At 46.3% G+C, this 143,067-nt stretch overlaps 11 protein-coding genes and 1 pseudogene across 11 annotated transcripts; 9 read left to right on the top strand and 3 right to left on the bottom strand.

Annotated features, from left to right (window-relative positions):
• Window positions 1-3,821: 3,821 nt before the first annotated feature.
• On the bottom strand, window positions 3,822-4,769 carry LOC142827333 (olfactory receptor 52M1-like). The gene has a single exon (XM_075922298.2). It carries the CDS (start codon window positions 4,767-4,769, stop codon window positions 3,822-3,824), a length of 948 nt encoding a protein of 315 aa, XP_075778413.2.
• Window positions 4,770-21,069: 16,300 nt separating this feature from the next.
• Window positions 21,070-22,071, top strand: LOC102449388 (olfactory receptor 52N4-like). Its single transcript, XM_006130078.2, has one exon. The coding sequence runs from the start codon at window positions 21,100-21,102 to the stop codon at window positions 22,069-22,071; it is 972 nt and encodes a 323-aa protein (XP_006130140.1). The 5' UTR covers window positions 21,070-21,099.
• Window positions 22,072-36,951: 14,880 nt separating this feature from the next.
• On the top strand, window positions 36,952-37,899 carry LOC102449145 (olfactory receptor 52M1-like). Its single transcript, XM_075931259.2, has one exon. The coding sequence runs from the start codon at window positions 36,952-36,954 to the stop codon at window positions 37,897-37,899; it is 948 nt and encodes a 315-aa protein (XP_075787374.2).
• A 7,584-nt stretch (window positions 37,900-45,483) lies between these two features.
• Window positions 45,484-46,503, top strand: LOC102448913 (olfactory receptor 52D1-like). Its single transcript, XM_006130076.3, has one exon. It carries the CDS (start codon window positions 45,484-45,486, stop codon window positions 46,501-46,503), a length of 1,020 nt encoding a protein of 339 aa, XP_006130138.3.
• A 15,013-nt stretch (window positions 46,504-61,516) lies between these two features.
• Window positions 61,517-73,928, top strand: LOC102448665 (olfactory receptor 52D1-like). The gene is made up of 3 exons (XM_075931113.2): window positions 61,517-62,447; window positions 71,311-71,459; window positions 73,902-73,928. The coding sequence occupies exons 1-3, from the start codon at window positions 61,517-61,519 to the stop codon at window positions 73,926-73,928; spliced, it is 1,107 nt and encodes a 368-aa protein (XP_075787228.2).
• A 90-nt stretch (window positions 73,929-74,018) lies between these two features.
• On the top strand, window positions 74,019-74,966 carry LOC102448427 (olfactory receptor 52M1-like). The gene has a single exon (XM_075931004.2). The coding sequence runs from the start codon at window positions 74,019-74,021 to the stop codon at window positions 74,964-74,966; it is 948 nt and encodes a 315-aa protein (XP_075787119.2).
• Window positions 74,967-81,546: 6,580 nt separating this feature from the next.
• LOC142829694 (olfactory receptor 52M1-like) lies at window positions 81,547-87,997 on the top strand. The gene is made up of 2 exons (XM_075930946.2): window positions 81,547-81,562; window positions 87,030-87,997. The coding sequence occupies exons 1-2, from the start codon at window positions 81,547-81,549 to the stop codon at window positions 87,995-87,997; spliced, it is 984 nt and encodes a 327-aa protein (XP_075787061.2).
• Window positions 87,998-94,482: 6,485 nt separating this feature from the next.
• LOC142829685 (olfactory receptor 52M1-like) lies at window positions 94,483-95,430 on the top strand. The gene has a single exon (XM_075930860.2). It carries the CDS (start codon window positions 94,483-94,485, stop codon window positions 95,428-95,430), a length of 948 nt encoding a protein of 315 aa, XP_075786975.2.
• An 11,997-nt stretch (window positions 95,431-107,427) lies between these two features.
• On the top strand, window positions 107,428-117,163 carry LOC102447689 (olfactory receptor 52M1-like). Its single transcript, XM_006130072.3, has 2 exons — window positions 107,428-108,340; window positions 117,108-117,163. Exons 1-2 carry the CDS (start codon window positions 107,428-107,430, stop codon window positions 117,161-117,163), a joined length of 969 nt encoding a protein of 322 aa, XP_006130134.3.
• A 1,056-nt stretch (window positions 117,164-118,219) lies between these two features.
• On the bottom strand, window positions 118,220-119,197 carry LOC102447441 (olfactory receptor 52K2-like). Its single transcript, XM_025188208.3, has one exon. It carries the CDS (start codon window positions 119,165-119,167, stop codon window positions 118,220-118,222), a length of 948 nt encoding a protein of 315 aa, XP_025043993.3. The 5' UTR covers window positions 119,168-119,197.
• Window positions 119,198-126,764: 7,567 nt separating this feature from the next.
• LOC149526044 (uncharacterized) lies at window positions 126,765-129,867 on the bottom strand (annotated as a pseudogene).
• Window positions 129,868-137,468: 7,601 nt separating this feature from the next.
• On the top strand, window positions 137,469-138,407 carry LOC102447196 (olfactory receptor 52E4-like). Its single transcript, XM_006130070.4, has one exon. The coding sequence runs from the start codon at window positions 137,469-137,471 to the stop codon at window positions 138,405-138,407; it is 939 nt and encodes a 312-aa protein (XP_006130132.4).
• Window positions 138,408-143,067: the final 4,660 nt, after the last annotated feature.

Raw genomic sequence — 143,067 nt, 5'->3', positions numbered from 1 at the left:
ATCTTGAATGGTTCATCCCCACTATGCTGGTAAAATGAAATGGAAATGAATATGTGGATGTTGAAGGTGAAGAAGAATTACAAATTTATCTCCATTTTTGAATTAAAAATCACGGTATTTGAAGGGCTCTGACAAACTTTTAGGACATTGTGGGGCAGTTAGAGGTGTGCCACGGAGAACAACTGAATTCAAAATGGGCCCTCTCAATAACTTTCCCCAGCCCTATTTTTGGGGGGGGGTCCATAACTTTTCTCTGCCCCTCCTTCCCCCCCATTTTTTTTTTTTTGCTTAACAAAAAATCCTTGGTGTTCCTAAAAAAAAATTGTTTGGTGTTCCTTGGTCTTAAAAAGATTAAGAAACACTGTTGTACGAGCTCTGCAGCCGAAGAAAATTGGGAAACCATGTTTTACGATCGTACAACCAGAGATAATTGGTTGTTATTGGTATGGAACAAGGGCCGTTGCTTCACTTTTAATCCAAGGTGCGGTGGAACTTTAAGAAACAAGTGTAGAGAATGTTGTGAGTTATTCCAAAAGGGATAGGCAATCACACACACACAAAAATAATAATATCACCTCAAAATAAACTCATGGGACACCCACGTATTAAAAACTGCATGCAGTTCTGGGAGACCCAATAAAAACGGAATATTGGACTAGGAAATTTTTTAGAAAGTTCAATAGAAATTGTCAGAGGCATGGAAAGGATTTGGCATGAGTAGGAATTAATTATATTGGGATGTTTCAGCTTGAAAAAAAGAAGAGACTAAAGGAGAAGATGAGCGATATCTGTAATATATTCTATTGTATGGGGAAATAAAATGACATGCTATATATTCCCTCATGTAGCACGACGGGTCACCGAATAAAATTAAGAAGGTAATAGATTTAAAACAAACAAAAGGGCTATGTCTAGACTGGCATTATTTTCCACAAATGCTTTTAACGGAAAACTTTTCCGTTAAAAGCACTTTTTGCGTAAAAGCATCCGTGCCAATCTAGACGCGCTTTTGCGCAAAAAAGCCCCGATCTCCATTTTCGCGATCGGGGCTTTTTTGCGCAAAACAAATCTGAGCTGTCTACACTGACCCTTTTGCGCAAATGATTTGCGCAAGAGGGCTTTTGCCTGAACGGGAGCAGCATAGTATTTCCTCAAGAAGCACTGATTTCTTACAGTAGGAAGTCAGTGTTCCTGCGGAAATTCAAGCGGCCAGTGTAGACAGCTGGCAAGTTTTTCCACAAAAGCAGCTGATTTTGCGGAAAAACTTGCCAGTCTAGACACAGCCAAGAAGTATTTCTTCGGAGTCAACCTCTGGAACTCTTTGACAGAGAACATAGTGAGGGACAAAATCAGTGGCTATTAGCCGGGATGGCTATTATTCCCTAGCCTCTGTTTAAAAGAAGCTGATGTTGTGGGGTCACCGATGTAGTAAGTCAGGATTTACTGGCGTGGTGTCTGGATAGGTCTCTGGGTCCGTCACTGATGATAACCAATTGGCTGCGTGCGTTTGTGCTCAATCATGTGTGCTGTGTTGACTTGTGCAAGTAGTCAACACAGAAGATCACAAAAGAATTCCCAAAGACCACAAATCAAATAAGGGTTGAAGACCCCCGGCAGGTTTATTGTTAAGCAAAGTACAGTCATAGCTGTCCGTGGACGACTGAACCACTACTTATATGTACCCCATAACATTGGACTCGGCTCAATCAGTGGGAGACCCCATTACCCCCCTCCCAGACAAAGACTGTCCCCGCAAGACACCACTTTATATACAGGTACAAACAAGTTACACATCACTCCTGACATGGCAGGTGACCACCCTCTCTTGCTACTTATATACCACCCATCACCCTGCACCTCGTGGTTTGATTAGGTCATCTCTATCCATCATGCTGTCATTTTAGACCCTGTCCTCAACCTAGGTCTGTATCTGTGAGGAGTGTGGATACCAAGGTCTCTTTTAACGAGCTGGCGGTACCATGCGCTTTCAACTTATGACCAGTACAATTGCGGTTCTACAGTCGATACCTAGTCCCAATTACTGTTCTACACCTGGGCCTGTTGCCAGTGAGTGTGTTGCACTCTAAACCCTGTTTCTGACAAGTTCTGTGAGTAGGGGCCTGCCTCTTGCTCCCAGCTTCACTTTGCTTTATATTAGCCAAGTGTTGTCTATGGTTGGCTAGGCCTCAGGCCTCAAACCAGGCCTGTGCTACATGGGCTTTTGTTTCAGGCCCTCGTCTTACTATAGCTGAGAGTGGGTGACAGGGCATGAATCACTTCGTCATTGCCCTCTTCTGCACATTCCCTTTGGGGCACGTGACATTGGCCATTGTTGAAAGAGGGGATATTGGGCCTAGACAGATCATTGGTCTTACCCAGGATATCCGTTCAGATGCTCTTATATAAAACTCAGTTGCATCTGCCCCTGTTGTGTCCCTCCATGCCCCACACTGCAGCCATGTCTGAGATGGAGCGCAGTTGTAACAATAGAGTAACGGCAGAATGGCCTTCTGCAGAAGAGGCAGAGCAGGGATAGCCCTTTGTGGAAGAGTTGTGACAAAGGGTGTGGCCTTAGAGGTCCAGTTACAAGCAATAAGAAGTATGGCAACTCAATGAGTTTCATGTAGACTGATTTCTCAGGTTTTCATGCTGATGCAGCACGAAAGGGACTGATTCCAGACTGTCCACTCAGTGATTCTTGGAAGAGGGCTGTGGCAGACCGGGCCGTGTCTGGGCACAGCTGAGGGCGTCCGCTCAGGGTGAATTGCTCAAATCCGAGGCTCCTTACAGCCCCCAGACTGGTGACCTCTCCAAACAGGCCACAAACCAGTCCCACAGAGCGCTTCAGCTGCCTGCCTGAAGCCTCACGAGCAAAACCCCTCCGACACCCCGGCAATATCCGTGCCCCAGATGGCCCCGGGCCTCATACACCAGTGGGGGGTCCTAGCACCCAATCCCACCTACCCCGAACAAGTCCTGTCCAGTTCCAAGAAACCAGCCCCAGATCTCTGGTCAATTTACCCTTTGGACCTTACCCACAAATCACACTGGACCAATCCTTTAGCATCTAACAACTAAAGGTTTATTAACACAAGAAAGAAAAGCATGAGAGTAAGGTTGTTAAAGGATAGTACGTTACATGCACCGAATCTCCCAGTCCTCGATGCAGGCTCTAGCAGAGATGTCACAGCTGCTCGTTTAAAAGTTCTTGTTGCACATCCTAGGATCAGGATGGGTTCACAGGTCTTCTGGGCTCTTCCATCCCTGCATTGCTGCTTCTGGGATGAAGTGCTGAGCTGAGAACCAAGATGGAGACCACCACATGGCCTATTTATCCCTCCTTCCTGGTCTCTTCTTGGCTATAGCAGGTCACCTGGTCCACCTTATTCCTGTGTTGCCTGTTGGTAGCCCTTAGGTATGAGTCACCACTCATTCTTTAGGTGTGTCCTTGGCCCATTGAGTGCCATTGTCCCACAGGGCCTTGCTGATTAGCATGTCCATAGGCCAGGCTCTGCCCAATGCTCAACCACATGCAGGGAATTATTCAGTATCCATACAAGTACATGCTTATAATTGCACACACAGACATTATACAAACACATGAACAGCGTACATAGGATTAGCAGACAGGGAGCTTCCATTCAACACCCCACATGGCCCCCCTTTATACCATTTTCTGGGGCCAACACCTGCACCTATGGGTGCAGCAGCAATCTGGCTGCTCCCCTCAAAATCCAGTAACGTGACAAGGGCCCAGAACCAGGTCACCTGTGAGCTGTGCATGGAGTTCTGTCTGAGAGTGAGGGCACCGAGAGGAAAAATTACGTCCTTTTATAAGTAAGAAGCCTGAGCAACCTCTCCCGAATTTGCTTGGTCCTCATCCCATAGATGATGGGGTGCAGCACGGGGGGAACCAGAATGTGTATGTTTGCAATGAGGACAAGGACATGCTGGGGTACATTGTGATACAACCGGTGCACGACGGAGGATAAGACATCTGGGATATAAAAGGCTAAGAGGGCACAGAGGTGGGAGCTGCAGGTCCCAAAGGTCTTGAGCCAGGTTTCCTTTGTATGGAGGCTGAAGAGGGCTTGAAGGATCTTGCTATAGGACACTGCAATGAAGCACAGGTCCAGACTGGTCACAAAGCATAGCACAAAGAGGCTGTAGTAACTACTGATGCGGATGTCAGCACAGGCCAGCATCACCACGGCGATATGCCTGCAATACGAGTGGGCAATGATGTTGGTTCTGCAATATGGCCAGCGCCTTGCCAGGAGGGGGTAGGGCAGTATGAGCATGACACCACGCAGCAGCACGGCCAGGCCGATCTTGGCCACCATGCGGTTAGTCAGAGTGAAGGAATGTCTCAGGGGATGGCAGATGGCCACGTAGCGATCCAACGCCATGGCCACGAAGATCCCAGACTCCACCACTGTGATGCAATGAAGGAAGAACATCTGGGTGAGACAAGCACTAAAACCAATCTCCCTGGAATTGAACAAGAAGATACTCAGAGTTTTAGGCAGGATGGATGTCGACAGGACCAGGTCGGTTGCAGACAGCATGCAGAGGAAATAGTACATGGGTTTATGCAGGCTTGGCTCCCTCTTCACAATGAACAGGAGGGTGACGTTTCCCAAGAGGGCTATGATGTACATGATGCAGAAGGGGATGGAGAGCCAGAGATGGGCCGTCTCCAGGCCAGGAATACCCAGCAGGATGAAGGTGGAGGGGTTGGTGAAGTTGGTTGTGTTGGAATCTGACATGGAGTCGAGGAGATGTCCAACCCTGGGGCAGAATTTTTGGCACCGTACGTTGTTATGATTTCCTGTATGTGCTCAGGGTCTGCGATGATGGTTCCCCTAAAAGTGCCTGAATGGAGACAATGTAAATGAGAGACAATATACACATTACTAAATACAATAATAATAGGGTGAAGCAGATGGGTCACTTTTCATGCACAGGACAATGAGACAGTCATAGGGAGAAAACCAAGAAGGACACAGCCAGACCCAATGCACGAAGGCTGAAGCTAGACAATTCCGTATTGGAAATGAGGGACAAATCTTTAGCAGTGAGGGTGAGTAGCCGGGGGGACACAATGAAAAGGAAGTTATAGATTCTCCAACTCCCCATGCCAGCTGATCCAGATTGGATGCTTTTCTGGGAAATCTGCTTGAGGGCTTGACTGGACATGAAAGGCTGCAGTAGTGTTGGTGGAGCACATTAGTGTAGATATTACTTACATCAATGTTGTGGCTTCTCCAGTTAGCATGGGTACCATTTCCCCAAGAAGTGGTAGCTGAGCTGGTGGAAGAATTTTTCTGTTACCCTCATGCTGCCTATACCGGGGTTACCTCCCCATAGCTACACCTCTCCAGGGTGTAGGCATGTTTGCTTTGGTGAAAAAACCCAGTTTTGTAATTCCCTAACAGTCACTGCATGCAAGTCATGGGAGGGGTCATACTGTTCAACTTGATGCTGGTTAGGCCTCGGCCAGTCCACTGTGTCCTGTTTGGGTCACCCATGGATTGGAAGTAGGTAGAGAAATGACATGGAAAAGATGTGGAAAAACATGTAGAGAAACACCTGAAGGATGTAGGAAAAGCCACATGAGCAAAGGTGGAAGGATCTGAGTATGTTCAGTATGAAAAAGAGGAGACATGAAGGGGGACATGAAATCAATTTTCAGACACTTGATAGGCTGCCACAAAATAGACGGAAAAAATGTTTTGTGTTACCACAGCACAAGGGACAAGAATGAATGTAGTGAATTTAGATGGGATCTCAGGAGAAAGTTCCTAAGAACAGAAGGACAATGGGGCAGAATTCTTGGAAGGTCATGGGAGCTACTTCACTAAAGATGAGCAAAGAAGGCTGGACAGCCACCTGTCCTGGATGCTTTAATCACAACAAATTTTGGCTGGAGTGAGACTAGTTGGTTCTTGCTGTCCCTTCTCAGCCTGGGGATCCACATTTCTAGGATGTAAAATTCTAATATAGACCAGTCCTTAGTCAAACACAAGTTATGGAACTCAATACAGGGAAACCTTCCCATTGAACTAAGTCATTCTCCATACTTACTTGTCAGCTGCCCTGTGAACAAAGACATCCCATTCCAAATTATATTTCGCTATGTCATTGATTGTCTTGGGTTTCCGAGACATGCTAGGTCTACCCTGCTTTTTTATTGGATGTTCTGGCTTCCAACTGAGAGCCATAAAGGGTAGTCAGTTACAATCCATTCATAGCACACGACCCCTACCCATTGATGTTTTCTCTTACAAATTATTCATGATGGAGACTCATTTGAGCCATTTTTCTGACCGTATCATTCATTTTTCTTTCCCCATCACTTTGTCCTAATATTCTCCACAAACACATCTAACTTCTGAGCATCTGTTTTCTTAAGGTGCCAGGTTTTGCTGCCGTAGGTTGCTATGGCTACAACAATGGTTGGGTGGACACATGGGCTATGTCTACATTACAAGGCTTTTGTGCAAAAATTGTCGGAGCGTCCACACCTCAAGAAAGTTTTGTGAATGGCTATCAGAGCTTTCTTGTGCAAGAGTGTCCAAACAGTGTGGATGCTCTCTTGTGCAAAAGCACATTGCTTTGGCAATGTGCTTTTGAGGTGTGGACTCGCTTTTGCGCAAGAAGTTTTTGCGGAAGATCTCTTCCACCAAAAGCTACTTGCGCAAAAACCCTGCAGTGTAGACAAAGCCTTAGTTAGGTAAAATCGAATGACCTATATTATACAGGAATTCAGACTGGATGATCTGGCTCAAAGCCCTATTAATCTATTGATAAAGAAAATACATCCAACATATATACATCAGTCAGTCCTTCACAACACATGAAAAAGGGAAACTCGGTTCCATTGAATGTCAGAACACTGAACATTGAAAAAAAGAAAAGAAAATCACTCTCTATCTCTTATCCTGTGCAGCTCTTTGCCACAGATATTTAGAAGCAAAGAGCTTAGCTGAATGGGATACACACACAGATTCGCCTTTATACGTGGTTCTGGCGGCATCACCATTACTTAATGCGCTCTGACACCTCCTATACATCTCAGAGTTGTCGCCATGTGAGTCTGCATCTGCAAAACCAACAGGGAGCCCTTTGGAATCTTAAAGATAAAGTTTTTTTAATCCACAAAAGCTGAAGCCCAAATAAATCTGTTAGTCTTTAAGATGTTCCTCTTTTTTTTTCAACCATCTCTAGTGTCGACTATTTTTCAGTTGCGTACAGGTCTGCCAAACTTTAAGCAGTTCGACTGTAATTTTACATGACTGAAGGCTTTTTTCCACTGACCTGGGTGTTTTTGAAGTCTCAGACATAAGAGTATGGGCACAAGATGTCTTAGCCACGTTGAAAAACTGTTCCATTGAGGATCCCTAGCATCTCCATGCTTTGCAGCACGCGAAAGTCAGGTAACAACACTGCTGTTAACAGCCAGAGCCCTCAAGTGCAAGAAGAGGAGGAAACTGACTCTGAGCACTAACACACAGCTGGCACCTGATGTCTTTACCCTGTTCGCCTTACTCCAAAGGGAGCTGTGGCTGAAGGAAAGCCTGAGCCACAGCCTCAGAATGGGACCTTATATTGTGCACCTACTAACACCAGAGAGCCACTGAATTACAGTCTGGCGGCCGTCAGCCGGAGGTGCAGGGCATAGGGAAGAGGGACATATCATGATACTGGAGCAAACTCATGGGAAGTAGAAAGGGCTGGGAATGTTTAATGGCTGAGTAAAGCAGAAACCAAAACCAGACCTATTCTCCACCCATCACATCTACGTTGCACTGAGTTTGTTGAGCAGGTAAGCTCCTCAGCCAGAGATGGTACCTGTGAATGCTGAGTCAGAAGAGTCTTCCCTGCGGATCCCCTTCAGGTAGCCGTGTCCCACACCTCTCACTCCAGCAGCCGCGGAAATATCCCACGCTGAGAGCCGAAACAGGCGTGTGTACAATTTATAATCCAGCTCTGTTGAATCCCCGTGGGGTGAGTGCCGTATCTAGAGGAGAAGCCTCCTTGGAATATAAACAAGCTATGGAGAAGCCTGTCTGGTCTAATGGGTTATTGACCCAGCTTTCGGAGTAAACAACAATTAAAGGACCTTCCCAAAGGCAGAGGGGAATTTTTAGGCTTTGTGCTGAGTCACAGAGGAGTTGGCTTCTCTGTGTGCTCCTGTACAGCACAGTTACCCAGCAACGCTCAGTCCTTAACTGCGATAAGGTTCTTTTTTTTAATAAAAGAAAAAATATCTACGTTTTATTTAAATGATGATTGTTTATGGCAAAGGGTTTGGGTGGAGGTGGCTGAGAACAGGGGCTGGGAGGGTTGGGGACTGTAGACATGGGGTGGAGGGTGCAGGAGTGTGGGCAGGGAGTAAGGACTCAGGGCAGGAAGTGGGCAGGGGGTAGGAAGGTGAGGGAGGCTCCGCACAGGAAGTCGGGGTGCAGAAGTCAGGCTGGGAAATGTAGGGGATGGAGGTCTCAGGGCAGGGAGGTGTGGGGGGATTCAAGGCAGGGGATGGATGGTGCAGAACCCAGGGCAGGGGATGAGAGATTCAGGAGTCACTGCAGTGCTGAGGGGTGCACAAGTCAAGAGCAGGAGGTTATTTCAGGGGTCTCAAGGCAGGGCCTGAATGTGGGGGGGGAGCTGTGGCAGGAAGTTGGGGGTGCAGGAATGAGGGCAGGAGCTGGGACAGTTAGGGAGATTAGGATGGGGGGCAGACGAGGCAGATGAGGTCAGCAGCTGGGGGCTGAAGATTGGATGTGAAGGGTGCAGGATTGGGTATATGATGGGGCTTAGGGCAGGGTGGAGAGCTATGGGGGATCTTACCAGTGACCTTCTGTGGTGGCAAAGGTGTTGTTGGTTTGGGGGAGGGGTAGGACTGTGGTGCTCTGCCCTGGTGTCTCTTCCAGGGGTGCTGTGGGGAGGCCATGGCACAGGTTCTGTCTCTTGCATCGTCTCGGGAGGGACCCCAGCCTCCTTCCCTATGATGCCTGCCCCCATCATCTCCTCGGACAACTGACGTGGGTATGAGGAGGCTAAGCCATTCTTCCTAGCCCCAGCCAGTGTTCAAGGTTCAGGGGGCCAACACGGGACGTAGCTGTTGGCCCTGGCCTACATTGTGGGGACAGTCCAGGCTGTATCTCCTGCCCTCCCCGTCCTCTAGGGCCAGGCTGTGCTGCTTCCTGAGACCCTGGCCTGAGGGGCTAGAGCAGGACTGCTTTGGCTGGCCCTAGCCTGTGCTGGGGGTGGGTGGGGAGGTGAGTGTTACAAGGTCATGGCTGGGCCAGAGCTGGTGCTTGGACGTGTTCCCCAGCCCATCCTGAACTGGGGTTGGGGTGTACTGTCTTGCCCTGTTGCGAAGCAGGGTGCAAAGCCCCATCTGCAGGTAGCCCCTGTGCTCCTGGGCTGGGACCTGCAGGCCTGTTGCCCCCTCCGCCCCCTCAGAAATGTTGCTGGAGCCAGAGACCATGCTATGGAGGGATGGGGAGCTTCCTCCATTATAACTTCTGTCACGTTGAGGGAACTTCATTTTTCCAAACAAAGCCCCAAGCAGAGGTCACATGGGGGTGAATTTCTTCTAAGGCATATTGGATTTCTTAAGGGGGTTATAACCTTGAGTGCTTCATCCCCATTGTGCCTATAAATCTAGATGTAAATGAGTTTGTGGATGTTATCCAGAGGCAAACACCTTTCAAAATACTGGTTCATAGTCAATATGCACGACGTTTGGTACAAAAATTAGGCATGCAGACAAATAGGGCTCTCGTGTCGTTTCCACTGATGCTTTACATGACATATGTTGTATAAAACACATGAGAATCATATTACTGTTGTGCATACAGGGGTGCCAGGGTGTTGCTTTGAGGTAGAAAATGGGATGCCTCCCATTGGTTTATTGCAGGAGTGTTAGTCACTGATTAATGATGAGGTAACATGCTGAAGACTTTATTTAGGTTTTGACCATGACTTAAGGATGTTAAGGAATTAGTATTTTGATAACTGATAAAGGGATAAAGTCGATAAAGTGAGGCTGGGCTCTACATTTTAAATGTAGTAAGAGCTGCTGGGCCAGCCTGGGCCCCCACGGACGAGGACTACTTTAAGGCAGAAGACCCTGCCCATGGGGATGTGGGGCAGCTCCCCTCTTGGATCCCTGTGGACACGGGCTACTGCCGGAACAGAATCTCCTATCCCTCCCCACTGTCCCCCTGCTGCCTATGATAGAGGCATCAGTGGGGGATGGGGGGAAGTGGCACCATGGAGATGGTGCTGGGGGAACCTACTTTTAAGCCAGCTCACCCCAACACCAGCTCCTGTTTTCCCTTCCCGCACCCCTGCCCCCATTTCCAGCAGATGCAGAGGAGTGATTATTTCCCTTTATTCAACTCTGGTGAGGCCACATCTGGAGTATTGCATCCAGTTCTGGGCCCCCCACTATAGAAAGGATGTGGATGCATTGGAGAGGGTCCAGTGGAGGGCGACCAAAATGATTAGGGGGCTGGAGAACATGACCTATGAGGAGAGGCTGAGGAGAGGCAGCTATCTGGTGCATCCACTATGCAATGGCTTGTTCTAGGCCCAGTCTAGTTCCAATGGACACGTGCTCTGCTCTGTCTCACACACACACCCATCAGGGGAAAATGTTGGAGGTTGCATAGTTGTTATAGGGCGCGTGCCACAGTCCCTTTGTGCTAGTCCTGAAGCCCAATGAGACATTCCAATTCCTTACAGATTGCTGAAAGGAAAATAAGATTGCAAAGTTCAATGCTTAACCGGTTCCCTGTATCAATGAGCTCTTCAACCATCTTGGTTGGAACAGCCCAGCACACCTCAACCCATGTCCTCACAAAATATTGCCTTGGATTACAGTTCCTGGCAGAAGACAGCACTCTCCACTGTGACTGTTTTATATCACTTCACCCAGATGCCATTCAGCTTCTTTGGGTCCCGGAACCTTTTAGCTCCTGATGGACTGTCCTCCAAGTCTCCAGAAGCAGTATTCCATGGCCTACTTAGACAAAATAGTTATCTACAATCACCTCTGGGACGATCATTTAAATCACGTGGCTGCTCTTGTTCAGATCCAGTGATAACAGAAATGATGAGGGGCTGGAGTATATGACTTGGGAGGAGCATCTGAGGGATTTGGGCTTGTTTAGTCTGCAGAAGAGAAGAGTGAGGGGGGATTTGAGAGCAGCCTTCAACTTCCTGAAGGGAGGTTCCAAAGAGGCTGGAGGGAAGCTGTTCCCAGTGTGGGCAGATGGCAGAACAAGGAGCAATGGTCTCAAGTTGCAGTGGGGCAGGTCTAGGTTGGATATTAGGAAAAACTATTTCCCTAGGCGGGTAGGGAAGCACTGGGATGGGTTCATTTGGGAAGTAGTGGAGTCTCCAACCCTAGAGGATTTTAAGTCCCAGCTTGACAAAGCCCTGGCTGGGATGGTTTAGTTGGGGTTGGTCCTGCTTTGGGCAGGGGGCTGGACTCGATGACTCCTGAGGTCTCTCCCAGTTCTATGATTCTATGATAAGGGGATGGTTTGAGATAACATAATCTTGGTAACTAATTGACCATTCATTATCAGAGGTAAATAGGTCAATGGAGGGATGATAGGAGTTACTATAGAGAACTTTCTGGGTGTCTGGCTGGTGAGTCTTGCCCACATGCTCAGGGTTTAGCTGATCGCCATATTTGGGGTCAGGAAGGAATTTTCCTGCAGGGTAGATTGGCAGAGGCCCTGGAGGTTTTTCGCCTTCCTCTATAGCATGGGGCACGGATCACAAATGGAGGATTCTCTGCATCTTGGGGTCTTCAAAGTATTTGAAGGCTTCAATATCAGAGATATAGGTGAGAGGATTATTCTAGGAGGGGTGGGTGAGATTCTGTGGCCTGCACTGTGCAGGTGGTCAGACTAGATGATCATAATGGTCCCTTCTGACCTTAAAGTCTATGAGTCTATGAGCTATATCTGGGGTTCTGATCCCATTGGGGCTGTGCATTTGGGTTCTCAGGCAAGGCCCTTTAACTGGGCCATCCTAGAGCTAAGCTGATCTCATTGTCTATCTCATATTGCAAAAGGCTGTGAATATATTTCTGAGGCAATGTTGGAGGTGGCCAGAGGGCCTGGCTAGGACGACAGAGCTGAGGGGTACCCAGGAGTGCAGGGAACCGGGCTCAGGGGTATTTCAGTACATCAAATGACAATCCCACAGGAGTCCCAGCGACTAGACCCATCACTGTCCCAGGCAAGAGATTAGGGAAACACTCTAGCTGTTTCCATGTAAAATGTGGGCTGTCATGTGAGATGAACTCAGGTAGGCCCTGGGAATGGTGAGGGAATCATACAATGAGTGGAGAAGAAGTCCCATGGTACTAATGCAGGTAGGACAGCACAACCCAATTCTGCCTTGATTCTGGAAAAAGCAACACAGCATTGACATTTGATGCTTCCCTGAAGCAAGAAGCAGAGAAACTATGACAACAGTTGGGAACTGCCACTTCGTACCTCACAAAAGGATACTGGCAAATTCTGCTGGTGCTGAAACCTAGAGGGTGGCAGTAACGTTTAGAGGCAAATACACTTCATATGAGAGACAAACATGATTCTGGGATGCATGAACAGGAGTGTTGTGAGCAAGACACGAGAAATCATTCTTCTACTCTACTCTGCACTGATTAGTCCTCAACTGGAGTATTGTGTCCTGTTCTGGCACCACTTTTCAAGAAAGATGTGGAAAAATTGAAGAAGGTCCAGAGAAGAGTAACAAACATTACTGAAGTTCTAGAAAACATGAGCTATGAGGGAAGACTGAAAGAACTGGGTTGTTTAGTTTAGAAAAGAGAAGACTGAGAGGTGACATGAGAGCAGTTTTGAAGTATCTAAAAGGGTGTTAGAAGGAGGAAGGCAAAAATTGTTCTCCTTGGCCTTTGAGGATAGGACAAAACCCAATGGGCTTAAACTGCAGCAGGGAAGGTTTAGGTTGGATATTAGCAGGGCTCAACAAATTATAGAAAGCCCTACTCGCCAGACAAAAAAGGGACTCGCCACCCCCACCGCATGACCCCCACCGCGCAGGTGCATGCCACCCCGGGACGACCAGGATGGCATGTTTGCTTCTGTGATGGGGTGGGGCCGCCCCACAGCAGCAAGGACAACCCGCCCAGCACTTCAATGGCACCGACCCCCGTGCTTCACTGGGGCAGAGCCAGAGTGTGTGTGCGTCCCTGACATCAGGGGGAGAGGCGCTGGCGCAAGAGAGCGCCGCATTCAAACAGGGAGCAGAGGAGAGCGGAACAGAGGAGGGAGGCAGAGGGGAGAGGAGAAGGAGGAGAATAATAGAGGGAGAGAGGAGGACAGAGGAGTGAGCTAGAAGGCAGCGGTGGACGGAGGAGTGAAGGGTGAGAGAGGAAGAGAGAAGAGGGGGACGGGAGTTGGAGGAGGTCAGAGAAGGCAGGAGGGAGACGGGGAGTGGAGCAGAGAGCAGAGCGTGGGGGCAAAGGATGTGAAAAGAGAAGTGGAAGTAGGAAGCAGCCCAGAGCGGAGACACTAAGGAGCCTCGTCCCGGGTTGCGTCCTACCCGGGAGCAAGCGACGCAGAATGCTGTCAGAACGCCGCACTGCCCATGCAGCATGGGGGTGGTGTTGTTGAAGGGTGGGCTGCCCTCGCCGCCGTGGGGCAGCTTCACCCCATCACAGCTCACCAGCTGCCAAAATCTACTCACCACGGGCGAGTGGGCGAGTGGATTTGTCAAGTCCTGGATATTAGGACAAACTTCCTACCTGTCAGGGTTGTTAAACACTGGAATAAATCACCTAGGGAGGTTGTGGAATTTCCATCTCTGGAGATATTGAAGAGCAAGTTGGATAGACATCTATCAGGGATGATCTTGATGGTGCTTGGTCCTGCCATGAGGGCAGGGGACTGGACTCGATGACCTCTGGAGGTCCCTTCCAGTTCTAGGGTTCCAGGATTCTGTATTACAAGGACATGGCCCGTGTGCAGCAGTAAAAGGATTCAATCAACTAAAACCAATGTTTGTTCTTGTATTGTGTGGCAGCATTCCCATACATACTGCAGATAGCAGGACCATGCATGGGGCAGGAAGGGAGGAGGGAAACCCCACTGTGACTGACGAGGCTGACCAGACTTTGAAACTCAGTTTGCTCTGACAAGATGAGCCCCTGGTATCAGCAGATCATTTCTTCCCTCCCAGGGGAGACTCCGAGGTTGCATTCCTCCAGGGTCTAATTTCTGCTTATCCCGCTCTGAGTGCAGGGAATTGTCTGGGAGTGCTGCCAACCCGAGAGTCCACAAGGACTGGGCAAGGGAATCATAAAACGTGGCTGTCCAGCAAGGTGAGTGTCACACCTATGAGATTCAGATGCTGATCCTGTGAGTTCTGCCTTCCTGAGGAGATTTCCTCTCTCTCCTGCGCGGGATTTCAGTGAGTTGCCTCTTTCTGAATTTGCGTTAGTGCAAAGAGCTCAGGAAGTGGTCCGGGGTTCAAGTCAAGAACCACTGGGACAGGACTTCACCAGGACAGGGACATGAATTGCTTAGGGTTGGGTTTTGTTATTTTTTTTCAGGAACTGCCGATAAAAACGGAACCACAAATGTTTGTGTATCTCTGTGGCTTCCATTTTGGGTGGGTCTGTGAGGGGGATATTTTCCCCCTGCAGTTCACTTGAGTTTTCCACGTCAGGAATAGCGCCGAACTGGTAGGTGACACAGCCAGAGCCTCTGCAGTGGGTCTCTGTGTTACCACAGGATTGGGTCCGATGCTGGCTAAAGTGTGCTCTCTCATTCTGCCATCCTGGGGTCACTCCAAGTTCATCTGGCCTCCCTGACAACACAGTTATAGAACCATAGGGCTGGGAGAGACCCCAGGAGTCATCAAGTCCAACCTCCTGCCCATAGCTCCTGCTTTGGGCAGGGACTGGACTTGATGACCTCCTAAGGTCTCTTCCAGCCCTGGGAGTCTATGAGTCTATGAAAGCAGGACCAACCCCAACTAAATCGTCCCAGCCAGGGCTTTGTCAAGGAGGACATAAAAACCTCTAGGGATGGAGATTCCACCCCCTCCCTAGGGAATCCATCCCAGTGCTTCCCCACCTTCCTAGGGAAATAGCTTGTCCTAATATCGAACCTAGACCTCTCCCACTGTAACCTGAGTGGTGTGTAGAGGGCTGATAAAGAAAAGTTATTTATTAGTTCCCTAAATAGAAGAACTAGAGGACACCAAACGAAATTAATGGGTAGCATGTTTAAAACTATTAAACGAAAGTTCTTCACACAGCGTGTAGTCAACCTGTGGAACTCCTTGCCAGAGGAGGCTGTGAAGGCTAGGACTATAATAGCGTTTAAAGAGAAGCTAGATAATTTCATGGAGGTTAGGTCCATAAAAGGCTATTAGCCAGGGGATAAAATGGTGTCCTTGGCCTCTGTTTGTCAGAGGCTGGAGAGGGATGGCAGGAGACAAATTGCTTGATCATTGTCTTCAGTCCACCCTCTCTGGGGCACCTGGTGTTGGCCACTGTCGGTAGACAGGATACTGGGCTAGATGGACCTTTGGTCTGACCCAGTACAGCCGTTATTATGTTCTTATGAGTCCATTGCTCCTTGTTCTGCCATGTCACCACTGAGACCAGCTTCTCTCCATCCTCTTTGGAACCTCCTTTCAGGGAGTTGAAGGCTGCTCTCAAATCCCCCCTCGCTCTTCTCTTCTGCAGACTAAATAAACCCTAATCCCTCAGCCTCTCATAAATCAGGGCCCATATGTTTTGAAACCCCCAAATTTCACACCTGGTCTCAGAACCGTACATACATTGGGGATTTTCTTCACTCCCATCCAGCCCCCAAACAGAACAGGACTGTCGATAGTAGTAGGCCCCAGGCTGGGATTTCCGCAGCTCAGAGCCAAAAATTAAACCCAATGGCTACGTCTAGACTGGCATGATTTTCCATAAATGTGGAAAAGAGCATCTAGATTGGCACGGACGGTTTTCCACAAAAGCACTTTTTGCGGAAAAGCATCCATGCCAATCTAGATGTGGTTTTGTGCTAGAAAGCCCTGATCGCCATTTTCACCATCGGGGCTTTTTTGCGCAAAACAGTTTTCAGCTGTCTACACTGGCCCTTTTGCACAAAAGCATTTCTGGAAAAAGGCTTTTGCCCGAACGGGAGCAGCATAGTATTTGCACAAGAAGCACTGATTCAGTGCTTTTGCACAAAATCAAGCAGCCAGTGTTGACAGCTGGCAAGTTTTTGCGCAAAAGCAGTTGTTTTTGCTGAAAAACTTGCCAGTCTAGACACAGCCTAAGGGTGAATCTGGTCTCATGGAGATCAATGACAAAGATCTGAACACGATAAGGGGTTCACTCTAAATCCACATACAGGGATTTAAATAAAGGGCTGGATTTACTGGTCACAAGCCTCCAGTGACTTCATCTGGCATCGTCCTCTGGCCTCGAAGGGCAAATGAGATCATTTGGATCAAAAAACTGACAGGAGAGTTGCTGACATCTCACACTCACAGGCGTAGGGGCTCTGAATAATCAAAACAGTTTCTTTTAGAGCAGGAGAGGGGCTGCTCTCTCTGGCTGTGTCTAGACTACATGGCTCCATCAATGGAGCCGTGTAGATTAGGGTTGTAGGCAAAGGCAAATGAAGCCGCGATTTAAATGATCGCAGCTTCATTTAAATTTACATGGCTGCCGCACTGATCAGCTGTTTGTCCGCTCAGCGCGCTAGTCTGGACGCTCTGTGGTTGACATCAAAGCCCTTTGTCGGCAGCCCCGTTATTCCTCGTGGAATGAGGTTTACCGGGGCTGCCGACAAAGGGCTTTGATGTCGGCAGGGGAGCGTCCAGACTAGCGCGCTGAGCGGACAAACAGCTGATCAGCTGTTTGTCGGCTCAGCGCGGCAGCCATGTAAATTTAAATGAAGCCGCGATCATTTAAATCACGGCTTCATTTGCCTTTGCCAAAAAAACAAATCTACATGGTTCCGTCGACGGAGCCATGTAGTCTAGACATACCCTCTGAGTCCTGGCATCCTTTGCTCTGGAGAGGATGACACACACCAAAGGGCAGTGAAAATAAAAGCCCATTTCTGGCACTGCCGGAGTCAGGGGGTGTTGGAAATCTCTCCAGGGGAGGCTCAGGAATGTCCATCGTGTGAGGAAGGGCGGAGGTGAGACTGCAGGGCACACACTATCCAGATCTCAGTGGTGCACGGTCCTGAGAGAGGGCGAATGAGGGAACGGACTGCCTGCCTCATGCACCAACTACAGAGGTGTATTGAGGGGTGTATCTTAGACTACCATGTAACGTGGACCACATGGTAGTGGGCTGTCTCAGACATCCTCCTCTATGTGCGTCCCCTCCCGGGGGCATCCCCTCTGCAGCCTCACAACATTGTCAGCAAGTGCCAACACAGAAACCAACATTCAGAAGGCCCGTTTGTTTTTCTCAGTGGCTGCACTACCAGGGCTGGCCTTACCATGAGGCGGACTGAGATGACCGCCTCAGGTGCCAAATTGTGGGGGGGATGCCACTAGGACCCAGAGTGTGGAAAATTGTGTCTGCTGCTGTTAGTTCTCCTTTATTGGGGTAGGTAGCAGAGCAGGACCATGAGAGGAGCAGAACAGAAAGGAGGCAGAATTGAGATCGTTCAAAGTTTTGGCCTGAGTGAGGAGGCATGGGGGCGTCATTTGAACTCCCCGCCTCAGGTGCTAAAATGCTGTCGGCCGGCCCTGTGTGCTACGTTCAAGCTTTGCGTCATTTTGAGCAAGAATTACTCCCACTGGCTCCTCTTAGTTTCCACATCTCGTCCTGCCACCCATGGCGTCTGTCCCTCTCTCTTTCCCTGCCCCGGCTGAGCCGCTGCTGTGGTTCCCTGAGCACATCTGAAGAAGTGGGTTGTTCCCACGAAAGCACAGGACACCATCTCTGTGTTTTGTGGTGCTGCTAAACTATTCGTTGTTGTTTACGTTTTTCCAGTTACCGATTAACTCGGCTCCCCCTCGGAAGCTTTTCCCACATAGATTGTTCAGGCTGATCTCCCCCAGTTCTCCACTGCTGGTGAACACTGCGCTTAGCCAAGTCTGAGGAGGTATTTCTGTGAGCTGTCGCTGTGCATCCTGGCACTGGTTTTGTTTCTAGGTGGGGGGTATCACTGTGTGGCAGGGCTGGACATTCTGGGTAGACGTACATGGCCAAGTGGCCAGTATTGGGTGTTCTGGGTCCAGAAGCAGGGTGCACATTTACATAGCTCACGTTGTGTAGCTTATTTTGAGCTAGAGGTGCAGGGTAGATGCACTCACAGTGACCCAAGCTTATTCAGTTCGGTTTCAAATGTTGTTTTTTACCTTCAGACATTTCACTGGAGAAAAGTATCATTGATTGTTCTGTGGCACTGCTCTTCAAAGTGCTGTTATTATGACACAGTTATAGTAAAAGCTCCATTTTATGCAATAAGACTCGGGCTACATCTAGACTGGCATGATTTTCCAGTTAAAAGCATTTTCCGTTAAAAGCATTTTTGGAATAAAGCGTCCGTGGCCAATCTAGATGCACTTTTCCACAAAAAGCCCCGATCGCCATGTTTGCGATCGGGGCTTTTTTGCACAAAACAAATCTCAGCTGTCTACACTGGCCCTCTTGTGCAAAAGTTTTGCGCAAAAGGGACTTTTGCCCGAATGGGAGCAGCACAGTATTTCCACAAGAAGCACTGATTTCCTACAGTAGGAAGTCAGTGCTTTTGCGGAAATTCAAGCGGCCAGTGTAGACAGCTGGCAAGTTTTTCCTCAAAAGAGGCTGATTTTCCGGAAAAACTGGCCAGTCTAGACACAACCTCGGAGTTTGGACAAGAGCAGGACAGTCCTCCACCTAGGACCTAGTGGTTATTTTGTCTGAAGCCTGTTTAGCATTGGTTCACACAGTGCCTGGTCAGACAGACCCTCGGAAAATTTTCCTGATGTGTAATTACTCTCACCGTTTTAAAAATACGTGCCTTATTTCCAGTCAGAAATACTTTCACTTAAACTTCCAAGCTCTGGATTGTGTTACACTTCATGTTAGGCTGAAACACTGATTATTAAGTATCAGAGGGGTAGCCGTGTTAGTCTGGATCTGCAAAGGCGACGAGGAGTCCTGTGGCACCTTATAGACTAACTGAAGTGTAGGAGCATAAGCTTTCGTGGGCAAAGACCCATTTCGTCAGATGCATCTGACGAAGTGGGTCTTTGCCCACGAAAGCTTATGCTCCTACACTTCAGTTAGTCTATAAGGTGCCACAGGACTCCTCGTCGCCTTTACTGATTATTAAATATCAGTTACACATAGATGTAGTTAATGGCTATGATGCTTAGGCATCTTTGTTAAAGTAAATCGACTGAGCTGTCTGGGTCTATCATTATAAGGCAGGTTTTCTAATCTTTTAGGCTGTGTCTACACTGGCATGAATTTCCAGAAATGCTTAAAACGGAATACTATTCCGTTTTCAGTTTTTCTGGAAAAGGAGCGTCTACATTGGCAGGCTGCTTTTCCGGAAAAGCCCTTTTTCCGGAAAAGCGTCTGTGGCCAATGTAGACGCGCTTTTCTGGAAAAGAGCCCCGATCGCCATTTTCATGATCAGGGCTTTTTTCCGGAAAAGACTACTGGGCTGTCTACACTGGCCCTTTTCCGAAACAGTGTTCCGGAATAAGGACTTATGCCCGAGCGGGAGCAGAATAGTTTTTCCGGAATAGTAGCTGATTTTGTACAGTAGAGCATCGTTGCTTTTCCGGAAATTCAAGGGCCAGTGTAGACAGCTCACAGCTTATTCCAGAAAAGCGGCTGATTTTACGGAATAAGTGGCCCAATGTAGACACAGCCTTAATGTCAGAGGATGGTGTGAAGACCAGGACTTTAACAGGGTTAAAAAATGAACTAGATAGATTCCTGGAGGTTAGGTCCATTAATGCTTGCCAGCGAGGATGGTGTCGCTAGTCTGGGTTTATCGGAGGCTGGAAATGGATGGCAGAAGAGGGATCATGTGAGGATTTCCTGTTCTGTTTGCTCCCTCTGAGGTACCTGGCATTGGCCACTGTTGGCAGACAGGACACTGGGTTGGATGGACCTTTGGTCTGACCCAGTCTGTCTGTTCTTATGTTCTTAATAATTCTTATTTCTGACTTCCATGTGGCAACATCCATCTTTAATCGTAGACCCCATAATGAATGAAGTACTCCAGCAGCACTCACACCAGTGCAAAATACAGACGCCATATAACGTTTACCTCTCTTTGAGTTTTTTCTCATTATCATCTAAAGATCACATTGGTCTTTCGGCCGCAGGATCACACTGGGTGCTCATGTGCAGCTAATTATCCCTTCGTGCCCCCAAATCTTCCTCAGGGTCATTGTGGTCTCCACAACAGCCCCTGTCTGTGTAAACATCAACTGCATTCTTTTTTCCTAGCGGAGGATAGCTACAGGGTCACATTAGAACACACGTGGCTTGTTTTGACCCGTACACCAACCAATCCAGAGGGCTCTGAATCAATGACAGGATCTTTTAATTCTAGTCCTCATTTTTTGAGGAATAAGGGTTCTTGCACAAAAACATGGCACAAAACAGCCCCGTCTACACTGCGTTTTTTTTTTAGCAAAAACCTCTTCCACAAAAAGGATCGTAGGAGAATATGCAAATGAAAGCACAAGAAATGCTAATGAGCACCTCATTTGCATTTCCTCGTCTGCAAAAATGATGCAGTTAGGACGGAGCTTAGGTGTGTGGGTTAGACAAGCTTTTCCCACCAACAGGAAGCCATATTTCCATTACTGACATCAAAGTCTATCTGCTACCAGGATGCCTGTTCTCCAGCTTAGTTAGCTCCCTCTGAGGACTTTTGTGGACACAATCATGAGCTAAATAATCTGGTGCCATGTGCAAATGTTGCTGCTTCACTCCTCACCCCTGACCCCCTCAAACTGGCTAATTGCTATATGCACCTGCCGTACTAACTTGCTCACTCTGTCTCTCATCCTTCACAGACCTTCAGCATTTCTGAGCATGATCAACACATTGACCGTCGGATGGCAGCTTTCAACCTTACCCCCTCTAACCCGTCCACATTCATCCTATTGGGCGTCCCTGGCCTGCAAGATGCCCACGTCTGGATTTCCATCCCCTTCTCCATGTTCTACATTAGCAGCCTGTTGGGAAATCTCATGCTTCTGTTTGTCATAGGCAAAGAGCAGACCCTGCACCAGCCAATGTACCTGCTGCTCTGCCTGCTGGCGCTCACCGACATCGCCACCTCCACTTCCCTCATACCGAAGGCCCTCTGTATATTTTGGTTCAACTCGCAAGACATTACTGTGGGTGGCTGCCTCACCCAGATGTTCCTCATTAATGTGGGTGCGTCAATGCATTCAGCCATTCTTGTGACAATGGCCTTCGACCGCTATGTTGCCATATGCAACCCCTTGAGATATACCACCATCCTCACCAATGCCCGGATAGCTAAGCTGGGGTTAGTGTGTTTGCTAAGAGCTATCCTCTTAATTTTGCCCCTGCCCCTGCTCCTGAGCCAACAGCCATTCTGTGCCAACCGCATTATCCCCCATACGTACTGTGACCACATCGTTGTCGCAAAGATGTCATGTGGGGACACCACAGTGAGCAGTATGTACGCTTTGGTGACAGTGATTGTAATCATGGGGTCAGACCTGACGCTTATCGCCCTGTCCTACAGATTCATCGTCAGAGCCGTCCTCAGAATCTCCTCCAAGAAAGCCCACCAGAAAGCCTTCAACACCTGCACGGCCCACCTTTGTGTGATACTCATTTCTTATCCTATTTTCCTCTTCTCCAGTCTCACACACCGGTTCGGTCAGGCTATTGCACCCCACGTTCACATTATCTTGGCCAACCTCTATTACCTACTGCCCCCCGTGCTCAACCCCATCGTTTATGGGATCAAAACCAAAGAGCTCCGTGAGAAAGTGGAAAAATATATCTCCAGCCTGTCCTCACCTGGGGTCACTAATGTTAAATCTGCATGAAAGCCCATCTCTGCATTAATCAACCATGCTCTGTCTGAGTCAGGAGTGAGTAGTTTCCCAGACTCCGAAATTCCACCACACTAAGGGTGTGCCTAGACTACATGTTTCCGTCAATGGAGGCATGTAGATTAGACAGATAGGCAAAGGGAAATGAAGCCGCGATTTAAATGATCGCGGCTTCATTTAAATTTACATGGCTGCCACGCTGAGCCGACAAACAGCTGATCAGCTGTTTGTCGGCTCAGCACACTAGTCTGGACGCTCCACACTGACCTGAAATCCTCTTATCAACATCTCCCTTATGCCTCGTAGGATGAGGCTTACGGGGGATGTCGATAAAAGGCTTTCATTTCGACAGGGGAGGTCCAGACTAGCGCGCTGAGCTGACAAACAGCTGATCAGCTGTTTGTCGGCTCAGCACACTAGTCTGGACGCTCCACACTGACCTGAAATCCTCTTATCAACATCTCCCTTATGCCTCGTAGGATGAGGCTTACGGGGGATGTCGATAAAAGGCTTTCATTTCGACAGGGGAGGTCCAGACTAGCGCGCTGAGCTGACAAACAGCTGATCAGCTGTTTGTTGGCTCAGCGCGGCAGCCATGTAAATTTAAATGAAGCCGCGATTATTTAAATCGCGGCTTCATTTCCCTTTGCCTATCTGTCTAATCTATATGCCTCCATCGACGGAGGCTTGTAGTCTAGACACACCCTAAGTTCCATCTACCTTCTTACCTCTTCATCACCAAATATTGCTCACTCCATTCCTCCATTCTCTCTCTCTCTGAACAGCACCTAGTTTTTTCCTCATCACCCATCAGCCCCTGGCTCCACAAATCCTCTCCCTCGGTCTTTCCTTGATATCGCTTTTTTTGGAAAAAGCTACACAAAATGTGCTCTGCATTTTGCGTAACTTTTTCCAATTTTTTTTTTGGAAGAGGATTTTCTGAAATTTAGCCCATCTCTATTGGACCAAATTTTAGAAAATGCCCCTCTTTTGGAAGATCCCTTCTTTCTCACGGAGGGTATGTCTACACTACATGGGTCTGTCGACAGAGCCATGTAGACGAGCTTTGTAGACATAGCAAAATGAAGCGGCAATTTAAATAATCGCTGCTTTATTTACATCAAAATGGTGACCTTGCTATGCCAATCAACTGTTTGGTGGCACAGCACGGTAGTCTGGACACTCGGCGGTTGACATCAAAATCCTTTATCGACCGCCCCGGTAAACCTCATCCCACAAGGCATAACAGGGCGGTCGACAAAGGCTTTTGATGTCGACCGCCAAGCATCCAGACTACCACACTGTGCCACCAAACAGCTGATCAGAACAGCGCAACAGCCATTTTGATGTAAATGAAGTGGCGGTTATTTAAATCGCTGCTTCATTTTGCTATGTCTACAAAGCTCATCTACATGGCTCCGTCGATGGAACCATGTAGTATAGACATACCCAGAATGAGGAAGACAGGGCTTCCGGAACAACATGTTTGCACTTCTGCAAAAAAAAAAAAAAAAAAAGCAGAAGAGCAAACGTGTTCCCTGGACTCAGCAGGGTTTTTCTGGGATACCTCTGATATCCCAGAAAAACCCCAGTATAGACATAGCCTGAAGGAAGGTGGCTTTCCATTAAGCACTTATGAACAGGTTTCTTTATCCATTTGATGAACTGAAGCTACACTTTCTGATAGCCAAAGGGGGGTGGGGGAAACACAATGTTGACTTCCTTTACCCTATGTACAGTGATGTGGTGTGCAAAGGGTACCTGTTTAGTCTTCATTCAATCATTCACAAAGGCTGATGGCTCAACCCAGTGTTTTAATTGAATAGTGTGGCTATATGAAGGGCTCTCAGCCATGATGAATTAATAAAATAAAATATGTCCTACTTAAGGATTAATTGGAAACTGACTTTTGGATGAAAGATCCAAATTTACCTGGCATCTTCTGCTAATCCCACTGGGAAGAGTGGATAGACAAGCAAATAAGTGAGAATGAAAGAAGATAAATGAATGAAAACACAATGTCTTGATATAAGAACTGTGGTTCTCAACTGGTGGTCCATGTCATTAAATTAATTAAAAGCCTGCTGTCATGGCTCCTGGCTTCTACCCTCCTGCCCACCACTGCTATGCCCATGTCCCCTCTGCCCAATGCAATGCCTCTTCTCACTCCCCAAGCAATGCCCAGGCCCCCTCCCCAAGTGAAACCCATGCCCCCTCCCCCTGCCATCCCTGACCCCACTGCAGCCCCCCCCCCATGCCCACCTCCGATGAAGTCCCTGCACCTGAGGTGGCACATCTAGCTGTCCCCCTCCCTCTCCAGGTTATGAGGCCCTGTCCTCCTGCACACCTTTTTTAATGTAATATTAATTCAGACTTCATTTTGTTGGAAACAACACAGGTGTTTTTATTGACAGGTCAGGGAAGGGGTGAAGGGAGGGGTTGTGGTAGGGAAGGGATAGGGCTGAAAGCCAGAGGACCCTATTGGGGAGGCCCTGAGGAGAGTTTCTGGGGTTCTTGAGAGAAACTCTTCCTCAGGGCCTCGTGGATGCACACCCCGGCCTGATGGGCCTGTCAGATGGCAGCTGTCCATGGTTGCTGGAAGGCTTGGCCCTCGCAGCCAGAGTCTGCCTCCAACTCCAGGAGGAAGGCCTCCCCCTTCCTCTCCACAATGTTGTGGAGGGCACAGCATGCTGCGACCACCATGGGGATGTTGTGCTCCCCCACATCCAGGAGGGTCAGCAGGCACCTGAACCGTGCCTTCAGATGCTCAAAGGCACACTCCACTTGGATTCAAGCCCAGCTGAGGTGGGCATTAAATTGGTCCCTGCTGGGGTCCGGGTGGCTGGTGTACAGCTTCATTAGCCACGGCATGAAGGAGTAGGCTGCATCCCCCATGATGCACAATGGCATCTGCATGTCCCCAACCGCTAGTTCACAGCGGGGGAAGAATGTGCCCACCTCCAGATTCCTGTTCAGGCTAGAGTTCCTGAAGACATGGGCATCATGTGCCCTGCGTGACCACCCGACAGAAATGTCCGTGAACTGTCCACGGTGGTTGACCAGGGCCTGCAGCACCATTGAGAAGAAACCCTTGCAATTTATGTATTGGGCTGCTTGATGCTCCGTTGCGCTGATTGGTATGTGGGACCCATCCGTCGCTCCACCACAGTTCGGATACCCCAGGGCAGCATATCTGGCCACGACCAGGTCCAGGTCTCCCAGGCAGATGATCCTCCACGGCAGGATCGAGTTGATGACCCTCACCACCTGCAGAAGGACACAAACAAACACACAACACAGAGAATAAGAGAGGGAGTGCCTGGACCCCTGGGAGGTGGCTGCCCCCTCTTCCCTTCCCTCCCTAAAACACCCCAGGAGCCACCCACTATGAAGCTGCCTCCCCAGCAGCAGGGCTGAGTGAGGGCAGGAAGGCACAACTCCCAAGAGAAAGGGTTTCCCCCACCCTCATTCCACCCCCCATAGTCTCCAACCCCCCATTCCCTAGGATTTCCCTTTTCCAGGACTCCCCTTGCCTGCAGGGACTGTAGCCCCTGAGTGCCTTACCTCCATGAGGAGGGCCCTGACAGTGGACTTCCCCACACTGAACTGGTTGCCCATCAACCGGTAGCTGTTGAAGGTGGTGAGCTTCCAGATGGCGATTGCAACCCTCTTCTCCAGGGGGATGGCAGGCTGCAGGTGGGTGTCACGTCTCTGGAGGGTGGAGGCGAGCCAGGTACACAGCTCCAAAAAGGTGGCCTTCTGCATGTGGAAGTTTTGGAGCCACTGCTGGTTGTCCCACTGCTCCATGACCAGCTGGTCTCACCAGTCCGAACTGGCATCGAGCCTCCAGAAACGCCTCTCCACTGAGGGGTGTGGTTGCCAGACTGTAGCGCCTGCGCCTAGGGAGAGGGTTGCCAGAATGCGAGATGTAAGCAGGCAGCAGAAGCAGAGAAATGACTGTCCGGGGGGGGGGTTCCCTTTAAGTGTGTGTCTCTGCAGGGCTCTAGCACCAGCACTCGGAAGCAACTAGTGACCTAAAGCCCTGGTTGAAGTGGTTCTGGGTGGCCTTTTATGTGAAACAGCGTCCAATCAGTGTGAACACTCTCAGTGTGGAGTTTGATTGTGTTTCCAGTGTGTACTTAGGCTGTTAGAAACTCTCTGGGGTATGTCTACACTACCCCACTAGTTCGAACTAGCGGGGTAGTGTAGACATACCCTCTGTTAGTTCGTTTGTTTCTTAGGCTAGGTCTACCCTGCAAGGGTAACTCGGAAAAAGAAACGCAATTTGCAATATGCAAATTTTGTGTATCTTTTTCTGCTTTACTATTGAAAGAGGGTTTTCTAAAATTTGGCACATCTACATGGCACCAAATTTTGGAAAAAAGTTATTTTTCGACACATCCCTTATTCCTTGTAAAATGAGGTTTACAGGGTTGGCGAAAGAGCGCATCCGCTTTTTCCAATTTTTTTTTTAAACGATGCCTTCCTTGGATGCAGCATTGCTTTTCTAGGATACCAGAGGTATCCAGGAAAAGCAGTGCAGTCTAGACTTAGCCTTTGTTTGTTTGGCATATAAGGGTATGTCTAAACTACATGGCTATGTCGATGGAGCCATGTAGATTTGTTTTTTTGGCAAAGGCAAATGAAACCGCGATTTAAATGATCGCGGCTTCATTTAAATTTACATGGCTGCCGCGCTGAGCCGACAAACAGCTGATCAGCTGTTTGTTGGCTCAGCGCGCTAGTCTGGATGCTTCCCTGCTGACATCAAAGCCCTTTGTCGGCAGCCCCGGTAAACCTCATCCCACGAGGAATAACGGGGCTGCCAACAAAGGGCTTTGATGTCAGCAGGGGAGCGTCCAGACTAGCGCGCTGAGCGGACAAACAGCTGATCAGCTCTTTGTCGGCTCAGCGCAGCAGCCATGTAAATGTAAATGAAGCCGCGATAATTTAAATCGCGGCTTCATTTGCCTTTGCCTATCTGTCTAATCTACATGGCTCTGTCGTCGGAGCCATGTAGTCTAGACACAGCCTAAGTTAGCAATTAGCTGTCAAGAGCACTGTATCTAACACATATATATATAAAAAGAAATTAAAGAAATTACATCAGGGATGGTCTAGATGGTACTGGGTCCTGACGTGAGGGCAGGGAACTGGACTTGATGACCTCTTGAGGTCCCTTCCAAATTTTGGGGATCTAGGATTCTAAGATTCTCTGAGTAGACCCATTCAGCTATAATACTATCATGCTCTGACATCCTGTCACAAGTCACTTAAGGGACACTGGTTAGTTGTAACATTTTCATGTATATTCTTTCTTAGTCACTAACTCTGCAGAGAGATGGACCCGTCATTACTCTTGGGTTCCATCTCTGCCATTGGATGGGCGTGCATTTAGTTGGACTCAGCAGAATCAGAGATACAAGAGACATATATATAAGAACATCAGAATGGCCATCATGGGTAAGACCAATGGTCCATCTAGTCCCAGCATCTTCTCTTCTGACAGTGGCCAATGCCAGCTGCCCCAGAGGGAAAAAACAGAAAGAGAACAAGGGTTTCCCACACATTGTAGTTTGAATCAATTCATCACCATGTATTTTTCCTACCATAGGGTGACAGTGACTTTTTAGGGGCAAATGGACTTCATGTTACAATGACATGGTCCATATGCAGCTGTAGGATGTTACAATAAACCATAAGAGGAGGCTAGAGAAACATGGAGTTCCTTGTTCTAAGGCCTTGTGTTACATGTAGAATTCCCCATCCCATGCCTGCTGGATTCAGATGTTTTCCTTAGTTTCTGTCCCTGCTTGCTCTGTGAGCAGGGTATCCCACGCCGTAGTGCCCAGCTCCCTCTCATGCAGGTGTGTGAGGTGTTCACGCATTTCCCTCCCCAACGGACATACATGTTGAAGTTATTGACGTCAAAGTTTACCCACCAACATTCTGCCTGTTCCCTAGGCATGATTAGCTCCCTCTGAGAACTCTGGACATGAGCATGCACTAAATAATCTGGTGCCATTTGCAAAATTTGGCACTGCACTACTCACTCACTTTTCTAGATGGTTAATAAATATCCAATAATTCATGTACTGTTTGATATAAAGCATGTAACCTTCTGGCTCTGCTTTTTTTCTTTCACAGGCGCCTTGCTCACTTCTGAGCATGATCGATGTCTTGACCACCTCATGGCAGCTTTCAACTTCACCTCCTCTGACTCTAACATTCATCCTATCGGGCGTCCCTGGCCTGGAGGCTGTTCATGTCTGGATTTCCATCCCCTTCTCTATGTTCTACATTTCTGGCCTCTTCAGAAATCTCATGGTTCTGTTTGTGGTCGGCAAAGAGCAGACCCTGCGCAAGCCGATGTACCTGCTGCTCTGCATGCTGGCGCTCACAGACATCGTTACACCTTCCTGCGTTGTGTCCAAGGCCCTGAGTATATATTGGTTCAATTTGAAAGACATTACTATGGCTGGCTGCCTCACCCAGCTGTATATCCTTCATGGGTGTGTTGCGATGCACTCGGCTATCCTCATGATAATGGCCTTCGATCACTACATTGCCATCTGTAACCCTCTGAGATACCCCACCATCCTCACCCTCACACGGGTAGCTAAGCTTGGGCTAGTGGGGTTGCTAAGACCTGTTCTCTTCATTCTACCTCTGCCCCTGCTCCTGAGCAGACTGCCATTCTGTGACAACCACGTTATCCCCAACACGTACTGTGACCACATAGCAGTAGCATAGGTGTCATGTGGGGCCATCACAGTGAACACTATGTACGCTTTGGCGATAGTGTTTCTTGGCATTGGGTTAGACCTGACACTCATTGTCCTGTCCTACAGTCTCATCATCACGGCTGTCCTCAGAATCTCCTCCAAGAAAGCTCCCAAAAAAACCCCTCAACACCTGCACCGCCCACATCTGTGTGATGCTGATTTCTTACCCTGTTTTCCTCTTCTCCAGTCTCACACACCGATTCGGTCAGGCTATTGCTTCCCACGTTCACATCATCTTGGCCAACCTCTTTTACCTACTGCTCCCTGTGCTCAATCCCATCATTTATGCGGCCAAAACCAAAGAGCTCCATGAGAAAGTGGGGAAATAACACCTGCAGCAAGTCGTCTCATCTGGGCGTCACCAACGTTAAACCTGCATCACAGGGAGGGGAAAGCCCATCTCTGCATTAATCTATGGTGCCCTGTCCTAGTCAGGTGTGTGGAGTTTCTCAGACTCTGAACTTCCACCAGACCAAGTTTCACCTATCTTCTTACCTCTTCATCACCAAATACTGCTCACTCCATTCCTCTGTTCTCTCACCTGTTCTCTTTCAACATCACCCTCAGCCCCTGACTCCACACAACCTCTCCCTCAGCCTTTCCCTGACATCAAGTTTAACAGCCAATACTGCAGCTCTGTGAAGGAAAGTGGCTTTCGACTAGGCCCTATGTGAACAGGTTTCTTAGTCAAGTTGAGGAATGGAAGATACGTAGGCCACAATGGCCTTTTTTTTTTGTAGAGGGTATAAAATCATAGTTAAAACTGTGTACATTTGGGCATTCCTCTGAATCCACATTGAGAGACATTTTTCTTGACACCTTCTCCCCAAGGGTATATCTAGACTACATGCCTCTGCCGATGGAGGCATGTAAATTAGACATACCGACATAGTCAATGAAGCAGGGATTTAAATATCCCCCGCTTCATTAGAATAAAAATGGCCGCCACGTTGTGCCAGCTCAGCTGTTTGTCAACCCAAACTGGCAGTCAAGATGGGGATCAATCAACAAGGAAAGCCTTTGCTGACTGATCCCTTATGCTTCGTGAAACAATTCTAGTATTTAAATGTACACAAACACACAGAGCAGCCAATTCCTCTTTGACTCAGCACAGAGCTCAAGAGTTCTCCTCCCCCTTTGGGAAGGTCTCTTAATTATTGTTTACTTTTAAAGGTGGAAAAAGAATCCTGAAGCAAAGATGTGGAAAGAGAGACACTGGGTACTGTGCGCCTGGTCTCCAGCCTGGTTACATCCAGATGCCATGTTTCCCCTACAGGCTGAGCAACCCCCCCTGCGATTGTATGGAGCTATATTAGCAACAGCACATGCACCATGTCCGTTCCTGGCGTGGGAGGCTGCTGCAGATGCTGGGGTGAGACAGGTGTGGGATACAACTAGCTGAAGGGGAGTCCCAGGGAAGACACGTCCCTCTCAGAATTAACAGGTACCCATCTCACGCTGAGGAGCTCACCTGCTCGACAAACCCAGTGCAACATGGGCATGATGGGACAGAGACAAGGTCTGTTTTTCATTCTGCTCTGCACAGCCGTTAAACAGCCCTGGGCCCTGTCACGCTGAAAATGAGTCATCCATATAGAAGGTGTCAGTGTCTTAATTAGAGGTGGTGCCACCAGCAATATCTACAATGGCCATGCCCCTTGTGAATCCCACTCAGCTAAACTCTTTGCCCCCATGACATCTGAGACAAGGAGCTGTGCAGGAGAAACGTGGATGCTGGGAACAATGTTCCCTTCTTCCTGTGTTCTATGAGACAGCTGATGGAAATGCCCGCTCTATTTTCTTTATTCATAGATTTGTAGGGTTTAGGGCCCGAAGGGACCAGTGCATCTTCCAGTCTGAATTCCTGTATGACACAGGGTATTCAATTTCACCTTGTTATCCAGGCATTGAGTTCCATAACTTGTGTGTGCCTAAGGGCCAGTCTGCAAAACAGAGGCGTAGCGAAGGGGGGGGGGGCAGAAGGGGACTGTTGCCCCTGGATGCCAAGTTAGGGGGACGACAGGCTGGGGTGGGACCGGACCACATGGTGCTCTGGCCCAGGTGACACTTTGAATGGAGACCCGGAAGCTGCTAGCTAAGTGCTGGCTGCTGGCTTCGTTGCCTGGCTCTCTACATACTGTGAGCTGAAGTAGCCAAGCTGGGTGGGAGGAGCAGCGGTTTTAAAAGTACGTTCCTCCTTTGCCTGGCTCTCGGGGTGGGGGGGATTTGATTGGGGGAGTGCTCCCCGCATTGGGGGTGCCTAGCTCTGGGGGAGGAGAGGTGAATGCATGGCGGGGTAGGGGTGGCTCTGGGGGAGGGGTAAGTGCATTGGGATGGGGGGCATTGGTGTGGCCTTGCTCTGGGCACAGGTGAGTGCAATGGGATTGGGGGTACTTGGGGGACTGACTCTGGGGCAGGGATGGTTGTATTGTACTTAAAAGTACTGCATGGAATCTGTTATCGGTAATACACACATATAGCAGTCAACACTTCCATCATATAATACAGCACACACACACACATGCACACGCACCATGTCTTGTTTTTACCAATAGCTGTTCCACCTAACTGCTGGCCAGATTAGTTAGTTGGGGGAAAGCTGAAGCCGGATCAAAGCTCGCATGTTGACTGTAAGATGCCTGTAAGATGCATGTAGAATGTAGACTCATGCAGAGAGTCATCACATGCCTATGCAGTTATTCCTCTATGGCACCTTCTTGTGGGTGTTGTTTTAATGCTCCCCCATTCACCTTCAAAGAGGGAGCTTCCAAAAGCAGGGGCCTGCTGCTTACTCCCAAAGAATCCATAGATCCAGTCTTCTTTCAATGAGTTCTTATTGTTCTTGAATCTGGCTTCCACCTTTCTCCAACCATGGCAGGTGTCCTGCTAGTGGGGCGCTAATTTAGTGCCCTTTCACTCCCCGTCATCCCTCTGCTGGCCCGCTCCACCTCTGCCCACTGCTACCGGCTGGAGACACCTCCTTCCCGCCTCCTGGCCCCCAGCCTCACTCTCCTCCACCTCTGCCAAAGGGTTAGTGTGTGCAGGGGCCTGGCCCCAAACTGGAGGGAGTGGGGTAAGATGTGGTACAAGCTACCCCCCTCTCCCAGGGCCCGGCTCAGCCATGCACCAGGTTTGGGGGGGGAGAGCAAATTTTGCCTTCACCCCCAGGCACATAACACCCTCGCTACGCCTCTGCTGCAAAAGGATTTTTCATTAGAGAAACGTGGCTCAACAGGGTTAGAAGGGACGGCATGGGCCAGCTAGTCCAACCCATGACAAATGGCAGGCATCATTGTAGCTAACCCCTCCAGGGCAGATGCTGTCCAGCCTCCCATGGGAAACCATCAATGAACAACCTCCATGACCTCAAGGTGTCCATTCCATTCTCATTCTGTTCTTACCATGGAGGAACATTTGATAGTTGTGTCAATATTGACCATTGAAAGTGCCTCTGTACAAACTGTTACAATGACTTAATTGACGATTTTGTAAAGACAAAGTGTAGAAAGGGAGCCAGCTGGATTTTTTTTCCAAAATAAATACGTTTCTTCAGAGGAAGTCAACTTCTATTTTTTTCCACACATACGTCAGCTATACATTTTATTTGGACACATTTTTCATGTTGGTGTAGGGAAAATTCAAAGTTTCATGTAGACCTGAAGGTCTAAAACGGTGCTCTGAGAACTCCATTCAGGCTGACTGAGAAAGGTTATGATGTTTGGGTTTTTGGGGGTTATTTTTATAAAGTGCTCTTCTCCAAAGCACTTTACAATAGTGAGCTAATGGTACAAACAATATTCAGAAAGATCGTGAACGGGTTTACCGAGACCCTCAGCAATTTTCAATTGGTCGGTGAAAAAAAAGTTAGACCACTCAAACAACCAAAGTCCCTCACTTTTATTTTCATTTACTTATCATTACTTATAATATAGGAGGAGGATGAAGAGAAAAAAATGAAAAATGTCAGGGGCAGGAGGAGTGAATTTTCTTTTTCATGGCTGGGCCCCGAGGGCCCCCCAAAAGGAAGCTGAGCATAGGGCCCAATTAATTCTAAATCTGCCACTGCTGCTGTCCTGTTCCCTTTCCATTTCCTCTTTTCAAACCAAATATACCCAGTTTCTTCAGCCTCTGCTTGTGCGCCTTGTGATCCATCCTTGGATCATCTTTGTCCCATGACTCTGGACCTTTTCCAGGTTTGCTGCATTCTTCCTATACATGGGCAACCCAAATTAGATACAATGGACCAGCTGAGGCCCAACCAGTGCCAAGTATAGCAGTATTGTCACCACCTATGACTTGCAGGCAATGCCTTGGGTAAGGCAACTCCAAACTGCATTTTCTTTTTTCACAATGGCAAATAAATCCACACCCCAGAGAGGTGAAGCTATGGGAAGGCAACCCTTGCATAGGCAGCATGAGTCCCTCAACAGAAGACTTCTTCCATAGCCCTGGCTACCACCTCTCAGGGAAATGGATTACCCACACTGATGGGAGAAGCTCTAGTGTCAATGTCAGTAGCGTGTACAATAATGTGCTACACCAGCACCACTCTAGCCTTTTATTTCTAGTGAAGCCTTCAAACAGATCTTCCAGAAAAGCATCCAGTCTGGATCTGCGAGCACAGGGAATTAGAAAATCCACCACTTTCCTTTGCTGTGACCCAAACGTTAATCCCCCTCACAGCTCAAGATTTGGTCCTTATTTCCAACACAAATTTGTTTGGCTTCAGCTTCCAGCTGTCGTGGTTCCTCTGCCTTTGTCTGCTAGATTACAGAGCCGGTTATCACCCCTGGGTTTTCCCCATGAAATTCCCCCCTTAACCATCATTTTCATCAGTTCTGTCTCTCACTCTGGCATTTTCTCCAGCCTCCTGCCATTTTTCTAGCTCTTTTCTGCAGGTCCCCCAATTTTTCAACAACCTGTTTGAATGATCAGCCTCAGGGCTGGACATGGTTGGTATCACCAATGCCATGCACTGAGCTAAAATCCTTCCCCTGCTCCAGCTCTCCACTCCCCGATTTTGCATCCAAGGAGCCCGTCAGCCCTGTTTTCCACATCATCACCCTGGGAGCTCAAAATCCTAATGACCCCTAGTGATCCCTAATTCCTTTTTAAGGTCCTTGGCTGTGTCTAGACTATCCAGTTTTTCCAGAAAATCAGCTGCTTTTCCGGAAAAACTTGCCAGCTGTCTACACTGGCCAGTTGAATTTCCGCAAAAGCACTGACGTCCTACTGTAAGAAATCAGAGCTTGTTGCAGAAATACTATGCTTCTCCCGTTCGGGCAAAAGTCCTTTTGCACAAAACTCAGCTCAGATTTGTTTTGCGCAAAAAAGCCCCGATTGCAAACATGGCGATCGGGGCTTTTTTGCGCAAAAAGTGCTTTTGCGGAAAAGCGCGTCTAGATTGGCCACGGACGTTTTTCTGCAAAAAGTGCTTTTGCGGAAAAGCATCCATGCCAATCTAGAAGCTCTTTTCCAAAAATTCTTTTAACAGAAAACTTTTCCATTAAAAGCATTTGTGGAAAATCATGGCAGTCTAGACGTGACCCTTGTGTTCCCTAATGAAGTGTCTTACTGGGAGAGTCGGTTCTATATTCCCTGGTTCCCAGACAATAGTTCTGGATCTGACTGTACCAAAAGATTTTGTTCGTTTGGACCCAACTAATTATATGCTCCAGGACAATCAATGTTCCTGCCTTGGCGTCCTCGTTTTAACCCCTCTGCCTATATTTCGGCCAACCGCAATTTTTTTCTGTAATGATTTTCTGTTTGCTTCTGGATCATTGATGAAAATATTGACTACCATTTAGCCTAGAATGGAATGCTGCAAACAGTCCCAGTCCCTAACAAAGACCTGTTGACAACTGCTCTCTGAGATGTGGCCTTTAGCCTCTTTTAGCCCATTTTTCATGTGCTCTATTGATATTGTCAGTGTTCATTTTAAGAATTATATTTCCCAACACTGAATCAAATGCCTCAGAGGAATCGAAGCATTTTTTTTCATATCTGTGGATGACCCTTCAACAATCAAAAGTTCTACTATACTTACTATTTCACATCCGTTCTCCTTCACCAGCTAATGTGATAGGAGTGTCTCTAACTGCTTATTCCAAATGAAGAACAAACTTAGGGTATGTCTACACGTGCACCCTTTTTCAAGAGAGGAATGCAAATGCAGACATTCGAAATTGTAAATGAAGTCGGAATTTAAATATTCTGTGCTTCATTTGCATATTTGTGGATGGGTGCTATTTCAAAATACGTCTTCCGAAATAAACTTTAAACCTTGTTCTATGAGGAATAAGGTTTATTTTGGAAGAAGGGTTTTCTCCCAAAATAATTGCATCTAAACAGCGTTTTTTATTTCGAAATAAAGTATTTTGAAATAGCGCCCGTTTGCAAATATGCAAATGAAGCGCGGGATATTTAAATCCCGGTTTCATTTACAATTTCAAATGTCTACATTTGCATTCTTCTCTCAAAAGAGGGTGCAAGCGTAGATATATCTTTATTGTTGAAAGCATCTACCTTTTCTGCAACATTCACAAGTTTCCTTTCGCCCTCTTATAACTGGTGTAAATCTTTTCTATGATTTCTTTTGTGTTTAATATACTTCATAACCACCTTTTTCTGAGTGCCACCGGACTCCTTGGTGTTTTTATTGAATCAGACTAACAGGACTCCCTTTTTGGAACCTTTTTGGGATATAATAGAAATGTAGCCGTGTTAGTCTGGTGTAGCTGATGCAAAATACAGGACTATGTAGCACTTTAAAGACTAACAAGATGGTTTATTAGATGATGACCACGAAAGCTCATCATCTAATAAACCATCTTGTTAGTCTTTAAAGTGCTACATAGTCCTGTGTTTTGTTTTTGGGATATGTAACTCTGCCAAGCATAGATTTTTCCCTTATCACTGTGGAATGGTAGCTCTTAGATATCTAATAAATTCTAAAGAATTCACAATTTTTCCCCCATTTTTCTGTCTAAATGTTTCCTTCCAATACCAATTGCTCGTTATTTGCCTCAGCTTTAGGGAATTAGCACTTTTGCAGTGATATAGATATCACTGGTTGGGAACTGTTCTCACCTTCTCCATTTGAATGTAATAAGTTTGATTCTTCATTTCCTTCTCCTCGCTCATATGTACCTTTGTTTGTCTCTTCTTTAAGGGTGCATCTACACAACACCCTAAACTCGAAATAAGATACACAAATTGCATAATGCAAATTGCATATCTTATTTTGATTGAAATTCAAAATAGGCTCTTTCAAAATTTGGCACATCTACACAGCACCAAATTGTGAAATAACATGCTCTTTTGAGATGTCCCTTAGCCTTCGTGGAACAAGGGATGCCAGGATGCTGAAATATTGCACCCGTTCTCTAGAAAAATATTTAGAAAAATATTTAGAAATAATGGACAGCTTGTGAAGACGGGGGGGAAGAGAGGGCAGCTATTTTGGGATATCTCCAGTATCCCGAAATAGCCGTTTAGTGTAGATGTACGCTAAGCTAAGTAGTTCCAGAATTTTCAGCCTGTCTGCAAAGACTTCCCCAATCTCATAACCTGCCAGGGAAACCCTCTTTCTATCTGCTATATGCTTTCCAGAGATTGGGTGGACAGAGTTGAGCGTACAGTCTGAGCAGATAATTCTGAGCAACCCGTTGACTGGGGAAAATCCGTACAGCGGGGATTTTCTGGCCTGGATTTAATTGAAATAAGAAACATAAGAGATAGCCATTATCCACACTCCTGTTTCCTCCTGATGCCTATTAAGGTTTCCCACACAGAAGTGTTTTGGAACTCCTGAGGCTCGGAGAACTTTCATATATGGGACATGCATTCCTATGGTCAGTGGTTCAGAATTCATTTCTGTGAATAACAAAAGTGCCACTCTGCTTCACGCGCAAGACAAACCTGTAGTAGTACATTCAGGGTCACATATTTCCATTGTTTCTCCTTTCAGGCATTTGTACTGAAACCTTCACCATAGGCCCTGGACAAATACAAGAACTCACAGGAGCACACGGTACAAGTTGGGGCAACATTCTTCCACAGAGCTGGACACCATCTCTCCTACTTGATGTCAGAAGCCAACTCAACTGACTTCAACAACCCCTCCACCTTCATCCTGCTGGGCATTCCTGGCCTGAAGGCAGCCCATGTCTGGATCTCCATCCCCTTCTGCACCATGTATATCATAGCTATCTTGGGGAACTTCACCATTCTTTTCATCGTTACTAGGGAGCCGAGCCTTCATAGGCCTATGCACTATTTCCTCTGCATGCTGGCCATCAACGACCTGGTCCTGTCTACGATTATCGTGCCCAAAACCCTGAGCATCTTCTGGTTTGATTCCACAGAGACCAGTTTCAATGCCTGCCTCACCCAGATGTACTTTGTTCACTGCTTCACAGTGGTGGAGTCTGGGATCTTGGTGGCCATGGCTGTGGATCGCTACGTGGCCATCTGCCATCCCCTGAGACATTCCACCATCCTGACTGACCGCATGGTGGCTAAGATTGGCCTGGCCCTGCTGCTGCGCGGTAGCACAGTTGTATTGCCCTATCCACTCTTAGCCAGGCAGTGGCTATATTGTAGAACCAACATCATCTCCCATTCATACTGCAAGCACATCGCCGTGGTAACTTTGGCCTGTGGCGACATCCGTGTCAGTAATTACTACGGCCTGTTTATGATGCTCTTTGTGGCCTTTGTGGATATGTGCTTTATCACAGCGTCTTATACCCAGATCTTTAGGGCGATTTTCAGCCTCCGCACAATGGACGCCCGGTGCAAAACATTTGGGACCTGCAGCACCCAACTCTGTGCCATCTTAGTCTTTTTCATCCCAGATGTCGTGTCCTCAGTCATTCATCGGTTTGACTACATTGTGCCCCCCCATGTCCTCATTCTCATTGCTAACGTGCACCTTGTGGTGCCCTCCATGCTTCACCCCATCATCTATGGGATAAGGACCAAGGAAATCCGGGACAGGTTGCTCTGGGTCTTTACTCATAAAAAGATCTAAAGGTTTCTCTTGGTGCATTCACTCTCTTGTAATAATATGTTTTTTCTGTAGTCATGTTGGAAAGCCTGTAGCCATATTGGTAGGCCTAAAGCCTTCCACCGTAGCCAGACTGAAGAGCAGCAGCCATGAGCTGTAAAGGCTGGAGTCCCATTCTCACATTCTATCTAAATAGCATTAAAATAGTGTTGCACTAGGCTGTTAAGAAGGAGATCCTGTCCTAACCGCCCCCACTGTCACCAGATAAAGAAACAGATCTCAGGATGGGTCGAGAAAACTTAGTTAACAACATTTCATCTGGCAAGAAACTGTTTATCAATAGTTGAGGTCGTGGGATTCTAGGTTCATGGTCCTCACTTTCCTATTTTTTGTCTGTGTGGTCTCTCTCTGGTTTGGAACTATTTCCATCTGCTGTATAATTAATTTTGCTAGGTGTAAATCAATTAAGGTAGTGAGGTAGGATTGGTTAGGTAATTCTGTTAGAATATGTTATGATTGGTTTGTAAAATTATACTAAAGTAATTGGTCAAAGTATAGCTAATCAGGACTGAAGTTTCACTATATAAACTGGGGTCCAAGAAGGAGAACAGGAGGGAAAAAAGGGAAAGAAGAAGGAAAAGAGGCAGGGAAGAAAGGAACAGCAAGAGGAGAAGGAAGGAAGAGCCGGAAGAAGAACTCACCTCCAAAGCCTAAGACTAGAGCTGCCAGGATTCCTCTGCACGACCATGAAGTGCAGCAGCTAGACTCCCGAGAATCTGACATTGCCTGGTCAACAGGGGAAGTCTGCCGACTGATTTTCCGGAAAAACTGGCCAGTCTAGACACAGCCCAAGAGAATCAATGTTCCTGCTGTGGTGTCCTCATTTGATTCCCTCTGCCAATATTTTGGCCATCTGCAATTTTTTTCTGCAATGATTTTTCTATCTGCTTCTAGATCTAGCATAATGGAAGCCGCTTCTTTTTTTTGAAATGGGGCTTTTTCGGAAATCATATGGCAATTTAGATGGGGATCTTTCGAAAATAAAACACTTTTTTGCAAGATTCTGTACTCCTCATAAAATGAAGTTTACAGGATCTTTTAAAAAAGGGTTTTGTTTTAGAAAGATCCCCGACTAAATTGCTGCGTTATTTTTTTTCTGAAAAAGCCCCGTTTTGAAAAAAAAGCGCCGGCTACCATGAGGCAAATGAAGGGCTGTTCTGACAGAAACACTCAGACCTAAGCGGTACTAGGCACAGGCCATAAGCACATTCCAGAGGGGTGGTAACAGAACACCTCGGAAAGAAACATCTTGGTACCAATACTCACTGCACAGGTAACAGGAATACATCGACCCAGGTGATAGACAGTGATCAAACACCCACGTACAAGGTCCAGGGTCAATCTAAGTAACATCCGAGGGTGGCAACCTGCTACGTCAGGAGAGATGTGTACCCTGTGTGTACCTATGTATAATACTGCACCCGAAGGGAATTGTCCTTGTCCAGCGTAGGGGGCAGTATCCCATTCCTGGCACTGACTTACCTGGTTTGCGAGTCTTTCTGCACCCCTTTGGAGTCTAATCAATCAGCCATCTGTGCAACACTCACTCAATGTTTGAAGGGCCGGCATGCAGCTGAACAGACATCATAATTGGACAGACCACGGTACCTGTCAGGACACCGCGCTGCTGTCTTCTAGCAACCAGACCATCTATGGACAGTTCATTGATTTGCCAACTTCTTAAAACTAGACCCTCCAGACCTTACCTCTCAGATCTCTTCTATGTCGGTCCCTCCCTGCTCCGCCTCTTCTGCCCCAAATCCTCCTGTTGCTCTCTTCCCCTCCCCTTGTCACTCGCTAGATCACCTCCATATGCCCCATCCAACAGCCTCCATCTGTAAGGCAGTCATTTCAGATGGTATGGGATAGACTTTGATTGTGTTTCCAATGTCTACTTAGGCTGCTGAAAGTTCTTGATTTTTTGTCTGTTTATTTTGGGAGGGTTTTTTGACATATAAGTTAGCATTTAGCTATCGGGAGCACTGTATCTAACACATAGATAAAAGAAACTTCAATACACATTAGACCCACATCCTGTCACAAGTCACTTAAGGGACACTGGTTAGTTGTAACATTTTCATGTATATTCGTACTTAATCACTAACTCTGTGGAAAGCTGGACCCGTCATTACTGCTGGGTTGCATGTCTGCTATTGGATGGGTGTGTATATAGACGGACTCAGGAGAATCAGAGATACAACTGGTATGTATATAAGAATATCAGAATGGGTAAGACCAATGGTCCATCTAGCTCTGGAATCCTCTCTTCTGAAAGTGGCCAATGCCAGGTGCCCCAAAAGGGAAAGAACAGGAAGGACAAAGGTTTCCCACACGTAGCTTGAATCAATTCATCATGTTGTTTGCCCGCCACAGGGTGCCGGTGACTTTTTAGAGGCAATGGACTTTATGTTACAACGGCATCACCCATATGCACTGGTGGGGTGTTGCAATGAACCAAAAATGGTTTTGTTCCCATACAGAATGGGAAGCGACTATCTAGAAAGGAGTACAGCAGAAAGGGATTATAGTGGATTTACGAACTAAATATGAGTGAACAGTGTGACGCTGTTGCAAAAAAAGCAAACATGCTTCTAGTATGCATTAACAGGTGTGTTGTGAGCAAGACACGAGAAGTCATTCTTCCACTCGACTTTGCGCTGATTAGGCCTCAGTTGGAGTGTTGTGTCCAGTTCTGGGCACCACGTTTCAAGAAGGATGTGGAGAAATTGGAGACGGATCAGAGAAGAGCAACAAGAATGATTAAGAGTCTAGAGAACATGACCTATGAAGGAAGGCTGAAAGAATTGGGCTTGTTTAGTTTGAAAAAGAGAAGACTGAGAGGGGACATGATAGCAGTTTTTAGGTATCTGAGAGGGTGTCACAAGGAGGAGGGAGAAAATTTGTTCTTCCTGGCCTCTGAGGATAGAACAAGAAGCAATGGGCTTAAACTGCAGCAAGGGAGGTTTAGGTTGGACATTAGGAAAAAAGTTCCTACCTGTCAGGGTGGTTAAACACTGGAATAAATTGCCTAGGGAGGTTGTGTAATCTCCATCCCTGGAGATGTTTAAGAGCAAGTTAGATAAATGTCTATCAGGGATGATCTAGACAGAACTGGGTCCTGCCATGAGGGCAGGGGACTGGACTCGATGACCTCTCGAGGTCCCTTCCAGTCCTAGTATTCTATGATTCTATGATTCCCATAGCTTGTGGCAGCAATCCCACACATAGTGCAGATGGCGGCATCATACACAGAGTGGTGTGTGGGGGAGGGGAAGCCACTGTTATTGGCTAAGCTGACTGGATTTGGAAACTCTGTTGGCTCTGACCATATGAGCCCCTGGTATCAGCTCATCATTTCCTCCCTCCTAGAGGAAGCTCTCAGGCTGCACCTGTCCAGGATCTATTTTCTGCTCTTCCCGCTGGTCACAGAGCTGAGGGAATTGTCTGGGAGCCCGGCCAACCTAAGAGTCCAAAGGGATTGTGCAGGGAAATCATAAAGGTGGCTGTCCAGCAGGGGAGTGTCAGACATGTTAGACTCACACGCTGATTCTCGGAGCTCTGCCTCTCCGTCACAGGATGGAGGTTTCTTCTCTCGTGTGAGCAGGTTTGTGGTGAGTTACTTGTTCCTGCTTTAATGGCAGTGCTGCGGACTGAGAAAGAGTTCCAGGGTTCAAGTCAAGAACCGCCCGGGCAGGAATTCACCAGGATAGAGCCTTTAACTGTTTAGTTTTGTCAGAAACAGCTGGCAAAAATAGAATGGCAAATGTACTGGAAAGAGCTTAGATAAAACTTTGTTTTTAAGATCAGTTATTTTATCTCCTCTTGTGTCCCGCTGTATTACCCCGGAGCTTCCTTTCGGAGCCGTGTGGTTTTTCCTTCAGTTTTCCAAGTCAGGCAGGGTGCTGCACTGTTAGATCGCCCAGCCAGAGCCTCAGCAGTGGGTCTCTATTCTACCAAGGGGGGTTCACCCTATGCCTAAGTCCCATACTGGCCAGATTCTGTTCTCCCATTCTGCCTTCCAGAGGTCACTCCAAAGTAGTCTGGCCTCCCTGTCAACAAAATCAGGGCCCGTTTGTTTTGAAATCCCCAGATTCCAAAGCTGGTCTCAGAACACCACATAAACTGGGGAGTTTCTTCGCTCCCTTTCACTCTGTGAACAGAATAGCACTCGCTGTAGCCAGACCCGAAGGCGGGAGATTTGCAGCTCAAAGCCAAGACTTAAACCTTCAGAGTGACTCTTGGTCCCGTAGATATCGGTGGCAAAACTCTGAACACAGACAGGAGTTCATCCTGAGTCAACATGTAGGAACTTCAATAAAGGGCCTGATTTACACCGGACAGGAGCCGCAGGACCCATCCACAGGAGTCCTCCGAGGGGTGAACTTATATGGACCAAATTAGAACGGACAGAAGAGCTGCTGAAATGTCAAACTCACAGATTTCAGAGCTCAGAATAATCAGGACAACGGTTGATTTTAGGGCAGGAGAGGGGCTCTCCTTTCCGGTTCCCTGCATCTCAGGATCTGGAGAGGATGATAAACACCAAAGATGGCAGTATGGAAGGTTGAGGTTAGACATCAGGAAAAATTTCCTACCTGACAAGGTAGTTAAACACTGGAATAAATTTCCTAGGGAGGTTGTGGACTCTCCATCACTGGCGATATCTAAGAACAGGATGGACAGACATCTGTGACAGGGTGAGGGCACAGAAGACCCTTTGGGGGTGCCTCCTGGGGTCCTGAAATGGCCATGACCGCTCGTCTTCCTGCTCTCTGGGGCTTCTTACCATCTGGTCCTGCTGGGCCAGTTCCCTGGTCTGCCCCAGCCAAGGCCCTGAGCTGAGATCCCTGCCCTCACGCCCAAGATGCACTACACACATTAAACATCTTCCCATCCAAGGAGAGTGCAGTTTAGGGCCCAAATCCCTGGGACACCCCTCCCCAAAAGGGATCAAACCCCAAAGAATTAGGTAAGCCCCCTCTAGCAATGGAAGGGGGAATGTGCAGAGTGGTTGCTTTGCCAGGTGTTTACTCTGGGTTTGATACAAAATAAAAGTGATTGTAAGTAGAAGCAATAGAATTTAAATGGAAATAAGTGAGAACAGGAAGAGCTAAGTAGGCTACAAATCAAAAGAAAGAAAAATACTTGGCTAATTCTACACTGACGTCTCACTACAAATGTTTTCAAACTCACCCTAACACCTTTTTTCGAGCTGCCCCCCTATGAGGTCTTCAACTCCTTCCTTCAGGTGATGCGTAACCAAAAGACCCACTCCCTACCAAGCACTGCTCAAACTTAAGGACAAAAGAGATTGTTTACCCTCCATGACTCTCATTCACACGTTTGAAATGCACAAAGTATCCCCCACTCCGTATGTCTCATTTTAAACATGAAAATGATGCATACATCAAAGTAAGATAAACAGAACAAGTGGATCGTGACATGAAGATTGATAGGTTATTTGAAATAATTCGCTCAACGCACCTTAGAGTTAAGTATATTCAAGTCACAAAAAGTCATTCTTCCTCTCTACTCTGCACTGATTAGACCTCAATTGGAATATTGCATCCAGTTCTGGGCACAATATTTCAAGAAAGATGTGGAAAAGCTGGGGAAGGTCCAGAGAAGAGAAATAGGAATGATTAATGGTCTAGAGAACATGACCTATGAGGGAAGACTGCAAGAATTGGGCTTGTTTAGTTTGGAAAGGAGAACATTGAGAGGGGACATGATAGCGGTTTTCAGGTATATAATAGGGTGTCACAAGGAGGAGGAAGAAAACTTGTTCTTCCTGGCCTCTGAAGATAGAACAAGAAGCAATGGGCTTAAACTGCAGCAAGGGAGGTTTAGGTTGGACATTAGGAAAAAGGTCCTAACTGTCAGGGTGGTCAAACACTGGAATAAATTGCCCAGGGAGGTTGTGGAATCTCCATCCCTGGAGATGTTTAAGAGCAGGTTAGATAAACGTCTATCAGAGAGGGTCTACATGGTGCTTGACCCTGCCATTAGGGAAAGGGACGGGACTCGATAACCTCTCAAGGTCCCTTCCAGTTCTAGTGTGCTATGATTCTAGGATTCTATTAAAAGGCATTACAAATAAAAGCCAGTTTCTGTCATGCAGGGGATCGGGAGGTGTTGGAAATCTCACCGGTTGTAGGTACAGGAATGCACAGTATGTGTGGAGGAGGTGGGGGGTGATTACAAGATGTGCAGTACGCAGATCGCAGTGGCACAGAGTCCTGAAACTGGGTGAATTAGGGAACAGACAGCCTGCCTCATGCCCAGACTGCAGGAATAACAGCCTCAGAGAGGTCTGCTTTCGCTTCTCAGGAGCTGCAATACATTAAAACCTTGTGCCGTTTTGAGGAAGAATTAATCGCACTGGCTCCTTTAGTGTCCGTGTCTTGCCAGGCCTGTCCCTCTCTCCATGCCCAGATTGAGCTGCTGCTGGGTTTCCTTCTCCTCAGAAAGGTAGGTCAGGCTGGTCTCCCCCTTTTCCTGCTGCAGCCACACTGAATTTCACCGAGTCGGAGGAGATATTTCTGTGAGTTGTCGCTGTGGGGTCTGGCACCTGGATATATTTTGGAATAACAGGTGCACTCTTCCAGTGTCCCTGAAACCCTCATTCCACGATGGTTGAGGGACTTGTCAGAATAGTGCTGTATTTCAAAATAACCTCGACATCAGCTACACAATTTGTGTATAGCAAATTACGTACCTTCTACCGAGGTAAAGTGGATGTAGCCACACCCTGAGAGAAGAAAGCTTTGTTCTGTTTCCCCTCAGTATTGAATTAGCCATACTTCAATTCAATTGAATGTCCTCTTCATTGACATTCTCTATTTACTAGCTACCAGTCGGTATTTTACTTACTTGTCTCACATCACCCCTTGTTCATCCCCTTTGTAGGGCAGCCATAAGAACATAAGAGCATAAGAACGGCCATAGTGGGTCAGACCATGCCAGGCTTTTCAGTCTCTCACCCCCTGAGAGCTTCCTCGGGCCCTTAGTCAGGTGGTGAGAAGGGGCCCAGTGTTACACAGAGGAGGCCGGAGAAGGGGGAAACATTGGGTTCCTTGTTCTAAGACCTTGTGTTACGGGTAGAATTCTCCATCCTAGTCCTGCTGGATCCAGATGTTTACCTTAGTTTCTGTCCCTGCTTGCTCTGTGAGCAGGGTGTCCCAGAGCTGTGTGTCGTGGTGCCCAGCTCCCTCTCATGCAGGTGTGTGAGGTGTTCAAACATTTCCCTCTCCAATGGACATATATGTTACAGTTACTGACATCCAAGTTTACCAGCCAACATCCTGCCCATTCCCCAGGCTTGGTTAGCTCTCTCTGGGGACTTCTCTCGTCTCCAGTGTGCACTAAATATTCTGGTTCCATCTGCAAAATTTGGCACTGTACTACTCACTCCCTTTTCTAGATGCTTAATAAATATCCAATGTTTCGGGTACGGCTTGATATCAAGTGCGTAATCCTCTGGCTCTGCTTCTTTTCTTCACAGGTGCCTTGCGCAGCCCTGAGCATGACTGATGCACCGACCACCTCATGGCAGCTTTCAACGTCACCCCCTCTGACCCTTTAACATTCATCCTAGCGGGTGTCCCTGGCCTGGAGGCTGTTCATGTCTGGATTTCCATCCCCTTCTCTATATTCTACATTACTGGCGTTTTTGGAAATCTTACGGTTCTGTTTGTGGTCGGCAAAGAGCAGACGCTGCACAAGCCGATGTACCTGCTGCTCTGCATGCTGGCGCTCACAGACATCGTCACACCTTCCTGTGTTTTGCCCAAGGCCCTTTGTATATTTTGGTTCAATTTGAAAGACATTACTATGGCTGGCTGCTTCACCCAGCTGTTTATCCTTCATGGGTGTGTTGCGATGCACTCGGCCGTCCTGGTGCTAATGGCCTTTGATCGCTACGTGGCCATATGTAACCCTCTGAGATACCCCACCATCCTCACCCTCACACGGGTAGCTAAGCTGGGGCTAGTGGGGTTGCTAAGAGCTCTTTTCCTCGTTCTGCCTCTGCCCCTGCTCCTGAGCAGACTGCCATTCTGTGCCAACCGCGTTATCCCCAGCACGTACTGTGACCACATAGCAGTAGCAAAGGTGTCATGTGGGGACATCACAGTGAACAGTATGTACGCTTTGGTGATAGTGTTTCTTGGCGTTGGGTTAGACCTGACACTCATAGCTGTGTCCTATGGTCTCATCATCCGGGCCGTCCTCAGAATCTCCTCCAAGAAAGCTCCCCAAAAAACCCTCAACACTTGCACAGCCCACCTCTGCGTGATGCTGACGTCTTATCCTGTTTTCCTCTTCTCCAGTCTCACACACCGGTTCGGTCAGGCTATTGCTCCCTACGTTCACATCATCTTGGCCAACCTCTTTTACCTACTGACCCCCGTGCTCAACCCCATCATTTATGGGGCCAAAACCAAAGAGCTCCGTGAGAAAGTCGGGAAATACGCCTGCAGCAAGTCCTCTCATCGGGGGTCACCAACATTAACCCTGCATGATGGGATGGGGAAAGCCCATCTCTGCATCCATCTACGGTGTCCTTAGTCAGGTGTGTGGAGTTTCTCAGACTTCGAACATCCACCACACCGAGTTCCACCTCACTTCTCACCTCTTCATCCCCAGATACTGCTCACTCCTTTCCTCCATTCTTTCTCCTGTTTTCTTTCAACATCACCCCTCAGCTGCCGACTCCACACAACGTCTCTCTCAGCCTTTCCCTGACATCCAGTTCAACAGCTGATACTGTAGTTCTCTGAAGGAAAGTGTACTGTGTGCATTCGTGCATTCCTCTGAATCCACTTTGAGAGACATTTTTCTTGACACCTTCTCCCCAACAGCTGAGTGACTAGGCATTTTGAACCTGCTGTTAAATACTCAGTCTTTTTCCAGATTTTGGATCTCTGGGGTGTTCTACACCTATTGTTTATATCAACGTGCACTTAAATCTAATAAACTCCTGTACTAAATAAGAAAATTCTTACTTCCCTTTAATACTTCATTAGATCAAAGGGCTGGGTTCCAATGATTTATTCCTGACATTGCCTGTAGGGAAATGGTTGAGTTGTAGCTTAACTGGGTTGCAATAACGGGAGTGCTGTGAGAAAGACACTCACAGCTGATTAGACCCCGTTTGGAGTATCCCATCCAGTTCTGGGCACCACATTTCAGGACAATTGTGGATGAATTGGAGAAGGTCCACAAAAATGATCAAATGTCTAGAAAACATGAGCAATGAGGAAGAGGAGGAAGACTGAAAGAACTGGGTACATTTGGTTTGGAAAAGAGAAGACTGAGAGGGGCCATGAGAGCAGTTTTCAAGTATCTAAAGGGATGAGAAAAGGAGGAGGGAAAAAATTGGTTCTCCTTGGCCTCTGATGATAGGTCAGGAAGAAATGGGCTTAACTTGCAGCAAGGGAGGTTTAGGTTGGCCATCAGGAAAATCTTCCTATGCGGCAGGGTGGTTAAACATTGGAATAAATTGTCTAGGGAGGTAGTGGGATCGCCATCGTTGGAGATATTTAAGAGCCGGGTTGGATAGACATTTATTAGTGATGATCTGGATTTTACTTGGTCCTGCACTGGGGGCAGGGGACTGGACTTATTGACTCCTCAAAGTCCCTCCCAGATTTAGCATTCCAGTATTCTAGGATTCACGCCTGGGGGCTCTGAAAATTCCAGGTAGCAGATTGCTGTGTTAAACATCCCCTGGAGTTCCAATCCCTGAATACTTTGCATAGTTGATTCAGGTTTCATGGTATAAGCTGGGATCCCCAAAGAAGTTCTTTCAGATCCAGATTAGGATGCAGCCCCAAGATCAGAGCTGCCAGGCTCGATACCCTGCCAACCACACAATGCAGAAGCCAGCAGGAACACATCATCTGCCTTTCAGGGAGTGGTCAGCATTGTATGCATAGCATCTTCTATTTGGTAACTGTTGATAAAGAGAGGATGAGGCTATTACTGTATGTCTTTCTGCCCAGAAAGGTCTTGAAAACCTGGGAAAACCTGGTCCTGCTTTAGACAAGGGGCTAGACGTGATGATTTTTATCCAACCTCTCTAGAAGCAGGCATGAAGCACATGAGGCTGCCAGCATTAATGGCAGAGGATGCCCTGGGTGAGACGATACAGGGCAGACATTTGTGTGGGAACCAAGAGTAGCATGCAGGAAGGTGACCTGCTTCCTGGTGAGATGGCAGAACTTTTCTTAGGAGGAGGAGACAAATTCCTTGTGCTGTTGGCTAATGTGTACATTAACTGAGGGGCAACATTCTGCTGGGACCCCAGAGGAAAGGGGGAAGGTCCCAGGAACCACTGAAGGAGAGAGGAACTGTCTTGTTCATCCCCCTTATAGTGCTGGGAGGATGACTGGCCCCAGGGGTGAGGTGACAGTCCCCACAGAGGGGAGGAGAACATTCCCTTGACTGGTAGGACACAGAACACAGCTCTGAATGAGCTATTGGGAGAAGACCCAGCTCTTAGCCCAGAGAACATAGATCACAGCTTTCTAGGAAAGGGGGGAGGAAGGTCTCAGTACTTGGAGTGGGAATTTCAGGGAAAGACCAAAATGGTGGGGTGAATTTTTCTCATGACCATATCTCTGGGGTTGGGAAGCAGACACACATTGGGCCAGCCACCACCCAAAGTCCCCTGATATCCTTACCTCACCAGACTCTGACATTAAGAGATGAACTTTGATGGAGATCCCTTCTGAAGGAGACAGTGATAGGAAAAGAAAACCAGCAACTAACCACATGTTCAGGTTCAGGGAGGCATTGAAAACACGACGGCTGCATCTAGACTGGCAAGTTTTAGCCGCTTTTGCGGAAAAACTTTCCAGCTGTCTACAGTTGCCGCTTGAATTTGCACAAAAGCACTGACTTTCTACTGTCTGAAATCAGTGCTTCTTGCACAAATACTATGCTGCTCCCGTTCGGGCAAAAGTCCTTTTCCGGAAATGCTTTTGTGCAAAAGGGCTAGTGTAGACATCTGGAAACTCTTCTGCACAAAAAAGCCCCGATGGTGAAAATGGCGATCGGGGCTTTCTTGTGCAAAACTGCATCTAGATTGACGTGGACGCTTTTCCGCAAAAAGTGCTTTTGCGGAAAAGCATCCGTGCCAATCTAGATGCTCTTTTCCGCAAATGCTTTTCACGGAAAAACTTTCTAAACTGCTCCACACCACAGGCTGCAACAGCAACTACCTCAGCCCTCCGAATAATATTGTTAACCTCTCCTCCTACAAACTCAATCCAGCGGAAGAGTCTGTCTTATCTTGGGCTCTCTCTTTCTGCCCTTCGTCCCCCACAAACTGGATTCAATTTTGCAGTGACCTTGAGGTTTTTTTTCGCCACCTCTGCCTTCGAGAATATTTCCAAACCACCAATGAACATCAATCTGACCTACCAGATCCCCCCTATCAACACCAAAGGAAAAATAATTCTATATGGACTCCCCCTGACAGTCGGAATTCCAATCAGGATTTCTATACAAAGCTTCCGAAACAACGCACACTGACATTATTCACAAACGACAAGAAGCGGCACACAATCTAAGCCGCGCTGAACACAATGCCATCCAGAGGCTCCCCATGAGCAACAGGGCGACCGCAGGATCAGTCCGGGGGCGGGTCCGCTTCCGCGTCATACCCCGTCATACCAAGATTGTGTGCAGGTAACAGCTTCTGCACATCATGACAGGAAGCACGTCAAGGCTGTCACCTCTAAGGGTAGAGGTTGCTTGGATTAGAAAATTTAGAGCAGAAACTTCTATGGCAATTGGTGCAACAAGGTGACCTGCAGAGACGGCAGAGTTTTGAAGAGGAGGAGAAGACAAAATCCATGTGCCCTTGGCTAACATGCACATAGAAAGCGAGGGGGTGGGAAGCCGTATTGCCAGTGGTAGTTGTGAGGACAATCCAATTGGTGAGCTGAAGGGCAATGGCTCCTAGACCACAGCTCAGGCTATGAAAGTGTCAACCTGCAGCAAGAAGCAACATTCTGCTGGGAACGCAGCAGTATGGGAAAAGGTCTCAGGAATTGCTGAAGGAGTTAGTGAGAGTGTCTTCATCCCCTTATAGTGCTGGGAAGATGCCTGGCTTCTGGGGTGGAGTGACAGTCCCCACAGAGGGGAGGAGGGTGTTCCCTGGGCTGGTAGAACACAAAATACAGCTCTGAATGAGCTACTGGGAGAAGACCCACCTCTTAGCCCAGAGAGCACAGATCACTGCTCTCTAGGAAAGGGAGGAGGCAGGTCCCAGTACTGGGAGTGGGGATCGCAGGGAAAGGCCACAATGGTGGGGTGAATTTTTTTCATGACCATAATGCTGCAGTCGGGAGGGAGACACACAGCAGGCCACATCTAAAGTCCCCTGATATCCTTACCTCACTAGATGCTGGCATCCCAAGATGAGCGTCGATGGAAATTCCTCCTGAAGGAGACAGTGAGAGGAAGGTAAAACCAGGAACTAACCACATGTTCAGGTTCAGGAAGGTGTTGAAAGGCACAACTGGTATTGACCAAACCAAGCAGAAGGTGTGTGGTATCATACAAACACCTGGAAGGGCCTACACATGGGGAAAGGGTTAGGGTTATTGTTCAATCTCATGATGTTATGTTATGTTTGTCCTGAACAGTAAATCTTATTACAAAGAATTGAATATTGATGGTAGAGATGTAGCCGTGTTAGTCTGGTGTAGCTGAAACAAAATACAGGACAATGTAGCACTTTAAAGACTAACAAGATGGTTTATTAGATGATGAGCTTTCGTGGGCCAGACCCACTTCCTCAGATCAAATAATGGAAGAAAATAGTCACAACCATATATACCAAAGGATACAATTTAAAAAAAATGAACACACATGAAAAGGACAAATCACATTACAGAACAGAAGCGGGATGTGGGGGGGGGGGGGGGGAAGGAAGTTAATGATATTAGAGGTGGGGTTTCCCCTTCCCCACCTCTAATATCATTAACTCACTGGCATTCACCTTCCTTCCCCCCCCCCCCCCCACATCCCCCAGTGTGGAGTGTGGAGATGCTATCTCAGGCTATCCAAGGGCTGCGCTTAAAGGGACCTGACCCCCAGCCCGGACAGACAGTTCTCAGGGGTGCCCCACTTGCAAACCAGTCCTGGCTTGGAGTGCCCGGAGTGCCCACACTGGGCACATCACACCACTCGGCCATCAGCCCGGCTGCACTTGCCGCAGGCTGCCATCTGGGGAGAGGAAGCAATTGGGGGGCTGCAGGAGAGCTTCCACCCCCAGAAGCCCGCAGAGCCAGCCCAGTCCTCCCCATTGGGGGCTCGTACCCCATTCCTCCCTCACCTCCTTCCACTTACCCTTCCCTAGCCCCCCTTCCTGATGTACAAAATAAAGAAAACGTGTGTTCAAAAATAGAATCTCTCTTTATTGAACAAAACTGGGGGAGACTGGGAAAAGGAGGTGGGAGAGGGGAAGAGAGAGGCTGGGAGAGGGGAGGGCAACTACAATGATCACGGGTTGGGAACAGGTCCCATATGAAGAGAGGCTAAAGAGATTGGGACTTTTCAGCTTAGAAAAGAGGAGACGGAGGGGGGACAGGATTGAGGTCTCTAAAAGCAGGAGTTGGGTGGAGAGGGTGCATACAGAAAAGTTCTTCATTAGTTCCCATAAAGAAGGACTAGAGGACACCAAAGGAAAGGAATGGGTAGCAGGCTTCAAACTAGTAATAGAAAGTTGTTCTTCACAAAGCAAAGAGTCAACTTGTGGAACTCCTTGCTGCAGGAGGCTGTGAAGGCTAGAACTAGAACAGAGTTTAAAGGGAAGTGAGATCAAGTCATGGAGGTTGGGTCCATGAAGTGCTATTAGCCAGGGGGTAGGAGTGGTGTCCCTGCCGAAGGTTTGTGGAAGGCTGGAGAGGGATGGCACGAGACAAATGGCTTGGCCACTGTCTTCGGTCCATCCCCTCCAGGGTCCCTAGGGTTGGCCGCTGTCGGCAGACAGGCTACTGGGCTAGATGGACCTTTGGTCTGACCCAGTACGGCCATTGTAAGCTCAGGGCTCAGGGTCGAGGGTCTCAGTGGACCTCCTTGATTTTCATGCACACCTGCTCCTGGGTGGCCAGGCTGGCAGCTCTCCTGCCCTAGACGGCCACTTTCCTGTGCCTAGTGCGGAGATCGTGGACGAGGTCCACGATGTCCGCACTAGCCCAGGCGAGCGCCCGCCTCTTGCGGTCCCGGGCAAGCTCCCGGGAGTCGCCAGCCTGGTCCCGGGAAGAGGCGGAGGGCTGGGGGGCATCGGGTGGGTGGCTCGAGCCGTGCCAGGTGCAGGGTCTGCTGGCTGGGTGCTGGCAGGATTGCACCTGGCACTGGCACCGTAGCCAGCCCGTGCCCCTTTAAGGGGTCCGGGGCCGGGAGGTGGGAAGACGAGTTTCCCTGGTGTTGGCCAGAGTGGCCACCAGGGAAACCTGGGGAGGGCTAGCCTCCCACTAGTTTGAATTAAGGGGCTACACACCCCTTAATTTGAGCTAGCTAGTTCGAACTAGGCTTAATCCTCGTAAAATGAGGTTTTCCTAGTTTGAACTAAGCGCTCCGCTACTTCGAATTAAGTTCGAACTAGCGGAGCGCTAGTGTAGCACCTATCAAAGTTAGTTCGAACTAACTCTGTAGTGTAGACATACCCACAGTGACTCACACTCCTGCTATAAACTAAGGGGGGAGGGAAAGCTATGATGTGCCAAATATGTGTGTCTCTCTGTGGTATGCACGTATCATTTTTGTCCCTAAAGGCATGTACCATCACCAGCTATAATGGCCAGTCCACTTGTGAATCCCATTCAGCTAAGCTCTTGGCTCCCATGATGTCTGAGACAAGGAGCTGTGCCGGAGAAATGTGGATTATTTAACCAAAGTCCCCTTGTTCATGCATTCTGAGATATAGTCCATAGAGAGACCTAGTCTATGTACTGTATTGGAAGTGGCCATTAGATCCTCCGGTCTGAACTCCTGTGTAGCACCCAACATTTCCTGTCACCCTGCAGTCCCTCTCTAATTTGTGATCGTCTATGGCCTGGTGTACAAGGGGATTTTGCCATGTGCCATCTACCACCCCTGGCTGGCCCCTGGGTGCTGGGGGACTGGGCAGGGGATGGCTCGCTGCCACTGGCTGCCTGGCTCATGGTGGGGCCACTGGGTCAGGGGCACAGACTGCTGGCAGGGCTGGCTGTCTCAAGTGCCATCTGGCCAGAGTCTACCCCTTTAAGGGCCTGGGGCTGGGGGAGAGGAGAGGAGTTTTCCTGGTTGTGCCCAGAGAGGCCACCAAGGGGAACCTGGGAAGGGCTAGCCTCCCACTAGTTCGAATTAAGTGTCTACACAGCCCTTAATTCGAACTAGTAAGTTCGAACTAGGCTTAGTCCTCGTGGAATGAGGATTACCTAGTTCGAACTAAGCACTCCGTTAGTTCGAATTAAGTTCGAACTAACGGAGCGCTAGTGTAGCGCCTATGAAAGTTAATTCGAACTAACGTCCGTTAGTTCGAATTAACATTGTAGTGTAGACATACCCATAGAGAGGTAGATCAACAGGCTTAAAAGGGATTTCAGGGCTCAGCTCATCTCACCTCCCCTCTGTTCCATTGCCCCTCTGTTCTCACAGTTAGGCATTTTTTTCCTAAGATCTCATCTGAGTCTGCTAGTATGTTCCTATTCTTGTTGCTCCTCCTGCTGTGGGAAGTCAGGACAATTTTTCTCCACTTTTTTATGGCGACACGGCAAGTATCTGAAAAATTCTGTCATATTCCCCTTTAACCTTGTAGTAAGCTGAAGATCAGTAATATGGAGTCAGCAGGCCTAAGGCCTGCAACATGGAAACAGCAACAGGCCTGCAATCTAGTGAGCAAGACTTTGATTCAGTAACACAGGAGCCAAGAAAGAGGCTGTACTGATAACTGTGTGATTGTGTAAGTTAGGTCGAGCACGGAAGGACACAGGGAGGCACTTGGTACAGACTGTGAGCCAAAGGGGAGTAATGGAACATCTTCATAAGAATTGTCTTGGTACAAAAACCCCTAAATACTAATGCACAGACCGACCTAGGTTCAGGACCCGGTCGGAATTGAGAGCATGAAGGCTAGTAAGTAAGCCCCCTTCCATAAGGTGAGGGGTGGTAACTAGGCAACAGAGGGTGGTAACCTGGTACGTAAAGAAATGATGTAAGTTGTTTGTGCCCGTCTATAAAAGGACACCGCAGAGGGTGCTCTCCGGCCGACCTTGGTGGGGGGGGGGGCGCCTGAACGGCAGGTGTCATTGCCTAAACTTACAGAGTGCACAGTAGCTTAACTTTGACTACCTGCTGTTAATATCTGCTATATGGCAATAGGCCTGCCCGGTGTTGGTACCTTGTCAACATGGGCCATAGTGCCCAGTGGTGTAACATTGTACTGATCTCGGTTACCAACTGGTAGAGCTTCGCATTTGACAATAAACCTGCTCAATTGATTTCAAACCTTGCCTGCATCTGTCATTTCCGGGGCGTCTCAGAGATCTCTTGTTTTGACCCAAGTGCACGGGGTGTAACGCTCTAGATAAAAGGAGTACCGATTGTTATGCACGCAGCTGAAAGGTTATTATCACCGATGCAGTAGAGGTCCTGTCAGGAGTGCGCCAGGACAACCCTGAACAGATGACACTGACACTGACAGTCCAGACCACCGAAGGTACCGAGGTACGAAAACACCGAGGTACGACAAATCTTACCATTCCAAACTCAACATACCCATTTCTGCCAGCTTTTGCTCGTGTCCCTTGTGTTCCCCTTCTTGGACATCAACTCTATGAGCAGTAGAAGTCAAACAAGCACACAGAATGCTAGGAATCATTAAAAAGGGGATAGTGAATAAGACAGAGGACATCTTATTTCCTCCATATAAAACTATGGTACGCCCACATCTTGAATACTGTGTACAGATGTGGTCGCCTCATCTCAAAAAAGATATATTGGCATTGGCAAAGGTCCAGAAAAGGAAAACCAAAATCACAAAATCAGAGAATTATACAACTGGAAGGAACCTTAAGAAATAATCAAGTGAAGTCCCTTGCCCTCCTGGCAGGACCAAGCACCGTCTAGACCATCCCTAACAGGTATCTGTCCAACCTGCTCTTAAATATCTCCAGTTATAGAGATTCCACAATCTCCCTAGTTAATTTATTCCAGTGTTTCACCACCCTGACAGGCAGGAAGTTTTTCTGAATGTCCAACCTAAACCTCCCTTGCTGCAGTTTAAGCCCTTTGCTTCTTCTCCTGTCACCAGAGGTCGAAGAGAAGAATTTGTCTTCCACTCCTTGTAACAACCTTTTAGATACTTGAAGAGTGCTCTAATGTCCCCTCAGTTTTCTCTTTTCTGAACTAAACAAGCCCATTTTTTTCAGTCTTCACTCACAGCTCACATTTTCTAGAATTTTTCTCCACTCAGTCATCGTTTAAATCAGTTCACTCTCTCACTCGGGTATTTTCTCCAGCCTCCCATCCTTATTCTGGCTTTTTTCTTGTCGGCCCCCTAGTTTTTCAACATCCGGTTTGAAATGTGAGCCCCAGGACCGGACACAGTCAGAGTCCCCTGTGCCATGCGCTGAGGTAAAATCCTTCCCCTGCTCCAGCTCCTCACTCCACCATTCATGCATCCATGGATCCCATCAGACTTTTTGTCCACGGCATCATGCTGGGAGCTCAGAATCAGCTGATTATCCACAGTGCCCCCTAAGTCCTTTTCAAGGTCCCTTGCATTCCCTAATGAAGTGTCCTACAGTGTGAGCTGGTTCTATATTCCCTGGTTCTGAGAGAATAGCTTTGGATTTGACTGTATTAAAATATTTTGTTTGTTTGGGTCCCGCTCATGAAATCTCCAAGGCTGCGTCTAGATTGGCATGATTTTCCGGAAATGCTTTTAATGCAAAAGTTTTCCGTTAAAAGCACTTTCGGAACAGAGCGTCTAGATTGGCATGGATGCTTTATTTTTGCAGAAAAGCGTCCATGCCAATCTAGAGGCACTTTTACGCAAAAAAAGCCCAGATTGCCTTTTTGGCGATCGTGCTTTTTTGTGGAAAACAAATCTGAGCTGTCTACACTGGCCCTTTTGCGCAACAGTTTTTCGCAAAAAGAACTTTTGCCCGAACGGGAGCGTCAAAGATTTTCTGCAAGAAGCACTGATTTCTTACAGTAGGAAGTCACTGCTTTTGCGGAAATTCAGGCGGCCAGTGTAGACAGCTGGCAAGTTTTTCCGTAAAGCGGCTGATTTTCCGGAAAAAATGGCCAGTCCAGACACAGCCCAAGAGAATCAATGTTCCTGCTTTGGTGTCCTCATTTGATCCCCTCTGACAATATTTTGCCCATCTGCAATTTTTTTCTGCAATGATTTTTCTATCTGCTTCTAGATCTAGCATAATGAGGGCCACTGCTTTTTTTCGAAATGGGGCTTTTTCGGAAAACATACGGCAGTTTAGATGGGGATCTTTCGAAAATAAAACCCTTTTTTGCAAGATCCTGTAATCCTCAAAAAATGAAATTTACAGGATCCTTTAAAAAAAAGGTTTTGTTTTAGAAAGATCCCCGACAAAATTGCTGGGGGGGAGGAGTTTCTTTGAAAAAGCCCCGTTTTGACGTACCTGGTTTGGGGGTCTTTCTGTGCCTCTTTGGAGTCTAATCAATAAGCCATCTGTGCAGCACTGACTCAATATTTGAGGGGCCGGCATGCAGCTGAACGGACATGATAATTGGACAGACCAAGGTACCTGTCAGGACACCGCACTGCTGTCTTCTTGCAACCAGACCATCTATGAACAGTTCATTGAGTTGGCAACTTCTTAAAACTAGACCCTCCAGACCTACATTAGAACATAAGAATGGCTGTACTGGGTCAGACCAAAGGTCCATCTAGCCCAGTAGCCTGTCTACCGACAGCGGCCAACACCAGCTACCCCAGAGGGGATGGACTGCAGACAATGACCAAGCCATTTGTCTCGTTCCATCCATCTCCAGCCTTCCACAAACAGAGGCCAGGGACACTATTTCTATCCCGTGGATAATAGCCTTTTATGGACCTAACCTCCATGAAATTATCTAGCTTCTCTTTAAAATCTATTATAGTCCTAGCCTTCACAGCCTCCTCTGGCAAGGAGTTCCACAGGTTGACAACATGCTGTGTGAAGAAGAACTTTCTTTTATTAGTTTTAAACCAGATACCCATTAATTTCATTTGGTGTCCTGTAGTTCTTCTATTTAGGGAACTAATAAATAACTTTTCTTTATCCACCCACTCCACCCCACTCATGATTTAATAGACCTCTGTCATATCCCCCCTCAGTCTCTTCTTTTCTAACCTGAAAAGTCCCAGTCTCTTTAACCTCTCCTCATATGGGACTCATTCCAAACCCCTAATCATTTTAGTTACCCTTTTCTGAACCCTTTCCAAGGCCAAAATATCTTTTTTTAGGTGAGGAGACCACATCTGTACGCAGTATTCTCACCTCTCACGTCTCTTCTATGTCGGTCCCTCCCTGCTCTGCCTCTTCTGCCCCAAATCCTCCTGTTGATCTCTTCCCCTCCCCTTGTCACTCGCTAGATCACCTCCATATGCCCCATGCAACAGCCTCCATCTGTAAGGGAGTCATTTCAGATGGTATGGGATAGACTTTGATTGTGTTTCTAATGTCTACTTAGGCTGCTGAAAGTTCTTGGTTTTTTGTCTGTTTATTTTGGGAGGGTTTTTTGACATATAAGTTAGCAATTAGCTATCGGGAGCGCTGTATCTAATACATAGATAAAAGAAACTTAAACATTATACCCACTCAACTCTAACACTATCATGCTCTGACATCCTGTCACAAGTCACCGAAGGGACACTGGTTAGTTGTAACATTTTCATGTATATTCTTTCTTAATCACTAACTCTGTGGAAAGCTGGACCCGTCATTACTGCTGGGTTGCATGTCTGCTATTGGATGGGTGTGTATATAGATGGACTCAGGAGAATCACAGATACAACTGGTATGTATATTAGAATATCAGAATGGGTAAGACCAGTGGTCCATCTAGCTCCGGAATCCTCTTTTCTGACATTGGCAAATGGCAGGTGCCCCAGAGGGAAAGAACAGGAAGGACAAAGGTTTCCCACACATCGTAGCTTGAATCAATTCATCATGCTGTTTGCCCACCACAGGGTGCCGGTGACTTTTTAGAGGCAAATGGACTTTATGTTACAACGGCATCACCCATATGCACTGGTGGGGTGTTACAATGAACCAAAAATGGTTTTGTTCCCATACAGAATGGGAAGCGACTATCTAGGAAGGAGTATAGCAGAAAGGGATCTAGGGGTTATAGTGGATCACGAGCTAAATATGAGTCAACAATGTGTTGACAAAAAAAGCAAACATGATTCTCTGATGCATTAACAGGTGTGTTGTGAGCAAGACACGAGAAGTCATTCTTCCGCTCGACTCTGCGCTGGTTAGGCCTCAATTGGAGTATTGTGTCCAGTTCTGGGCACCACGTTTCAAGAAGGATGTGGAGAAATTGGAGACGGATCAGAGAAGAGCAACAAGAATGATTAAGAGTCTAGAGAACATGACCTATGAAGGAAGGCTGAAAGAATTGGGCTTGTTTAGTCTGGAAAAGAGAAGATTGAGAGGGGACATGAGAGCGGTATTTAGGTATCTGAGAGGGTGTCACAAGGAGGAGGGAGAAAATTTGTTCTTCCTGGCCTCTGAGGATAGAACAAGAAGCAATGGGCTAAAACTGCAGGAAGGGAGGTTTAGGTTGGACATTAGGAAAAAAGTTCCTACCTGTCAGGGTGGTTAAACACTGGAATAAATTGCCTGGGGACATTGTGTAATCTCCATCCCTGGAGATGTTTAAGAGCAGGTTAGATAAATGTCCATCAGGGATGATCTAGACAGCACTGGGTCCTGCCATGAGGCCAGGGGACTGGACTCGATGACCTCTCGAGGTCCCTTCCAGTCCTAGGATTCTATGATTCTGATTCCCATAGCTTCTGGCATCAATCCCACACATAGTGCAGATGGCGGCATCATACACAGAGTGGTGTGGGGGGGAGGGGAAGCCACTGTTATTGGCTAAGCTGACTGGATTTGGAAACACCGTTGGCTCTGACCATATGAGCCCCTGGTATCAGCTCATCATTTCCTCCCTCCTAGAGGAAGCTCTCAGGCTGCAGTTGTCTAGGATCTATTTTCTGCTCTTCCCGCTGGTCACAGAGCTGAGGGAATTGTATGGGAGCCCAGCCAACCTAAGAGTCCACAGGGATTGTGCAGGGAAATCATAAAGGTGGCTGTCCAGCAGGGGAGTGTCAGACATGTTAGACTCACACGCTGATTCTCGGAGCTCTGCCTCTCTGTCACAGGATGGAGGTTTCTTCTCTCGTGTGAGCAGGTTTGTGGTGAGTTACTTGTTCCTGTATGAATGGCAGTGCTGCGGGCTGAGAAAGAGTTCCAGGGTTAGATAAAACTTTGTTTTTAAGATCAGTTATTTTATCTCTTCTTGTGTCTCTCTGTATTAACCCGGAGCTTCCTTTCGGAGCTGTGTGGTTTTTCCTTCAGTTTTCCAAGTCAGGCAGGATGCTGCACTGTTAGATGGCCCAGCCAGAGCCTCAGCAGTGGGTCTCTGTTCTACCAAGGGGGGTTCACCTGAGTCCCATACTGGCCAGAATCTGCTCCCCCGTTCTGCCTTCCTGAGGTCACTCCAAAGTAGTCTGGCCTCCCTGACAACCAAATCAGGGCCCATTTGTTTTGAAATCCCCACATTCCAAAGCTGGTCTCAGAACACCACATAAACTGGGGAGTTTCTTCGCTCCCTTTCACTCTGTGAACAGAATAGCACTCGCTGTAGCCAGACCCGAAGGCGGGAGATTTGCAGCTCAAAGCCAAGACTTAAAACTTCAGAGTGAATCTGGGTCCCGTAAATATCGGTGGCAAAACTCTGAACACAGTCAGGAGTTCATCCTGAGTCAACATGTAGGGACTTTAATAAAGGGCCTGATTTACACCGGACAGGAGCCGCAGGGCCCATCCACAGGAGTCCTCCCAGGGGTGAACTTATTTGGACCAAATTAGAACGGACAGAAGAGCTGCTGAAATGTCAAACTCACAGATTTCAGAGCTCAGGATAATCAGGAGAACAGTTGATTTTAGGGCAGGAGAGGGGCTCTCCTCTCTGGTTCCCTGCATCTCAGGATCTGGAGAGGATGATAAACACCAAATATTGCAGTAAGGAAGGTTGAGGTTAGACATTAGGAAAAATTTCCTACCTGTCAGGGTGGTTAAACACTGGAATACATTTCCTAGGGAGGTTGCGGAATCTCTATTACTGGAGATATCTAAGAGCAGGATGGATAGACATCTGTGACGGGGTGAGGGCACAGAAGACCCTTTGGGGGGTGCCTCCTGGGGTCCTGAAATGGCCATGGCATCTCGTCTTCCTGCTCTCTGGGGCTTCTTACCGTCTGGTCCTGCTGGGCCAGTTCCCTGGTGTGCCCCAGCCAAGGCCCTGAGCTGAGATCCCTGCCCTCACCCCCAAGAAGCACTACACACATTAAACCTCTTCCCATCCAGGGAGAGTACAGTTTAGGGCCCAGCTTCCTGGGATACCCCTCCCGAAAAGGGATCAAACCCCAAAGAATTAGGTAAGACCCCTCTACCAATGAAGGGGGAATGTGCACAGTGGTTGCTTTCCCAGGTATTTTCTCTGGATTTGATACAAAATAAAAGTGACTGTAAGTAGAAGCAGTAGAATTTAAATGGAAATAAGTGAGAACGGGCAGAGCTAATTAGGCTACAAATCACTGAATTTCACTGAGCTGGAGGAGATATTTATCTGAGCTCTCACTGTGGGGTCCGGCAGCTGGATATATTTTGGAATAACAGGTGCACTCTTCCAGCATCCCTGAAACCCTCATTCCACGAGGGTTGAGGGACTTGTCAGAATAGTGCTTTATTTCAAAATAACCTCGACATCAGCTACGGAATATGAGAAGGGGCCCATGAGAAGGGGCCCAGTGTTACACAGAGGAGGCCGGAGAAGGGGGAAACATTGGGTTCCTTGCTCTAAGACCTTGAGTTACGGGTAGAATTCTCCATCCTAGTCCTGCTGGATCCAGATGTTTACCTTAGTTTCTGTCCCTGCTTGCTCTGTGAGCAGGGTGTCCCAGAGCTGTGTGCCGTGGTGCCCAGCTCCCTCTCATGCAGGTGTGTGAGGTGCTCAAACATTTCCCTCTCCAATGGACATATATGTTGAAGTTACTGACATCAAAGTTTACCAGCCAACATCCTGCCCATTCCCCAGGCTTGGTTAGCTTCCTCTGGGAACTTCTCTGGACTCCAGTGTGCACTAAATAATCTGGTTCCATCTGCAAAATTTGGCACTGTACTACTCACTCACTTTTCTAGATGGTTAATAAATATCCAATGTTTCGGGTATGGCTTGATATCAAGTGCATAATCCTCTGGCTCTGTTTCTTTTCTTCACAGGTGCCTTGCGCAGCCCTGAGCATGACTGATGCACCGACCACCTCATGGCAGCTTTCAACGTCACCCCCTCTGACCCTTTAACATTCATCCTAGCGGGTGTCCCTGGCCTGGAGGCTGTTCATGTCTGGATTTCCATCCCCTTCTCTATATTCTACATTTCTGGCGTTTTTGGAAATCTTACGGTTCTGTTTGTGGTCGGCAAAGAGCAGACGCTGCACAAGCCGATGTACCTGCTGCTCTGCATGCTGGCGCTCACAGACATCGTCACACCTTCCTGTGTTTTGCCCAAGGCCCTGTGTATATTTTGGTTCAATTTGAAAGACATTACTATGGCTGGCTGCTTCACCCAGCTGTTTATCCTTCATGGGTGTGTTGCGATGCACTCGGCCGTCCTGGTGCTAATGGCCTTTGATCGCTACGTGGCCATATGTAACCCTCTGAGATACCCCACCATCCTCACCCTCACACGGGTAGCTAAGCTGGGGCTAGTGGGGTTGCTAAGAGCTCTTTTCCTCGTTCTGCCTCTGCCCCTGCTCCTGAGCAGACTGCCATTCTGTGCCAACCGCGTTATCCCCAGCACGTACTGTGACCACATAGCAGTAGCAAAGGTGTCATGTGGGGACATCACAGTGAACAGTATGTACGCTTTGGTGATAGTGTTTCTTGTTATTGGGTTAGACCTGACACTCATAGCTCTGTCCTACGGTCTCATCATCCGGGCCGTCCTCAGAATCTCCTCCAAGAAAGCTCCCCAAAAAACCCTCAACACTTGCACAGCCCACCTCTGCGTGATGCTGACGTCTTATCCTGTTTTCCTCTTCTCCAGTCTCACACACCGGTTCGGTCAGGCTATTGCTCCCTACGTTCACATCATCTTGGCCAACCTCTTTTACCTACTGACCCCCGTGCTCAACCCCATCATTTATGGGGCCAAAACCAAAGAGCTTCGTGAGAAAGTGGGGAAATATACCTGCAGTAAGTCCTCTCATCTGGGGGTCACCAACATTAACCCTGCATGATGGGGTGGGGAAAGCCCATCTCTGCATCCATCTACGGTGTCCTTAGTCAGGTGTGTGGAGTTTCTCAGACTCTGAACTTCCACCACACGAAGTTCCACCTAACTTGTCACCTCTTCATCACCAGATACTGCTCACTCCTTTCCTCCATTCTTTCTCCTGTTTTCTTTCAACATCACCCCTCAGCCGCCGACTCCACACAACATCTCTCTCAGCCTTTCCCCGACATCCAGTTCAACGGCTGATACTGTAGTTCTCTGAAGGAAAGTGTACTGTGTGCATTCGGGCATTCCTCTGAATCCACTTTGAGAGACATTTTTTCTTGACACCTTCTCCCCAACAGCTGAGTGACTAGGCATTTTGAACCTGCTCTTAAATACTCGGTCCTATTTCAGATTTTGGATATCTGGAGTGTTCTACACCTATTGCTTATATCAACGTGCACTTAAATCTAATAAACTCCAGTACTAAATAAGAAAATTCTTACTTTCCTTTAACACTTCATTAGATCAAAGGGCTGGATTCCCATTGATTTATTCCTGACATTGCCTGTAGGGAAATGGTTGAGTTGTAGCTTAACTGGGTTGCAGTAACGGGAGTGCTGTGAGTAAGACACGATAAGACATTCTTCTGCTCTTCTCTTTGCTGATTAGACCCCATTTGGAGTATCCTATCCAGTTCTGGGCACCACGTTTCAGGAAATTTGTGGATGAATTGGAGAAAGTCCAGAGAGGAACAACAAAAATGATCAAATGTCTAGAAAACATGAGCAATGAGGAAGAGGAGGAAGACTGAAAGAACTGGGTACATTTGGTTTGGAAAAGAGAAGACTGAGAGGGGCCATGAGAGCAGTTTTCAAGTATCTAAAAGGGTGATAAAAGGAGGAGGGAAAAAATTGGTTCTCCTTGGCCTCTGATGATAGGACAGGAAGAAATGGACTTAACTTGCAGCAAGGGATGTTTAGGTTGGCTATCGGGATAATCTTCCTATTCGGCAGGGTGGTTAAACAATGGAATAAATTGTGTAGGGAAGTAGTGCGATCGCCATCATTGGAGATATTTAAGAGCAGGTTGGATAGACATTTATTAGTGATGATCTGGATGGTACTTTGTCCTGCCTTGAGGGCAGGGGACTGGACTTATTGACCCCTCAAGGTCCCTCCCAGATTTAGAATTCCAGTATTCTAGGATTCACGCCTGGGGACTCTGAGAATTCCAGGTAACAGATTGCTGTGTTAAACATCCCCTGGAGTTCCAATCCCGGAATACTTTGCATAGTTGATTCAGGTTTCATGGTATAAGCTGGGATCCCCAAGGAAGTTCTTTCAGATCCAGATTAGGATGCAGCCCCAAGATCAGAGCTTTCAGGCTCAATACCCTGCCAACCACACAGTGCAGAACCCAGCAGGAACACATCATCTGCCTTTTGGGGAGTGGTCAGCATTGTATGCATAGCATCTTCTAGTTGGTAACTGTTGATAAAGAGAGGATGAGGCTATTACTCTATGTCTTTCTGTCCTGAAAGGTCTTGAAAACCTGAGATCGGTTCTGCTTTGGATAAGTGGCTGGACTTGATGATTTTTTTTCCAACCTCTGCAGAAGCAGGCATGAAGCACATGAGGCTGCCAGCATTAATGGCAGAGGATGCCCTGGTTGAGACGATACAGGGCAGACATTTCTGTGGGAACCAAGAGTAGCATGCAGGAAGGTGACCTGCTGTCTGAAGAGGAGGAGACAAATTCCTCGTGCTGTTGGCTAATGTGTACATTAACCGAGGGGCAACATTCTGCTGGGACCCCAGAGGAAAGGGGGAAGGTCCCAGGAACCACTGAAGGAGAGAGTAAGAGTCTCGTTCATCCCCCGTATAGTACTGGGAGGATGACTGGCTCCAGGGGTGGGGTGACAGTCCTCACAGAGGGGAGGAGAACATTCCCTTGACTGATAAGACACAGAACACAGCTCTGAATGAGCTACTGGGAGAAGACCCACCTCTTAGCCCAGAGTGCATGGATCAGAGCTCTCTAGGAAAGGGGGAACGAAGGTCTCAGTACTTGGAGTGGGAATTTCAGGGAAAGACCAAAATGGTGGGGTGAATTTTTCTCATGACCATAACTCTGGGGTTGGGAATCAGACACACATTGGGCCAGCCACCACCCAAAGTCCCCTGATATCCTAATTTCACCAGACTCTGACATTCAGAGATGAACTTCGATGGAGATCCCTTTTGAAGGAGACAGTGATAGGAAAAGAAAACCAGCAACTAACCACATGTTCAGGTTCAGGGAGGCATTGAAAACACAACGGCTTTGTCTAGACTGGCAAGAAAAACTTGCCAGCTGTCTACAGTGGCCACTTGAATTTGCACAAAAGCACTGACTCTACTGTCTGAAATCAGTGCTTCTTGCACAAATACTAAGCTGCTCCTGTTTGGGCAAAAGCCCTTTTCCGGAAATGCTTTTGTGCAAAAGGGCCAGCGTAGACAGCTGAAAACTGTTTTGCGCAAAAAAGCCCCAATGGCGAAAATGTTCGATTGGGGCTTTCTTGTGCAAAACTCTGTCTAGATTGGTGTGGACGCTTTTCCACAAAAAGTGCTTTTGCGGAAAAGCATCCATGCCAGTCTAGATGCTCTTTTCCGCAAATGCTTTTCACGGAAAAACTTTCTAAACTGCTCCACACCACAGGCTACAACAGCAACTACCCCAACCCACCGAATAATATTGTTAACCTCTCCACCTACAAACTCAATCCAGCAGAAGAGTCTGTCTTATCCTGGGCTCTCTCTTTCTGCCCTTCGTCCCCCAAAAACTGGATACAATTTTGCGGTGACCTTGAGGCTTTTTTTTCCCTCTCCGCCTCCAAGAATATTTCCAAACCACCAATGAACATCAATCTGACCTACCAGATCCCCCCTATCAACACCAAAGGAAAAATAATTCCATATGGACTCCCTCTGATGGTCGGAATTCCAATCTGGATTTCTATATACAAAGTTTCCGAAACAACACACATACTGACATTATTCACAAACGACAACAAGCGACACACAAGCTCAGCCGCGCTGAACACCATGCCATCCAGAATCTCCAAAACAACCTGGACATTATAATCTAACCAGCTGACAAAGGGGGTGCTGTGGTCATTATGAATAAGGCCGACTATAACCAGGAGGCAACCAGACAACTCTCCAACACCACGTTTTACAAAACTGTCCCCTCTCATCCCACCTTGGAATACCAAAGGAAACTACACTGTCTCCTTAAAAGCCTCCCTACAGCTACTCGGGAACAAATCCACACATAATCACCCTCTGACCCCCGACCAGGATTGTTCTATCTGCTTCCCAAAATCCATAAACCTGGACACTCCGGACTTCCCATCATCTCTTTTATTGGCATACTCACTACTGGTTTATCCAGCTATGTAGACTCTCTTCTCAAACCCTACGCAACCAACACCCCCAGCTATCTCTGAGATACTACTGACTTCCTAAAGAAACTACAAAACATTGATAACCTCCCCAATAACACCATCTTTGCCACCATGTATGAAGAAGCTCTATACACCAACATCCCACATGAAGACGGATTACAAGCAATTAGAAACACTATCCCAGAGGACACTACTGCCAATCTGATAGCAGACCAATGTAACTTTGTTCTCACCCACAATTATTTCCAGTTTGAGAACAACTTATATCTCCAGATCAGCAGCACAGCCATGGGTACACGCATGGCCCAACAGTATGCTAATATCTTTATGGCTGACCTAGAACAATGTTTCCTCAACTCCCGTTCCCTTTTACCCCTTCTCTACTTACACTACATCGATGACATCTTTATGATTTGGACGCATGGCCAAGAAACACTGGAGATATTCCACAGAGATTTTAACAACCTACACCCCACCATCAATCTCAGCCTGGATCACTCTACACGAGAGATCCATTTCCTGGACACAACAGTAGAAATCTGCAATGGAAAATTAGACACTACTCTCTACAGAAAACCCATTGACTCATACAGTTACCTACTTGCTTCCAGCTCCCATCAAGAACACACCATATGATCCATCATCTATAGCCAAGCCCTTCGATGCAACTGCATCTGCTCTAATCCCACTGACAGAGACCAGAAACTTCAGGATCTCTACCAAGCATTTATAAACCTCAGCTACCCACCCAGAGAAATAAAAAAGCAAATTGAAAGAGCCAGACGAATACCTAGAAAGCAGCTACTTCAAGACAGACCCAAGAAAACCAACAGTAGAACACCACTTGTCATCACCGTCAGCCCCCAACTTGTCCTACACATTATCAATAAACTACAGCCTATACTGGAACAGGATACTAAACTCCAAGAGGCTCTGGGAAACAGACCCATAGTCTCCTATAGACAACCACCTAACCTCAAGATGATTCTTACCAGCAACCACAGGATATACCACACTAATACCAACCCTGGTACCTTCCCTTGCAACAAACCCCATTGCAGCTTTGTCCGCATATTCACTCTGCTGATACCATTATTGGACCCAACCAAGTGAGTTATAAGATCAAGAACACATATTCCTGCACATCCAGAAATATAATTTATGCTATCATGTACCGAAAGTGTCCGTCTGCTATGTACATTGGACAAACGTCTCAGACACTTCGCCAAAGGATCAATGCCCACAAAACATATCAGACAGGATCACAAAGAAAAATCAGTTTCTTGCCATTTCAACCAGAAAGGACATTGTCTCAATGACTTGATTACCTGCATCCTGCTTCAAAGACCTTTTAAGACTGCACTTGAAAGAGAATCCTCTGAACTGTCATTCATGCTTAAATTCGACACTTTACGCTCAAATTTGAATAAAGGCGCTAATTATCTTACCCATTACAAAGATAGCTTCCCCAAGTATCACCTCTAATATCATTAGCTCACAGACATTTACCTCCCTCCCTTACTTTCCTCCATCCCCCTTCTGTTCTGAAATTTGATTTGTCCTTTTCAGATGTGTTCATTTTTTTAATTGTAACCTGTGGTATATATGGTTGTGACAATTTTCTTCCACTATTTGATCTGAGGAAGTGGGTCTGGCCCACGAAAGCTCACCACCTATTAAACCATCTTGTAAGTCTTTATAGTGCTGTAGAGTCCTGTTTTTTGTTTCAGCTGCACCAGACTAACACGGCTACATTTCTACCACTAAAGAAGGAGCTCACCATCATGTGTTTCGTGCTGGGGGCTTTGCTTGGAAAAATGAAATTCCCTCAACGAGACAAAAGCTATAATGGGGGAAGAGACATCATTGTTTGGTGTAACTCCCCCACAACTCAACACCATAACACAATTTAGGAGCAAGAGCTGATTTGGGGCTGTGGTGCTGGACGGAAGGGATTTCTAGGGGTTTGTAAGCGAGATTGGTGGACTGTTTGTTCCAAAGGGTGAGACCCGGCTGGCTTGAGTTCCTATCTAGGGTGTAGAACTTAGATTTGGGTTTTGTTTATTTCTGATCATTTCCAACTTTGATCTGTTCACTGTTACTTAGAATCTCTTAGAAATCTAACCTTATAGGCTTAATAAAGCTATTTTATATTTTTACCCAAAATAATGTATTTGTGGTGTAAAAAAGGAGTCTGCTGTGTAGACATGCCCTTATAGAGAATCAGACCCCATGGAGAACAATCCATCGTCCCTAATTTTCGTACTGTTTAACTCTAATATTTAAACATACACAAACACACAGAGCAGCCCATTCCTCTTTGACTCAACACAGAGCTCAAGAAATCTCCTCCCTTACTTATTGTTTACTTCTAAAGCTGGAAAAAGAATCCCAAAGCAAAGACATGGAAAGAGAGACACTGGGTACTGTGCATCTGGTCTCCAGCCTGGTTACATCCATATGTCGTGTTTCCCCTGGGGGCTGAGCAAATCCCCCAGCGATTGCATGGAGCTATATTAGCAACGGTGCACATGCCATGTCAGTTCCCGGCGTGGGAGGCTGCTGCAGATGCTGGGGTGAGACAGGTGTGGGATACAACTATCTGAAGGGGAGTCCCAGGGAAGACACGTCCCTCTCAGAATTCACAGGTACCCATCTCGTGCTGAGGAGCTCACCTGCTTGACAAACCCAGTGCGACATGGGCATAACGGGACAGAAACAAGGTCTGTTTTCCTTCCTGCTCTGCACAGCCATTAAACAGCCCGGGGCCCTTTTGCGCTGAAAACTAGTTGTCCTTAGAGAAGGTGTCTGTGTCTTAATTAAAGGTGGTGCCACCAGCAATATCTACAATAGCAACGCCCCTTGTGAATCCCACTCAGCTAAGCTCTTTGCCCTGATGACGTCTGAGACAAGGAGCTGCACCGGAGCGCCTGTGTTCTGTGAGAAAGCCAATGGAAATGCCCTCTGTATTTACTTTATTCATAGCTTCACAGGGTTTAGGGCCCGAAGGGCATTTTCCAGTCTGAATTCCGGTATGACACAGGATATTCAATTTCACCTCACTATCAGGGTATTGAGTACCATAGCTTGTGTTTGACTAGGGGCTGGTCTGGAATTGGATTTTTCATTAGAGAAACGTGGAACAACAGAGTTAGAAGGGACAGCACGGGACAGCTAGTCTAACCCATGACGAACGGCAGGCGTCATTGTAGCTAAACCCTCCACGGCAGATGCTGTCCAGCCTCCCATGGGAAAGCATCAATGAATAACCTCTATGACCTCCGAAGGTGTCCATTCCATTTTTGTTCTGTTCTTACCATTGGAAAATCTTCCCTGAGATCTCATCTAAATTTTCCCCTAGATCTCCTCTCTGCTCTGTACTTGGATCCCACTCACTCCTGTCCCTCCAACTGTGGTAAGGAATAACATTTTTCTGCATGCCGACCTGTCGTGTGTGTGACTACTGCTGGCCAGGGGCAGATTTACAATTAAACATACCGTGCCCTGAAATGTCCCCACCCTCCAATGACACAGGGCCCCCAGTGCCTGACAGTCCAGCACTGAGTCTAGCAATCCCCCTGTCTCCCAGCAGGGGGCAGCTGCTTTGTGTGGAGGGAGGTATGGGGGGAGCAAGAGAAGAGGGGAGAACCTTGGACAATTTCAGCAATATTGACCACTGAAAGTGCCTCTTTACAAAATATAAGAATGACTTAATTGACGATTTTGTAAAGAAAAAGTGTAGAAAGGGAGTCAGCTGGATTTTTTTTAAATGAACATGTTTCTTTAGAGGAAGTCAACTTTTATTTTTTCCACACATGTCAGCTTTACATTTTATTTGTACACATTTTTCATGTTGGCTTAATGCATGTTAAAGCTTCCATCTAGACGAAGGTCTCAAAGGGTGTGTCTAGACTACATGCCTCCGTCGATGGAGGCATGTAGATTAGCCAGATCGGCAGAGGGAAATGAAGCTGCGATTAAAATAATCGCGGCTTCATTTAAATTAAATGGCTGCCCCGCTCTGCCGATCAGCTGTTTGTCGGCAGATCGGGGCAGTTTGGACGCGACGCGCCGACAAAGAAGCCTTTTTGATCGGCACAGGTAAACCTGGTTTCACGAGGCATACCTGTGCCGATCAAGAAAGGCTTCTTTGTCGGCGCGGCGCATCCAGACTGCCCCGATCTGCCGACAAACAGCTGATCGGCAGAGCGGGGCAGCCATTTAAATTTAAATGAAGCCGTGATTATTTTAATCGCGGCTTCATTTCCCTCTGCCGATCTTTCTAATCTACATGCCTCCGTCGACGGAGGCATGTAGTTTAGATGTACCCAAACTGTGCTCTGAGAAATCCATTCAGCCAGTCTGAGAAAGGTTATGTTTTTTTTTTTTTATAAAGTGCTCATATACAAAGCACTTTACAATAGTGAGCTAATAGTACAAAAAATATTCGGAAAGATCAGGAAGGGGTCCACCGAGACCCTCAGCAATTTTCAATTGGTCTGTGAAAAAAAAAGATAAATTACACAAATAACTAAGGTCCCTCACTTTATTTTCATTTACTTCATTACTTGTGATAGGAGGAGAATGAAGAGAAAAAAATGAAAAATGGGAGGAGAGGAGGAGGAAATGTTCTTTTTCATGGCTGGATCCCTGGGACCCCCGCAAAATGAAACTGAGTACAGGACCCTATTAACTCTAAATCCGCCACTGCTGCTGTCTTGTTCCCTTTCTGTTTCCTCTTTTCAAACCAAATATACACGATTTCTTCAGCCTCTGCTTGTGCGCCTTGTGATCCATCCTTGGATCATCTTTGTCTCATACCTCTGGAATTTTTTCCAGGTTTGCTGCATCCTTCCTATACATGGGCAACCCATATTAGATACAAAGGACGAGCTGAGGCCCAATCAGTGCCAAGTATAGCAGTATTGTCATCTCCTGTGGCTTGCAGGCAATGCCTTGGGTAAGGCAACCCCAAACTGCATTTTCTTTTTTCCCAATAGCTAATAAATCCACACCCCAGAGAGGTGTAGCTATGGGAAGGCAACCCCTGTATAGGCAGCATGAGGGCAACAGAAGAATTCTTCCATCATCCCGGCTACCATCTCTCATGGAAATGAATTACCCACACTGATGGGAGAAGCCCTGGCATCGATGTAAGTAGTGCTTACACTGATGTGCCACACCAGCACTGGTGAAGCGCTGGAATGGGTTACCTAGGGAGGGGGTGAAATCTCCATCCCTAAAGGTTTTTAAGTCTTGGCTTGACAAAGTCATGGCTGGGTTGATTGAGTTGGGATTGGTCCTTCCTTGGGCAGTGGGCTGGACTTGATGACCTCCTGAGGTCTCTTCCAGCTCTGTGATTCAATAATACGTAAAATCCTTCCCCTCTTCTAGCTCCCCACTCTCCCATTTATGCATCCAAAGAGCCCATCAGCCCTTTTGTCCACAGCATCACACTGGAAGCTCAACATCAGCTGATTATCCACAGCAACCCCTATGTCTGTTTTAAGGTCCCTGCATACCCCAATGAAATGTCCTACATGGTGAGTTATTTGTGTATTCCTCGGTTCCAAGAGAATAGCTTTAGATCTGACTGTTCCAAAAGATTTTGTTTATTTGGGCCCAGCTTATTATATGCTCCAGGACAATCAATGTCCTTGCCTTGGTGCCCTCATTTTAACCCCTCTGCCAATATTTCGGCCAACCACAATTTTTTTCTGTAATGATTTTCTGTTTGCTTCTAGATAATTGATGAAAATATTGCCTATCTTAGGGTATGTCTATACTACCCCGCTAGTTCGAACTAGCGGAGGTAATGTAGTCATCCGCAGTTGCAAATGAAGCTCGGGATTTGAATTTCCCGGGCTTCATTTGCATGAAGCCAGCCGGCGCCATTTTTAAATGCCAGCTAGTTCGAACCCCGTGCCGCGCGGCTACACGCGGCACGGAGTAGCTAGTTTGGATTAGGCTTCTAATCCAAACTAGCTGTACTCCTCGAGGAAGCCTAATCCAAACTAGCTACTCTGTGCCGCGTGTAGTCGCGTGGCACGGGGTTCAAACAAGCCGGCATTTAAAAATGGCGCTGGCCGGCTTCATGCAAATGAAGCCCAGGAAATTCAAATCCCGGGCTTCATTTGCAACTGCGGATGACTACATTACCCCCACTAGTTCGAACTAGTGGGGTAGTGTAGACATACCCAGATAGCCTAGAATGGAATGCCACAATGAGCCCCAGTCCATGACAATGACCTGTCGACAACTGCTTTCTGAAACGTGGCATTTAGACCCCTTTTAGCCCATTTTTCATGTGCTCTATTGATATTGTCAGTGTTCATTTTAATAATTATATTTCCCAACACTGAATCAAATGCCTGAGAGGAATTTAAGTAGTTTTTGTATCTGTGCACATTCCTTCAACAATGAAAAGTTCTACTATAGTTACTTTTTTACATCCTCCTTGAAATATTTTCCAGTCCGTTTGCCCTCACCAGCTAATGTGATAGGAGTGTCTCTAATTGCTTCTTCCAAAAGCAGAACAAACGTATTCTTGAAAACATCTACCTTTTCTGCAACATTCACAAGTTTCCTTTTTCCGTCTTATAACTGGTCTAACTCTTTTCCAGGATTTCTTTTGTGCTTAAGACATTTCTTAACCACCTTTTTCTGAGTGCCACCAAATTCCTTGATGTTTTTGTTGAATCAGACTCACAGACCTACCTCTCTGGAACCTTTTTGGGATATGTAGCTCTGCCAAGCATGAATTTTTCCCTTATCACCGTGGAATCATGGCTTTTAGCTATCTAATAAATTCTAAAGAATTCACAATTTTCTCTCCCATTTTTCTGTCTAAATGTTTCCTCCCAATACCAATACCATTTGCCTCAGCTTTAGGGAATTAGCACTTTTGCAGTACTATACATACTGCTGTTTGGGAGCTGTTCTTGCCTTCTCCATTTGAATGTAATAAGTTTGATTCTTTATTTCCCACTCCTCTGTCATATGCACCTTTGTTTGACTTTTCTGTAAGGGTGTATCTGCACAGCACCCTAAACTCAAAATAAGGTACACAATTTGTGTTACACAATTTGAGTATCTTATTTTGACTGAAATTTGAAATAGGCTATTTCAAATTATGGCACATCTACACAGCATCAAATTTTGAAATAACACACTATTTTGAGACATCTCTTAACCCTCGTGGAATGAGGGTTACTAGAATGCTGAAATAGCACGCCCATTATTTCAAAAAATATTTCAAAAAATATTTTGAAATAATGGACAGCTTGTAACAACGTGGGGTAGCTATTTTGGGATACCGGAGGTATCCCAAAATAGCGGTTCAGTGTTGATGTACCCTAAGCTAAGTAGTCCCAGAATTTTCAGCCTGTCTCCAAAGAATAATCTTCCCCAATCTCATAGCCTCCCCGGGAAACCCTCTTTTTATCGGCTATATGCTTTACAGAGATTGGTTGGACGGCGCTGAGTTTATAATCTGAGCAAGTTATTCTTCATCCTATTCCTTAGTCATTCGAACATTGTCTATGTTTTGGCCACTGATGCAAATAAGTGGGTCTTCCCACGGAGCTGCTATCTGTGATGCTCCCTGACGTTGGGAGGTTTCCTCCAGCACACGTCTCAGCAAAGATTAGGTCATTTTCCACTCACAGATTTTGAGCAACCAGTTGACTGGGGAAAACCTGTACAGTGTGGATTTTCCGTCCTGGATTTAATTGCAGTAAGAAATGCTGAGAGCCATTATCCACACTCCTGTTTCCTTCCATGCCTATTGAGGTTTACCACACAGAACTGTGTTGGAACCCCTGAGACTGGGAGAACCATCATGTATGCTTTCCTATGGTCAGTGGGTCAGAATTCATCTCTGAGAAGAAAAGTGCCTTTTTTCCAGGCATGAAGAATGACCGATCTGCTTCACGCACAAGACAAGTACATGCAGTGTCTCATATTTCCATTGTTTCTCCTTTCAGGCATTTGTACTGAAACCTTCACCGTAGGCCCTGGACAAATACAAGAACTCACAGGAGCACACGGTACAAGTTGGGGCAACATTCTCCCACAGAGTTGGACACCATCTTTCCTACTCCATGTCAGAAGCCAACACAACTGACTTCACCAACCCCTCCACCTTCATCCTTCTGGGCATTCCTGGCCTTGAGGCAGCCCATGTCTGGATCTCCATCCCCTTCTGCGCCATGTATGTCATAGCTATCTTAGGGAACTTCACCATCCTCTTCATCATTGCCACGGAGCCGAGCCTCCATAGGCCTATGCACTATTTCCTCTGCATGCTGGCCATCAACGATCTGGTCTTGTCTACGTCCATCATGCCCAAAACACTGAGTATCTTCTGGTTCAATTCCACAGAGACCAGTTTCAATGCCTGCCTCACCCAGATGTACTTCATTCACTGCTTCACAGTGGTGGAATCTGGGATCTTGGTGGCCATGGCTGTGGATCGCTATGTGGCCATCTGCCATCCCCTGAGACATTCCACCATCCTGACCAACCGCATGGTGGCCCAGATTGTCCTGGCCGTGGTGCTGCGTGGTAGCACAGTTGTATTACCCTACCCACTCTTAGCCAGGCAGTGGCCTTATTGTAGAACCAACATCATCTCCCACTCGTACTGCAAGCATATCGCTGTGGTAACTTTGGCCTGTGCCGACATCCGTGTCAGTAATTACTACAGCCTGTTTATGATACTCTTTGTGGCCTGTGTGGATATGTGTTTTATCTCAGCGTCTTATACCCAGATCCTTAGGGCAATTTTCAGCCTCCACACAACGGAAGCCCGGCGCAAAACATTTGGGACCTGCAGCACCCAACTCTGTGCCATCTTAGTCTTTTACATCCCAGATGTCGTGTCCTCCGTCATTCATCGGTTTGACTATATTGTGCCCCCCCATGCCCTCATTCTCATTGCTAACGTGCACCTTGTGGTGCCCTCTATGCTGCACCCCATCATCTATGGAGTGAGGACCAAGCAAATCCAGGACAGGTTGCTCTGGGTCTTTACTCATAAAAAGATCTAAAGGTTTCTCTTGGTGCATTCACTCTCTTGTAACAATATGGTTTTTCTGTAGCCATATTGGAAGGCTTGTAGCCATATTAAAGTCTTCCTCTGCAGCCAGACAGAAGAGCAACAGCCATTCGCTGTAAAGCTTGGAGTCCCATTCTCACATTCTGTCTAAACTGCATTAAAATAGTGTCGTACCAGGCTGTTAAGAAGGAGATCCTGTCCTAATGGCCCCCACTGTCACCAGATAAAGAAACAGATCTCAAGATGGGTGAAGAAAACTTAGTTAACATTTCGTCTGGCAAGAAACTGTTTGTCCATAGCTAAGGTCGTGGAATCCTCATTCTATGATTCTGGTCCTCACTTTCCTATTGTTTGTCTGTGTGGTATCTGCCTGGTTTGGAACTGTTTCCATCTGCTGTATAATTAATTTTGCCAGATGTAAATCAACTAAGGTGATGGAGTAGGATTGGTTAAGTAATTCTGTTAGAGTATGTTATGATTGGTTAGTAAAATTATACTAAAGTAATTGGTCAAAGTATAGCTATGCAGGACTGAAGTTTCACTATATAAATTGGGATCCAAGAAAGAGACCAAGAGGGAAAAAAGGGAAAGAGGAAGGAAAAGAGGAAAGGAAGAAAGGAACAGCAAGAAGGAGGAAGGAAGATCTGGAAGAACTCCAAAAGACAGCCTAAGACCAGAGCTGCCAGGACTCCTCTGCACGACCGTGATGTGCAGTAGCTAAGATCCCGAGAGACTGATCTTGCCTGGACAACAAGGGGAGTCTGCCTGCCTTTATCAGGCTTGGTGAGCATGACACTGTATACTTAGCATGTGTATTCTGCTTGCTTGGTAATTGTCAATAAATAGAGAATAAGAATATTACTGTGTGAGGCTCTTTCAGTGGCAAAAGCTCCATCAGACCCTAAGGAAGTTACACCCTGAGTCCTAGGAATTGGGTAAGGGTGAGTGTCCCTAAAGTGTGGAAGGTTCAAGGAAATTTGTGCAGGTAACACTTCGACCAAATTCCATGTGGAACTCACAAGTGACAAGGTGCTGGGTCCTCTTTCTTGAATCACTGACTGGACAGTCAGACAGACACTGGGCCCTTTCCTGACATTGCTGTGCCTGTGTGATAAACCGGTGTATGCACAGCTCATTGAGTTGTCACCTTTTTTTGCTTTTAACTGAACCCCTAAGGCCTCACCCTCTGTCATATCTCTTCTACAAAGGCCTAACCCCACTCTGCCTCTTCTCCTTCTGTCACTTGTTCCCTTCTTCCCCTCGGGTGTGTCTAGACTACATGCCTCTGTCGACAGAAGCATGTAGATTAGACAGATCGGCAGAGGGAAATGGAGCCGCGATTTAAATAATCAACATATCCAGCTACCTCCAAGACAGTTATTTCAGATTTTTGCTGGTTGTTATGATTTGTATCCATTGTCTACTTATATTGTTGAAAGCTTAAGTTTTGTGGCACATAAGCCAGCAATTAGCTGACAGGAGCACAGTATCTAACTCCTATATCAAAGAAATAATTTTTAAATAAATATTAGACGCGCTCAGATCTAATGTTATCATGTTCTAACATCATATTACAAATCATTTAAGGGACACCAGTTGGTTTTGAAATTTTAAAGTATAGTCTTATCTTTGCCTGTATGGTTTTGGCTCCTTCTCTCACCTTGGCCGTGTCCAGACTCAGGGTTTTTTTCGGGAAAAGTAGCCTTTTCCCGAAAAAACTTCCCCTGCGTCCAGACTCAAGCCGCGTTCTTTCGAAATTATTTCGAAAGAACGCGGCTTTTCTTTCGATGGCGGTAAACCTCGTTTCACGAGGAAGAACGCCTTCCTTTGAAAGTTCCTCTTTCGAAAGAAGGCGTTCTTCAATGTAAAGAGGCCGTCTTCGAAAGAGAGCTTACAGACTCGCTGGGTGCTCTCTTTCGAAAAAGCGGATTTCTCTTTCGAAAGATCCGCCTGCAGTCTAGACGCGATCTTTCGAAAGAGGCTCTTTCGAAAGATGCTTTCGAAAGAGCCTCTTTCGAAAGAAGCCTGCAGTCTAGACATAGCCCTTCTCTCACCTAACTCTCAGTTAGGGCATTTCTACACTAGAGCTACATCTAGACTGCATCCCTCTGTCGACAGACAGATGTAGATTAGGCACATCAAAATTGATAATGAAGCCGGGATTTAAATATCCCGCACCTCATTAGCATAAACACGGCCGCCACTTTTTTTTTTAAACGGTGTTTTTTCGAAAAAAACCCCAGCAGTCTAGACGCGAAGCTGTCAAAAATAAACCCTTTTTCAACAAAGCCTGTATTCCTCAAAAAATTAGGTATTCCTCAAAAAAAGTGGCAGCCATGTTTATGCTAATGAGGTGAGGGATATTTAAATTCTGGCTTCATTAGCTATTTTGATCTGCCTAATCTACATCTCTCTCTCGACAGAGGGAGGCAGCCTAGAAATAGCTAAATAACTAAATTTGAAATAATAATTCCCAAAATATTTCCAAATAGCACGTCCATACTACAGGGAAAACTCAAAATTAGTCAGAGGCAGACTCCCTTAATGTGGATGCACTACCTCGACTTAGAGCCTCAGGAAGCTCTGAGGTGTAATTGCTTTGAATGACTTTGGGGAGTAGTTCTTTCAACAAAGCAGCTGAGCGTCCACACTAACCCTATTTTGAACTAGCAGTTTCCAAATAGGCATTATTCCTCATAAATTCTGGGGTTATTTTTTGAAAATAACAAGCCTGTTATTTTGAAATAATTTCAAAATAACAGGCTTGGTAGTGTGGACACTACCCTTCAAAATAACTCGCTAGTGTAGACATGCCTTACTGACAGAGAGACACTGGTTGTGGCAGGGAAGTCAATACTCTTGGTTTCTCTCTGCCAATCTCTGTATGACCCTGACTAACACATGTCTCCTGGTGCCTCCATTTTATGAATTGTGGAGATAGGTTCATAATATCTTCCATTTGCTGTGTTTTTGCAGATGCTTGAATATAAGGGCAGCCCAACATGATGATAGTTATTGATGACAATTATTGATCTCAGCTTCCATAGTAACATCTCCCGTGTCTGCAGACAGTGCTCATGTTTTCCCTCTGTCATCTTTCTCCAGATCTCTCTGTCTATCCTCTACGCAGCCGCACTGGGCATTCACAGGGAATCCAACCTGTGGAGATTAAGGCATTATCCCTTGTTTACTTACCAATTAACCACACAGAGTAGCCACTTCCTCTCTGACTCAGCCGGGAACCCAAGAGAGCTCTTCTCCCTTTGGAGAATTAATTACTGTTTACTCTTAAAGCTGCATTACCACCGATAGGTTTCTCCACAGCCTATTTACATCCAAAGGCTGCTTCTCCCTCTAGGATTGCACAGAGCTGTATTATAAATTGTGCAAACGCCTGTGTTGGGTCTCGGCGTGGGTTGTTGCTGTAAATGCTGGAGCGAGACAAGTGCGGGATACAACTGACTGATGGGGGTTCCCAGGTAAGATGCTTCCCTCTCAGAATTCACCGGTACCCATCTCTTGCTGAGGGGCTCACCAACTCAACATACCCAGTGCAACACGGGTGTGATGGGACAGAAATGAGGTCTGTTTTCCTTTCTGCATCATATACCCATTAAACACCACAGCTTCCTTTCAATGTCTGATGAGTTTGCGGCGGGATCATGAGCCAAAACGTCCCTGTTTGTTATGTCTCTCCCTCGCCCCCAGCTGGTGGCTGCCAGACCTGAGGTGGCTGCATTTCAGTGGCACATGAGATGCAATAGAAGGCCACATTTTGAAGCTGTTGCCCATACATTCCTCAGAATCCATTGAGGCAAAATTTTCGTAGGTGAAAGAACTCAAGGATAGGCTTCAGGAGCCATCTGTGTATCAATACACAGAGTCTGTCACCTCCTCCTCTGTACATTGAAGGCTTTGGCTGTTAACAGTCACATGACTTTCGCCTGCTGTGAAGCATGGAGGTGCTAAGGCTCCTCTAGGGAACAATGACAAGAATGTTTCAATGTGAGCCAAATATCTTGTCTTGCTGCTGGTACGTCAAAAATGTTCAAACAATGATTTTCCAGTAACAGACTAAGTCGGCCACTCCTCTGAAGGGTCAAAAAACAGTTCAGCTTGAAACAGACACCAGACGTGGAAAAACACAGTTTGGCAAACTTATAAGCAATAGAAAATGAGTTCTTATAAAAGACGTCACCGCTTTAACTAAAGGTGGTGTCACTAGCACCATCTACAATGACTACTTCACTTGTGAATGTCACTCGAGTAAGCTGTTTGCTCACATAGTGTCTGTGGCAAGGAGACATACAGACTATGTGCAAAAACTTCCTTTTATCAGTGTTACATTTTCAGACTTTCAATGGGCTGAATGTTCCCTTCGTCATGTTATAAGAACATAAGAACGGCCGTACTGGGTAAGACCAAAGGTCCTTCTAGCCCAGTAGCCTGTCTGCCGACAGTGGCCAGCACCAGGTCCCACAGAGAGGGTGGACCGAAGACAATGATCAAGCAATTTGTCTCCTGCCGTCTCTCTCCAGCCTCTGACAAGCAGAGGCCAAGGACACCATTTTATCCCCTGGCTAATAGCCTTTTATGGACCTAACCTCCATGAATTTATCCAGTTTCTCTTTAAACTCTATTATAGTCCTAGCCTTCACAGCCTCCTCTGGCAAGGAGTTCCACAGGTTGACTACACGCTGTGTGAAGAAGAACTTTCTTTTATTAGTTTTAAACCTGCTACCCATTAATTTCATTTGGTGTCCTCTACTTCTTCTATTATGGGAACTAATAAATAACTTTTCTTTATCGGCGCTCTCCACACCTCTCATGATTTTATAGACCTCTATCACATCCCCCCTCAGTCTCCTCTTTTCTAAACTGAAAAGTCTCAGTCGCTTTAATCTCTCCTCATATGGGACCCGTTCCAAACCCCTAATCATTTTAGTTGCCCTTTTCTGAACTCTTTCCAAGGCCAAAATATCTTTTTTGAGGTGAGGAGACCACATCTGTACACAGTATTCAAGATGTGGGTGTACCATAGTTTTATACAGGGGCAGTAAGATATTCTGGGTCTTATTTTCTATCCCTTTCCTAATAATTCCTAGCATCCTATTTGCCTTTTTGACCGCCGCTGCACACTGTGTGGAAGTTTTCAGAGAACTGTCCACGATAACGCCAAGATCTCTTTCCTGATTTGTCGTAGCCATATTAGCCCCCATCATACTGTACCTATAGTTGGGGTTATTTTTCCCAATGTGCATTACTTTACACTTATCCACATTAAATTTCATTTGCCATTTTGTTGCCCAATCACTCAGTTTGGTGAGATCTTCTTGGAGTCCCTCACAGTCTAATTCTGTCTTGACTATCCTAAACAGTTTGGTATCATCTGCAAATTTTACTACCTCACTGCTTACCCCTTTCTCCAGATCATTTATGAATAGTTGAAAAGGATTGGTCCCAGGACTGACCCTTGGGAGACACCACTAGTTACCCCTCTCCAATCTGAAAATTTACCATTTATTCCTACCCTTTGTTTCCTGTCTTTTAACCAGTTCTCAATCCAAGGAAGGACATTCCCTCTTATCCTATGGCCATGTATTTTACACAAGAGCCTTTGGTGAAGGACCTTGTCAAAGGCTTTCTGAAAATCCAAGTATACTATATCTACTGGATCCCCCTTATCCGCCTGTTTGTTAACCCCTTCAAAGAACTCTAATAGATTATTAAGACAGGATTTCCCTTTACAGAAACCATGTTGACTTTTGTCCAACAAATTATGGTCTTCTACATGCTTCACTATTTTATTCTTTACTATTGTTTCGACCAATTTTCCTGGTACTTAAGTTAGACTTACCGGTCTGTAATTGCCAGGATCGCCTCTAAAGCCCTTTTTGAATATTGATGTCATGTTGGCTACCTTCCAGTCATTAGGTACAGAAGCCGATTTAAAGGATAGGTTACAAACCACAGATAATAGCTCAGCAATTTCCCATTTGAGTTCTTTTAGAACCCTTGGATGAATGCCATCCGGTCCCGGAGATTTGTTAACATTAAGTTTTTCTATTTGTTCCAAAACCTCCTCTAATGACACTTCAATCCGGGACAGTTCCTCAGATTCATCACCCACAAAGGACGGTGCAGATTCGGGAATCTCCCCAACGTCCTCAGCCGTGAAGACTGAAGCAAAGAAATCATTTAATTTCTCAGCAATGGCTTTATCATCCTTGATTGCTCCTTTTATAGCTCGATCATCTAGGGGACCCACAGGTTTTTTAGCAGGCTTCCTGCTTCTAATGTACTTAAAAAACATTTTGTTATTTCTTTTTGAGTTTTTGGCTAGCTGTTTCTCAAAATCTTTTTTTGCTTTTCTTATTACATGTTTACACTTGATTTGACAGTGTTTATGTTCCTTTCTATTTATCTCATTAGGATTGGACTTCCACATCTTAAAAGATACCTTTTTGTCCCTCACTGCTTCTTTTACATGGTGGTTAAGCCACACTGACACTTTTTTAGGTCTCTTGCTATGTTTTTTAATTTGGGGTATACATTTAAATTGGGCCTCTATTATGGTGTCTTTAAAAAGTTTCCATGCAGCTTTCAGAGAGACAGTCAACAGAATTGGATATTAGGAAAAACTATTTCCCTAGGAGGGTGGGGAAGCACTAGGAGGGGTTCCCTAGGGAAGGGGTGGAATCTCCATCCCTAGAGGTTTTTTAATCTCAGATTGACAAAACCCTGGCTGGGATGATTGTGTTGGATTGGTCCTACTTGGGGCAGAGGGCAGGACTCCATGATTCCTGAGGTATCTTCCAGCCCTAGGATTCTATGAGTCTATGGTTCTATGCAATGCTTGATCTATTCTCTTTCAATAGATTCATAGAATTTTAGTCCAGAAGGGACCGACAGATCATTCAGTCTGAATGCCAGTATAAACTAGGCAAATACAACTTAGATGGTGCTACTATAAGGTGGGTGCATAACTGGCTGGATAACCGCACTCAGAGAGTAGTTATTAATGGTTCTCAATCCTGCTGGAAAGATATAACAAGTGGGGTTCCGCAGGGGTCTGTTTTGGGACCGGCTCTTTTCAACATCGTCATCAATTATTTAGATATTGGCATAGAAAGTACACTTATTAAGTTTGCAGATGATACCAAGCTGGGAGGGGTTGCGACTAATCTGGAGGATAGGGTCATAATTCAATGACTTCTTTGTTTCGGTCTTCACCGAGAAGTCTGGAGGTGTGCCTAACGTAGTGAATACAAGCAGAGAGAGGGTAGGTTTAGAAGATAGGATTCACAAAGAACAAGTTAAAAGTCACTTAGGAAAGTTAGATGTCAGCAAGTCACCAGGTCCTGATGAAATGCATCCCAGGATACTCAACGAGCTGATAGAGGAGGTATCTGAGCCTTTAGCTATGATCTTTGAAAAATCATGGCAGACAGGGGAGATTCCAGAAGACTGGAAAAGGGCAAATATTGTGCCCATCTATAAAAAGGGGAATAAGAACAACCCAGGAAACTACAGACCGGTCAGTTTAACGTCTGTCCCAGGGAAGATAATGGAGCAGGTAATTAAGGAAATCCTATGCAAACACTTGGAAGGTAATAAAGTGATAGGGAATATCCAGCATGGGTTTGTGAAGAACAAGTCATGCCAAACTAATCTGATAGCTTTCTTTGATAAGATAACGAGCCTTGTGGATAAGGGAGAAGCGGTGGATGTCATATACCTAGACTTTAGTAAGGCATTTGATACGGTCTCGCATGATATTCTTATTGATAAACTAGGCAAATATAACTTAGATAGGGCCACGATAAGATGGGTGCATAATTGGCTGGATAACCGTAGTCAGAGAGTTGTTGTTAACGGTTCTAAATCCTGCTGGAAAGGGATAACAAGTGGAGTTCCTCAAGGGTATGTTTTGGGACCCGTACTGTTCAATATCTTCATCAATGATGTAGATATTGGGATAGAGAGTACGCTTATTAAGTTTGCGGATGATACCAAACTGGGTGGGGTTGCGACTTCTTTGGAGGATAGGGACATAATTCAAAATGACCTTAGCAAGTTAGAGAAATGGTCAGAGGTAAACAGGATGAGGTTTAATAAAGAGAAATGCAAAGTGCTCCACTTAGGAAGGAACAATCAGTTCCATACATACAAGATGGGAAGCGACTGTCTAGGAAGGAGCATGGCAGAAAGGGATCTAGGGGTCATAGTGGACCACAAGTTGAATATGAGTCAACAGTGTGATGCTGTTGCCAAAAAAGCAAATATGATTCTAGGTTGTATCAACAGGTGTGTTGTAAGCAAAACTCGTGAAGTCATTCTGCCGCTCTACTCTGCACTAGTTAGGCCTCAGCTGGAGTACTGTGTCCAGTTCTGGGCGCCACATTTCAAGAAAGATGTGGAGAAACTGGAAAGGGTACAGAGAAGAGCGACAAGAATGATTAAAGGTCTAGAGAACATGACCTATGAAGCCAGGCTTCATGAACTGGGCTTGTTTAGTTTGGAAAAAAGAAGATTAAGGGGGGACATGATAGCGGTTTTCAAATATCTAAAAGGGTGTCACAAGGAGGAAGGAGAAAATTTGTTCCTCTTGGTTTCTGAGGACAGGACAAGGAGTAATGGGCTTAAAGTGCAGCAGGGGAGGTTTAGATTGGACATTAGGAAAAAATTCCTAACTGTCAGGGTGGTCAAATATTGGAATAAATTGCCAAGGGAGGTGGTGGAATCTCCCTCTCTGGAGATATTTAAGAACAGGTTAGATAGACATCTGTCAGGGATGGTGTAGGTGGAGCTTGGTCCTGCCTTGAGGGCGGGGGGCTGGACTCGATGACCTCTTGAGGTCCCTTCCAGTCCTATTATTCTATGATTCTATGATTCTATGAACTCAAAATGATCTGGACAAATTGGAGAAATGGTCTGAGGTAAACAGGATGAAGTTTAATAAAGACAAATGCAAAGTGCTCCACTTAGGAAGGAACAATCAGTTTCACACATACAGAATGGGAAGCGACTGTCTGGGAAGGAGTACGGCAGAAAGGGATCTAGGGGTTATAGTGGACCACAAGCTGAATATGAGTCAGCTGTGTGATGCTGTTGCAAAAAAAGCTAACATGATTTGGGATGCATTAACAGGTATGTTGTGAGCAAGACACGAGAAGTCATTCTTCTGCTCTACTCTGTGCTGGTTAGGCCTCAGTTGGAGTATTGTGTCCAGTTCTGGGCACCACATTTCAAGAAAGATGTGGAGAAATTGGACAGGGTCCAGAGAAGAGCAACAAGAATGATTAAAGGTCTAGAGACCATGATCTATGAAGGAAGGCTGAAAGAATTGAGTTTGTTTAGTTTAGAAAAGAGAAGACTGAGGGGGGGGCATGATAGCTGTTTTCAGGTATCTAAAACGGTGTCATAAGGAGGAAGGAGAAAACTTGTTCATCTTGGCCTCTCAGGATAGAACGAGAAGCAATGGGCTTAAACTGCAGCAAGGGAGGTTTAGGTTGGACGTTAGGAAAAAGTTCCTAACTGTCAGGGTGGTCAAACACTGGAATAAATTCCCCAGGGAGGTTGTGGATCCCCATCTCTGAAGATATTTAAGAATAGGTTAGATAACTGTCTATCAGGGATGGTCTAGACAGTATTTAGTCCTGCCATGAGGGCAGGGGACTGGACTCGATGACCTCTCGAGGTCCCTTCCAGTCCTAATATTCTATGATTCTATAATATGGGCCATTAAATGTTACCTAGTAAACCCATAATAAGCTCCTTAAATTGTGTTTGGCTAAAGCCTGGTCTGTGATTCCACTGAGATTTTACATCAGAGAAACCTAGATCTACAGGATAAGAAGGAACTGTGGGGTCCAGCTAGTCTAACCCCATCAAGCCTCCTTAAGATTCTCTTCCACCCTTTAGATCATCTTTGTCCCATGCCTCTAGATCATTTTGACATACTCTACATCCTTCCTATACATGGGTGACCCAAATCAGATACAATAAACCATAACTAGTGCCAAGTAAGGCAATTCTGTCACCTCCCATGACTTGCATGCAATCCCTTGTTTAATGAAACCCCAAACTGCCTTTTTGCCACAGCTACACCCTGAGAGGTGTAGCTATGTCAAATAACCCTCGTATAGATAGCATGAGGGCAAATGAAGAATTCTTCCACTGCCCCAGCTACTACCTGTCATGGATTACTTATGCTGATGGGAGAATCCTTGCTGTTGGTGTTAGCAGTGTCTACCCTGATGTGCTACACCAGAAACCATTACAGCCTTTTAAGTCTCGTCAAGCCCTCAAGAAGATCTTCCAGAAAAGCATCCAGTTTGGATCATCAGTCCGGTTTATGTGTACTGATTGAAAATGAAAACTATGCAATATCAGTAGAGCATATTCCCCAATACTAAAACAAATGCCTCAGAGCAATCCAAGCATATTGCATCTGGGCATGTCCCTTGCTGAACCGAATATTCTACTGTAGATACGGTTTAACGTTCTTCTTGAAGTGTTTTCCAGTTTCTCAGCACTCATCCCCTAACGTGAGATGGGTACCTTAAACTGCTTCTCTCTAAATGCAGAACAAAATTATATATTGAAAGCATATTTTCAACTGCCTCTAGACGTTTCTTTTCTCCCCATCATAACTGGTGTACAAAATTTCTGTTGTTCTTACTATATTTAATAACCTCCTTTTTGTGATATATAGCTCTGCTAGACAGTGATTCCCCCGCCCCCAATCTCAGTAGCTAATGAACTCCTCTTGCAAATTCACAATTTTCATTCCCATTTTTCTGTCCACTTTTTCCGCTCAATCCGTTTTTCTCCTCAGTTTTGGGGAAATAGTACTTTTGAAGCACCGAGCATACGTCCACCCAGCAGCATTATTTCAGAATAACTGACCTTATTCCAAAATAACAAACAGCGCGTCTACACTACAAGCCTTTATTTTGAAATAACATCGAGCTTGAGGATTTCTTTCTCCGACTCATGGTAACACTCATTTCATGAGGAGTAAGGGACGTCAAAAGGAGAGTGATCTTCCTTCAACTTCCTGCTGTGTAGACAGCACCAAAAGCTAAATTAAGCTATTTTGACTTTAGCTACACAATTGATGTAGCTGAAGTTGTGTAGCTTAATTAGAATTTTGCCCTGCTGTGTAGACATACCCTAAGGCTGTGTCTAGACTGGCCACTTTTTCCGGAAAAGCAGTCGCTTTTCTGGAAAAACTTGCCAGCTGTCTACACTGGCCACTTGAATTTCCGCAAAACTACTGACGATCTCATGTAAGATTGTCAGTGTTTTTGCGGAAATACTATGCTGCTCCCGTTCGGGCAAAAGTCTTTTTCTGAAAAACTTTTGCGCAAAAGGGCCAGTGTAGACAGCAGAGATTTGTTTTCCACAAAAAAGCCCCGATCACGAAAATAGAGATTGGTTTTGTTTTTTTTGCGGAAAAGTGCATCTAGATTGGCCACGGATGCTTTTCCGCAAAAAGTGCTTTTGCGGAAAAGTGTCCTGCCAATCTAGATGCGCTTTTCCGAAAATGGTTTTAACGGAAAATGTTCTCTCTTTGTCCATTTGAATGTAGTAAATCCCATTCTTTATTTTCCTCTACTCTGTCATATTCATCTCACAGTTTTCCTGGGGGAGGGATAGCTCAGCAGTTTGAGCATTGGTCTGCTAAACCCAAGGTTGTGAGTTCAATCCTCGTGGAGACCATTTAGGGATTTGGGGCAAAAATTTGTCAGGCATGGTACTTGGTTCTGCTGTGAAGGCAGGGGACTGGACTCAATGACTTTTCAAGGTCCCTTCTCATTCTAGGAGATAGGCAGTCTCCATTATCTTAAAATTTATCAATTTTTCTCACCTATATGTCTTACAGAGCCTGAGAGAACAGAACTGAGCGTATAATGACAGCAAGTGATTCTCCATCCTTTTCCGTAAGCCTCAACATTGTCTTTGTTTTGGCCGCTCATGCGAATGAGCAGGTGTTTCCATTCAGCCGCTGGCAATGATGCTCAGGGCTTTCCCCTGAGGTGTGTTCCAGTTGGGATATTTCCCTGGAACATGTCAGATTCCAACATAACTGACTTTATCAATCTTTCCACATTCATCCTGCTGGGCATTCCCGGCCTGGAGGAGGCCCATGTCTGGCTCTCCATCCCCTTCTGCACCATGTACATCATAGCCATCTTGGGGAACTTCACCATCCTGTTCATTGTGAAGAGGGAGCTGAGCCTCCATGTACCCATGTACTATTTCCTCTGCATGCTGGCTGCCACCGACTTGGTCCTGTCTACATCCATCATGCCCAAAACACTGAGCATCTTCTGGTTCAATTCCAGGGAGATTGGTTTCAATGCCTGCTTCACCCAGCTGTTCTTCCTTCACTGCTTCACAGTGGTGGAGTCTGGGATATTTGTGGCCATGGCATTGGATCGCTACGTGGCCATTTGTGATCCTCTGAGACATTCCACCATCTTGACAAACCGCATGGTGGCCAAGATCGGCCTGGCCGTGGTGCTGCGTGGTGTCATGCTTGTCTTGCCCTGTCCCCTCCTGGCGAGGCAGTGGCCATATTGCAGAACCAACATCATCGCCCACTCGTACTGCAAGAACATAGCTGTGGTGAGCTTGGCCTGTGCCGACAGCCGTGTCAGCAATTACTACTGCCTGTCTGTGATACTCTTTGTGGTCTCCTTGGATATGTTCTTTATCACAGTGTCCTATATCCAGATCCTTAGGGCCATTTTCAGCCTCCCCACAAAGGACGCCCGCCTCAAGACCTTTGGGACTTGCAGCACTCACCTCTTTGCCATCTTAGCTTTTTATATCCCCGATGTCTTATCCTCCATCATGCACCGGTTGCATGACAATGTGCCACAGCATGTCCCCATTCTCATTTCAAATGTGCACCTTGTGGTGCCCCCCATGCTGCACCCTATCATCTATGGGGTGAGGGCAAAGGAAATCCGGGGAAGGTTGCTCAGGTCCTTTATGCATAAAAGAAATTAAAGTTCTCTTTTAGTGGATTCACTCTAAGACTAAACTCCATGCAGAGCTCATAGGTGATATGGTGCTTTGGAACATATTGAGTTGCCACCTTTCCTATTGCTTATAATGGGACCCCTAAGGCACCATCCTTTACCACATGTCTTCCAAAAATATTTATCCCTACTCTATCTCTTCTGCCCAAGACCTTCCTGTCATTCTTTCCTCTCTTCCCCTCCCCTTCTCACTCATTGGATCATCGCTATGCCCCCACAAGCCCCTTGGCTGCAAGTAAATTATTCCAGGTTTTAAATGGTGTTGGTGGGGAGTTTAATCATGTTATCAGCATCTGCTTAGGCTCTTGAAAGCTTTAGGTTTTTGGTAGATAACTTAGCAATTAGCTGAGAAGAGCATTGTATCTAATTCCTATATAAAAGACAAATTTAAATACATTTCTTATACTAATATGATCTGATATCTTCTCACAAATATCTTAAGGGACACTCTTAGGTTTACAATTTTAATAAATATTTATTATTAATGAAAGCGGGAGAGAGAGAGTGAGAGAGACCCTGTCGTTGCCTGTTGAATTCCATCTCAGATCTGGAAGGGGATAGAGAGGTAGTGAGATACCATTCAAGGTCGTGACTTCTAGTTTGAAAATCACTGACTTAGATCCTACCCAAAGATGACTCTGTGGTCTAGCCTTCAGTATGAAATATCTGAAGTTTTTTTTCTAAAGAAAAAAGGAAAGGAAAGCTGAAAGTGAAAGGAATCAAACACACACAATGATTGCAAAATTCTTGGTGCGGGCCTATAGCCATGATGGAATAAACTGCTGGCTTAAGTCAAGTCTGGTTGTTTCCAAATCATTGGAGGACCTCAGTCCCTTTGTTAGAATGCTGCCGTAGGTATAAATCTATAGTCCAGAGCAGGGGTGTGGAAACATTTTTGTGTCAGGGGCCACTTAACCCACAGAAAAATAGTTCGGGATTGCCCACAAGTAAGATGCAAAAAAACCTACCCCTCATAGAAGTGGCCCCCAACTGAGAAGGAGAATGACTGTTCCCCACATTCAACCTCACATACCAGAGCCTTGGTAGATTGTGTGCTCCAGCCCTTTGGAGAATAGCGGGGAAAAGCATGATAGCTAACGATACTATGCACATGCAAAATGATGTTTCCTAATGACACATACAAGGAACCCTTGCTGTTAGGTTTAAAAGTTTTATCTTTTTTATATTTGTATTTTAGGTTTAATGATGAAAGCAATGTAGCAATGTAGTTCAATGATGTAGCAATAATATAGTAACGTAAGGTAACATATTAACTCCCATTTAATATTTTGTTAAACTAAGTCCTTTCGATTAAATGCATAGTCCTTCATTTTAAAGTTTAGTAAGTTTAGTAATTGTTTCCTTGTTTTAAAGTGTAGTGAGTAAAGAGATAGAGTTTTGGTATTGTGTCTGTGTAATTAAACTAGAGGATTGTTGAAGGCTAAGGCCTTAATTGTTTGATTTACAATGCCTTTTTGCTTTGCCCAATGAAGATATTAATGTTATGCTCTTCCTCGAGACTCCATGTAAAAGATTGTTTATGTGTGAAAGTGGTATGTATGTGTCGAGATAAAGGTGCGAAAGTTATTGCTCAGAACCAGATGGCCGAAGAAGGAGGGGTGAGCGTGGGTGAAGACAAACTGTAAAAGACAGACTGTGAAGAGACATCTGAAAAAACGATCTGTGCATACCTATGGTCACGGATTGGCAGAATTGATCGCTCTAAAGGTGAAGGGGGGCACCCCTGAAAACAACTGATTAAATCCAGGACAGGATGAGCCTTTCAAGATGTTTTGGGAATGAATGTCAACATCAGAGGATAACAATAACAGGTCACAGACTGACACAGTGAAATCCATAAAGGAGAGGATTATAAAAGCAGGGTGCCTTGCTATGGGACTTTGGGTTCGTCTTGCCACCAACTCCAGGGGAGCTTCGGATCGATCGACTGACAAAGGCCCTGCTCTCCCTCTGTGTTCAATCTGGCTGGCTACTAGATTGATACAGAATCTGGACTGGTAACTATGACATCGACTAGCGGGACCGTGTATACATGGTGTTTGTATGTGCGAGTGACTGAAAAGCATATGTAACTGTTGTATTCTCAATAAATGCTGCCTTTTCCCCTGTAAAAGATCTTGTGTGCTTCATTTAAGTATAAGATTGCTCCCTTTTGAGATCTCTAGACTCAGCTAAAATATGTGATAAAAGGTGCACAGAGCTCTGCAAGAACACATGAGGATAACACTACAATGTTTTGCAACCCTTCACAGTTAACTAAATGGAGATATGCCTATCTTATAGAACTGGAAGGGACCTTGAGAAGTCATCAAGTCCAGTCCCCTTCACTCATAGCAAGACCAAGTATCATCCCTGAGGGATTTAGCCCAGATTGCTAAATGGCCCCTTCAAGGAATGAATTCACAACCCTGGTTTAGCAAGCCAATGCTCAAACCATTGAGCTAACCCTCCCCCACCGTCTCCAGGGGCCATGGTCCAAACCTACAATATCGCCTCCATCTCATTGCTTTACTATATTAATGAGTAACACTCCTTCAAGAAAATAACAGGGTAGGCATGGCATTCTCTGCTCCAAAGCAGCACCCTGGCACCCCCACATCTGCAATATTGTTATAATTCTTGTGTGTTTTATACATGGTGTATCATGCAAAGTATCAATGGAAAGGATATGTTTTGCTAAATATGCTGAACCTATTTGCATACATGTACCAGTATTTGAAAGTCGTTTGCTCCTAGATAATACCCACAAGGAGCTTAAATGTAATTTTACCAGTACATTGTAGATGTACCAGTCAAGGAAATGGCTCATTATGGAACACAATAGACCTTAGAAGACACTTCACACCATGTGATCTGTGCTGGGGGATTTTGCTAGGAAAAATGAAGCTCCCACCACACAGCAGAAGCTATAATAGAGGAAACAACAGCCTCACTTGGTGGAAGAAAACATTGTCCTCACTCTGCATTTGTAAGCAACAAGTAGCCAGAGGCAGTTTTATTACGAGCTGCAGCAAGGGAAAAACTGGTTCATACGGGGGGGGGGGGGGGGGAGGCGGGGGAGAAGCCCCCCTGTGAGGCAGATCTTTGAATACAAACAATTATGAAACAGTTTATATACTGTCCATTAGATATAATAACAATAACAATTGGTCTCCTTCCCATTACAAACACCAATGGCTAACATTTATTTTAGTTCCACCCAGATGCTCCTTATCTCAAGGTCTCTGCCAGAGTCAGCATTCTATCCTTATCTCCGTATGGAGACGAGAGGCGAAGGCAACGTCTAATTACAGATCTTGCGTTGTCACACCACAGACTTAGCCTGACTCTTGCTCTCTTGTTAACAAGACCAAGATGGCTGCACACAAATTCCCTTATTCCCTTTTCCTGCCTCCACACAAAGTTCTGGGTTCCCCTCTGTCATCTGTCCCCAGATCTCTCTGTCTACAATCGACACAGCCTCCCTGGGCATTTACAGGGAATAAGATCTGTGGAGATGGAGGCATTATCTTGTGTTTACTTACGCATCAACCATACGCAGATTAGCCAATTCCCCTCTGACTCAGCAGCGAGCTCAAGAGATCACTTCTCCCTTTGGGAAGGACTCTTAATTATTGTTTACTCTTAAAATTGAATCGATACTATATTATACCGATAGGTTTCTCCACAGTCTATTTACATCCAAAGGCTGCTTCTCCCCTTGACACTAAGCGCACCCCACTGGGAGATCATAGAACTATATTATAAGTTGTTCAAACCCCTAAGTAATTTCTCGGCGTGGGATGTTGCCGCAGATGCTGGAGCAAGAGAGGTGCGGGATACAACTGTCTGAAGGGGCTTCCCAGGTAAGAAGCTTCCCTCTCAGAATTCCCCAGTACCCATCTCTTGCTGGGAGGGGCATGGGCGTGATGGCACAGAGACTAGGTCTGTTTTCCTTTCTGCTCTGCACAGCCACGAAACACCACACCTTCCTTACTACTCCTGATGAATTTGCTCCAGGTTCATGAGGCAAAATGTCCCACTTGGCAGTTTCTCCATTGGGCTGATGGCTTCCAAACCAGAGGAGGCTGTATGCCAGTGGCTTATGCTTTTATATATGTGCCACGCAAGGCCACATTCTGAAGACGCGGCCCAGACATTGCTGTCTGAGGCAAATCTCTCTTCAGTGTAAGCACTGAGGAAACACCTCAGGAGCCAGCCGTGTGATAATGCACAGAGTCTGTTATCTCCTTCTCTTGCATTTGAGGGCTCTGGCGTTTTCATGTGCTGAAAAGCATAATGGGGCTAGGGACAAAGGAACAATAAGAAGACTTTTTCAACATGGGCATCTTGCCTCTAAGGTGTTAGGTCCGAAAACTTCAAAAAAAAATAGTTAAGTAGAAACTGGGCCTCGAAAATTACAGCCCGAATGCTTGATGTTTGGGGTGCTTGTAAGCAACAGAAAATGAGTTGTCCATGTAGAAGGTGTCAGAGCACCTTACCCAAGTCAATGCCACCAGCATCAAGCTCAATGAAAAATCCATTTGTGAATCCCATTCAGGTAAGCTCGTTCCTCCTATAATGTTTCAGGCAAGGAGCTGCACAGCAGAAATATGGATTCTGTAAATGAAATCATGTATCAGTGTTACATGTTCAAACTTTCAATGGAACTCGATGTTCCCTTTTTCACGTGTTGTGAGAGACAGTAAATACACAAGGACTCCATTTTGGGCATGGAGTGGGGGGGAGCAGCCATGCACTCCGGGACGTGGCTAGCTTTTCATCCCGTTCCTCAAGAGACGTGAGGAGAAAGTGCTTCCATTCCGTGCCTGCCTTTCACATCTGGCTGGTGAAGGAAAAAAGTGGAAACTAGCTCAAATTACAAAGGATGAATAGAAGCAAAAACCACAAGTATGCAGGAGCAAGATTAGAAAGGTAAAGGCCCAGAATGAGCTCAAACTAGCTAGCGACATAGAGGAAAACAAGAAGACATTCTATAAATATATTAGAAGCAAGAGGAAGACCAAGGACAGGGTAGGCCCACAGCTCAGTGATGAGGGAGAAACAAAAACAGGAAACTTGGAAATGGCAAAAGTGCTTAATGATTTCTTTGTTTCGGTGTTCACCAAGAAGTCTGATGATGAAGGAATGTCTAACATAGTGCATACTAGTGGGAATGGGGCAGGCTTAGAAGATAAAATTTTTAAAAAAGTTAAAAATCACTTAGAAAAGTTAGATGTCTCAACCTTCTGAAATAAAAAAGTATCTCCAATGCAGCCCAAGAACATATTGGATAATCTGTTCCTTCCTGTGTTAGTTTCCCAACAGATGTCTGGATAGTTGAAGTCCCCCATCACCACCAAATCCTGCATTTTGGATGATTTTGTTAGTTGTTTAAAAAAAGCCTCATCCACCTCTTCTGCCGGGGTAGGTGGTCCATAGTAGACCCCTAGCATGACATCACCCTTATTTTTTAGCCCTTTTAACCTAACTCAGAGGCTCTCAACATGTCTGCCCCCTCCATTCATCTCCACCGCAGTCCAAGTGTATAACATTTTTAAAACATAAAGCAGCACCTCCTTTTTTTCCCTCCCTATTCTTTCTGAGCAAACTGTGCCATTCTATACCAATATCTTCTAAAGCACTAAGTGTCAGTAGATACCATGGGTTGGAGATTGCTATTAACAGTTCTATTGAGTGCTATTAACAGTTATTTGTTTATCTCCTTTGTAGTCAATATGAAACCTTTTTTTAAACCAATTTTGGTTTTGTTTTGGTTGGTTTTTTGTTTGTTGCCATTTGTCCGTGTGTTGGTAAAGATACTCTCAAACATTACGCACATTGTAAGTGATGTACAACACTAATACAATAATACAGCAGTAAAACAATGAAACGGCAATAAAAAAGCAGCAACTTTGTTTTACCCAGTAGCCAAGTTTAAATCGACCGACAGTGATTTCTAGCTGATTGCTAACGTCATTTTCCGCATATAGGAGATTGAGGGGTAGTTGACAAGTCTCTTGTTTATAAAGCACTTTTCTTTTTCTTTTCTTTTTTTATGCTTTGGGAGTCCCTTTGCCATATACTGGTATTTTCTGGTAGGAATGTGGCGTGATATAAAGGTTTCCCACACAAGTGTGTGTGGGAATTGTTATGTGTGGAACGCCATCATATTTGGAATTGGCATTAGTCGGGGCAGTGGTTCATGGTTCATTTCTCAGAATAATGAAAATGTCAGTTTGCTGAGTGCAAAGAGTGTACTGTCGACTTCACCCATGAGAAAAATGTCCATTAGTTCACGCACTGTCTCATATTTATATTTTCTCCACACCCAGGTTTTTGTACGGAGGCTATCGCCTTAGGTCCTGGGAACAAACAGAAAGTCAGGAGAACATACGGAACCTGCCGGAGACAACATTTCTCTTTCAGAGTTGGGCTCTTTCACCTCTGTCCATGTCCGATTCCAACACCACTGACTTCACCAACCCTTCCGTCTTCATCCTGCTGGGCATTTCTGGCCTGGAGGCCGCCCATGTCTGGATCTCCATCCCCTTCTGCGCCACATACATTGTAGCCATCTTGGGGAACGTTACCATCCTTTTCATTGTGAAGAGGCAACCGAGTCTCCATGGGCCCATGTACTATTTCCTCTGCATGCTGGCCATCACCGACCTGGGCCTGTGTAACTCCATCCTGCCCAAATCACTGAGCATCTTCTGGTTCAATTCCAGGGAGATCTATTTCAGTGCCTGCCTCGCCCAAATGTATTTAATTAACTGCTTTGCAGTCATGGAGTCTGGGATCTTCGTGGCCATGGCTTTTGATCGCTATGTGGCCATCTGTGAGCCCCTGCGACATTCCACCATCCTGACCAACCGCGTGGTGGCCAAGATCGGCCTGACCGTGGCACTGCGCGGCAGCATGATTGTGCTTCCGTATCTCCTCCTGGCCCAGCAATGGCCATATTGCAGAACCAACATCATTGCCCATTCATACTGCAAGCACATATCTTTGGTGTCCCTGGCCTGCGCCGACATCCGTGTCAGTAGTTACTACAGCCTGACCGTGACAGTCTTTGTGACTGGTCTGGATGTGTTTTTTATCTCAGTGTCCTATAGCCAGATTCTCAGGGCCATCTTCAGCCTGCACTCAAAGGATGCCCGGCTCAAAACCTTTGGGACCTGCAGCTCCCACCTCTGTGCCATCTTAATCTGTTATATCCCAGACGTCTTCTCCACTGTCATGCACCGGTTTGGTAGCAATGTGCCCCTGTATGTCCTCATTCTTTTTGCTACTGTGTGCCTTGTGGTGCCTCCCATGCTACACCCCATTATCTATGGGATGAGGACCAAGCAAATACGGGAGAGTCTGCTCTGGATTTTCACTCATAACAGACCCTAAAGTTTCCTCCTGGTGGAAACCCTTAGACCGAACTCCACTCTTGAGAAGGTTCTGGACCATCCTTCCTGAAGCAAGTGGGTGGAGGAGAGGAAGAAGTGTCTTGTCTAGCAGAGAGATGGAGGTCTCTTGTGAAGGGAGATGTAATTCACAGAGCATAACTCTTCAGCCAGACACCTAACACAAGGCAAAGCAGACTTAAGCACCAGGCCACTTCCAAATATCTTCACATCACCTCCACAATCCCAATGCAGGCCCCATCAAGAGGAGCTTAGTCTGCCATCCCTACTGCAAAAGACAGTGAGAGGAAAGGAAAACCAGCAACTAAACACATGCAAACGTTCACAGAGCAGGTCAAGGACACCATGGGTTTTGAGAAAACCAGACTTTCTCTGCACAAGGTGTGGTATAATGAAAACACCTAGTAGTGTTGATAAGAAAAACACTGGCGTTATTGTTCTATCTCATGATGTAATGTTTGTTTCCAATGGTAAATCATATAGCAAAGAACCTGATACTGTTGGTAACTTCTATGAAAATGCATAATGATTTTTTGGGGAAAAACCTTTTGGAACATGCTAGGAGGAGTAAAAGAAAAGCTTTACGGGGATACCGCTTCTCAACTCACACCTGTAAAGAGGTTCTAAGCTTGCCTCAGTCAGGATACCATCATAGAATCATAGGACTGGAAGGGACCTCGAGAGGTCATCGAGTCCAGTCCCCCGCCCACAAGGCAGAACCAAGCTCCGTCTACACCATCCCTGACAGATGTCTATCTAACCTGTTCTTAAATATCTCCAGAGAGGGAGATTCCACCACCTCCCTTGGCAATTTATTCCAATATTTGACCTCCCTGACAGTTAGGAATTTTTTCCTAATGTCCAATCTAAACCTCCCCTGCTGCACTTTAAGCCCATTACTCCTTGTCCTGTCCTCAGAAACCAAGAGGAACAAATTTTCTCCTTCCTCCTTGTGACACCCTTTTAGATATTTGAAAACCGCTATCATGTCCCCCCTTAATCTTCTTTTTTCCAAACTAAACAAGCCCAGTTCATGAAGCCTGGCTTCATAAGTCATGATCTCTAGACCTTTAATCATTCTTGTCGCTCTTCTCTGTACCCTTTCCAATTTCTCCACATCTTTCTTGAAATGTGACGCCCAGAACTGGACACAGTACTCCAGCTGAGGCCTAACTAGTGCAGAGTAGAGCGGCAGAATCATACATCTGGTCTGCTGTGATGAGCGGGAGACTGAGGGAGTCTGTGCATGGCAGTTGTGAATATTTATCATCACTTGGAAAAGCATGATGGCTAACGATACTATGCACATGCAAAATGATGTTTCCTAATGACACATACAAGGAACCCTTGCTGTTAGGTTTAAAAGTTTTATCCTTTTTATATTTATATTTTAGGTTTAATGATGAAAGCAATGTAGCAATGTAGTTTAATGAGGTAGCAATAATATAGTAACGTAAGGTAACAACATTAACTCCCATTTAATATTCTATTAAACTAAGTCCTTTCAATTAAATGCATAGTCCTTCAATTTAAAGTTTAGTAAGTTGAGTAATTGTTTCCTTGTTTTAAAGTGTAGTGAGTAAAGAGATAGAGTTTTGGTATTGTGTCTGTGTTAATGAAACTAGAGCAATGTTGAAGGCCAATGCCTTAATTGTTTGATTTACAATGCCTTTTTGCTTTGCCCAATGAAGATATTGATTTTATGCTCTTCCTCGAGACTCCATGTAAAAGATTGTTTATGTGTGAAAGTGGTATGTATGTGTCGAGATAAAGGTGCAAAAGTTATTGCTCAGAACCGGATGGCCAAAGAAGGAGGGGTGAGCGTGGGTGAAGACAGACTGTGAAAGACAGACTGCGAAGAGACATATCAGCATCAGAAAAAACCATCAGTGCATAGCCATGGTCAGGGATTGGCAGAATTGATGGCTCTAAAGGTGGAGGGGGAGGCACCCCTGAAAACAAATGATTAAATCCAGGACAGGATGAGCCTTTCAAGATGTTTTGGGAATGAATGTCAACATCAGAGGATAACAGTAACAGGTCACAGACTGACACAGGGAAATCCATAAAGGAGAGGATTATAAAAGCAGGGTGCCTTGCTATGGGACTTTGGGTTCATCTTGCCACCAACTCCAGGGGAGCTTCGGATCGATCGACTGACAAAGGCCCTGCTCTCCCTCTGTGTTCAATCTGCCTGGCTACTAGATTGATACAGAATCTGGAATGGTAACTATGACATCGTCTAGCGGGACTGTGTATACATGGTGTTTGTGTGTGCGAGTGACTGAAAAGCATATGTAACTGTTGTATTCTCAATAAATGCTGCCTTTTCCCCTGTAAAAGATCTTGTGTGCTTCATTTAAACATAAGATTGCTCCCTTTTGAGATCTCTAGACTGAGCTAAAATATGTGATAAAAGGTGCACAGAGCTCTGAAAGAACACATGAGGATAACACTACAATGTTTTGTAACCCTTTGCAGTTAACTAAATGGAGATATACTTATCTTATAGAACTGGAAGGGACCTTGAGAAGTCATCAAGTCCACTCCCCTTCACTCATAGTAAGACCAAGTATCATCCCTGAGGGATTTAGCCCAGCTTGCTCAATGGCCCCTTCAAGGAATGAATTCACAACCCTGGGTTTATCAGCCCAATGCTCAAACCATTGAGCTATTCACACTATGGTCCAAGGCTATTATACCGCCTCCATCCCATTGCTTCACTATATTAATGAGTAACACTCCTTCAAGAAAGTAACAGGGCAGGTATGGCATTCTCTGCTCCAAAGCATCACCCTGGCACCCCCACATCTGCAATATTGTTATAATTCTTGTGTGTTTTATACATGGCGTATCATGCAAAGTATCACTGGAAAGGATATGAGTTTTTAAATATGATGAACCTTTTGCATGCATGTACCATATTTGAAAGTCGTTTGCTCCTAGTTAACGCCCACAAAGAGCTTAAATGTAATTTTACCAGTACATTGTGGATGCACCAGTCAAGGAAATGGCTCATTATGGAACACAATAGGCCTTAGAAGACACTTCACACCATGTGATCTGTGCTGGGGGATTTTGCTAGGAAAAATGAGGCTCCTACCACACAGCAGAAGCTATAATAGAGGAAGCAACAGCCTCACTTGGTGTAACTTTTCTGTAACTGGACGTCACAGATTGCTGCAGTGGCACAGGAGCCAAGCAAACTGAGCTGTAAACAGGGGAGTTTGAGTTGGAGTTTGTAAAGGGAGTTTGGATTGTGGGACTTGTTTGGAGTTTGTTTTTGCTGTGGAGAGGGTGTTTTGGTTTGTTTTTGTGTTCACCGGACTAATAGGATTTTGGTCAGAAAGTAGATAAAACACAGAGGCATTAGTGGCCATGGCCCAAGTAGTAGAGAACACAAGGAGGATGATTGGATGTGGTAGCTGCGGTAAGTACATGATTCTGGAGGGGGTACCTGAAAGGAGTTTTGTTTGCATGAAGTGCCGCCTGATAGAGCTGATGGAAGAAAAGATCCGAGAACTGGAGATGCAGGTGGAAACTCTGGTCAAGTTTAAAAGGGGGTTTGATAAGATAATGGGGCAAAGGCATGACGTGGCTGAAGGGGAAAGCTTAGTTGAGCCAGATATGCAGATGGAAGCAGGATCAAGGGCCTCAGAGGGGGGACTGCTGGGCGAAGAAAATGGACAGTGGAAGCATGTGACTCAGAGGACCAGGCAGAGGAAAAGATGGGTCAGTGAAGGAAAAATAGAGCTCAAGAACAGGTATGTGGAGCTGGAAAATGTAGAAGGGGTACAGCAGGTAGATAATGAGGATGGAAGGGTAAGGAAGAAGAGAAGAGTGGCTAGTCCCATAGATAAAGGGGAAGACTTAATGGAGATAACACCAATAATGAGCATTAGGATTACAAGGGAAAATAGGAATGGCAAGGACTTGCAGCCAGAGGTAGCTAGAGATAGACCAGAGAATTGCACTATCACTAGGAAAAGGCAGGTCTACGTGATTGGGGATTCCTTATTGAGAAGAATAGATAGGCCTGTAACCAGAGCTGATCCAGAGAATAGAAGGGTATGCTGTCTGCCAGGTGCTAAGATAAGAGATGTGGAAATTAGGTTGAAGAGAATTATTAAGGGAGCAGGAAGGAATCCATTGATCATCCTTCATGTAGGAACAAATGATACGGCTAGATTCTCGCTGGAACAAATTAAGAGAGACTATGCTAGGCTGGGGAGGATGCTCAAGGAAATTGAGGCTCAGGTGATCTTTAGTGGGATTCTGCCTGTTCCTAGAGAAGGGCAACTAAGATGTGACAGGATTATGATGATCAATAGATACCTTAGGCAGTGGTGCTATAAGGAGGGCTTTGGGATGTATGGTCACTGGGAGGCATTTATGGACAGAGGACTGTTCTCTAGAGATGGACTTCACCTAAGTAGGGAGGGAAATAGACTTCTAGGATGGAGGCTGGCTCAACTTATTAAGAGAGCTTTAAACTAGGAATTTGGGGGAGACGGTTGGGAGATGCCCAGGTAATCTCTACGCAAGATTTTAACACCGAGAGGGAGGAAAACGAAGTAAGAAAGGATATATCTGGGGTTAGGAGAATGAACATGAGGAAGGGTGGGGTGGATACTAGTCTAATAGGTCATATTGGAGGTATAACGTCTGTGCCAAATTGGGTAAAGAATGTGAATGAGGCCAAATAGCAAAAATTAAGATGTTTGTACACCAATGCGAGGAGCCTAGGTAACAAAAAGGAGGAACTAGAGCTATTGGTCCAGGAAGTGAAACCGGATATTATAGGAATAACAGAAACATGGTGGAATACTAGGCATGACTGGAGTACAGGTATTGAAGGGTATGTGCTGTTTAGGAAAGACAGAAATAAGGGTAAAGGTGGTGGAGTCACATTGTATATCAAAGATGAGGTAGATTGTAAAGAAATAAAAAGTGATGGAATGGAGAAGACAGAGTCCGTTTGGGCAAAAATCACATTGGGGAAGAAAACTATCAGATCCTCCCCGGGATAGTGCTTGGGGTGTGTTATAGACCACCAGGATCCAATTTGGATATGGATAGAGACCTCTTTAATGTTTTTAATGAAGTAAATACTCATGGAAACTGTGTAATCATGGGAGATTTCAACTTTCCAGATATAGATTGGAGAACAAGTGCTAGTAATAATAATAATAGGGCTCAGATTTTCCTAGATGTGATAGCTGATGAATTCCTGCATCAAGTAGTTGCTGAACCAACAAGGGGGGGATGCTATTTTAGATTTGGTTTTGGTGAGTAGTGAGGACCTCATAGATGAAATGGTTGTAGGAGACAACCTTGGCTCGAGTGATCATGAGCTAATTCAGTTTAAATTAAATGGAAGGATAAAGAAAAATAAATCTGAGACTAGGGTTTTTGATTTTAAAAGGGCTAACTTTAGTAAATTAAGGAAATTAGTTAGGGAAGTTGATTGGACTAAAGAAATTATGGATCTTAAAGTGGAGGAGGCCTGGAATTATTTTAAGTTAAAGTTGCAGAAGCTGTCAGAAGCCTGTATCCCTAGAAAAGGGAAAAAATTTATAGGCAGGTGTGTTAGACCAAGCTGGATGAGCAAGCATCTCAGAGAGGTGATTAAGAAAAAGCAGAAAGCATATAAGGAGTGGAAAATGGGAGGGATCAGTAAAGAAAGCTACCTTATTGAGGTTAGAGCATATAGGGATAAAGTGAGAAAGGCTAAAAGTCAGGTAGAGTTGGACCTTGCAAAGGGAATTAAAACCGATAGTAAAAAGTTTTATAGCCATATAAATAGGAAAAAAACAAAAAGGATGGAGTGGAGGTTAAGGATAATCTAGGAATGGCCCAATATTTGAACAAATATTTTGCTTCAGTCTTTAATGAGGCTAATGAAGAGCTTAGGGATAATGGTAGCATAACAAATGGGGCTAAGGATGTGGAGGTAGATATTACCATATTCGAGGTAAAAGTCAAACTTGAACAGCTTAATGGGAGTAAATCGGGGGGCCCAGATAATCTTCATCCAAGAATATTAAAGGAACTGGCACATGAACTTGCAAGTCCATTAGCAAAAATTTTTAATAAATCTCTAAGCTCAGGGGTTGTACCATTTGACTGGAGAATTGCTAATATAGTTCCGATTTTTAAGAAAGGGAAAAAAAGCGACCCGGGTAACTATAGGCCTGTTAGTTTGACATCTGTAGTATGTAAGATCCTGGAAAAATTTTGAAGGAGAAAGTAGTTAGAGACATTGAGGCTAATGGAAATTGGGACAAATTACAACATGGTTTTACAAAAGGTAGATCGTGCCAAACCAACCTGATCTCCTTTTTTGAGAAAGTAACAGATTTTTTAGATAAAGGAAATGCAGTGGATCTAATCTACCTCGACTTTAGTAAGGCATTTGAGACAGTACCACATGGGGAATTATTGGTTAAATTGGAAAAGATAGGGATTAATATAAAAGTTGAGAGGTGGATAAGCAACTGGTTAAAGGGGAGACTACAGAGGGTCATATTGAAAGGTGAACTGTCAGGTTGGAGGAAGGTTAATAGCGGAGTTGTTCAGGGATCAGTTTTGGGGCCAATTTTATTGAATCTTTTTATTGCTGATCTTGGCACCAAAAGTGGAAGTGTCCTAATAAAATTTGCGGATGACACAAAGTTGGGAGCTATTGCCAATTCAGAAAAGGATCGGGATATCATACAGGAAGATCTGGATGATCTTGTAAATTGGAGTGATAGCAATAGGATGAAATTTAATAGTGAGAAGTGTAAGTTTATGCATTTAGGGATTAATAACAAGAATTTTAGTTATAAACTGGGGACACATCAGTTGGGAGTAATGGAGGAGGAGAAGGACCTCGGAGTCCTGGTTGATTATAGAATGACTATGAGCCGCCATTGTGACATGGCCGTGAAAAAGGCTACGATCTTGGGATGTATTAGGCGAGGTATTTCCAGTAGGGATAAGGAGGTGTTAGTGCCATTATACAAGGCATTGGTGAGACCCCATTTGGAATACTGTGTGCAGTTCTGGTCTCCCATGTTTAAGAAGGATGAATTCAAACTGGAACAGGTACAAAGAAGGGCCACTAGGATGATCCGAGGAATGGAAAACCTGTCTTATGGAAGGAGACTCAAGGAGCTTGGCTTGTTTACTTTAACCAAAAGAAGGCTGAGGGGAGACATGATTGCACTTTTTAAATATATTAGAGGGATAAATACCAGGGAGGGAGAGGAATTATTTAAGTTTAATACCAATGTGGACACAAGAACAAATGGATATAAGCTGGCTAGTAGGAAGTTTAGACTTGAGATTAGATGAAGGTTTCTAACCATTAGAGGAGTGAGGTTCTGGAACGGCCTTCCAAGGGAAGTAGTGGGGGCAAAAGATCTATCGGTTTCAAGATTAAACTAGATGGGTTTATGAAGGGGATGGTTTGATGAGATAACATGATCTTGGTAACTAATTGACCATTCATTATCAGTGGGAAATAGGTCAATGGAGGGATGATAGGAGTTACTATAGAGAACTTTCTGGGTGTCTGGCTGATGAGTCTTGCCCACATGCTCAGGGTTTAGCTGATCGCCATATTTGGGGTTGGGAAGGAATTTTCCTCCAGGGTAGATTGGCAGAGGCCCTGGAGGTTTTTCGCCTTCCTCTGTAGCATGGGGCACAGATCACAGCTGGAGGATTCTCTGCATCTTGGGGTCTTCAAAGTATTTGAAGGCTTCAATATCTGAGATCTAGGTGAGAGGATTATTCTAGGAGGGGTGGGTTAGATTTTGTGGCCTGCACTGTGCAGGGGGTCAGACTAGATGATCATAATGGTCCCTTCTGACCTTAAAGTCTATGAGTCTATGAGTCTATGAGTCAAAAATAACTGAAGAGCAAGGGCTGAAATGGGGCTGAGAGCTCAGTTGAATGGGATTTATAGATGGTGTATAGTAGATTGGTGGACTAATTCAACTATCAAGGTGAGACTCTGCTTGATTCAGACCCTGACTTGGATATGGGACTTAGATTGTGCTTTGGGTTATTTCTTAGGTGACGAGTTTTGGTCTATTTGCTATTACTTATAATCACTTAGGGTGTGTCTACTCAGCAAAGTTATTTCAGAATGATGGCCCTTATTCCGAAATAACTACGCGAGTATCTACACAGCAATTCCATTATGTTGAAATAATTTCAAAATAACGGACGACTTGTTCTGGCTTCTGTAAACTTCGTTCTATGAAGAATAATGCCTATTCCAAAATAGCTATTTCAAAATAAGGCGCGTGTAGACGCTCCATTTCTGCTATTTTATAATTAGCCCCTCTACCTGGCCATTCTAAGTTATTCCTCCTGGGGCTCTAAATCGAGATAACACATCTACATTAGGGAATGTTGAGGTTTCTCTGCAGTATAGACGTGCTATTTCAAAATAAACTATTTTGGAATAACTATTCTGAAATAAATGCAGTGCAGCCTTGGGTGCACCTACACTGCACTATAGCTTGAAATAAGATACACAAATTGCATATCTTATTTCAAAATAGCTTATTTCATAATTCGCGCTGTCTACACAGTGCCAAATTTCAAAATAACCCGCTATTCCAAAATATCCCTTACTTCTCATCGAATGAGGTTTACAGGGACGCTGGAAAAGCAAGCCCATTATATTTTGAAATAACGGGCTTGCTATGAAGACATGGGATAGCTATTTTGGGATACTTCAGTATCCCAAAATAGCATTGCAGTGTAGATGTAGCCTTACCATCAGACCTTATACTCTCAATAAATACGGTTGATATTTTTAACCCACAACAGTGTATTGTTTGTCAGACAAAATGCAAATTGGATCAGGGCCTGTTGTACAGATTTGGGGTCATCGGGTGGAACTGGCTGGAGTCTCTCTGTTGTTCTTCCGAGAGTGACTATTGAAAGGATGCATGTAACTTATGTTGGGTGTGTCCCTGACTGATTTTGGCTATGTAAATATAAGTCCAGGAGAAGACTGCAGCTTGTCACAGCCAGGCAGTGTGAATGAGAGCCCAGTTCGCAATGCCAGATGGTTAAACCGTACCCCACTTCCAGGTTACACCCCAGGAAGGTGCCATGCCAAAATTATTGACAGAGACACTCTGCTTATGGAAGGGAAGCTGGGATTCATGGGTTCTATCTGCCAATCTCTTTGTCAACCTGACCAAGACATGTTTGCCAGTGCCTGAGTTTACCTATCTGTATCATGGGGATATGTTCAGAGTGACTTTTGCTTGCTATGGCTTTGAAGACATTTGAATGAAAGGGGCAGCCAAATATAATGGTAGTTACTGAGGATAATTAATAATCTCTACCTCCAAAGTGATATTCCCCTGTGTCTGCTAAAAATGTTCTGGGTTCCCCTTTGTCATCTGTCCCCAGATCTCTCTGTCTACAATCGACACAGCCTCTATGGGCATTTACAGGGAATAAGATCTGTGGAGATGGAGGCATTATCTTGTGTTTACTTACGAACCAAACATACACAGATTAGCCAATTCCCCTCTGACTCAGCAGAGAACTCAAGAGATCACCTCTCCCTTTGGGAAGGACCCTTAATTACTGTTTACTCTTAAAGTTGGATCGATACTATATTATACTGAAAGGTTTCTCCACAGTCTATTTACATCCAAAGGCTGCTTCTCCCCTCGACACTAAGCGCACTCCACTGGGAGATCATAGAACTATATTATAAGTTGTTCACACCCCTAAGTAATTTCTCGGCATGGGATGTTGCCGTAGATGCTGGAGCAAGAGAGGTGCGGGATACAACTGTCTGAAGGGGCTTCCCAGGTAAGAAGCTTCCCTCTCAGAATTCCCCAGTACCCATCTCTTGCTGGGAGCGGCATAGGTTTGATGGCACAGAGACTAGGTCTGTTTTCCTTTCTGCTCTGCACAGCCATGAAACACCACACTTCCTTACTACTTCTGATGATTTTGCTCCAGGTTCATGAGGCAAAATGTCCCACTTGGCAGTTTCCCCACTGAGCTGATGGCTTCCAAACCAGAGGAGGCTGCATGCCAGTGGCTTATGCTTTTATATATGTGCCACGCAAGGCCACATTCTGAAGCTGTGGCCCAGACATTGCTGTCTGAGGCAAATCTCTCTTCAGTGTAAGCACTGAGGAAACACCTCAGGAGCCAGCCGTGTGATAATGCACAGAGTCTGTTACCTCCTTCTCTTGCATTTGAGGGCTCTGGCGTTTTCATGTGCTGAAAAGCATGGCGGGGCTAGGGACAAAGGAACAATGAGAAGACTTTTTCAACATGGGCATCTTGTCTCTAAGGTGTTAGGTCCGAAAATTTCAAAAAAAATAGTTAAGTAGAAACTGGGCCTCGAAAATTACAGCCCGAATGCTTGATGTTTGGGATGCTTGTAAGCAACAGAAAATGAGTTGTCCATATAGAAGGTGTCAGAGCACCTTACCCAAGTCAATGCCACCAGCATCAAGCTCAACGAAAAATCCATTTGTGAATCCCATTCAGGTAAGCTCGTTCCTCCTATAATGTTTCAGGCAAGGAGCTAGTAGGAAGTTTATACTTGAGATTAGACGAAGGTTTCTAACCATTAGAGGAGTGAAGTTCTGGAACAGCCTTCCAAGGGAAGTAGTGGGGGCAAAAGATCTATCTGGCTTCAAGATTAAACTAGATGGGTTTATGAAGGGGATGATTTGATGAGATAACATGATCTTGGTAACTAATTGACCACTCATTATCAAAGGTAAATAGGTCAATGGAGGGATGATAGGAGTTACTATAGAGAACTTTCTGGGTGTCTGGCTGGTGAGTCTTGCCCACATGCTCAGGGTTCAGCTGATCGCCATATTTGGGGTCAGGAAGGAATTTTCCTCCAGGGTAGATTGGCAGAGGCCCTGGAGGTTTTTTGCCTTCCTCTGTGACATGGGGTACAGATCACAGCTGGAGGATTCTCTGCATCTTGGGGTCTTCAAAGTATTTGAAGGCTTCAATATCTGAGATCTAGGTGAGAGGATTATTCTAGGAGGGGGTGGGTGAGATTCTGTGGCCTGCACTGTGCAGGGGGTCAGACTAGATGATCATAATGGTCCCTTCTAACCTTACAGTCTATGAGTCTATGAGCTGCACAGGGGTAATATGGGTTCTGTAAATAAAATCTTGTATCAGTGTTACATGTTCAGACTTTCAATGGAACTCGATGTTCCCTTCTTCACGTGTTGTGAGAGACAGTAAATACACAAGGGCTCCATTTTGGGCATGGAGTGGGGGGGAGCAGCCATGCACTCTGGGACGTGGCTAGCTTTTCATCCCGTTCCTCATATGCTAAGGGAGTGAGGGGGAAGTGCTTCCATTCCGTGCCTGCCTTTCACATCTGGCTGGTAAAGGTAAAAAGTGGAAACTAGCTCAAATTACAAAGGATGTATCGAAGTAAACAACACAGGTATGCAGGAGCAAGATTAGAAAGGTAAAGGCACAGAATGAGCTCAAACTAGCTAGCGACATAGAGGAAAACAAGAAGACATTCTATACATATTTTAGAAGCAAGGGGAAGACCAAGGACAGGGTAGGCCCAGTGCTCAGTGATGAGGGAGAAACAAAAACAGGAAACTTGGAAATGGAAATGTGATATAAAGGTTTCCCACATAAGCGTGTGTGGGAATTATTATGCGTGGAACGCCATCATATTTGGAATTGGCATTAGTCGGGTCAGTGGTTCATGGTTCATTTCTCAGAATGATGAAAATGTCAGTTTGCTGAGTGCAAAGAGTGTCCTGTCGACTTCACCCATGAGAAAAATGTCCATTGGTTCACGCACTGTCTCATATTTATATTTTCTCCACACCCAGGTTTTTGTACGGGGGCTATCGCCTTAGGTCCTGGGCACAAACAGAAAGTCAGGAGAACATACGGTACCTGCCGAAGACAACATTTCTCTTCCAGAGTTGGGCTCTTTCTCCCCTGCTCCATGTCCAACTCCAACACCACTGACTTCACCAATCCTTCCGTCTTCATCCTGCTGGGCATTCCTGGCCTGGAGGCCGCCCATGTCTGGATCTCCATCCCCTTCTGCGCCACATACATTGTAGCCATCTTGGGGAACGTTACCATCCTTTTCATTGTGAAGAGGGAGCCGAGTCTGCATGGGCCCATGTACTATTTCCTCTGCATGCTGGCCACCACCGACCTGGGCCTGTGTAACACCATCCTGCCCAAATCGCTGAGCATCTTCTGGTTCAATTCCAGGGAGATCTATTTCAGTGCCTGCCTCGCCCAAATATATTTAATTAACTGCTTTGCAGTCATGGAGTCTGGGATCTTCGTGGCCATGGCTTTTGATCGCTACGTGGCCATCTGTGAGCCCCTGAGACATTCCACCATCCTGACCAACCGTGTGGTGGCCAAGATCGGCCTGACCGTGGCACTGCGTGGCAGCATGATTGTGCTTCCGTATCTCCTCCTGGCCCAGCAATGGCCATATTGCAGAACCAACATCATTGCCCATTCATACTGCAAGCACATATCTGTGGTGTCCCTGGCCTGCGCCGACATCCGTGTCAGTAGTTACTACAGCCTGACCGTGACAGTCTTTGTGACTGGTCTGGATGTGTTTTTTATATCAGTGTCCTATAGCCAGATTCTAAGGGCCATCTTCAGCCTCCGCTCAAAGGACGCCCGGCTCAAAACCTTTGGGACCTGCAGCTCCCACCTCTGTGCCATCTTAGTCTTTTATATCCCAGACGTCTTCTCCACTGTCATGCACCGGTTTGGTAGCAATGTGCCCCTGTATGTCCTCATTCTTTTTGCTAATGTGTACCTTGTGGTGCCCCCCATGCTACACCCCATTATCTATGGGATGAGGACCAAGCAAATCCGGGACAGTTTGCTCTGGGTTTTCACTCATAAAAGACCCTAAAGTTTCATTCTGGTGCATTCACTCTCAGACCGAACTCCACTCATGAGAAGGTTCTGGACCATCCTTCCTGAAGCACTAACTGGACAGTAAGAGAGACATTGGACTCTTTCCTGAGCTTACTGTGCTTCATCAGTATGACATGGGGGATCAGTGTAGGTACCACAAATTGAGTTGCCACCTCTCTTATTGCTTGTAACTAGACCCCCAACGCACCACCCTTGATCACATCTCTTCTATAAGGGTCCATCCCTGCTCTACCTCTTCTGCTCCACACCTTCCTGGCACTCACACCTCTCCTCCCCTCCTCTTGTCACTGGAACATCTCCATGTGTCCTTGAACTCATGCAGCTACAAGGCAGCTGCATCAGATTTTTGGTCATGGGAGAGGAACTTTAATCATGATTCCAGGGGCTACTTAGGCTCATGAAATATCTAGTGTTTTGGCCATTAACTTTCAAATTAGCTGACAGTAGCACTGTATCCAATTCCTATATAAAAAAGAATTTTAAATAAATATTAGAACCACTCAGCTCCAATACTAACAAGTTCTGATATTTTGTTGCAAGTCATTTAAGGGACACTGGTTAGGTTTAAAACTTTAGTGTGTGTTCTCACTTTATTACTAACTCTACAGAGAGAGGATTACTTCTCAGCTCTGGGTGGAGGAGAGCTAGAGTCTAATGGGACACAGTAGGGCACAGGTATGTTTGGGTACCTTGCCTTTCTCAGGCAGGAGCCAGTTCCAATCTTGAGGCAGCATGTGCTGGCTGTCTAGTTATGGGATTAGAACCCACCACCTTACATTGTCTAGGTTAGCTGTCCTACCTAGCCTGATCTAGAAACCACAACACCACTTTATATATAGGAGCATCAGAATGGCCATGCTAGGTCAAACCAGTGGTTTCTTATAGATAGATAGATAGATAGATAGATAGATGCATGTAACAGTAGGGTAGAGGATGATAAAATACAAATAGGATCAGATGAGAAACAGTGGCATGAACAATAATTGAATTTAATATATCATATAACAATAGACAACTAAAAGTGTCAATATTTTCAAGGGCTTATCTGCAAATTGTTGCTGTCTAAATGATAATATGGGTGAATGTGAATACCTTTTATTAAATGAGAATATTGATAAAGTAGGCAACACAGAAACTTGATGCAATGAGGATAATCAATGGTCATAGTGGGGTACAAAATATACCAGGACGGAATAGTTCATTCTGGGAGAGGATGACATTATATGTAGAACTGAAATAAAAATCTTCAGTGAACCAAACTGTACCATAGAATCTTTATGGCTAGTAATCCCATGCTTAATAATAAGAATGGAGCATTTGGGATATCACCTGACCAGGATGATGGTAGTAACCAGGAAATTCTAGGGGAAATCTCAAAGGCTATATAAATAAGCAACTTGATAATAGTGGGTGATTTCAGCTATCCTCATATTGACTAGATATATGACACCTCAGGGATGGACATAGAAAGAACATTTTTTGATACCTTAAGTAACTGCTTCTTGGAGCCGCTAGTCCTGGAACTCAAAAGAGGAGAGGCAATTCTTGATTTAGACTAAAGTAGAGCACAGGATCAGGTCCAAGAGGTGAATGTAGCTGAACTGCTTGATAATAGTGATCATAACAAAAAAAAATGTCTCCGAGGGAGAGCCATGTTAGTCTGTAACTTTAAAAACAATGAGTAGTTCTATGGCACGTTAGAGTATGTCAACACTGCCGTATTATTTCAGCATAACTGACATTATTCCAAAATAACACAATCCGTGTCTACACCACAAGCAGTTATTTCAACATAATGTCAAAATACTGTCTATTTGGAGGACTTCCTACTCTGATTCCAATAACCCTCATTTTATGAGGAGTAAGGGAAGTTGGAAGAATAGTGCTCTTCCTCAGACTTCTGTGTAGGAAAGCCAAATTTGCCTAAAGCTGAATTAAGCTATTTTGACTTAAGTTATGCAATTGATGTAGCTCAGGGGTTCCCAAACTTTTTGACACGGGGACCAGTAAATCCATTCACGAACTTTTGGAGGACCAGTAATGTTCATTTGCATATGTGCATATTCATTAATCAAATGATGAATATTCAAATAAGTTGTTTCTGGTCCTCTTAAATCTCCTAGTGCCAGCTTTAGCAAAGCTTTTGATATGGTCACCCACAATATTCTTGCCAGCAAGTTAAGGAATATGGATTGGATAAATGGGCTGTAAGACAGACAGAAAGCTGGTGAGACCAGGGTTTCCCAAACTTTTTACTTTAATTGGAACCCTTTTTTTTTCAGTTCTGCTTTTTGCAGCCCAAAAATATAAACACATAAAAAACCAACTGAGAAAATACCAGACATAGAACATGTCATAGAACATGTCTGGTATTTTCTCATTAGGTAAGTTGTATTATTACTAGATGTATCAGTTTGTAGTTTCGAACTGCCTGGCTGGTAAATGTGCTCAGGCTGCATGAGTGTGTCTATCAGCCGGACAGTTCACAACTACTCGAGGGGTTTATGTGTGTGGGTGGGGGGGAGAGGGGAACGGGGTCGGGTCAGTCCCACTCCCTGCAGGCCGATTCATTCCTTCCCCCTGCTCCCCTTGCTGCGCCTCTGGCCAGCCCCATTTCCCCCAACCTCCTTCCGGGCAGCCAGTTCTCCCCCGCTTCTCTTCCCAATCTCCCTTGGCCAGCCCCACTGCCTGCGTCCAGCCCTCCTTCCAGCGGCCACTTCTCCCACCCCACCCACATCTTCCCCGGCCAGCTCCCTGCCCCCAACCTCGCACCCCCGGGCAGCCCTGTTTCCACCGGCCCCTCAGTCTCTCCAGCCTGCTCTGATTCCCCCGTCCAGTTCTGCTTCCGGTGGCCAGCTCTCCCCTCCACCTCACCCCAGAATCCCCTGGCACCTGCACCTTCCCTTAGCCCTGCACCCTCCTGGTGCCTCCTTTTCCCCTCTTTTTCCCTAATACCCACCCCCTCACCTGTCTCTGTCCGATTCCCCTCCTGCCCCTCTGTGCCCTCACACACAATTTGTTCTATCCTGACTTTCCTCATGCCCACCCCTTCTTTCAAGCCTTCTCCCAGCACCTCCCTCTCCAGCGCCCTTCCCCTCTCCTCTCCTCTCCTCTCCTCTCCTCTCCTCTCCTCTCCTCTCCTCTCCTCTCCCAGCATTACCCTGTCCCCCTCCCACTGACACCTCCCCTCCTGCCCTTTCCCTCATGGTCTGCACTTGGCCCCCTGGCATTTGTCTCTCTCTCCCACACCCCTGTCCCTTGGTGCCTTCCCCTCCCAACCTCTTCTCCTTCCACCCCTCTCCCCACCCCTCTCCTTTCCTCGCTGCCGCCACCGCACGACCCGGTTCCCACCTTCTCCTTCCACGTTGCAGGGCCGGGGTCTGCGCTCAGGCCCCGGAGGCCGAACCCGGAGCCAGCCAGGCCCTGCCACATGCCTCCTGAGGGTTTCAAAACCCCGGGCCGTGATGTCACGTCCTCTCCGCCCACATGCAACGCCGCGCATGGGCGGCAGGCGGCGAGGAGGAGCTGCGCACGGCAGAGACGTACGGGGCCGAGGGGGACGCTCTGGGGGCGGGGTGGGAGGACGCGCGGGGGCAGGGCCCACTCCAGGCAGAGCCGGGGAGAGACCCAGCCCTACATAGCGCTGGAGCAGGGCCCCGGGTCTTAACTCGCCGGCACTTCCGGGTGCAGGGGCGCGGGACCTGATTCCATCGAATGGGTCAAATCTGCCTAAGGGTCAGCAGCCACCAGGCACGCTGAGGCCCGGCATTTTTTTCCATGGCCTGGTACCAGGCCACGGACCATAGTTTCGGAAACGCTGATGTAGCTCAAGTTGCGTAGCTTATTTTGGCTTTAGTCCTGCTGTGTAGACATGCCCTCAGAAACTAACAAACAAAGGAGACTCCAGCTCATCTGGAGAAGTGGGTTTTGCCCATGAAAGCTCATACTACATATATGGGGAAGGGGAACATGACACACAGATGAGGAAGTTAGTTAAAAAGAATATAAAAGGCACAGTGCTGAAATTGAAATCACTTCAAACTACATGGAATCTTTTTCAAGGCATCATAATAGAGGCTCGGTTAAGTGTATACATGAAATTTAAAGTAAAGAAGCCCAAGGAATGCTCAACATGGGTAAACAGAAAAGTAAAAGAGGAAGCTAGATTGCAATTGCAAAAAAAGGACTCCTTTAAAAAGCAGAAGTTAATTTTTTTTGAAAGAAATTGAAAGGAGCATAAACTCTGGCAAAACAGGGTAAAAATATCATTAGGAAACTCAAATTAGGAAACTCAAAAAGAGCCAAAAGTTGTTTAAGTACCTCTGAAGCAGGAAGCCTACTAAACAGCTGTTGAGACAACTGGATCATGGAGATGCTAAAGGAGCACTCAAGAATGACAAGGCCATTACGGAGAACCACAGTGAATACTTTGCATTGGTCTTCATGGCTGAGGATGTAAGGGAATTCCCAAACCTAAGAAATTCTTTTTAGATGACAAACCTGTGGAACTCTCTTAGATTGAGGTGTCATTAGAATGCATGGATAACAGTAATAAGTTACTAGACCAGAACATTTACTGATACCACTACAGGTCACCATATTCCTAAATGACTTGGAGAAAGTGGATAAGGGTGAGGTGGAAATGGTTGAAGATGATCCAAAACTACTTAAGATGGGTAAGTCCAAAGCAGCCTGCAAAAAGTTCCCAGGGATCTCACAAATGGGTGTGGACTAGGCAACACAATGGCAGATGAAATTCACCATTGAGAAATGCAAAGTGAGGCCCACCAGATAACATAATCTCAATTATACAAATGATGTGATGGGGGTGAAAAATTAGCTGTTATCACTCAGGACAGAGATCGTGGAGTCACTGTGGATAATACTCTGATAATGTGCAATCATTGTATCCTGGCCTATGATACAATTTTATTCGGGAATGAGGAGTGGACCAGAGAATCATTCATGACTAAGGTTAAGATTTTCTTAGCTATTTTTAGTAAAATCACGTACGGGTAATAAACAAAATTCACGTCAGCCTATCACCTGTAACTTTTACTAAAAATAATGGGGGGAGGTGACTGATAAGGGGGTGGTTAAAGCTCAGTCAGGAACCTGGAAGCCTGAGCCCCACTTTTTGAAGTGGTAGGGTCCAGCATCTGCTGCTAATAGCCCGCCATGGTCCTCACCACAGAGCCGGCATCTCTGAGCAAAGCCAGAGTGACAGAACTTTGGAGCGCCGGCAGCAAGTCCAGCTTCTGACAGCTCTGAAATGGTTTGAAAACCATTGTTTTGAATTGACAAGACTCTAGAGCATCCTCAAGTGGGCATTTTATTGATTACACCCAGAACTTAACCGGTTAAGTTGGTAACTCAAGTGGTCATCTTCTGCTCACCAGGAATCGTATGAATCACACACAGTATTTCAAAGTTAGTGACATACTCGGCAATATTACCTGCCTCATTTTATGTGTGTAGGAAGGGGGCCTGAAATATAAGCCCTTGTAGAGGAGTCCTAAGACCTAGGCTGAAGTAATTAAAACATTGCAGCTATAAAGCAAAATGCAATGCTAGCAAGGGTCTGGCTCATGGAATCTGGCACACAAGGGTGAAGTTGCAGAAACACGCCTTCGTAAGTAGAGTTTGTCATAAGAATATATATGCAAAGACGTTGCAGAAAGGTGGTAACGGAACTCCTCAATACGAACCGCATTCCCCAAAGGCTAAGTCTAGACTGCAGGTTTCTTTCAGAATAATCTTTTTTTTTTTCAGACGAGATCTTCCAAAAAAACTTCTTCCGAAGGAGAGCGTCCACACTGCAAGGCTACGTCTACATTGGCCCCTTTTCCGGAAGAGGCATGTTAATTTCACGAGTCGTAATAGGGAAATCCGCGGGGGATTTAAATATCCCCCGCGGCATTTAAATAAAAATGTCCGCCGCTTTTTTCCGGCTTTTAGAAAAGCCGGAAAAGAGCGTCTACACTGGCCCCGATCCTCCGGAAAAAAAGCCCTTTTCCGGAGGATCTTATTCCTACTTTGAAGGAATTCACTGAGGTGGGCCATAAGAATGGGCACACAGGTGTGACTGTACCTGTAACCACTGAGCCAGGGCCTTAAAACTGTGCTTTGTTGACAATAAGACTACCAGGTTCCTTCATTGGTAACCTAGGGGCCAGTTGATGCTTTCCTCTTTCTCCCTTCTGCTTTCCTCTTTCTCCTCATTTCCTGTTGTATTCATTCCGTAGCCCCTCCTGTATTCAGCATCCTCTCTGGCAGCCTCTCTCTCAATGTGCAAAATATGTTGCCACATTTCTTTTGTTTGTCTACAGCCTGCAACTGAATAACTCCAATGTCGCACCATTTTCACTGTTTTCAGTCATCTTGCTGCCTTTCTGTCCCTACGGCCCCTTCAAGCAAACGGAAAACAGAACAACCTGGGTAACCCCTTTGACAGCTCTCTAGCCTCCACATATAGCCTCACTTAAAATCCCCACCCCAGTGTAGGAACTGAAAATCTCCCACAGACCATCAGGCTGTGCATTTTACCTGGTCCCAGTGCCACTGAAATGGACTTTCCTGAGGCGCAACCTAGAAAGAGGGTAACACTAAACCCCCTGGGCCTCCTCTCAAACTGTGAGGCTGTGACAAATTGCAGTCCCCTCCTGGTCCTGCACTCACACAAACATTTTCTGGCAGGATAAACCCAGCTGAGTTACATGAATATTTCCTACCGCCATTCTTGGACTAACCATAGTCTCCGGCCAATTTCCCCCATCTCCCCATCCTAAGACCCTGGCCCTGGCCAGAAGCTAGGGTTACATAATACACGTACCTTAGGAGCTTCAGGGGTAGCCGAGTTCATCTGTTACAGAAAAAACAGCATATGGTCTGGTAGCACTTTATAGACTAATGAAACATGTAGATGGGATCATGACCTTTCATGGGCATAGCCCACTTCTTCAGATGACCGGAGTTATGAGTTGGGGATATGAAAACTCGAAATAAATAGGAGAGGGGAGAGAAAGAAAAAGGGAGGGGGTGGGAGACAGAGCCCCCGCACTCTTTCACTTGCTCTCATCCACCCTCACTTGCTCATTTTCACTGGGCTTGGGAGGGACCTTTTTGTTGCTTCTGCCAGAAGCCTGAGCAGTGTAGGTTTATAACTTGCTCTGCCCCTCCCTCAATATGGAGGGGACTGTGCACCAGGCTCTGTTCCTGAGCCGTTTTCCCTTTACACTGCAAACAGCACCGTGTTTTAGATAAAAAATACAAACCAGATTGACAAGGTACCAAAGCTAGATTTTAAATAATTCCATGTAATAAATGTACGGTTTAAATAGATTGCCTTAGATACTGAATTAAATCACAACCTGAGTTCTATAAACTAGAATCATAGAATCATAGAACACTAGAACTGGAAGAGACCGTGAGAGGTCATCGAGTCCAGTCCCCTGCCCTCAGAACAGGACCAAGTACCATCTAGACCATCCCTGATAGATGTCTTGTCTAATCTGCTCTTAGATATCTCCAGAAGTGGAGATTTCACAACCTCCCTACGCAACTTATTCCAGTATTTAACCACCCTGACAGTTAGGAAGTTTTTCCTAATGTCCAACCTAAACCTCCTAATCCTTGCAGCAATTTAAGCCCATTGCTTCTTGTCCTATCCTCAGAGGCCAAGGAGAACAATTTTTTCCCTCCTCCATGTGACACCCTTTTAGATATTGCAAAATCCAGCAAATAGGCAGGGTTTGAATCAAGCAGTGCCTGGACCCTGATGTTACAAACAGTTCACCAATGTTTCATACATGGGCAGCGTCTGCTCCTTTTCAGCCTGGTTCCACCCCGCAAGTCAATGTCATCGTCCCCCCAGCTAGGTTTTCAGGTGTTTAGTTGTAGGAAGAGTGAGACCAAGTGTGGATGTCACTTCTCCATTTTATAGCTTCTTTCATGTGGAGGGAACTGCATTGTCGCAAACAAAGCCCTCGCCAGAGTTAATGGAAAAGTACACACAGAAGATGGACTCCAGCGTCACATGACCTGGTCACATGTCATGGTATGCTTCCATGAGTCATAGCAGGGGTCCTTACCCATGTTCTAGCTAGAATGTCCTCAGGAAAGTCCATTTGGGGGGAAGGGGATGAGCTTCTTGTGATAATTGACTGGACCTCAAATGGAATAGTCCATAATGTTCCAGCTAGACTTGATGTAAACTATTCTGTGGCAGTTACCACGGGAGCAAACACATTTGCAGCACAAGCACATAGTCAATATTTGAAACTTCACATACAAAAATGAGACATGCTTACAAGCAGAATAATCGTAGTCAGCAAAACACAACTTCTCCATAGACACACAACATGTTTTGTACAAGAGATTTTTGCCATTACATAATAGTGGTGAACATAGGGAATGCCAGGCTGTTGTTTTGGGGTACAGAGCATTCTGAGATGTAATTTTGTATTTTGTATAAGAAATACCTCCATATCATGGACAAGACTGCGTTGTGGGCTGGATCACAGGAGAAAAGCATTCCTCAGCAGAGAGCCAAGGAAAATGAAGGTGTGGTTTCCCCTCCACTCATCACACATGCAATACGTGACGCACCTGAAAATGTCCCTCTCATGTTCTTTGTTCAGTGAGTGTCTCCTGAATGTTTTATTTCTAACCTTAGCCTAACACAAATCTTTTACCACAGTATGTGAGGAGTCATTCGCCTCCTCAGTCCTCATCCTCTTCCCGTACATACCAATGTAGTGTAGCCTACATTACATTTTTTGAGGAGTAACATTAGTTCGAACCAAGGGGTTTGGTTCGAACTAATGCATCCCGGCATGCACTTTCACTTTCAAAACAGCTGTTCAGTGGAGTAGCACACCGGCGAGATCATGCTAATGAAGCATGGGATATTTAAATCCCTGCTTCACTGACTATTTCTAATGCCTACATTTGCATCCCTAGTTCAAACTAGGGTGCAAGTGTAGACATACCCTTACAAATTACAAAGACAGCCTCCCCACCTTTTGATATTCATAGTAACTCCAAATTAGCCTCTTAATTGACTCTTACAATAAGCAATTTCCTCCTTCCTTGTCTCTTTCTCTTCCCCTCGCCCCTACCTTCTATTCTATGTAGCTGATTTGTTTACTTCTTCATTGTATTCCTCTGCTATATAACGGTCATTCCATTTCACTTTCAGAATATGATCTGAAGAAGTGGGTCTGCCCCACAAAAGTTTATCACCTAATAAACTATCTCGTTAGTCTTTAAAGTGCTACATGACTGCTTTTTTTGTTTTACCAAGTTCAGACTAACACGGCTACCTCTCTCTTACTGGGTCTAATATGTATTTACACTTCTTTTTATATATAAGAATTAGATACAATGCTCCTGGCAACTATTTCCCAAGTTATCTGCCAAAACACTAGTACTTTCAAAAGCCTAAGCAGAAACTGGAAACATGATTAAAGAGCCCCATCCTGCCATCGGACACCCTTGTAGCTGCAGGAGTTGGGGATGCATGGAGATGATCCAGTGAGTGACAAGGCAAGGAGAAGTGAGAAGCTCATGGGACGAGCAGCAGGAGGGTTTGGGGGAGAAGAGGAAGAGTATGGATGGAACTTTGGGGAACTCATGTCACAAAGGGTGGGGTCAATTACAAGCAACAAAAAAGTGACAACTCACTGAGTTGTAAATAGACTTATTCCCCCATTGGACACACTGACACAGCACAATCGGGTCAGGAAAGGGTCTAACACCTGTCTTACTGTCTAGTAAGTAACAAAGATCGGCTTGAGAGTGGACTCACCAAGAGAAATTTAGGTCCTTTTATGAGGAAATAGCCTGAACAACTTGTCCCGGATTTGCGTAGTCCTCACCCCATAGATGATGGGGTGTAACATGGGGGCCACAAGAAGGTGCACATTAGCAATAAGAATGAGAACATGCAGGGGCACATTGTGATGTAACCGATGCATGACAGTGGAGAAAACATCTGGGATATAAAAGATTAAGATGGCACAGAGGTGGGAGCTGCAGGTCCCAAAGGTCTTGAGGCGGGTGTCCTTTGTGCGGAGACTGAAGATGACCCTGAGGATCTGGATATAGGACACTGTGATGAAAAACACATCTAGACTACTCACAAAGATTGTCACAGAGAGACCATAGTAACTACTGACACGAATGTCGGCACAGGCCAGAGTTACTACAGAAATGTGCTTGCAATACGAGTGAGCGATGACATGGGTTCTGCAATATGGCCACCACCTCGCCAGAAGGGGATACGGTAGTATAAGCATGCCACCACGCAGCACCACCGCCAGGCCAATCTTGACCACCATGCCATTTGTCAGGACACTGGAATATCTTAGGGGATGGCAGATGGCCATGTAGCGATCAAAAACCATGGCCACAAGGATCCCAGACTCCACCACTGTGAAGCAGTGAATGAAGAACATCTGGGTGAGGCAGGCATTGAAATATATCTCCCTGGCATTGAACCAGAAGATGCCCAGAGTTTTGGGCAGGGTGGATGTAGAGAGGACCAGGTCCGTGAAGGCCAGCATGCAGAGGAAATAGTACATGGGCCTATGTAGGCTCGACTCTGTCTTCACGATGAAGAGGATGGTGAAGTTCCCCAAGATGGCTATGACATATAGAGTGCAGAAGGGGATAGAGATCCAGACATGGGCCATCTCCAGTCCAGAAATACCCACCAGAATGAAGGTAGAAGGATTGTTTAAGTTGGTTGTGTTGATATCTGTCATGGAGTAGGGAAGGTGTCCAACTCTAAGGTAGAACAGTGTCTCCTGCATGCAATGTGCATTCCACTCACTTCCTGTATGTAGCCAGAGTCTTTGGTGACATTTCCCGTACAAATGCCTGGATGGAGAGACAATGAGAACATGAGACATGACATGCACTACCGGAGGCTTTACTCATTGGTATGACGGATTAGTCACTCTTCACACACAGAAAAATATTTTCCTGATTCAAGAAAATTAATTAGGAACCACTGACCATACTACAGCTTATTATATATATAATGGTGCTCCATGCATCAGCAGTTCCAATACATTGTTGTGTGGGAAAATTTAATTGGAACCAGCAGAAAACAGAAATGTGGATACCGGTTATCCATCTCTGTTTCTTATTGCAATGAAATCCACGTGGGAAAATTCATGCAGTAGGGATTTCCATATTCACCTGGTTGCTCAAAATCTGAGAGTGGAAAACAACCAAACCTTTGCGAAGACCTGTGCCAGCGGAAACATCCCAGCTAGAACACACCTCATGGAAGAGGCTTGAGTTTTCTTGCTAGCAGATGAATTTGCAGCAGTGGCCAAAAGGAAGACATTGGGATACCTATGGAGTGGGATGGATAATAGCCTACTCTTGATATGTGTTTATTTTATTTTTTTGGTCACCCAGTTTCTATAAAAAACGAAACAGAGAAACAGATGAAAGCGGAGTTCCTGGATAGTCTATGACATAGGGGAAAACTACCCTATGTAGACTTACTGGAAATTCTCAAATTTTTCTGCTTAGAGAAGAGACAAACAAAGGTACATGTGACAGAAGAGAGGGAAATAAAGATAAGGACGTATTGCATTCAAATGGACAAAGAGAGAACAGTTTCCAATCAGTGGTATCCATAGATATGTAGGGTATGTCTACACTGCAAAGCTATTTCGGGATACCGGAGGTATCCCGAAATAGCTACCCTGCATCGGTAGCAAACGGACCAAAAGTCGAAAGGGCCTGGGATGTTTAATGGCTGTGCAGAGCAGAAAGGAAAACAGACTTACACTCTGCCCCATCCTGCCCATGATGCGCTGGGTTTGTCAAGCAGGCGAGCTCCTCAGAAAGAGAGGGGTACCTGTGAAGTCTGAGGTGGAAGTGTCTTCCTGGTGTATTCCCTTCAGTGTCTTCCTGGTGAATCCCCTTCCTGGTGTATCCCTCTTTAGAGCTCTATGATTCTAAGCCGTGCCCCACACCTCTCTCACTGCATCATCTTCAACAGCCTCCCACGCCGAGAGCCAACCCAGGTGTGTGCCCTGTGTTTAATATAGCTCTGTGCCGTCTCAGGGGATTTGCTCAAGGTCTAGGTGAGAAGCAGCCTTTGAATGTAAACAGGCTGGAAACAAAGCCTGTGGGTGCTAATAGGATATTGATCCAGCTTTAGGAGTCAACAATGATTAAGGGACCTTTCCAAAGGGAGAGGAGAACTCCCGGCCTCTGGGCTGACTGAGAGGAGTTGGCTGCTCTAGGTATTTCTGAATATTTGAACGTTGTAATTGATTAACAAGAAAATAAAGGATAATGCCTTGATCGCCACCGGTTCGGATTCCCGGTAAATGCGCAGGGTAGACAGACAGATCTGGAGGCAGATGGCTGAAGGGAAATCTGAGCACTGATAAGACTGTGAATTTGGAAGTAGAGATCAGTCATTCTCGTCAGCTTGGGAAATGGATTCACAGTATAGCAATGTGTGACGGACCTGGCCGTGTCTGGGCACAGCTGCGGGCATCCGCTCAGGGCGAATTGCTCAAATCCGGGGCTCCTTACAGCCCCCGACTGGCGACCTCTCCACACAGGCCACAAACCAGTCTCACAGAGCGCTTCAGCAGCCTGCCTGAAGCCTCCCGAGCAAAACCCCTCAGACACCCCAGCAATATCCGTGCCCCAGATGGCCCCGGGCCTCATACACAGGTGGGGGGTCCTAGCACCCAATCCCACCTACCCCGAACAAGTCCTGTCCGGTTCCAAGAAACCAGCCACAGATCCCTGGTCAATTTACCCTCTGGATCTTACCCACAAATCACGCTGGGCCAATCCTTTAGAATCTAAAACTAAAGGTTTATTAACACAATAAAGAAAAGCATGAGAGTAAGGTTATTAAAGTACAGTACGTTACATGCACCGAATCTCCCAGTTCTCGATGCAGGCTCTAGCAGAGGTGTTGCAGCTGCTGGTTTAAAAGTTCTTATTGCACATCCTGAGATCAAGATGGGTTCACAGGTCTTCCGGGCTCTTCAATCCCTGCAGTGCTGCCTCTGGGATGAAGTGCTGAGCTGAGAACAAAATGGCATCGACCACATGGCCTCTTTATACCCTTCCTGGCCTCTTCTAGTATGCAGCAGGTCACCTGGTCCTCAGCCTCTCTCTGCTGGCAGCTCTTGGGTCTCCGCCCTCCTGCTTTAGGTGTGTCTTTGGGCCATCAAGGGCCATTGTTCCACAGGGCTTCACTACTCAGCCTGTCCATAGCAATGCTCAACCATATTCACAGAAATATTCAGCTTCCACACAGATTACAGATTCCTACCTACACACATGGACATTATACACTCACATAAATAGCGTACATAAGATCAACAAACAATAATCTCCCATTCAATACCCCACATGGCTCCCCCTACACCAATTTCTGGGGCCAACACCCCCACTTAGGGGTGCAGCAGCGATCTGGCTGCTTCCCTCCAATTCAGCAACGTGACACCCCCAACGCAAAATTGATGCAGGAAGTGATGCCAGTAACATCACTGAGGGCATCACAGGCCTCCCCCAACAAAATGGTGGCGTGCCTCAGTTTCCCTTCTCATACAGGACCTTCTGGTGGGAACCCTTTTTGTCCTGTAAGAAGTTCCAAGACCAGTTACAAGTGTTAACCACGAAATAGCAACATCACAATGTCCCCTTACATACCGTCTGTCGTTTGGTATATCTCCAGACAGATTACATGGTATTTTCATAAGCTCATGCACACTGTATACCATTACAATTCTCTGCAACAATAATACATTGGTTACAAGAATTAACATCAGTAACAAGAACAATCCTACATCAGCTGTATACTGAAATTCTCCGTCAGGCCCCTTCTCTGGCCCCACACCATTGCAGTTTTGGCCCCTCAGGTTTAAACTGCAAATCTTCTTGGCCAAAGCAAGTCCTGCCCCTCCCCCTTGTCCTCTGGGCTCCAGGCCTGAAACCTCTGGCCTGACCAAGACAAAGGGCTGGCTGGGCGTGACTCCCTGGCTCACAATGGCCCTGGAATTCTCCCCCTTCCCCCACTCAGTGGGGTAACAGCAGTGAGCCGTAGACTCCCAAGTCTCTCCTCTGTCCCTCTCTAACCTCTGTTTCCACATGGAACCAGATATCAACTTCCCTGATTGATTATGAGTGTCCACCATGTCCAGAGATGGGAGCTTAATTGCCATCTCCTGCCTCCTAGGGAGAGTGACCACACAGCTGTTCTGCTCTGCATACTTAGCTACCCAGCCCTTCTCCTGAATCTGAGACACTAACTTCCCACTCTCCTCACTCACCTGGGAACAATCCTGTCCCACACACACTGACTTCCCAGCAAGCTGGTCACCCACAGTCACTGGGTTAGCAGCCTGCTCCAGTTCTCTGGCTGTTCCTGCCTCCTCTGGAACAACCCTCAGTCCCTCTGAGACTTCTCCACCACCATCCACACTGGGTTTCCCTAAACCCAAGTCAGTGGAGTCACTGCCAACAGACAAGTTCTGTCTGTCAGGCACTGCAACAAGTGCCTCACACACCAAGCTGCTGCCTTTTACAGGCAGAGCTTTCTCCTGAATGCCTTCTCCAAGCCAGGCATCGTCACCTCTCTCAGTCACAGCAAACTGCTTGCTACAAGCACTGCCAGGACTCTCCTCCCTATGAGCTTCCTTAAGCAGCAGTTCACCCTTCTCTGGCTCTGCAGCAGCCTTGCCCTGCTGAGCCACAACCAACTCCTCCTGCAATTCCCTAACTCCCTGAGTTATCTCCAGCCCCTCTGGTGGATTCACAAACAATCCCCTCTCAGGCACACAGACAGACCCACAAGAGACAGGGTCAGAAGCACCTTCACTCCCTGTGCAACTCTCTAGATGGCTGTAAACGTCCACACCATCATTAGGCACCAGAGTTAACACACCCTCATTCTCTCCTTGTGCCCGGGCTAAGGGGTCTCCCTGCTCCCACAGAGTCGCTCCCCCCTCTGCCAGCAACACAGCAGCATCAGGCACAATATCAGGGTCACCACTGTCTGGTCTCTGGGGTTCTGGTAAAACACTGACTGACTCTACCTGAGTCACCTCATCCCTCTCCCCAGCAGACACAAACCTTGGGCCACCCCCTTCCTGGGCCTTAGCCATATCCAGACCCAACTCTGGGACAACAATACTGCTCTCAGCCTTCACAGGCTGTGGGGCACCTTCCTCAGACAAAGGAAGAAACTCTTCCCCACACACAGCCAGACAACCAGAGACAGCTTCTCCCTTGTCCCAACACCCCTGGCTAATCTCAGTCATACAGCTAGCCACTGAGACAGCTTCCTTTACTGCCCCCTTGCTACTTCCACCAGCCAAATTGCCAGCTTGCACACACTGTGCTTCTTCACACAAATCACTTTCAACTTGTGCAGGTTCAATTCCACAAACCTCACCAGCCACCAGCTCCTCAACTAAAACTTCACTCTGGCCAGCCACTCCAGGCTGCCTCAGAGAAACATTTCCCTGATTTCTGGGCTCTTCCTGCCCTGGTTCTGATTCCAGCCTCACCTCTGAGGCATCAGACGGGCCCTCACCCACAGGCTCACATGTAGAGACACTTTCCCCTTGGTTACAGGGAGACTGACCAGCTCCAGGAAACTTTTCATACCCACATACACCCCCTTCCCAAACCTCCCTGTTAGCTACAGGTAACACAAAAGGTTTGCATTTACACATGCTTTGGGGTTGGGTTTTCACATCAGCTGGGTAAAATACGTCTGCCATATCATAAGCACACCGCATACCCACAGAGTTATACATTGAACATTCAGGAGGATACAGTCTCTCTTGTTCTTTTAGTCTCTTAAGCTGGAGGTCAAGTCTAGCATTTTCCTCCCTGGCTAGGGCCATCTTCTTTGCATGCTCTGCCCTTCTCTCTGCATACTCTGCCATTCTCTCTGCATGTTCTGCTCTTCTCATCTCAAGTTCCCGATCCATCTCCTGCTTTCTCTTAGCAATTTCTTCATCTGCCTTCCGCCTTCTTTCAGCAGCCTCCTTGGCTTGCTTCTGCTCCTTTTCATCCACATCTCTGGTTAATAACAGCACTACCAGATCTAGTTTAGAGGCCCTTTTCCTAAAGGCAATGCCTCTCCCCAAGCACAAATCCTTCAGAGCACTTTTGCTCAGACTCTCATATAATTCCGGGTTCATCGCAGCGGCTCTTTAATCAACCAAACTCTCAACACCAAAAATCAAATTTAGACAGCGTGGGGTCCTGATCCCAAAGCTCAATTGACCAAGATCTGTGGATCCTGCCGACTACGCCACTGTGACGGACCAGGCCGTGTCTGGGCACAGCTGAGTGCGTCCGCTCAGGGCGAATTGCTCAAATCCGGGGCTCCTTACAGCCCCCGACTGGCGACCTCTCCACACAGGCCAAAAACCAGTCTCACAGAGCGCTTCAGCAACCTGCCTGAAGCCTCCCGAGCAAAACCCCTCAGACACCCCAGCAATATCCGTGCCCCAGATGGCCCCGGGCCTCATACACAGGTGGGGGGTCCTAGCACCCAATCCCACCTACCCCGAACAAGTCCTGTCCGGTTCCAAGAAACCAGCCACAGATCCCTGGTCAATTTACCCTCTGGATCTTACCCACAAATCACGCTGGGCCAATCCTTTAGAATCTAAAACTAAAGGTTTATTAACACAATAAAGAAAAGCATGAGAGTAAGGTTATTAAAGTACAGTATGTTACATGCACCGAATCTCCCAGTTCTCGATGCAGGCTCTAGCAGAGGTGTTGCAGCTGCTGGTTTAAAAGTTCTTATTGCACATCCTGAGATCAGGATGGGTTCGCAGGTCTTCCGGGCTCTTCAATCCCTGCAGTGCTGCCTCTGGGATGAAGTGCTGAGCTGAGAACAAAATGGCATCGACCACATGGCCTCTTTATACCCTTCCTGGCCTCTTCTAGTATGCAGCAGGTCACCTGGTCCTCAGCCTCTCTCTGCTGGCAGCTCTTGGGTCTCCGCCCTCCTGCTTTAGGTGTGTCTTTGGGCCATCAAGGGCCATTGTTCCACAGGGCTTCACTACTCAGCCTGTCCATAGCAATGCTCAACCATATTCACAGAAATATTCAGCTTCCACACAGATTACAGATTCCTACCTACACACACAGACATTATACACTCACATAAATAGCGTACATAAGATCAACAAACAATAATTTCCCATTCAATACCCCACATGGCTCCCCCTACACCAATTTCTGGGGCCAACACCCCCACTTAGGGGTGCAGCAGCGATCTGGCTGCTTCCCTCCAATTCAGCAACGTGACACAATGCCTGTTGGGTGACGCCCTTCACTGGGGGTGCGACCTGGAACTAGGGTACCACTGAGCCCTCTAGCATACCTGTCTGGGCTCCCTCTCACACTGTATGGCTGTGACGAGCTGCGGGCCTCTACAGGTCTGGTGCTTACACAGCCAGAGTCAGGGACATACCCAGCAGCAGTGACATGAAGGCTTTCATTAGCCACCCATGCACCAATAACAGAATGGTGCCAGTCACTTCCACTGATGTCCCCTGCCCACAAGCCCAAAGCTGTACATCAGGCCCCATTCCGGAGCAGATTTCCTTTTTCATATCAAATAATAAAGTGTTCTTGGAATTCACACCTCCAGATCAGCTGATAGAAGTGGGCCTCATCCTCCCTGATTGGATCCACCTCGTCATCTCCAGCCGGATTCTGGCCTGCGTAGTTATACCTGCCTCTGGAAATTTCCACTCCATGCATCTGACCAAGTGGGTCTTTGCCCACGAAAGCTTATGCTCCAATGCTTCAGTTAGTCTATAAGGTGCCACAGGACTCCTCGCCGCTTTTGTTTTGAATGAGAAATATAAAACAGCTTTTTTAAGCATATGCCGTTCAACTCTAAGGCTACGTCTACACTGGCGGGTTCTTGCGCAAGTACAGCCGTCCACACTGCCCGCCCGCTCTTGCGCAAGGAAATGTACAGTACGGCGTGGGAAGAGAGGGCGTCTTGCACAAGAGCTACGCTCTTTCCTAACAGGCGTAAGGTCTCTTGCACAGGCATTCTTGCACAAGAGGGCAGTGCGGACACGTGGCAAAGGCTTCTTGCGCAAGAACCGGCCTCTGGGAAAAAAACATAGGTGGCCTCTCTGACACTCCGTACGTGCAGGTGGAGGGAAGGGGTGGTGATGGGAGTGGGAAGTAGGGGCACGGGGGCAGCCCTGCAGTCAGAGGTGTAGGTGTGGCTTCCTGTGAGGCCTGGTCCAGCATCACCTGGAGGGCTTCCCGGACCCGCACCACGTCGCGGTTGGTCTGCCGGGTGGCAGCCATCTGGGGCTGCTAGTAGGCCTGGCCTTCTCCTGCCATCCACCCCGGGAGGAAGGCCTGGCCCTTCCCCTCAATAATGTTATGCAGCACACAGCATGCTGCGATGATCTCTGGTATGTGCTGCACCCCCATGTCCAGGCGGGTCAGGAGGCACCTGAAGCGTGCCTTCAGCTGCCCAAAGGAGCTCTCCATGGGGTTGCGGGCTCAGTCCAGGTGGGCGTTAAAGGCGGTCTGGCTGCGGTCCAGTCGGCTTGTGTATGGCTGCATCAGCCAGGCCATCAGGGGGTAGGCCGTATGCCCCACGATGCAGACCGACATCCTAACGGCTCCGATGGTGAAGTCCCACTGGGGGAAGTAGGTGCCCGCCTGCAGCCTGTGGCACAGGCCTGAGTGCTGGATGATGCAGGAGTCTGGGCCCGGCAGGACCACCCCACATAAATGTCCTGGAACCGGCCATGGTGGTCCACGAGCGCCTGGAGCACCACCGAGCAATAGCCCTTCCGATTGATGAACTGGGCCACTCGGTGCTCCGGTGCCTGGATGGGCATGTGGGTCCCATCCATGGCTCCCCTGCAGTTCAGGAACCCCAGGGTGGTGAAGCCAGCGATGGTGGCGTTCAGGTCATGGGGGCGGATGACCCTCTGGAGCAGCACATCGTTGATGGCATGGACGACCTGCAGAGGGGCACATGGGAGCACAGGGGATGCACGGAATGAGACACAGTGGGTACATGGGCCCTTTGGGCGTGCTCGCCCTCCCTTTGATGGGCCCTCCTCCCACACAGGCCAGAGTCCTCTGCCCCTGGGGGTTCCCCCCTACACCAGCAGGGCTGTTTGCAGGAGGGACAGCATGACCCCCTGGGTGTGGGGCTTCCCCCTGCCCCTACAGCCTCCCCACCCCCCCAGTCTGGCCCCTTCCCTCCCCCAGGGTGAGCCCTTGGTCCCTCAGGGGCCTTACCTGCTGGACGACCGCGCCGATGGTGGACCTGCCCACCCCGAACTGGTTCCCCACGGAGCGGTAGCTGTCCGGGGTGGCCGGTTTCCAGAGGGTGATCACAACCCTCTTCTCCACGGGGATGGCAGGGTGCAGGCAGGTATCCTGCCTCCAGAGCACAGGGGTGAGCCAGGTATAGAGCTCATGAAATATCCCCCTGCACATCTAGAAGTTCTGCACCCAGTGCTGGTCGCCCATTGTCCCAGCACCAGGCGCTCCCACCAGTCCCCTCTGGTTTCATAGCTCCACAGGCACCTGTCGGTGGTGGGGTGGGGGTGCCCGAGTGTGGCTGCAGCATTGCTTCCCAGTCTCCAGTTCCTGCTGAAGCAGTGTGGCTCCCTGCTGAAGGACCTCTAGAGCCTCAATGATGGCCGTGAGGGGACATTGTTGGGTGGGGTCCTCCTTCGGCTCCATGGCTATAACGAGGGCAGCAACGGTGCCCAGGGGCACTTTCCAGGGGCTGAGGTGGAGGGCACAGCTGTGGCTCTCGATGCCTCACAGAGGTGCCTCAGCATGCAGCCACAGGGAAACAGCCGTCCAGGGGTCCCTTTAAGCATGTTTCCCAGTGGGGGGTCCGATGCACGCCCACAGATTCCACTGGTGACCTCTTGACATGGTCGAAGTGGTTCTGGGGCCAAGTTCTTGCGCAATGGCATCCCGACAGTGTGGACGCTCTCTTGCACAATAGATTTTGCGCAAGTATACTTGCGCAAGAAGCTGCCAGTGTAGACATAGCCCAAGGGTACGTCTGCACAGCAACATTATTTCAATATAACTAGCATTATTTTGAAATACAGCCGCTCCCCGAGTTGCGAACGGTCAAGTTACGACTGTTCGCACTTACGACCAAAGCTCCCATGGAGCGGTCGTAAAGGCGGTCCCCGAGTTATGAACGCGACCCGCGCTTACGAACAGGACGGTCACATGTAACTCAATGGGGTCCGAGTTACGAACAGATCGAGTTACGGCAAAGTGTTTGGTCTGTAACTCGTTCATAACTTGGAGAGAGGCTGTAACTTAGTCCATGTCTACATAGCAATACTGTCTAGACGAAATACTGTATAGACGAAATGTCGAAATACTGTCAAACTGGAGGACTGCTTACTCCAACTCCTGTAACCCTCATTCTACAAGAAGTAAGGGGAGTTGGAGGAAAAGTGCTCTATTTCAAAATAAGTGCAGTGTAGACACTCCCAATTTCAAAATAAGCTATTTCGAAATAAGTTACACAATTGACGTAGGTCAGTTTTGCGTCACTTATTTCGAGCTAAGCCCCGCAGTATAGACGCACCCTAAGTGATTATAAGTATCATGGAATCATAGAACACTAGAACTGGAGGGGACCTCAACAGGTCATCAAATCCAGTCCCTGCCCTCACGGAAGGACCAAGCTCCATATATATCCTCCCTAATAGAAGTCAATCCCACCGGCTCTTAAATATCTCCAGTGATGGAGATTCTCCAACCTCCCTAGGCCAGTGGCTCCCAACTTTTTGGAGCATAGGGACCCCTTTTCAAACTATTCATGTTATGGACTCTCCCCTCAACAGTATAGCTGTGCCTGCAGCCTCCATGTTCCTTAGCCCATGCTGCTTCCCGCAGCTCCCATTGGCTAATGGGCCCTTGCCCACTGGTCTTCTACCTCTGTGGCATGTAGCTCAGCCATACAGTCTGCCCTGCCCATCTACCACTGTGATCCTGCTGGTGGCTAGAGGCACGGAGCCTCTCAGCTCCCAGGCTCCATGCTGGCAGCCAGCACATCCCTCAGCTGGCGCTGCTTCCTGATCTGAAAGGCTCCATGCTTCACCTAAGGCTCTGTGTCAGTTAGGGACATCATTCCTACACAGCCTTGCTAATTGCCATTGCTGGACCTAACAGCCATGAATTTATCTAGTTCATTTTTGAACCCTGTTAAAGTCCTGGTCTTCACAATATCTTCTGGCTAGGAGTTCCACAGGTTGACTGTGAGCTGCATAAAGAAAAACTTCTTTTTGTTTGTTTTAAACCTGCTACCTATTAAATTCATTTGGTGACCCCTAGTTCTTATGTTATGGAAAAAAGCAAATAACTTTTCCTTATTCATTTTCTCCATACTCACCATGATTTTATAGACCTCGCTCATATCCCCCATCAGCCTCCTCTTTTCTAAGATGAAAAGTCTGTGTCTTTTTAATTTCTCTTCATATGCCATCCATTCCATATCCCTAATCATTTTTGTGGCTCTTTTTCTGAACCTTTTCCAATGCCAAGATATCTTTTTTGAACTGAGGCAATCACATCTGTAGACTGTATTCAAGATGTGGGCATAACAGGGATTTATACAGAGGCAATGAGATATTCTCTGTCTTACTCTCTATCCCTTTTTTAATGATTTCAAACATTCCATTTGCTTGTTTGACTGCTGCTGCACATTGAGTGGATGTTTTCAGAGAACTAGCCACAATGACTCCAAGATCTCTCTCTTGAGTGGTAACAGTTAAATTAGTATCCATCATATTGTATGTATAGTTGGGATTATTTTTTTCAATGTGTATTTATCAACATTACATTTTATTTGCCATTTTGTTGCCCAATCACTTAGTTTGGTGAGATCTTTTCGAAGCTCTTCACAGTCTGCTTTGGACTTAACTAACGTGAGCAATCTGCATTTTTTTTTTTACTCACTCTACTTCTTTCTCCAGATCATTTATAAATAGGTTGAATAGGATTGATCCCAGTACGGACTGTTGGGGGACACCACTAACTACCTCCTTCCACTCTGAAAATTTACCATTTATTCCTACTCTTTGTTTCCTGTCTTTAACCAGTTATCAGTCCATGAAATAACTTTCCCTCTTATCCCATGACAACTTACTTTAATTAAGAGTAGTTGGTGAGGGAATTTGTTAAAGGCTTTCTGGAAATCTAAGTACACTATATCCACTGGATCCCCCTTATCCACATGTTTGTTGACCCCTTCTACTAACTACTCTATGGGTATGTCTACACTACAGCACTAATTCGAACTAACTTAATTCGAATTAGTTAATTCGAACTAAGCTAATTTAGCCTCCCACTAGTTCGAATTAAGTGGCTACACACCCCTTAATTCGAACTACTTAATTCGAAGTAGGTGTTAGTCCTCGTAGAATGAGGTTTACCTAGTTCGAATTAAGAGCTCCGCTAGTTCGAATTAAGTTTGAACTAGCGGTTTGTATGTGTAGCGTCTATCAAAGTTAATTCGAACTAACATCTGTTAGTTCTAATTAACTTTGTTGTATAGACATACCCTAGTAGATTAGTAAGACATGATTTCCCTTTACAGAAACCATGTTGACTTTTCCCCAACAAATTATGTTCATCTATGTGTCTGACAATTTTATTCTTTATTATAGTTTCAACTAATTTGCTTGGTACTGATGTCAGACTTACTAGTCTGTAATTGCCAGGATCACCTCTAGAGCCCTTTTAAAATATTGGCATCACATTAGCTATCTTCCAGTCATTAGGTACAGAAGCTGATTTAAAGGATAGCTTACAAACCACAGGTAACTGTTCTGTCATTTCACATTTGACTTCTTTCCTAATAAGCATCCCTGGCCTGAAAGCTGCTCACATCTGAATTTCCATCCCATTCTGCGTGCAGAACTGTTCAGCCACTACTGGACTGTATAGTACATCCACATGAGTGGTGTTCAGTATTACCCTGCTCTTGTCATTTGAAAATATTTCCTGGTCCTGTGTCTGGAGGCAGCATTCTCATAGGTAGTGCAGATGGCAGGCCATTGCACACCAAAAAGAAAGCCTTTGTCAATTGCTTGACAGAAGGCTCTGCAAGACTCAGTTTGCTCTGAGGGTCAGGTCCTCTGGTATCAGCCGTTCTTTTCCTCACTCTGAAGGGAGACTGTCAAGGTGCAGGTCTCCAGGGTCTATTTTCTGGTCTTCCAGCTGCTCCCAGAGCTGAGGGAATTGTCTGGGAGTCCTGCCAACCTGAGAGTGCTCAGGGACCGTGCAGGGAAATCATAAATGTTGCTGTCAGACATAGGTGATTCTTGCATTGATTCTCAGGGCTCCGCCATCCTGTCACAGTCCCAAGATTTCCTCTCTCTGCTGAGTGGGATTTTGGTGAGTTGCCTGTTTCTGCAATCAACTTAGTGTTAAGGACTCTGGAAAGGTCCCAGAGATCAAATCAAGAACCATATGGGCAGGAATTTACCAGGATAGTGACTCTGTTTAGTACTGCAGAAAAACAGCTGGGGCTTTACCTGGTACAATTGGATCAACCAATGAATTTGTTTATAAGATCAATTCTTGGTCTCTTCCTGTGTCCTTCTCTCTGGCTAAAACCGGCAGAGCATCCACACCTCAAGCGCATTTTTGCGCAAGAAAATCGACAGAACATAGGGCTTTTGATGGGAGAGTTATTCCTCTCCCCACGAAGAATAACTCCTTTTTGCGCTACAGCTCTTGTGCGAAAAGGCTGGTGTGGAAGCTCCGGAGGGGCTTTTGTGCAAGAAACCCCTATCGGAAATAGCACTGGTGCTCTGATGAATGGCCATCAGAGCTTTCTTGTGCAAGGGTGTCCATGCAGTGTTGAGGTCTGGACGCGCTTTTGCCCAAGAAGTTTTTGCAGAAGATCTCTTCTGCAAAAGGCTTCTTGCACAAAATCCCTGCAGTGTAGCCAAAGCCTCTGTCTCAGTAACTTCCTAATTTTGGGTTGCATGGTTTTTTCCTCTGGTTCATTCATGTTTTCCAATTCAGCACTTTACTACGCAGTTAAGAAGTGCAGCCAAAGTCTCTGCAGTGGGTATCTGGGTGGGTCCACAACAAGAATGGTTACCCCCAGCCAGAATCTACTCTTAAATTCTGTCTTCACTTCAAATTGACACTGGTTTCTGTGAGTGCAAAATTCAAGCTCATGTGTTTTGAAATCCCCATCTTCCATACCTGGTTGCAGAATGCCTCATAAACGGAGGGCTTTCTTCAGACATTTTAAACACCCTAATAGACTAGTGATCCCTCCAGCAGGACTCGAAGCCATGGTGTTCACAGCTCGGAGTGGAAATTTGAACACTAAGGGCAAGTCTGGCCACATTGAGATTGATGCCGATACAGTCATGATTTCACCCTCAGTCCACACGCAGGGACTTAAACACATGGTCTGATTTAAACCAACCACGAGCCTCCAGTGACTTCAGCTGGAGTCGTCCTGTGGCCTCGATAGATGGGTGAAGTTTTTGGAGCAATGAAGAACTGAGGAGAGAGGCTGAAATCTCCAACTCACAAGCATGAAGGTTCAAAACAACCAGGATCACCATTTGTTTTCAGGGAGAAATAAGGAGTGGTTGTTCTGCCAAAGGCACACACCTAAGGGACGTAATGAGGCTTCCTGAGGTAATGGAGTGCCTCAGAGTGTAGCAGACTGTCTCTGGCACCATCCCCCATCTGGACCCTCCCACCTTCCATGAGCAACCCCCTTCCAGCTTCATGGCAACCTGAGCAGCTTCCATGGCAACACAGAAAAGGAAAGGTGTGCCTGGGCTGATTACGGGCTGCAGTGTGGGAAAGCTTTGTGTCCTTTGGAGGAAGACTTACTATGACTCCTTTTGGTCTACATGGCCTCTCTTCCTCTCACTGGGCCTTTCCCTCTCTCCCTCCCTGCACAGGCTGAGCTGCTGCTGGGGCTCCCTTCCCCCCAGAAAGGCAGGTCAGGCTGATCTCCCTCTTTTTCCCAGCGCAGGCAGACACTTCTTTTACGTAGCGTGAGGAGGTATTTCTGTGAGCTCTCGCTTTGGGGCCTGGCTTTGGTCCTGCGTGAGGGTCCTGTGTGGCAGGGATGGATGTTGTGGGAGTGGGGACCAACATGGACAGGGATGGGGCCTTCATTCTCTGGGGTTGTGGTGCTGGCGGGATTGTGGGAGTAAGTAGAGGACCGACATGGACAGGGATGGGACCTTCGTGCTCCAGGGCTTGTGGTGCTGGCAGGGATGTGCAGGTAAGCAGAGGACCGACATGGACAGATGAACAGCGCTGTAGGTTGAGGGAGAAGGCAGGGGATGTACATATTGGAGGTTGAGGCAAGCAGGCCGTGCTGGGGGTGATGGGCACAGGGAGTGGGATGGAAAGGGACAGGTAGGCAGAGGAGCTGGAAATAAATGTTTCTTTCCGACTGTCGGCATTCTTGATCGTTGCTCCTCGGTTGGTTCTTTCTCCCATCACACTCTGACTCCTTGTCCGTACCCTCCTTAACCATCCCAGGCTGCCCTGATTCCCACAGCCCACTGGTCCCCGGTATCGTCTCCAAAACTCCCCACCATCGCGAGCTCCCACAACCTCCCAGCTGCCCCTTGCTCACCCCAGCTTTTCCTCAATGGGGGAGACATGCCTCCTCGCTCACCGGCTTGATTGGCTGGCGCAAGGGTGGGGGGAGATCAGTGACTGTTTTTCACACTTGGCACATCCCAAACAGTGTCTGGCTCGTGCCATGGCACATGCACTACTGCTCTAGTGACCCCTGTATACTCCGTGTGTGGCTTCAGGCTCTCCTACACAGGAAGAACCGGCCAGCTGAGGAGTTTGCAAAAGTCGACGCGGACAGCCCAGGGAGTCTGACGGACGTGCTGGGATCCTGGGCAAGGTTTAGGGAGTGGCTCTGCGATCCGGTAAGGACGGGCCTTGGGCAGGAGGAGCAGGGGTGGGGACAGCCAGCTCTCAGCGCCACCTGGAGCATGCCGCACTGCTGTCCCCAATCCCAGTCAGCCCTGGGCACACCATCCTGTGCTCCATTTTTTATCGAAAGGGCCCAAGTTTCAGCTGCCACCGCTCCTGCAGTAGCAATGGCGGTGGCTGAGAGCCCTGGGTCCTTTTGAATCACCCGGCCCCAAGGCAACTGTCTCTTTGCTCCGTCTCCCTTCCCCTCGTTGGCAGGTCTGCAGACATGTGAGGCCTAGATAAATCCAGCTACGGGATCCACTGTCAGCTGCCTGAAACAGTATTCTGCCAGGACACACGCCTTTACACCAAGATGTTCTGGGACTATTTTCTAGCCAGCTCTCCTAGTCATTAATGACAAGGGTTGTACGTTCATTCCTCAGCATGAACGTTTTATTGGGACCAGACATTTTTTCCCAACAAAACCATTCATCTGTGCAGTGAGTAAAGAGACAATCCAAAAAAGGTAGTTTTTCTTCACACTGTCAACCTGTGGAACTCCTTGCCAGAGGATGTTGTGAAAACTAGGATTTAACAGGGTTCCAAAAAGAACTAGATCAATTCATGGAGGGTAAGTCCATCAATGCTAATTAGCCAGCATGAGTAGGAATGGTGTCCCTAGCCTCTGCTTATCAGAGGTGGGAAATGGGTGACAGGAGAGATCACTTAATGATTATCTGTTCTGTTCTCTCCCTCTGGGGCATCTAGTATTGAACACTGTCAGAAGACAGGATACTGTCTTGGACCTTCGGTCTGACCCAGTATGGCCGTTCTTACATTCTTATCCCCCTCAGCCTTTGGAAACACAAACCTTTCCAAGATGCTGACATCATATGAGAATTTCTCCCCACAGGGCTAAATTTACCTGAGTCATGAATAGGAAAAAAATGCTTCCAGTCAGCTCAGGAACAAGTTTGCAGACATAATAACTCTGGCTGACAACTGGCGACATGTTCATAGAATTAAAGGCCAGAAAGGATCATCGGGTCTGATTTCTTGTAGAGAACATGCCAGAAAATTTCCCCACAATTATTTCAAAAGGAGATTTTTTACGGAAACGTCCAACCGTGATTTAAAAATTCTCAGTGATGAAGAATCCTCTAATGACTTGATAAATGCTCCAAAAGGGAATTATTCTCACCCTTTGGATCATGTTACATTTGTATGTTACACTGGAATGCCTATTATTAAATGGTTGTTCTCCGTATAGTAGATCAATTTCCCAGGGTTTGATTTAGTAGGTATAGCACGGACCCACTAATTAACTACTGATGGCTTGAGTCCTGAAACATGTGTGTGTACAGGCTTTCCAAAATACTGATTTAGTTGTAGGTATTGTTACAGGATTGTCTCCACTATCCATGTGAAAGTTCAAACCCTTCCCGACTCTTGTTTGAACTCAACTACCTCTTGTGGCAATGAGTTCCTTCAAAAGGGCTACATCTAGACTGGCATGATTTTCCAGAAATGCTTTTAATGGAAAAGTTTTCCAATAAAAGCATTTTCGGAACAGAGCATCTAGATTGGCATGGACGCTTTTCCGCAAAAGCACTTTTTGCGGAAAAGCGTCCGTGGCCAATCTAGATGCGCTTTTGCGCAAAAAAGCCCCGATTGCCATTTTCGTGATCGGGGCTTGTTTTGCGGAAAACAAATCTGAGCTGTCTACACTGGCCCTTTTGCGCAAAAGTTTTGTGCAAAAGGGACTTTTGCCTGAACGGGAGCAGCATAGTATTTCCGCAAAAAGCACTGATTTCTTACAGTAGGAAGTCAGTGCTTTTGCTGCAATTCAAGCAGCCAGTGTAGACAGCTGGCAAGTTTTTCCGGAAAAGCGGCTGATTTTCTGGAAAAACTGGCCAGTCTAGACACTGCCAAGGAGTGAAGAAAGGAATCTTTTTTAAATCTACTTTGAATTTGCCATGTTTCAGTCAATTAAACATCCTTGTGTTACGAGACAGGGAGAACACATTCCCTATCTACTCTCTACCAGTCAGTATTTTAAAGACTTTTCTCATGTCACCTCTTATCAGCTCCATTGTAAGGTAACAATCCAAGTCTTTCCAATCTCTTTCCCTATGGGTATGTCCACACAGCAAAGTTATTTCAGAATAACGGCCGTTATTCCGACATAACTATGTGAGCATCTACACAGACATTCCATTATTTTGAAATGATTTCAAAATAACGGGTGACTTATTCCGAAATCTGTAAACCTCCTTTTATGAGTAATAACGCCAATTCTGAAATAGCTATTTCAAAATAAGGCATGTGTAGATGCTCCACTGCTGCTATTAGAAATAGGCCCTCGCGGGGGCCATTCTAAGTTATTCCTACCCAGTTCCTCTAGGGGCTCTAAATCGAGATAGCACATCTACATTAGGGAAGCTTGCGTTGGACTAATTTTGGGGCTTCCCTGCAGTGTAGGCCTGCTATTTTGAAACAAGCTATTTCAGAATAACTATTCCAAAATAGCTTATTTCAAAATTAATGTGCAGTGTAGACGTACCGTCTGAGGGTTTCGTTTGGCCCTTGATCATTCTCATTTCCCTTAGCTGAACCCCTTTAGTTCTGCAATATCCAGTATGAGCAAGTTGCCAATACAACACAGAGGAGTCCAGAGAAGGCTGAAAGCTTGAATTACTGGCCTCGAGGCATTGCATTTTCTGTATCAGTCTTCATCCTACTCCTTCTGGGTCCCAATATTTTACTGAGTTTCTCTCCATGCTTGCACTGTGAGCAGGTTTCAGACAGCTGTGTACAAGAACATCCAGGTCCCTGTCTTGAGTTCATATCGTTACATTCAAACCCATTTTCTTGGCTTGGTTAGCTCCCTCTTGGGACTTCTCTGGACTTAACTATGATCTAAATTACCTGTTGCCAGCTGTCAATGTTGGCAATTCCCTTCACAGCCCCCTTTTCAGAGTGCTAATAACTCTAAACTATTTGCCACGCCATTGGTTAGACACCGTGTAATGGCCATTGCTGTGCTTTTCTCCATTCACAGGCATCTTCAGCATTTTTGAGCCTGATCTCCACATGGCAACTCTCAACCTCACCGCCTCTGACACATCAACATTCATCTTAATGGGCATTCCTGGTCTGGAAGCTGCCCATGTGTGGATTGCTATGCCGTTCTGTGCATGTTATATTATTGGCCTGTTGGGAAATTTCGTGGTTCTATTTGTGGTAGGCAAAGAGCAGACCCTGCACAAGCCGATGTACTTGCTGCTCTGCATGCTGGCGCTCACCGACGTTGGCATGTCTACCTGCGTTGTGCCAAAGGCCCTGTGTATATTTTGGTTCAATTTGAAAGGCATTGCTATGGCTGGCTGCTTCATCCAGACGTTCTTCCTTGACATGTTTTCTGTTATGTACTCAGCCATCCTTGTGACAATGGCCTTTGATCGCTACGTTGCCATCTGCCACCCTCTGAGATACACCACCATCCTCAGCAACACACGGATTGCTATGTTAGCGCTTGTGGGTTTGGGCAGAGCTGTTCTCTTTGTTTTTCCTGAGCCTCTGCTCCTGAGCAGGCTGCCGTTCTGTGCCAACCGCCTCATCCCCAACACATACTGTGACCACATGGCTGTGGCAAAGACATCATGTGGGGACATCACAGTCAACAGGGTTTATGGCTTGGTCATAGTCTTTGTAGTCATTGAATTAGATGTGACGCTCATTGCTCTGTCCTACAGTCTGATCATCAGGTCTGTCTTCCAATTGTCCTCCAAAAAAGCCCACCGGAAAGCCCTCAACACCTGCACGGCCCATGTCTGTGTGATGCTGATTTCATATTGTTCCTGCCTCTTCTCCAGCCTGACACATCGGTTTGGTCAGGGCATCGCTCCGCATGTTCACATCATCTTGGACAACCTCTATATCACCGTCCCCCCCATGCTCAATCCTATCATATATGGGGTCAAAACTAAAGAGCTTCGGGACAAAGTGGGCAAATTCACCTGGAGAATGTGACTGCCTGTAGCCAGTAGTTTTTAATTGCCCTGACAACAAGGGGAAGAGTATTTCCTCATGAATTAAAGATGTTCTCTCCCAGTTTGGCTGAGTTCAGCACTGGGGAAGCTTTGAGTCTGGGAACTTCCTCACACCTAATGCCTTACCCCTCCTTCATGGAGAAATGTTCTCTCCATTATTACGTTTCCTCTCTCTTATCATCTCTATCCCTGTCACCTGTTAGCCTCTCTTTCCTTTCCCCTGGCACCAAACACCCTTGACCTTTCTGTAACATAGAATCATAGAATACTAGGATGGAAGAGACCTTGAGAGGTCATCGAGTCCAGTCCCCTGCCCTCATGGCAGGACCAAATATTGTCTAGACCATCCCTGATAGACATTTATCTAACCTACTCTTAAATATCTCCAGAGATGGGGATTCCACAACCTCCCTGGGCAATTTATTCCAGTGTTTGACCACCCTGACAGTTAGAAACTTTTTCCTAATGTCTAACCTAATGTCCAACATCCAGACCACCAGAATAAATTGCAGATTTCTGAAGCAAGGTGTCTTTCATTTCGATCCTGTATGGCCAGGATTCTTGATCAGTTCAAAGAACTGAATGTCAGATTTCAGATAAGAAAATCATTATAATGCTGTCAAGTATCAGATGGGTCGCCGTGTTAGTCTGAATCTGCAAAAGTGGCGAGGAGTCCTGTGGCACCTTATAGACTAACTGCAGTGTAGGAGCATAAGCTTTCGTGGGCAAAGACCCACTTCGTCAGATGCATCTGACGAAGTGGGTCTTTGCTCACGAAAGCTTATGCTCCAACACTTCTCACTGCTAGTATAATACTGGATACGTACAGTTGTTTGGTGAGCAACATTTACCTGCTTTTTCTATGCCCAATCCTTTAGGAAGCATAGAATATAAATCAAACCTTTCAGTTGAAAAGTGCTAATGCAGGAACTAATGACGTTCCACTAGAACTTGTAAGTGAGAGTTGTGAAGTTGTGTGTTCTTGACATCTGGAGTGTGTTACCCTGAATTTGAGGGATCTGTATCAGAGAACAAGACCAAGCCAATTGAAAACAAATGATGTGCACTCACCCATTATTCATAAAACCAAATATTTTAGGGTCAATTGGCAAGTCATCTTTTTTTAGATGTAAGGTCAAAATCTAGATTTCAGTTTTCTGCTCAAGAGAATAGAAAGAGGGGTCAGAAAAATAAATAAGCAATAACGAAAGAAGATAAATAGATGAAAACCTTGAACCAGTAGGAAGCACTGTGTTCTGCAGAAGTTATGAAAGTTTAGCAGATAGAACAGGGCTACTGAATACGTAGCCCATTTGTTTGCCAGTGCGATTTGGGTTTACGTGGGGCTCAACACACAGCCTGTGGGTGGAATCCTCTGAACATGGCTTCCATTAGGAACACGCTCCTTAATGGCGAGGCATCTCCTAGGCAGGGTGAGCATTGAAAGATGCAAGAGGATGGGCTGGCTGGAAAAGATGGGTACAGGATGTCAGCATTTCTAGCCCCCACGGAGGAGGTGTCGGGAGCATCGGAGTATTGTGGGAAGTGCTTTGTATTCATTCCCATCAGTGTGAAAGAAACTATTTGCATATATATTTGCATGTATATGCAACCACACTTAAGTCATGGCCCTCAGCATGTGAGTATCATTATGGCCCCCGGAGCTTCGAAGGTTGAGTAGCCCTGAGAGTATACTTTGGAGCAGTCCTCTGAAGCCAGTTTGAGAGACCTTTTTCCTGATACTCTTTCTCTCCAGTGTTTGAACAACTGGCCACTGTGAACCTGCTGTTAATTAGTCAGCACCGTTCCAGATGTTAGGTGAATATCTGGTCCATTCTAAATCTATCACTTATCACTACATGCGCTTAAATCTAATGGATTGCCCTGTTAGGGTACGTCTAGACTACATGGCTCCGTCGACGGAGCCATGTAGATTTGTTTGTTCGGCAAAGGGAAATGAAGCCGTGATTTAAATAATCGACGGAGCCATGTAGATCTGTTTGTCGGCAGATCGGGGCAGTCTAGACGCTCCCCTGTCGACAGGAAAGCCCTTTATCGACCTCCCCGGTAAACCTCATCCTATGAGGCATAACGGGGAGGTCGATAAAGGGCTTTCAGGTCGGTGCTGGAGCGTCCAGACTAGCGCGCTGAGCCGACAAACAGCTGATCAGCTGTTTGTCGGCTCAGCGCAGCAGCCATTTAAATTTAAATGAAGCTGCAATTATTTAAATCACAGCTTCATTTCCCTCTGCCGATCAGCCTAATCTACATGGCTCCATCGACGGAGCCATGTAGTTTAGACACACCCTTAGACAATAGCATGCCTACTTGCATTTGTAACTCCCCTTTTTCCTCCCTGGTTTACTAGGAAGCATGTCACACTCATATGGGATCCTGATGTTTTAACATAAAAGGAGACCATGAGTACCCCTGCCATGATGTTGTGTAGTTGGGGATTCGCTATCCACCCCCTGGCTACAGTCGCTTGCTCCTAAAGAATATGCAATGGCAGTGCCTCCACCTGGCTGGGCCCGTACACACTTAATGGTATGCCTTGGGAGCCTCCAGGAATCAAATTATTCCAGTAATAATCTGGATCTAACTCCAAGACAACAATTATAAATAAGATACATTTCATTGATTACATTCGAATTAACACACCTTTGCTTCACAATTTAAAGAAACAGGGTTGAACAGATTAAAAATGAACAAAATCAATTAACAAAGTACACGGAAAAGAAATTTATCTATCTGCATTTGCACTGCCACCATTTATTCCACCCCGGAGTGTGCTCTGCTCTGGATTCAGAGCCTCAGACACTGGCGTAGGTGCGCTTGAAGGCCTGCAGCAGGAGTAGAGATCTAAAGGTAGCCATCCTGCAACAAAAAAACATCAAGAACAGATTTCAAAGAGAAACTGCCGAGCTACAGTTCATCTGCAAATTTGACACCATCAGTTTAGGGTTAAACAAAGACTGTGAATGGCTAGCCAACTACAAAAGCAGTTGCTCCTCTTTTGAGGTACGTCTAGACTACACCTCTCTGTCGACAGAGATGTAGATTAGGCACATCAAAATTGCTAATGAAGCAGGGATTTAAATATCCCACGCTTCATTAGCATAAACATGGCTGCTGCTTTTTTTTTAAATGGAGCTTTTTGAGAAAAAACGACAGTCTAGACATGGATCTTTTGAAAAATAAATCCTTTTTCAAAAGATCTGCTTCTAGACTGCCGTTTTGTTTTTTTAAAAAAGCTCTGTTTCGAAAAAAGAGTGGTGGCCATGTTTATGCTAATGAAGCACGGGATATTTAAATCTCTGCTTCATTAGCAATTTCGATGTGCCTAATCTACATCTCTCTGTCGACAGAGGTATAGTCTAGACACAGCCTTGGTGTTCACACTTCCACCTCATCTGCTAGAAGTGGGCCTCATCCTCCCTGACTGAATTGACCCCATTATCTCCAGCCTTACTCTTGATTGGAACTCTTTTCTCATGCCTGTATATTTATACCTGCCCCAGGAATTTCCACTACATGCATCTGACAAAGTGGGTGTTTGCCCACAAAAGTTTATGCTCCAATAACTCTGTTAGTCTATAAGGGTATGTCTAGACTACATGCCTCTGTCACTATAGGCATGTAAATTAGACATACCGACATAGTCAATGAAGCGGGGATTTAAATACCCCCTAATTCATTAGAATAAAAATGGCTGCCGCATTGTGCTGGCTCAGCTGTTTGTCAGCACGAACTGGCAGTCAAGATGGGGATCAGTCAGCAAGGAAAGCCTTTGCCGACTGATCCTGTAAACCTCGTTGCACGATTTTGTGCCCCAAAGACAGAGACTTGTGAACTAGGCTTGTTTCCTCGTTCATTGTTGTTGTTCCCTTTTAGGAATTATACCGTTGAAAGGCTATTTTCTCAGATGAACTCAATAAAAACAAAACTGCACAACCAGATGCAAGAGGAAGTTTTAGAAAATATTTATCATGTCCAAGCACACATGCAACTACACACAATGGGTTCTGAATGCAAGAAAAGATTTCCCTGGTCACTACTGATATGTAGGGCCAGTAGGAGATGCATTCTACTTCTGATAAAGCCAGCGAGAATGTAATGTTGCCTTCTAGACATTAACTGTAAGAACTAATTCAACTCAAAATGTGGACATTCATTAAAGTCGTTAAATGAAATTAGAAAAAAATCATTTTTTGTTATTCTGCTACATTTTAATAGCTTTATTCACAATTTTTTGTTTGAAACACCTGCTAATTCACAATCGGCACACAAGTACCATTATACCTGGGGGAGGTCTAGGTTGGAGATTAGGAGAAACTATTTCACTAGGTGGGTGATGAAGTCCTGGAATGGGTTATCTAGGGAGGTGGTGGAATCTCCATTCCTAGAGGTTTTGAAGTTTTGGCTTGACAAAGCCCTAGGTGGGTTGATTTAGTTGAGATTGGACTTGCTTTGAGAAGGGGCCTGGACTTGATGACTCCTGAGGTCTCTTCCAGCTGTATGATTCTATGATTATTGCGGAGGTTGAATTTGATTCTCATCTCAGAGTTTTCTTCTAATATTGACAAACTCCTTCTGGGGCTGGTAGATTTAAAACCAAATTCAGATCTGAACTGGGTGGC

The sequence above is a fragment of the Pelodiscus sinensis genome, chromosome 1, assembly GCF_052426305.1.
Source record: "Pelodiscus sinensis isolate ZL-2025 chromosome 1, ASM5242630v1, whole genome shotgun sequence".
Classification (NCBI taxonomy): Eukaryota; Metazoa; Chordata; order Testudines; family Trionychidae; genus Pelodiscus; species Pelodiscus sinensis.
This window is presented reverse-complemented; position numbering and strand designations above follow the sequence as displayed.

Coding starts and splice junctions, on each gene's coding strand:
- LOC102448665 (XM_075931113.2), top strand. CDS start 61,517: ATGGCAGCTTTCAACGTCACCCCCTCTGACCCTTTAACATTCATCCTA. Junction 62,448..71,310: donor AGTGGGGAAATATACCTGCA/GTAAGTCCTCTC, acceptor CCCCTCTTCTAG/CTCCCCACTCTCCCATTTAT. Junction 71,460..73,901: donor CCAATGAAATGTCCTACATG/GTGAGTTATTTG, acceptor TTCTCCTTTCAG/GCATTTGTACTGAAACCTTC.
- LOC102447196 (XM_006130070.4), top strand. CDS start 137,469: ATGGCAACTCTCAACCTCACCGCCTCTGACACATCAACATTCATCTTA.
- LOC102449145 (XM_075931259.2), top strand. CDS start 36,952: ATGTCAGAAGCCAACTCAACTGACTTCAACAACCCCTCCACCTTCATC.
- LOC102447689 (XM_006130072.3), top strand. CDS start 107,428: ATGTCCAACTCCAACACCACTGACTTCACCAATCCTTCCGTCTTCATC. Junction 108,341..117,107: donor GACCAAGCAAATCCGGGACA/GTTTGCTCTGGG, acceptor ACAGTATGTGAG/GAGTCATTCGCCTCCTCAGT.
- LOC102447441 (XM_025188208.3), bottom strand. CDS start 119,167: ATGACAGATATCAACACAACCAACTTAAACAATCCTTCTACCTTCATT.
- LOC102449388 (XM_006130078.2), top strand. CDS start 21,100: ATGGCAGCTTTCAACCTTACCCCCTCTAACCCGTCCACATTCATCCTA.
- LOC142827333 (XM_075922298.2), bottom strand. CDS start 4,769: ATGTCAGATTCCAACACAACCAACTTCACCAACCCCTCCACCTTCATC.
- LOC102448427 (XM_075931004.2), top strand. CDS start 74,019: ATGTCAGAAGCCAACACAACTGACTTCACCAACCCCTCCACCTTCATC.
- LOC142829685 (XM_075930860.2), top strand. CDS start 94,483: ATGTCCGATTCCAACACCACTGACTTCACCAACCCTTCCGTCTTCATC.
- LOC102448913 (XM_006130076.3), top strand. CDS start 45,484: ATGGCAGCTTTCAACGTCACCCCCTCTGACCCTTTAACATTCATCCTA.